Source organism: Salvelinus namaycush, chromosome 25 (assembly GCF_016432855.1).
Source record: "Salvelinus namaycush isolate Seneca chromosome 25, SaNama_1.0, whole genome shotgun sequence".
In the NCBI taxonomy this organism is placed as follows: Eukaryota; Metazoa; Chordata; class Actinopteri; order Salmoniformes; family Salmonidae; genus Salvelinus; species Salvelinus namaycush.
Window position 1 is genome coordinate 1,997,158 of NC_052331.1, and position 144,179 is coordinate 2,141,336.

Consider the following 144,179-nt stretch of genomic DNA (forward strand, 5'->3'; position numbering starts at 1 on the left):
CATGGGGAAAATCCCAAAAACAAAATAGCCAATACCTCAGAAAAAAAATTGTAGACCTCCACAAGTCTGGTTCATCCTTGAGAGCAATTTTCCAAACATCTGAAGCTACCACGTTCATCTGTACAAACAATAGTACGAAAGTATAAACACCATGGGACCACACAGCCGTCATACCGCTCAGGAAGGAGACGCGCTCTGTCTCCTAGAGATGAACATACTTTGGTGCGAAAAGTGCAAATTAATCCCAGAACAACAGCAAAGGACCTTGTGAAGATGCTGGAGGAAACAGGTACAAAAGTATCTATATCCACAGTAAACGAGTCCTATTACGACATAACCTGAAAGGCCCCTCAGCAAGGAAGAAGCCACTGCTCCAAAACCGCCATAAAAAAGCCAGACTACGGCTGGCTATGAGCTGGGTTTCATCGCCAGCGGTGTAGTAGCCGATCATGGGGGCCGGAGGGCGGCAGCCAATTTCCAAAATGCTGCCCCAAATTCTAGCTAACAACTGCTAGATCCAAAATAGGTATTTTGCAAAGATCAAAAATAATTTTAATCTTAGCGACTGTTCAAGCAATACTCAAAACAACATTGTTCGCATATGAGAACCCCAAAACGTTATTTTGAGAAGTAATAAACTAATGTAAATCTGCTGAATAGTCCCAGTCGGTATTAGACAGAACGTCATGGCTGTGGAAAATAAAAACTGGTGGTTACCTAGGTTATCCAATTGGCTCTCAACAAAAAAGTAACTCAATTTTCTAGTTGTCTGATTGGTTTTGGTCAATAATAAAACAACATTTAAGAAAAGTACATGTCTAAAGATAAAATGTCAACATTGCCTGCTCCCAAGTGTTCTCACTACGTCATACCCAAGAAGACTCAAGGCTGTAATGGCTCCCAAAGGTGCTTCAACAAAGTACTGAGTAAAGGGTCTGAATACTTATGTAAATAAGGCATCGTTTTTTTCATTTGCAATACATTTGCAAAAAATTCAAAAAAACTGTTTTCGCTTTGTCATTAGTGTCGATTGCTGAGGAAAACATTTATTTCATAAATGTTATAATAAGGCTGTAACGTAACAAGATGTGGAAAAAGTGAAGGGGTCTGAATACTTTCCGAATGCACTGTACATTAAACAGCAGCAGCTCTTCTGCATTTTTTGTTATTTCTGTATAACCAAAAATGTACTATTTTATATTTGGATTCATTGGGAAAGAATATTTGTTTTCCCCAATTTGGGGGGGGTGGTTGAGGGGAATTCCTTCCTATGACCTGAATATCGACTCAGTATGGTCAGAGATGGCGATGACTTTCTTTCTGGATCCAAAAGTCGTGTGCATCCGTGCGTGATGACAGTGTACTAAAAAGGGGCATATGGATAAAGCAACAGCAGTGTCTTCTAGGGATGAGTTCAACACAGGTTTTTCAGAATCCTGAGTCCATGTCGCTATTTCAGGATGAATCTAGAGCGATATCCTGAATACAGTAATGAATTCTAAGAAAATTGTAAGCTCCTCAGTCCTCTCCCTGCTGTGCAGTGAAATGGGATACAAGAGAGGAAGAGCGTGACTGCCAAAGGAAAAGGATGAGGGACACAGTCTGCGTCCCAAATGGCACCTTATCCCCTATATAGTGCACTACAGACCCCCTATGGGTCCTGGTCAAATATAGTGCACTATATAAGATTGGGTATCATTTAGGACGCAGGAACAGTGGTGGCAAACTGGGTCAGTTTCTCCTCAAATATAGCCGATAAGAGAATTATCCCACTGTTGGGATACACACACAGCTCTCTCACTATGAGTAATTCCACAGTAACGGAATTACGCTAAGACTGATTTTTCACTTTAAATGTATACCAAACAAAAACCATTGATTTCAAAGTTTAACAAACCATACAACGTTATACACAATGACTACCTTGAACAATTGACACAGTTAAAAAAAAAACTGCTCAGGCTTTTCGCGAGAGTTGGACTTGTATGTTGTTGTCAGCCAAACAATCACAAGTCAAAGGCTGCTGTGGGCGCCATGGCAAGCAAGTTAGGAGATCAATGTAAAATGGAATTAAATTGACAAAATTAAAAGGTAAATGAGAAGGATAGGCTACAACAACCAAGCAGTTTTGAATGTTATTCGATTTTCATGATGGTCTTCATACATTACGGTCAGTTACAGGGTTATTCAATCACCGTCACAGCCCGACATGAACAGAATGCATCAGTGATTTCCATTTCCTGGCAGAATGATATCGGGCTGTCCCCGACAAAAACAATATATCTTTCGACCAATCGAAATTTATTGGTCGAAAGATATTGTTTTTGTCGGGGACAGCCCGATATCATCATAATTTTCAACCGTGTATTTTTCCATAAAGACACATTCTTTGTGTTTTAATAAAATCAACTGCATGCACTGAGCTTGTCTGCTGCTTAAAGCGAACTGTTGATGAAATAATTAAGACACGCGAATGACTAGAGGGAGTCCGACCGCAACTGATTTGATTTCGCTAGGCCTGGCTCAGACCTGCCATGCTAAAAAAAAAAAAAAAAAAACAGCGAGTGACTGTGTGACGAGCACCGTTGTCTCTCTCACCTCCCTGCTGCAGTGACCACCACAGAACAATAGTGTGTCACGTGCTATCCATGTTGCTGAAGCTGCCACATAATTATAGCCATTTTGGCTGAATAGTTGTTACTGAAATCCCTAATTTGTTTAGGAAAAACATTCCCTATTTCCTCAACCCTTGCTCTCTTTACATGACACATGTATGCAAAGAGGGTAAGGAGCGAGCGCTGCGTGCATATTATGTGTGCCAAACAGGTGCTGTTAGATCACAATCTAATTCTTCTGACCGTTTGGAACGATGTAAACACTAAATAAATTATAAGCGTACCAGAGAGTGTGTTATAACTTTTTTTTGTAAAGCTTTTATTACAGCAAAGACTCTAAACAGTCGCATTCATTCCTGAATGCAATTTCCCGAAAAGGAACGGTTTAGACCTATTTATTGTTGACGCTAATTATTCAAATGGTCGCTTTGTTATTTTATTTTAAAACGAAAAATGCTTGATTATATTTCTAATCACGAATGACTCTTATGCTGTGTGATTACATTAATATAACCATATACAAGTTCAGTAGCAAATGCCTTAGACTGATGGACAGTGCCATCCCCACGGCCTCCACAATTGATCAGTCCACTCAGACCAGGCACGGATCAGAAAGGTGTCTTGTACATCATGATTGTTATTATAATCGTTTGGCTACTGCTCGACAAAAATAATTTCAGTCAACCAACAGCCTATTGACCAAACAATGGACCAGTCGACTAAATAGAGTCGAGCAGTAGCTTAAAATCATTGTTGTGGATTTAGAACATCCAATGTTTTTTTCTATTTAAAAAAAGTGTGATTTTGAGAGCGAAAACCTGAAAAAACAGAATGCTGTAAAAACTAAAAACAGAGAAAACTGAATTTGGGGAAAAAAACTGAATCTGGCAAAAGATAGGGCTCTAATGGTCCAATATGTTAAAATCATCTCCGCTAATAATTTTCCCAATATATGACCTGGTTCAGGAAACTAGGCATATGTCGCAAGTCACGACTTCACAGGAGAGCTGTTTGAACATAAAACATATTTTTATCAAAATGCGTTTTTTTGGGGGGGCAGAAATGCCTTCACGAACATGTGAACTTTCATGTGCCTTAATATCAAAAACATGTATGCCATCTGTAAATACGAATAAAATGGTTAAATTTACAAGCCTAGTTGCTTTAGCCACAGAAAAAGTGAGCAACCTTCCCGCTAGCCATGATTGGCTGAGATAATGAGTGGGCTGGACACGAGAGATGAGTTTGGATTGGTCTACCATACAGCACGTGTCTGTCTATTGGAGCTGATCAGTATGTCTAGGTAATCGTGTCAAACGCAGCTTTAAAAAAAAAAGTGTCGCATAGTAAAACTGCATAAACCTAATGTCAAGTTAAAGTGTACTGTTAGCTAGCTAACGTTAGCTGGCTGGCTCGCTCGCTAGCTAACGTTATGTGTATACTCTCCACTTTCTGGAGGAGCGAGTTTTGAAGTCAGCGGAATTCGTGTATGATATCTAAGGAGATGGAGAAAACACCAGTCTGGATTACATCGTCAAACTAAGGGCAACCATGCATGGCATCAGACAGGAGACACGTCCAACCATGATGTATACTGGTTAGCTAGCTAGCTACCTTTTCAGATATTACACGTTTCTAATTTTGACAGAAAGTGGTTTAATTTCAAGTGTACTGTTAGCTAGCCAACGTTAGCTGACTGGGTCGCTAGCTAACGTTACACTGGACACATTACATTTTTTACGTTGTGTATGATCTTATGCTTCATATCTCAGACACATTTGCTTGACTAGTTATAGCTATAGAACCTGGTTGGTTAGCAACCTGCAGATTCATGCAGGGTAGTAATGTCATAAGTTGTGATTATGGTCCATTGTTTAGCTAGCTAAAGAATTGACAAAGTATTTTCATTTCAAGTTAGTGCACTGTTAGCTAGCTAGCTAACGTTAAATTGTGCGTTGGGATTCATTGTTTACCTAGCTAGCTATCTAGCTACATTTCTTCAGAAAAGACTTGTCTTAGTGTGCCAGAGCGCAGAATAACTGATACATTTTTTAACGCTCAACAACCGTTGAATATGTCCGGTGTCAGTAAACATTGGCAACAAAGCGTAATTCAATTGTTGCCAGCAGCACTGTTACAGTCACCAAAGCCCTGGATAACATGAAAATAGCCTAACCAGCTCTGCTAGGGGGAGTAAAATGGTCAGAGTGGGGTGCTCTCTCATTATGTGTCTGGAAGTAGCTAGCCAATGTTAGCTTGGTTGCTTGACTGTTGTTGTGAGGTCAGAGCTTTCGGAACAACCCTACTTATTGTCCAGAGCGTCCAGTGTGCGTTCTGAACGTGAAACGCTCTGAATTAACAAACGGACAATCTGACAGCACAGTTGCAGTCACCAACGCTCTGGATAACATAACAGCCCAACCAGCTCTGCTAGCGCGAGTAATGTTCAGTGAGCTGTTCTCTCTCAGATTACTAAAAGTAGCTGGCAAGTTAGTACAGAACGCACAGCTCAACCCTTAAGGAGATGGGTGGGGCTAAGGCTTAAGAGGGTGTGAATGCTGAATGGGTGTAGACAAAGAAGGGCTCTCCAATAGTAGTACCAAGACATTGAAAGACGGTTTTCTCAAAAGTGAGTTTACAAATTGATCAACATTCAAAGCAGAATTACTTGCCCATTGTTTCCTCAAATGCAGTGTATGATATACAATTTTGTAGCCCTGAGTCTCTACTTTTATCCAATGTAAAAAACAGAAATTCAAATGTTGCTACATAAGACCGAATCCAGGTGGTGAGTCACATATGTTATTTGGCTCATTGGTGGAAATTATATTTGAGATTATTTTATTTTAATTAATTTTGGGGTAGAATGTCCTTTTAAAAAGTCACCAGAACTGAGCTTCTCAGTCACCAGAACTAGAGCTGGCCGCCCGGCTAAACTGAGAAATCGGGGAGAAGGGCCTTGGTCACGGAGGTGTGAAAAATGTCAATACTTTCCGAATGCACTGTATATGACTAGAACTAGATGAATAAGGCTTTCGTTTCTCTACACGAAGATTGAATGGTTATGGGTCTGAATAGATAACTGCTATAGCCTACCACCATTGTGCGTTCACTCTTCTTTCAAACTACCAGTGAATTCTATTGGCTGCTGTATTAAACATTCGGCAAACAAGAGCTTGCGTCCCTCTTCAAATGGTCTATTGGTATAAGAAATGCTATAAAAACGTCCACCAGGCTGTTCTAGTCTAGCTTTTCCTGCATGAGACTCCAAGAGCTAAGGAGCATTTTTTAAGTAGAGGCCAGTGGAGCACAGGTGCTTGTGTATTACAGAAGAGATAGAAGCTTACTATGCATAACCCATCATGAATTAGATAAATATAAGGCTAATACTGCATTGGCTTTATTACCTGAAAGAGGTAGGCTAGGACATCTAAATACAAGGCTATATATCAATATAGAACAGGATTATCTATTTTGGATCCAATTTGAATGGAGTTGATGAAGAGAGAAAAATACTGCAAGAGAATGCTTGTGCGTGCACCGATTCAAAGCAACGATACTCGAGTGACAGGCTTTTCTTTTTTTTTTTTACTCTGCAGCTGCAATAAAATAAAATAAAAATCTTTACAATTAAAAAACAAGATGAGCCCCGAAAGACAGATGGAGATGGGTAAATTAGACGTGCATTCGGTCTTTATATTAGTCGATGCTGCAGCAAATGTTGGCCTACTGGTCACAAGAAAAAAAGTTACCATTTTGAGATGATAGATCTACATGTGAACTGCGCTCCATATTGAGATGGGTCTGTCCCCACCCTGAGCGTTGAGAAGCCAGATTTAGACATTGCATATAATTTAACAGTTCCATTTCACACCATGTTATTCATATTAATAATTTATTAATAATTTACCGATTTCTCGCAGTTATTTATCCCGGGAAAAGGGAGTGGCTTTGGGTTGTAAATCCCAGGAAATCTTGGTAACCGGGTTCCACACCTTCAACCCTAATGTGGACCCCAGAAAAAGTAGCCGCTGCTTGTGCAGTAGCTAATGGGGAACCTAATAAACTAAACCCTGTGTAACAAGCCTATCACTAGAAAACATATTGTGCTATAAACTAAGAAGACTTAAAAAGGTAATGATGGCAAAGCTCAGACCAACTACCAGTATACATCCCATTTAGGTCTACTCTATCAATTCCTTCAAAAAATGAATATTGTATTAGGCTACCTAAAAGAACAACAAGAGCTCTACCTCAATACCGCCACACAGGTGGTAAGGGTAGGCAACAACACATCTTCCACGCTGATCTTCAACACTAGGGCCCCTCAGGGGTGGGTGCTTAGTCCCCTCCTGTACTCCCTGTTCACCCACGACTGCATGGGCAAGCACAACTCCGACACCATCAAGTTTGCTGACGTCAGAACAGTGGAAGGCCTGATCACCGGCAACGATGAGACAGCCTATACGGAGGAGGTCAGAGACCTGGCAGTGTGGTGGCCTGTCCGCTCCCTCAATATGAGCAAGACAAAGGAGATGATCGTGGACTACAGGAAAAGGAGGGCCGAACAGGCCCACATTAACATTGACGGTGCTGTAGTGGAGCGTGTCGAGAGTTTCAAGTTCCTTGGTGTCCACATCACCAACAAACTATCATGGTCCAAACACACCAAGACAGTCATGAAGAGGGCACGACAAGACCTTTTCCCCCTCAAGAGACTGGCAAAAATGTTGGCATTGGTCCCCATATCCTCAAATAATTATACAGCTGCATCATCGAGAGCATCTGGACATGTTGCATCACCGCCTGGTATGGCAACTGCTCGGCATCTGACCATAAAGCGCTACAGAGGGTATGGCGTACGGTCCAATACATCACTGGGGCAAAGCTTCCTGCCATCCAGGACCTATATAGTAGGCGGGTTCAGAGGAAGGCCCCAAAAATTGTCAAAGACTGCAGTCATCCAAGTCATAGACGGTTCTCTCTGCTACCGCACGTTAAGTGGTACCGGAGCGCCAAGTTTAGGTCCAAAAGGCTCGTTAACAGCTTCTACCCCGAAGCTATAAGACTGCTGAACAATGAATCAAAAGGCCACCAAGAGTACTTACATTAACCCCCCCCCTTTGTTTTTACACTGCTGCTCCTCGCTGTTCATTATCTATGCATAGTCACTTTACCCCAAACTACATGTACAAACTACCTCAACTAACCTGTACTCCCGCACATCGACTCGGTACCCCCTGAATATATCCTCGTTATTGTTATGTAATTGAATTGTTTTACTTTTCTTTTTTTTTTCTTTTTTACTTTAGTTTATTTAGTCAATATTTTTTTTAACTTTATTTCTTGAATTGCATTGTTGGTTGAGGGCTTGTAAGTAAGCATTTCACGGTAAGGTTTACACCTGTTGTATTCGGTGCATGTGACAAATAAAATGTGATTTGATGAAAGGCAAGAAAACATTTCATACAGTAAGCTTTGCAGAAGTAAAAACCCCATAATGAAAATCACCAGCTTCCATCTAAAACTTTAGAGAAATTAAGATATTTCCATTCTTACCTGCAGGTGCTCAGTAGAGCTGCTCAGCTCGTCTCCAGACTCCGAGTCGTTGCGTCTCTCCGAACCCTCTGAGTCACAGTGCCCCGGGGGCATCTCCACATTCAGGGGCACCCTGCGGAGATCAGGGGAAGTGGCATCGGCATGGGGCAGCGTGTTACATCCTCGTCCAGCAGCATGGTTGTGAGGGTGGGGGTGGGTGTGGTTGTTCTTTATAATGACTGCCAGGGCCCTGTCATGGTTTGTGAGGCTGCCAGGGTCTCTACCAGGATTCTGGTTGGCGTCCCTGTCCCTGTGCTGGCTCGGAGGGGTGAGGGCAGCCCTCGACGACGAGGAGGGGGAGGGTGACGAGGGAGAGGGCCGGCTGAAACTGGTCAAGTTCAGGTTCTCGTTAGAGATGCTTGCCTTGACCAAGACCGAGTTCCCCCCGCTCCCTCCACCGTGATGCGCCAGGTGCAGAGGCTTTGGAGGGGGCATGAGGGCCTTGCGGACCTCTCTGACATACTGCGCTGGTATGTAAAACGCCTTGGTCCCCTCCTCTTTCTTCACTTGCCACCAGTCCTCGTTGGTCTTCTTCACCAGCATGTAGCACTCTCCCTGGCGGATGGAGATCTGGCCCTCCTTGGCCTTGTACTCATAATCATACTCCACCTCAATGTACACCTGGCCTGGGGCAATGGGAAGCTCACACCCACGCCCCTCTCGATCTGACGCCATGACCGTGAAAATGCTGGCTGGAGCTTACCACCGCAGGGACACAGCCTGGCTCTGCATGTCCCACTGTGTAACTGGGTAGGAGGAGGAAACAGGGGAGAGAGATTAGGCCTATGTTATGATAACATTAGTACACATACAGACAAGGGTTGCAAAATGCTGTTAAACCATTCCTGGAATCAGGAGGGAAATCAGCAAGAGATCTGGAATCGTCTAACTCCAAGATTTCTGGTCTTGCATCCTTCGTTTAGACACAGACACACACAATATAGAATGGATGGATGGGATGAGGGAGCATAGACTGAAGACTTTCCCCAAGTCTATGTAAACTCAGTAAGAGTTGTGCTCCTAGCCTAAGACGCTGCCTGAGAGGTAGGTAAGATTACACAAACACACAGTATGAGGGACTGGGAATCATGGTGTTGTACATTAAGAGTTGCGCTGCTCCTAGCCTGAGTGGTAGATAAGATCAGAGCAGTGGTATTCAAAGTCGGGTCAGCAACCCCCCTAGTGGGGTCTACGGGGAACTACAGTGGGGTTGCCAAAAATAAAAATAAATTTGAACAAAAACTTTAGAGTACAGATTATTGTATGGGACAATTATCATAATTTTGTTTTGTTTTATTGAGTAAATGTATTTATTGGTTTCTTTTCATTTTGATAATTGATGAAGATTTTATGAATTGAAGGATATTAATTTGGTCCCCGCTGAAAAAGTTTGAATACCTCTGGATTAGAGGCTGTGAGCAGGGCTCTAAATTGCAACCAAAAAGGTTGCATATGCTCAAATATTTTTCTGTGCAACCTGGAATTCTAATTTTGGGTGCACCAGCGCACCTAGAAAATCACCTAGATAACAATTGTTACTAAGGATTAGGCTGCGCTTTACCGCAGCCTCCGAGTGCAGAGTACTCTCTCTCCCACTCCTGCTTGCATCCAACTGTTCTGCATGCGGCTATGGAACCCTGACCTGTCCCCCGGACGTGCTACCTGTCCCAGACTTGCTGTTTTCAACTCTCTAGAGACAGCAGGAGCGGTAGAGATACTCTTAATGATCGGCTATGAAAAGCCAACTGACATTTACTCCTGAGGTGCTGACTTGCTGCACCCTCGACAACTACTGTGATGATTATTATTTGACCATGCTGGTCATTTATGAACATTTGAACATCTTGGCCATGTTCTGTTATAATCTCCACCCGGCACAGCCAGAAGAGGACTGGCCACCCCTCATAGCCTGGTTCCTCTCTAGGTTTCTTCCTAGGTTTTGGCCTTTCTAGGGAGTTTTTTCTAGCCACCGTACTTCTACACCTGCATTGCTTGCTGTTTGGGGTTTTAGGCTGGGTTTCTGTACAGCACTTTGAGATATCAGCTGATGTAAGAAGGGCAATATGAATAAATTTGATTTTATATAAATACATTTGATTTGATCCAGTTGCCGGGTCACACACACACCAAACCCCGCCCCTGTCACTCAAGCAGCCAGCAGACAGTTCCTCCATTCTCTCAGCATGCTGTCAAATAAATCATTCACAACAGATTCTTCTAAACCAAGAAAGATGCTGCTTTCCACATTGCTTCTAAATATGAATCCAGATGTTTCTATTTCTAGGCTATTATTAGTTTGTGTATCTTGCACTCTGCAAAACACTAAAGGAAGCTGCCATTTGCCTAACAATGCTAATCGCTAACACTAATCACTAACTGATTAGTTGGCTAGCTAAATACCATTTAGCTAAATGCACTAGCTAGTAGTGCTGGGGTGAGGTGGTTGATAGTTCCATATCGCAATATTATTTTGGACTATATTATATCTATACTTAGACTCCAACAATTGATGTGTAAAAATACAAATTATAAAAGTTTGGACCCATTCCAGGGTTTTTCTTTATTTTTACTATGTTCTACATTGTAGGATAATAGTGAAGACATCAAAACTATGAAATAACACCTATGGAATCATGTAGTAACCAAAAAAAAGTGTTAAACAAATCAAAATATATTTTATATTTGACATTCTTCAAATCGCCACCCTTTGCCTTGATGACAGCTTTGTACACTGTTGGCATTCTCTCAACCAGCTTAATGAGGTAGTCACCTGGAATGCATTTCAATTAACAGGTCTGCCTTGTTCAAAGTTAATTTGTGAAATGTCTTTCCTTAATGCGTTTGAGCCAATCAGTTGTGTTGTGACAAAGGAGGAGTGGTATACAGAAGATAGCTCTATTTCGTAAAATACAAAGTCCATATTATGGCAAGAACAGCTCAAATAAGCAAAGATAAATAACAGTCCATCATTACAAGGTCAGTCAATCCGATAATGTCAAGAACTTTGAAAGTTTCTTCATGTGCAGTCGCAAAAACCATCACGCACTATGATGAAACCGCCACAGGGAAGGAATTCCCATTTTCTTCCCAGGTTCTGGCCATTCTAGGGAGTTTTTCCTAGCCACCGTGCTTCTAGACCTGCATTGCTTGCTGTTTGGGGTTTTAGGCTGGGTTTCTGTACAGCACTTTGTGACATCAGCTGATGTAAGAAGGGCTATTATAAATACATTTGATTGATTGACTGGTAGCTCCATTCGAACAACTGACTTGAGAAATAAGCTCAACTGTGTCTGCAGCAGACGTGATACCTTCTGGCATAGCATTGAAACTCCTGCTCAACTGCAGACACATACCGTGGGGTTAAAACTTGCAAAAGTACTCTACAAGAGGCTGTGAACAAGTGATTCAGTGGCATTCTCTCTGAGCCTCTTTACTGTGTCGCCACCATGCTCGATGCTAGGTACAAGGACCGCTACTTCGATGCAGACAAGAAACAGGGTTTACGTAAAATGTTACAGACACAGCTGGACAAGATGGAAACGGACACAGTGACAGTGGGCACCGAGGAAGAGAGGCCACGGACAGACAGAGCTGAAACTTCACTGCTTGACATGTATGATGAAATCCTGGTTGAGACTGAACAAATGAACAACGAAACAGCACAGCAAGTAAGTAAAATAAATAGCTTTTGATTATGTTTTACTGATAAATGGGGACATACGGTCAAAAATGCATCCCTAATCTCAACATCATTCAGAGGAGACCGCATGAATCAGGCCTTCATGGTCGAATTGCTTTAAAAAAAAAAAAACACTACTAAAGTACGCCAATAAGAAGAGACTTGTTTGGGCCAAAAAACATGAGCAATGAACATTAGACTGGTGGAAATCTGTCCTTTGGTCTGATGAGTCTAAATTTGAGATTATTGGTTACATCTGCCGTGCCTTTGTGAGACACAGAGTAGGTGAACCCTGGCCATGGACCCAAAATATCTATGTTTTGTTCCCCGAGCAACTTAGTTATCACTTTTGCCTTATGGCAAGGTGCTCCATCATGCTTTCACCAGGCATCCTCCAAAAGTCTTCGCCTCACTGTGCGTGCAGATGCACTCACACCTGCCTGCTGCCATTCCTGAGCAAGCTCTGTACTGGTGGTGCCCCGATCCCGCAGCTGAATCAACTTTAGGAGACGGTCCTGGCGCTTGCTGGACTTTCTTGGGCGCCCTGAAGCCTTCTTCACAACAATTGAACCGTTCTCCTTGAAGTTCTTGATGATCCGATAAATGGTTGATTTAGGTGCAATCTTACTGGCAGCAATATCCTTGCCTGTGAAGCTCTTTTTGTGCAAAGCAATGATGACGGCACGTGTTTCCATGCAGGCTACCATGGTTGACAGAGGAAGAACAATGATTCCAAGCACCACCCTCCTTTTGAAGCTTCCAGTCTGTTATTCGAACTCAATCAGCATGACAGAGTGATCTCCAGCCTTGTCCTCGTCAACACTCACACCTGTGTTAACGAGAGAATCACTGACATGATGTCAGTTGGTCCTTTTGTGGCAGGGCTGAAATGCAGTGGAAGTTATTTTTTGGGATTCAGTTCATTTGCATGGCAAAGAGGGACTTTGCAATTAATTGCAGTTCATCTGATCACTCTTCATAACATTCTGGAATGTATGCAAATTGCCATCATACAAACTGAGGCAGCAGACTTTGTGAAAATTAATATTTGTGTCATTCTCAAAACTTTTGGCCACGACTGTACACACAATACCCCATAATGTCAAAGTGGTATTTTGTTCGTAGAAAATGTTTGAAAAAAAAAATAAAAAAATCATTAAAAGCTGAAATGTCTTGAGTCAATAAGTATTCAACTCCTTTGTTCCAAGCCTAAATAAGTTCAGGAGTAATAATGTGCTTTAGAGGATTGTACCCTTTCTTTTCCAATTTTCACCTAAAATGTCATACCCTAATTAAACTGCCAGTAGCTCATGACCCGAAGCAAGGAAATGCATATTGTTGATACCCATTTGAAAGGAAACACTTTGAAGTTTGTGGAAATTTTAAATTAATGTAGGAGAATATAACACATTAGATCTAGTAAAAGATAATACAAACAAAAAAACCACGCATTTTTAAATGTATTTTTTGTTTCATCATCTTTGAATTGCAAGAGAAAGGCCATACTTTCAGATAGGAGTCTGGGTGTAATTTAGATTTGTCACCAGATGGCAGCAGTGTGTGGGCAAAGTTTCAGACTGATCCAGTGAAGAATTACATTACTGTAAAATATTTATTATCTGCCAGGAGTTTGCCCAAGTTTGCCCAAGTCTGTCCAAATGTGCCGAATTGGTCAATTGATACATTTTCAAGTACATAACTAAAGAGAACATACAGAAATGCTATGGTAATAAAAAAAATAAGTTTACACACTCCCAGGAATGTCAAACATGATGGATCATTAGCTTATACATTAACTTTCACACATCTAGATGGCCGGGCGGGGTGGGTGTGGAGCCAGAGACAGCAGTGGGGTCAAACTGTAGAACCCAGTTCCTACATTTGAACATAAAAATGTATTTTATCAAACAAAACTATGCTACGTTTTATCTCTGGGACCCTCAGGATGACAAATCAGAGCAAGATTACTGAATGTAAGTACATTATTTACCTTCAGAGGGGAATGTATCAAACCAGTTGCCGTTGATGTTGTGCACTCTTCTCAAACAATTGCATGGTATTGTTTCACTGTAATAGCTGTTAATTGGACACTGCAGTTAAATTCTTGTTAATCTAAACCTTTGGCCCATAGAAGACAGGACTATGTCCCGGAAAGTTGGCTGTTGTACACAACGTCATTCTAGTCACATTATCGCACGTTAGCAACAACAATCCCATAGAGGTTAACAAGTCACATACTGTAATGGACTCATTCTGTGTTCAATAATCGTGGTTAACATGATTTTTTTATGACTACACCATCTCTGTACACCACACATACAGATAATTGTAAAGGTCCCTCAAGCGAGTAGTGAATTTCAAGCAGATTCAACCAAAACGACCAGGGATGTTTTTCAATGTCTCACAAAGAAGGGCACCGATTGGTAGATGTGTATAAATTTAAAAAAGCATACGCTGAATATCCCTTTGAGCATGGTAAAGTTATTAATTAGGCTTTGGATGGTGTATCAATACATCCAGTCACTACAAAGATACAGGTGTCCTTCCTAACTCAGTTGCCGGAGAGGAAGCGAACTGCTCAGGGATTTCCCCATGAGGCCAATGGTGAAGTATTCATTTTATCTTAAAACAGTTACAGAGTTTAATGGTTGTGATATGAGAAAACTGAGAATGGATCAACAACATTGTACTTACTCCACAATACTAACATAACTGACAGAGTGAAAAGAAGGAAGCCTGTACAAAATAAAAATATTCCAAAACATGAATGCTGTTTGCAACAAGGCACTTAGGTAATACTGCAAAAAATTTCCTGAATACAAAGCGTTATGTTTGGGGCAAATCCAACAAAACACATCACTGAGACCCACTCTTCATATTTTCAAGCAGTGTGGTGGCTGCATCATGTTATGGGTATGCTTGTCAACGGCAAGGACTAGGGATTTTCTTAGGATAAAAAGGAACGGAATACAGCTATAAGCACAGGTAAAATCCTAAAGGAAAACCTGGTTCAGTCTGCTTTCCAACAGACATTGGGAGACGAAATCACCTTTCAGCAGGACAATAACCTAAAACACAAGGCCAAATCTTGCTTACCAAGATGACATTGAATCTGCCTGAGTGACCTAGTTACAGTTTTGACTTAAATCAGCTTGACAATCTATGACAAGACTTGAAAATGGCTGTCTAGCAATGATCAACAAACAACTTGACAGACCTTGAATAATTTTTTTATAATAAATGGGGCAAATACTGTACAATCCAATTGTGCAAATCTCAGAGACTTACCCCAAAAAACTCAGTTGTAATCACAGCCAAAGGTGATTCTACAAAGTATTGACTCAAGGGTGTGAATACTTATGAAAATGAGATCTGTATTTCATTTTCAATACATTAGCAAAAATGTCTAAAAACATGTTTTCACTGTGTCATTAAAAAATCTATTTAATCCATTTTAAATTCAGGCTGTAACAACAAAATGTGGACTAAATCAAGGGGTATGAGTACTTTCTGAAGGCACTGTAGCCCAGTAATACCGATTGCCTAATATAAATGGGTCAGGTGAGAATCTCTGGTAATTTTTTTTCAATTTAACGTTTTAAGATCTCTTGTTTTTAAAATCAACTAACAAAACACATTCCACATTCACAGATGTGGCAGACAAAAATAATACTGTCAGCGTTCCTTTTAGCTATTTCCAGCCTTCGCTGAGACGACGAGCAAATAACTCGTCTTTACAGCACCTTACACAATATGTATCTGCTCATTTCCCTAATCACCCCATTCACTCTGTCCAATTGAAAATATAGTTGAGTAGTGGAGACCAGAGTCTATCAAACTTGTGCTGTCTCTTGCAGAGGTCATAAATGAGCTTTTCAAGAGGAAGAAAGTCAACAATCGGGTCAATCCACATTTTAAATGTAGAAGAAATATTAGAAGCCCACAATAGAAGAATACATTCCTTAGCATAAGTATATCATAGTCATGAACACATTTTCTCTGTCAGGATCAAGAACAAAGTCCTGCTGGGCATTAAGATAGCTAGATACACAGGGTCATATCAAACTGTACATCTAGTATTTTCTGTGCAGCAGTATTTATACATTACCAGATTTTGGCAATCTCTCTACAACTCCAAAATACATGCGTATAGGTTCCACTTTCAGAGGTACCTATTTTACAAAATCAGGAGAAATGTCTGTATTCATTCTATGGAGTCTCACTGGGGTGTTACTGGGGTGTTTTTAATTAGATTCTTTAATTTTTACATTAGTAGAGGAGCAGTATACCCTGTCGCAAACATCCGCCCATAACTCATCACTGATAGTCAGACAAAGGTCCTTTTCCCAGATTCTTCTCAAAGAAGTAAAGGAGGAGCCCCCTTTCTCAGAAAAGAGTCTAGATATATGAGATATTGCCTTTGATGGATTGTGCTGTAGCAAGAAGGGTCTCAACTTCATTCAGCTGAGCTCTAAACCTCCCCTTGGAAGTAAATGAGGAAATGACGTGTTTCATTTGAAGATTTTTTTAATTTTTTTAATGGATCGTGGCACATTGAATTCACTGCAGAGCTCTTGAAAGGATTTCAGTGTAGTGGTTTTCTGATGAAACAGGTCTGAAAAGGTCCTGATCCCTAGAGTATGCCAAAGATTAAGTCTGTTTTTACATTTTTTTGTATTTTATTTAACTAGGCAAGTCAGTTAAGAACAAATTCTTGTTTACAATGACGGCCTAGGAACAGTGGGTTAACTTCCTTGTTCAGGTGCAGAACAATGATTTTTACCTTGTCAGCTCAGGGATTCGATCTAGCAACCTTTCGGCTACCGGCCCAACGTTCTAACCACTAGGCTACCTGCCGCTCCGGTTGCATACTACAGGCGAGTGAGAACATATTTGGGAGGAAATGCCAAGGTATTTCTTACAGTCACTCCATGCTAGTAGGGTGCTGTAAATCACAAAGGTTTTGGCTATGTTGCCCAGTTCACTAAAGTTATTAATGAATATAATTGAGCTTAGGGGCAATGAACCACAGGATTGGGCTTCTATCTGAATCCACATTGAGTCTTGTCTGTTTGTGATCCATGTTAGCATGTTGCGGATTTGCGCAGACCAGTAGTACAATTGAAGGGAGGGAAGGGCAAGACCACCCTTAGAATCAGGTTTCGATAGCGTGGAGAACTTGATCCTAGGTTTATTATTGCCCCATATAAATTTGGTGATGCTTGGTTAGTTGTTTTGAAAAAGGAAACTGGGAGATAGCATGGGAGCATCTGAAATAAATAGTTCAATCTAGTGAGGATGTTCATACTATTGGATTCAGGGTAACTTTGAACATTGAGATATTAAAGACATGATAGATCAGACGCATAGCATATAAAGGAGTGAGAAGTTAATGGTTCTCAGTAGTAAGACAACTAAGCTTGGAATGTGCTGAGTGCAGGGAAAACAAATTGCATGTGACGGTACTGATAAGGGGAGAAACCGTTGAAGGCTCATATCACTTAATCTGAATCTGTGAGAGTTCAGTTTTTGAAAAAAATCAGCCAGCATTGGCATGAAAATAGGGCTAAACTGGGGGCAAAAAGCTTTGTAGAACTCTGGGAAATCCGTCTCGGCCTGGGGATTTGTTAGGTGGCATGGAGATAATTGCCTCCAGGATCTCCTCAGGAGTGAAGGGGGAGTTGAGATCTTCTTGGTCGGTCTCTGATAGTTTTGGTAGTGAGAGTCCCTCTAGGAAAGAATGGAGTTCTGCATCCGTATGTTTTCTCTCAGAAGTATATAGTTTGCAGTAAAAATCATAAAGTTACATTTGTCTTATTTGGATTGAGTTTGACCTCGTCATTTGCTGTTCTGATGGCCAGGATTGTACGCTCCGACTGCTCTTTTTTTAAATTGGTAAGCAATCAATCTACTATGTCTATTGGTATACTCATGGTATTTCTGTTTCGTAAAGAAAAAAGTTCTCCTGAGTATAGTCCAAGTTCAGTTTGGCTGCTTTAATTTGACTCCAGGAGGCGCTGGCTGGGGATTGTTTATGAACTTTTTCACAGCGTTCCAGCTCCCTCTCAAGATCTAACCTGTGTGCTTCCATTGCTTTTTTCTTAGAGGGAGCATATGCAATTAGATGACCTTAGTGTGGCTTTGGCAGCGTCCCATATTTTGGCTTTTAACCAGGGCAAGGTGACCGGAAACATGACCGAATACAAACAGTGTAGATATTCCCTCCGCAAGGCAATCAAACAAGCTAAGCGTCAGTATAGAGACAAAGTAGAGTCGCAATTCAACGGCTCAGACACAAGAGGGATGTAGCAGGGTCTACAGTCAATCACGGATTACAAAAAGAAAACCAGCCCCGTCGCGGACCAGGATGTCTTGCTCCCAAGACAGACTAAACAACTTCTTTGCTCGCTTTGAGGACAATACAGTGCCACTGACACGGCCCGCTACCAAAACCTGCGGACTCTCCTTCACTGCAGCCGATGTGAGTAAAACATTTAAAAGTGTTAACCCTCGCAAGGCTGCAGGCCCAGACGGCATCCCCAGCCGCATCCTCAGAGCATGCGCAGACCAGCTGGCTGGTGTGTTTACGGACATATTCAATCAATCCTTATCCCAGTCTGCTGTTCCCACATGCTTCAAGAGAGCCACCATTGTTCCTGTTCCCAAGAAAGCTAAGGTAACTGAGCTAAACGACTACCGCCCGGTAGCACTCACATCCGTCATCATGAAGTGCTTTGAGAGACTAGTCAAGGACCATATCACCTCCAACCTACCTGACACCCTAGACCCACTCCAATTTGCTTAACGCCCCAATAGGTCCACAGACGATGCAATCGCAACCACACTGCCCTAACCCATCTGGACAAGAGGAATACCTATGTGAGAATGCTGTTCATCGACTACAGCTCAGCATTTAACACCATAGTACCCTCCAAACTCATCATCAAGCTCAAGACCCTGGGTCTCGACCCCGCCCTGTGCAACTGGGTACTTGTCTTCCTGAAGGGCCGCTCCCAGGTGGTGAGGGTAGGTAACATCTCCACCCCGCTGATCCTCAACACTGGGCCCCCACAAGGGTGCGTTCTGAGCCCTCTCCTGTACTCCCTGTTCACCCACAACTGCGTGGCCATGCACGCCTCCAACTCAATCATCAAGTTTGCAGACAACACTAGTGGTAGGCTTAATTACCAACAACGACGAGACGGCCTACAGGGAGGAGGTGAGGGCCCTCGAAGTGTGGTGTCAGGAAAAGACCCTCACACTCAACGTCAACAAAACAAAGGAGATGATCGTGGACTTCAGGAAACAGCAGAGGGAGCACCCCCCTATCCACATCGACGGGACAGTAGTGGAGAGGGTAGAACGTTTTAAGTTCCTCGGCGTACACATCACGGACAAACTGAATTGGTCCACCCACACAGACAGCGTGGAGAAAAAGGCGCAGCAGCGCCTCTTCAACCTCAGGAGGCTGAAGAAATTCGGCTTTTCACAAAAAGCACTCAAACTTTTACAGATGCACTATTGAGAGCATCCTATCGGGCTGTATCACCGCCTGGTACGGCAACTGCTCCACCCACAACCGTAAGGCTCTCCAGGGGGTAGTGAAGTCTGCACAACGCATCACTGGGGGCAAACTACCTGCCCTCCAGGACACCTACACCACCCGATGTCACAGGAAGGCCATAAAGATCATCAAGGACAACAACCACCCGAGCCACTGCCTGTTCACCCCGCTATCATCCAGAAGGCGAGGTCAGTACAGGTGCATCAAAGCAGGGACCGAGAGACTGAAAAACAGCTTCTATCTCAAGGCCATTAGACTGTTAAACAGCCACCACTAACATTGAGTGGCTGCTGCCATACATGTAAAAAATGTATCACTAGCCACTTTAAACAATGCCACTTAATATATTGTTTACATACCCTACATTACGCATCTCATATGAATATACTGTACTCGATACCATCTACTGCAGGGGTGTCAAACTCATTCCACGGAGGGCCTAGTGTCTGCAGGTTTTTGGTTTTTCCTTTCAATAAAGCCCTAGACAACCAGGTGTGGGGAGTTCCTAACTAATTAGTGATGTTAATTCATCAATCAAGTACAAGGGAGGAGCGAAAACCCGCAGACACTCGGCCCCCCGTGGAATGAGTTTGACACCTGTGATCTACTGCATCTTGCCATCTTTATGTAGTACATGTATCACTAGCCACTTTAAACAATGCCACTTAATATAATGTTTACATACCCTACATTACTCATCTCATATGTATATACTGTACTCGATACCATCTACTGCATCTTGCCTATGCCATTCTGTACCATCACTCATTCATATATCTTTATGTACATATTCTTCATCCCTTTATACTTGTGTATAAGGTAGCTGTTGTGAAATTGTTAGGTTAGATTACTCGTTGATTATTACTGCATTGTCGGAACTAGAAGCACAAGCATTTCGCTACACTCGCGTTAACATCTGCTAACCATGTGTATGTGACAAATAAATTTGATTTGGCCAGAGAAACAGGAGTCTTTGTTGTCTTGTGTGTAGTTGTTTATCCATGTAGTAACCAATGTATTGCAGAGGTCAAAGCGAAGGTGGACAAAGGCGTGATCTGAAAGTGATATTGGTCTGATTGTACACGTGGCAGAATTTATTAAAATCTTTGCGATAAAAATGTCATCTATACGGGAGTAGGTGTTATGGACATTAGAGTAGTATATATATAGTCCATAGATGAGCTATTAGTCTCTCTCCAGATATCTATCAGTCCCATTTCTTTAGTAAGAGAGTTCAACATCTTTGCAGATCTAGGATTTGTGGAGGGGACTTGAGATGATTTGTCTAGGGTTGGGTTAAGGGCACAATTAAAATCTCCAGCCAGCACTCCAAAGGAAACACAATGCTCATTGAACAGGGTTACCATTTTCGACATGAAAGCAGGAGTATCAGTGTTAGGGGCGTATATGTTTAAGATCGTAACTGGTTGCCCATACAGTCACCCAGTTATCAGAGTAAATCTCCCCTCCGGATCAGATATGTTTTAGTCAATTATGAATGGAACATGCTTATGGATAATTATGGCTGTGCCTCTACTGTTTGATTTGAAAGACGAGAAATACACCTGTCCCCCCCAAGCTCTGCGGAGTTTAGCATGTTCGGCATCACAGAGGTGTGTCTCTTGTAATAGCGCAATGTCTGCTTTTTCTTTTTTAAGAGCACATAGTATCTGTTTCAGTTTGATTGCATGACCTAGACCATGGCAGTTCCATGTCAGTAGATTTAAGGTACTAGTCAACGTCATCGAACAGTAATCGAACTCTAGTGCTAGTCATCTCTGGGTATAGGTGGATAATAGTTACAGCTGCGATCACATAAAACATAAGTAAATGGTGCACATAAAAGAACAATCTCTGAACACCCCAACTGAGTTCCCAAACAACTCGACATATCCCGTTGGATCTATTGACCCACGCTCAGTCTCAATTCTGTGTTCCGAAAAACAGGAACAGTTAGCAACGCACAACGCTATTTGGTTAGGATGGGAAGCTACCATCTAGCTAGCTTCCCTCCACAACTTTCTTAAAGAAATAGGAAGAGTGTGAACTTACGAGAAGGGATTTAAACATTTTTGGGACAAAACAAAAATTTAATTAAAAGTTAAAAGTAATGATTTGCTTATTTTAAAAAGTAACTAAGTAACTGATTACTTAGATTGTGAGAAAAAAAATTTGCTAAGTTATTCGTTACCACAAAAAAGTGAGTACTCTAATGCATTACTTTGTAACGTGTTACCTCCAACACTGATTGCAATACATATAGAATCGTGAGAATCGCAATGCATATCACATCGCACCTAACTCTCGTGATAATTTAGTAACATGAGGCCCCTGGCAATTCCCAGCCCTAATCGAGATACTCATTAGTATCGTGGCAAGGAAACAAAACAAGAAGCGGATTTAAATTCTTTAGGATCTTGGATACAAGCATCATTATGTTGCCATCCAGAGTCAAATTGTATTTATTTTGATGTACACTGAACAAAAATATAAAACACAACATGTAAAGTATTGGTCCCATGTTTCATGAGCTAAAATAAAAGATCCGAGAAATGTTCTATATGCACAAAAAGCTTTTCTCTAAAATGTTATGCACACATTTTTTAAATCCCTGTTAGTCAGCATTTCTCCTTTACCAAGATAATCCATCCACCTGACAGGTGTGGATGAAGCTGATAACAAGAAGCTGATTAAAGAGCATGACCTTCATGGTCGAATTGCTGCAAAGAAACCACTACTAAAGGACACCAATAAGAAGAAGAGACTTGCTTGTGCCAAGAAAAAAGAGCAATGGACATTAGACCGGTGGAAATCTGTTCTTTGGTCTGAAGAGTCCAAATTTGCGATTTTTGGTTCCAACCGCCGTGTCTTTGTGAGACGCAGAGTAGGTGAACGGATGATTTCCGCATGTGTGGTTCCCACCGTGAAACATGGAGGAGATGGTATGATGGTGCTTTGCTGGTGACACTGTCTGTGATTTATTTAGAATTCAAGGCACACTTAACCAGCATGGCTACCACAGCATGCTGCAGCGATACGCCATCCCATCTGGTATGTGCTTAGTGGGACTATCATTTGTTTTTCAACAGGACAATGACCGAAAACACACATACAGCCTGTGTAAAGGCTATTTGACCAATAAGGAGAGTGATGGAGTGCTGCATCAGATGACCTGGCCTCCACAAATCACCTGAACTCAACCAAATAGAGATGGTTTGGGATGAGTTGGACCGCAGTGAAGGAAAAGCAGCCAACGAGTGCTCAGCATATGTGAGAACTCCTTTAAGACTGTTGGAAAAGCTGGTTGAATCCCAAGAGTGTGCAAAGCTGTCATCAAGGCAAAGGGTGGCTACTTTAAAGAATCTAAAATATAATTTTGTAAAAAAAAAAAAAAAATTGGGCTACTACATGATTCCATATGTGTTCATGGTTTTGATGTCTTCACTGTAGAAAATGTAAAAAAATAAAATAAAAAAAAAACCTTGAATGAGTAGGTGTGTCCAATCTTTTCACTGGTACTGTATGTCTACAGAAATAATACAGATCCTGCTTAGGTTGCCTGTTTGAGAGCTTGCTTAATAGCCTACTGATTCCGTGAGCACCAAGCCTCAAGCAACCACTCGTCAGATAAACAATTTGCTATGCTGTAACACTTTTTCCCCCCTCGTTAGACTAGCCTCTCAGGTATTATTTCTAATGTATTTAGTGTGGTTTACACTGGCAGAAATGTTTTATTTATAATAACCCTCGTTTTTCCTTGATCTTCTTCTTCTTGTTATTATTACTGTTATAATTAGGATCGTTATCAATAGTAGGCTTAGTATAGCAACCTTGTATAACCACCATCGAGCTGTAGGCCTAAGAGTGCATCCTGTGTAGTCTTTATACTGTAACTTACATAGGCCTATATTTCAATACTTATATAGGCTACTGTATCAATGTATTTATTCTTTCATGTCATCACACAAGTCATTCATGATTTGAAATGCAAATCAAGCATTTGTTTTAAAATAAAATAAAGTGACCATTGAATAATTAGCGCAAACAATGAACAGGCCTAAGCCGTTCCATTTCGGAAATTGCATTCACGAATGAATGGCCCTGTTTTTAGTCTTTGCAGGAGTGAAGGCTTTACAAAAAAATGTACTTACAACAGACTCGTACGGTTATAATTGATGTAGTGTTGTTTACTTAATTTTTTTTATTATTTATTACAAAAAACACAAGGAAGGGGTAACATTAAAGTATTAGAACATGAAGGACAAACAATACAGCAAAGACACTATCAAACATGTATCAGTCTTTCCGCAACAGAGCCATCCTTATGTGTGAGGGTATGTGTGCATGAGTGATATAAAAGATGTCAGTTTCCTTTTTTATGATCACAATCTTGTGAAACCCGAACCCTCCAAGATCCCCAATAGCTGTCCCTCAACCATTCGAGACCCCTCCCAGTCTGATCAGTAGAAAAAATACAATTAATTCCATTCCCCACCCCCAAGAACCCCCCAATGCACCAACAACCAAGAGAATGAACTAAAAAGAAAACAGGAAAAGACAGAAGAAAACAGCAAACAATAAATAATAAATAATAAATAATAAAATAAACTGAAATCGTAACAGCAACTGTATATGTTTGTGTGCATGTCTGGCACTATTACATGCATGTGTGTGTTCTTGTATGTGTATATTTGAATGAGAGTGTGTGTATATGCATGTGCACAAACACCTGCACGGCATCAGCCTCAGGCAAACAGGCATTAGTTGTAAAAACACTGCCACTTAGTGTCAATCAAATGTACTTTTATTTTCCCTTTATCTTTTGACCATCATTGTCTCTCTCACACAGGAACTCCACTCCCACTTGTCTCCAATTCCACATACCAACCCTCAGCTTCCCTCAGCCCAGCCCATCCATCTCTGCTGGCCGCCCACTTCGTGTTTCTTCGCAGCACATATCTTTCAACTATGCTGTGATGTTTAACGTACAATTTCAATCTATCTAATCGAATAGAATCTACAGATTGCGTGTTGAAGATAAATACTTTTACTAAGAGTATTAGTATATTAGTAATTGAGTGACCCGGTCTCTCCAGATCTCCTAACAGTACTATTTCTAGGGTCAATTTTAGATCAATGCTATGCATTTTCAGCCATTCTTGAACCTGAGACCAGAAACAGGCTACCTGAGGGCAATACCAAAATAGATGGTCTATTGATTCTGTATCCTCACCACAAAATCTGCAGCGCTTCGATGATTTTATGCCCCAAATATTCAACATTTTGTTGGTGGCAAGAATTCTGTATAATAATTTTAGCTGAAAAGCACAAAGCCTTGAATCTTGCGTTGTTTTATATATCAACTCATACACCCTGTATCATAGAAGAATCGGTACATCAAAAATCTCTCCCAACTATTTTGCAATCTGTATGGCACAGTTGTCAACATCCTGGTCCTCAAATTAAAATGGTATACTTTCCAATTTATGCTATTTTTATTCCTCCGCCAGTTTTGATCCTTTATATTGGGCAGACAGACCAGTTCCCTACCTCCTCCCACTGCCACCCGCCTCCATGTTTGGGGCAATGCTGTAATCAATTGGTTGTACTCTTGGATTGAGCAGACGTTCCCGTACAATTCTGCTAACTCCATGAAGGACATAACTCTACCATTACAATATAATTTAAGAACAAAATACCCTTTTCAAACAGGTATTTTATCAACCAGCACATTTGAGTTCAGTCATAATATTTGTTCTATCTTTCAGGGGGATGAAATTGAAATTTTAGCCAGCTCTGCAATGCTTGTTTGAAAAAGACACATACTACAGTTAATCGAAAATGAGACATGGCAATCAGCACAAAGGCAAAAAGGCCATTTTCAAACAATGGATGAGATTTTCTTATTAATCTGCTGGAAACCATTTAGGGTTCAAATAAAACTTTTGAATGAGTGAAGCTTTTAGAGAGAGGTTTAGTGCTCTTATATTTAATAATCTCAACCCACCCAATTCATATTCATTATATAGATAGGTATGCTTTATCTTGTCTGGTTTAGCGTCCCAGATAAAGCAAAATATTTTTTGCTCATATGATTTGAAAAACGAATCATCAGGAGTAGGCAACGTAAACGTAAGTAAACGTTAGTAAACTGAGATATGACTAAGGAGTTAATCAGGGCAATTTTTCCATAAATAGACAGGTATTTACCTCTCCATGGTTGCAGGATCTTGTCTATTTTTACAAGTTTTCTATTGAAATTCATTGTGGAGAGCTTATTTATATCTTTTGTGATATGAATACCGAGTATGTCTACTTCACCATCAGCCCATTTTATAGGTAAGCTGCAAGGTCATGTAAAAGTTGTATTTTTTAAGGATCCAATATGTAATATTGTACATAATTAGGTTTTAGTCCAGAGAGTACAGAAAAGTTATCTAGATCTTTAATGAGACATTGCAGGGATCTAGCTTGCGGACTTAACATAAAATTTGAGTCATCGGCATACATGGACACCTTTGTTTTTAAGCCTTGGATTTCTAATCCTCTAATGTTGTTATTGGAACTGATTTTAATAGCTAGCATTTCGATGGCCATAACGAATAGATATGGTGACAGCGGACACCCTTGTTTAACTCCTCTTGGCAATTCAAAACTCTGAGAAGTAGCCGTTATTTACTATTTTACACCTGGGGTTGCTATAGATTATTTTTTACCCATTTTATAAGAGAATTGACCATAATTAGTGCTTGTAAAGTTACTGCCATCAGAGGTATTATGAAGGTTAAAACTAGAGCTTTCAAATGTCTGATATTTAGAATTCAAGAAATATGTTCTAGCAATATTTTTGTTTATTCCCTTGCCTGTTTCCCTGTGAGCCAATGCCAAAGATGTTAGAAAATTGAGACAAATAATGTATGTAACAAATCTGAGTAGGTTGATGTGTATGATATTGTATATGATATAATGAGAGTGTGTATGATGTCTATAAGAGTAAGACTATAAAGTGTGATGTCCAAATAAATAATAACTCTGCCAATTTGCATGTTTGAGTGTCTATGTGTGTAACATGTAGTGCGTATATCCTTAATATTCATAATTGTAATCCATATCGTATTACCATCATAGTTGCATCATAATTACCTTTAACATAATTGAAAAACACATCCCAGCATTTCCATAGCAATTGAAGTTTCACATGATCATGAACGAAACCTTCCATTACTCTAGAGACGGCTTCACTACAGTACAAATGTATTCCGTACAATATATTATTATTCCCCAATGCCCCTATTTTGATATCTTCCCCTTGCTTGTTGTAAACATACATACACTTGTAGACAAATACATAAAAAAGATAGACAAACAATAAACACATTAAATTATAAAACAATAAACACATTAAATTATAAAACAGTTCTCGACAATAGAGAGAGGGAGAGAAGAGAAGTGAAAAGAGATAGAGAGAGTGAGAGAAGAGAACGAGATCAGGTGTGTGTGTGTGTGTAGGTATGTATGTATGTATAAGTCCGTATGTGTAAGCAAGCATGTAGTTGAGTACGTGTGTGTTCATATCCAATTCATAATTTTCAGATATTTCAAACAGTTCCCATACCTTCTTTTATTCGTAACCTGAAGACCATGTAGAATTTAGTACAGCCACGGTGTTATGGAGCCGTCTCGGAATAGCTGTCCATCTATAAAGACTTTGTCCACAATGATAAAGGCACGCCTACCATCCTTCCTTTGTTGTCTTTGTACCGGATACAGTCTCTTACGACGTTCGTTTATCTCCTTGGAAATTGGTCATTGAGACCGAATTTGGTCCCTTTAAGCTCCCTTCCTCTGCTTTTGACCAGCTCCTTTTGTTGGTAGTGTTCAAATTTTGCGATGATCGGTCAGGGACCCTTGGTCTTGTCGCTCCGAGCTCCAAGTCTGTGTACTCGGGTGGAAAGCCACCTTGTTTACAGTCTCTATAGGAAGTTTCAATGCAGATTTCAGGAATTCTCTGATCGCGCCCTCTGGATTATTGAATGCGTCCTCAGGAACACCAGAAGAAATTTGATTTTCACGCATGCTACGACTTTGTATGTCTAGTAGCATCTCCTTCAGCACCCTGTTCTCCCTGAGTAGACAATCCATGTTGGAATCATGTATTTTAACCTTGGCTGTGAGTGTCTTGTTTTCTCTTTGGAATTTCACTCTGGCTGAACTCCAAACTCCCCCTCAGCCCTGCTACCTCCTCACACAACTTTTCCATTGTTGCATGGATTCCAGCCAGAGCACTAGCCTCTACCTCAATTGTAAGTAAATCATCCGTGTCTTTAGGCTTGCGCCTTAATTTATTTTTCTTAAAACTCCAGTATTTTCCACAAGTAGTCAAATTTATTCCACCCATCTGACTTCCCCTTTACCTCCTGAGAAACCAGTAAACAGTCCCCCGCATCAATTTTCCAGTCACATGTGTTCAGAGTTTGTTATAACCAATTGATTGATGTGATTATGATATACTTTAGGTCAGGCCCTATTGGTCACATGCCACACAGCAGGGAGGTGAGAGACACAACAGATGCTAGTCACACAGTCACTCTGTCTTAACACAGTGCTGCAAGTCTGAACCAGGCCTGGCACAATCAAATCAATTGCGGTCGGACTCCCTCTAGTCATTTGTGTGTCTTAATTATTTCAAACAGTTGAGAGAGAAGCTCAGTGCATATAGTTGATTTGATTAAAACAAGGGCTGTCAAACGATTAAAATAATTGTGATTAATCGCATTCAATTCTGTAGTGGATCTCGATTAATCGCAAAAAAAAATTATTTGCTCAAATTTGGTGTTAAATAAAGATTTTTCCATGACAAAAAGCTGTGTATTGAGTTATAGGCATGTAGGGATTGAAACACAAAATAATGTTTTAACGGCCTATTCACCATAAACAGGTTAAGCAATACAAAAGTCTCATAACTTACTAATGCTCCCAGCAGGCCTACTAATGCGCACTCAAACACACACACACAGCCATCTCAAATGATTGTTCTCCCAATTACTGACTGGAGGGTTGACTATAAGAAAAAAAATTACCGGCTCTATGGATACAAAGAACAAAGAGCATGAACCTGCCCAACAATGTCATCAATTCCACAGAACATAAACCTCTGACCACACACTTCAGTCATCCTCCTATTTCTTTCCACTGAGCCATTTGCAAAAGACAAACAAGCCTGTTGACAGTTTCACATGATAAAGCTGCTCTAGTCTTTTGTACGATACGCCCAGAGAGTGAAAACAACCTCTCACAAGGTGGCAGGCGTTGCCAGGTACCTTTGTACACTACAGGCCAGACTGGTGTGTGCCCAGTCCTCCATGTTGATGCTGGGCTCTGCTTTGCAACCCTCCACACATTTCTCAATGGACTCCTCATCTTCATCAGAATCACACTCAGAATAACTCAAAAAGGGCAGCTTTATTCTTTGGTGGCTCTGACTCTGTTGCTTTATCAGGTTGCTGTGCAGGCCTCTCTTCCTTCAGAAAGTTGCTGACCGGAGCCCACACCTCACCCTTCTCAGGTCTGGGAAGTCACTTCAGGTCCTTAAACCTTGGGTCGGGTGCTATGGCGATCATCAGCCATGTGAGGTTGGTGTTTTCCTTGCATTACTCCAGGCCTGTTGTGAATGTCAGCTTGAATCTTACCACGTAGGCATGGTCATGATCGGAGCTATCTGTCCCCCAAAGGAGATGGCACAAAGCAGGCAACACCACTGAGCAGGAAATGTACTTCTCTCCTCCCAGAAGTTCAGTCAAGTAACCTGCAGTGAAAGATAATTAAAAATAACTTTAGTCAATTTTGAGAGACCTGTTATATGCAGACTCTCTCTCCCACACACAATTATAAACACTAATAGTGAGATAAAGAATATTACCTGCAGGGCTCCAGTATTGCCTCCAGCTTCTGCAGTTTCTCCAGTTCAGCTGTGGTTGGCATGGTGATGTTCGCTTTCTGTTGGGCCAGAGCATCTCTCAGTGGTTGTTGGTTTCCTGTGGACTCACTTTACCATTTCCAGAGTGGAACTCCATCTTGTTGTGACATCTTGTGCAAGTGACTCCTTTAGCCCATTTTGCAACTTGCTGTTGTCCTAGCTCTGCAGCGTTTGATGGGCTGTGCTTGAAACGCACAACCATTTTTCGGCATTTGGCTCGGGCATTGGTGAACTCGCTGTTCTGTAGGGACACTGATGGACCTTTGGAGACTGAGCGCGGTGCAGGGCAGGTGTTCAAAAGGCAGATGTCTCGCAGCTGCAGTCATGTTCCGTGCACTCTGTGCAAACTGTGGTAACTTTGTTTTCAATGTTCCACTGCTTTGCTAGATCCATGAAATGTCCCGGCGCACGTTTCAGCATAGTGCCTCTTTTCTGCCTACAGTACAGCCAGAGCGTGTGAATTCAGCGATGAGGTGCGCAGTAACTCCAAGATAGTTGTGGTTACTGACCGAAGTCCAGTGGTCTCCCGTGAGAGCAACAACTGTTGCATGTTTCAACTCCTCCGCTTTCATTGCCCTGTCGCTTTCATACAGCTAGTGTATTCTTGTAACGACGGTGGCCCTCGAGGGTAACTCCTAAGTGGAGTCGTTCAATGCTATCCGAATGATATGCCTCAAGCCTTCTTCCTCCACAATGTGGACTGGCCTGCAAGCTGTAGCTATCCCCTTGGCTATTGCTTGTGTTAGCTTGCTGCTTGTCGACTTGTCCATAGGCCCCCGGTGCCCACTCTCTTCTAGCTTAGCCGGTCAAAGACGTCCTCCATCGCTGCTAGTAACGTTACTTGTATTGCCGGCGTCAACAGCATGTTTCGCTTGTAAATGATGAAGACTCGATGTACTTCGGTGATAAAGAAATTCAGCCTTGCAGTAGATGCAAATTACTTTGGTTTCATCCAGAGAGCCATCTGGGAGGGATTTGAAATTGAATTGACCATTTAAAAGCCCCCTTACTACTGCAGCATTCTCCATCATTCAGTCATATAAGTAGCTAGCTAGTAAAGTGGTTGTCAAACTAGCGCATTGGCTGCCAGGGCTTGTATTTGAACTATGGATGGTTCAGGGGGTCAAACTACAGTAAGAAAAATGCGTTAATGGTGTCAAAAACTGTATGGCATTTAAAATGTGTTAACTTTGACAGCCCTAATTAAAACACATAGGAAAAATATTTGGTAACATACACGTTTAAAAATGGCCCTAGAGTCAACATGTTTTTTCTACTCACACATCAGTCCCATGGACAGCCACATGATACTTATCTTGATTGGACTAAACTATTTTTGGAATCTTTTAGTTGTCAATGTATTAGACTAAGCATAGGTGATTTCATGATGTTGAAAGGTTGAAATTGAAAATGGTGCTGAAATAGTGGAGGCAGCTCCTGTTTTCATTACGACTTGCAGTAACACTCCGGTGTTCAAAATCAATAGTAAATCAACATTTCGGAAACATTAACTTGATTTACCATGCAGTAGGGTCATGTAACTGTTTATTACATGCAATACTCCATACAAAAAAAAAGTGTCTTATGTAGCAAAATTTGAAATTGTGTTTTTTTTTTACATTGAATAAAAGTAGAGACTTGTATATCATACACTAAAGATGAGGAACAATAGGAAAGTAATTATACTTTGAAAACTAATAAACTTATAACCCCACTTTTGAGAAAATAGGCCCTTGAATGTTTTGGTACACCTACTGGAGAGCTCCTCTGTCTACACCCATTTAGCATTGTTCACACCCTAATAAGCCTTAGCCCCACCAATCTCTTTAAGGATTCACGTGAAACCATGTGGTAAACACACGCTATATCAAATAAAATCAAAGTTTGTCACATGCACAGGATACAGAAGGTGTAAACGGTAAAGTGATAATATTTGCAGACTTGCATAGTAGCAATATCAAAAACCGAAAGTGTCCAGATAAAAGTATTTGATAAATATGTTATCGTTATTTGATGACGCTTACCCGACACACTTGTCTAAATTGATGGGTCATGTGAAGGAAATGCTATAACCACCACTCACCCACATCTAGCTAAGTGGATGAGTCACTATTGTCTAGACATGTACGCGTTCATTAAATACAATCACCCCCAGACACACCTACTAAATTGATGGGTCATTTAATAACCCGGCCGAAGTGGAGTCTTTTGTTTAGACATAGCTAGCTAAACAATGAACCGGGATAACACCAACTCATACTACTACCAATACAAACATTGTCATAGCTGTAGGATGAAGGTAGCTAAAGCTAACAAACTAGGTTTAATGTCAACTAGCTAACATTAGGCTATAACTAGCAATGCAAATGGATTTTTGAATTGAATATTATTACTACACAGATCATACACGTAACATTAGCTAGCGAGCCAGCAAGCTAACGTTTGCTAGCTAACTAACAGTATAACATAACTTGCAATAAAAATGACTTTGACAAAATTAGAAACTTATATCTGGAAAACGTAGCTAGACTCTTACCAGTATATATGGATGAACGCTTCACGGGAGACCGGAACCATTTAACTCAGCTTTGTTTGTAGCTACATCTTGGTTGGCAAGCTTTGTGTCAAGCCACTCCGGTTCACACTGACCGTGACGTGTGCAGAAAGTAGCCCATCACTTTTCCTACCGATCTGTCGATAGCGCCTGCTAAATTCAGGGCATCAATGTTGAGAAAAGAAGCAACTTTTTTGTAGTCCTCGATGGTGTCGTGTCTTTACTGTCATTACATGTGAACACTTATTTTATCAAATCAATTCTCTGTGTAATTATTATTACGTGATTAAACAAATCATGTAAACGTAGTGGACTAGGGAGTCGGGGCACCACGGAAAATGTTGATTTACAGAGCTATAATTTTCCGACTATAACTCTTCAGATATTTCTGTTATGTGTGAAATTTGTTTCTGTATAGTTTAGGTTCAGTTTCAAGGCAATTGTTGGGGTGATTATCAACTGGGCACAGGAGGATTCTTCAACTGTCGGGAGAAGGAGCGGAGCAGGCCCTAGTGTCGGGAGGGGCTATGCTGACGTGTATTTTTCTCTGCTCCTGCAGGAGTAATAGATCACTTCCTGAGTGGCGCAGCAATCTAAGGCACTGCATCTCAGTGCAAGAGACGTCACTATAGAACCTGGTTCGAATCCAGGCTGTATCACATCTGGCCGTGATTGGGAGTCCCATAGGGCAGCGCACAATTGGCCCAGCGTCGTCCGGGTTTGGCCGGAGTAGGCCGTCATTGTCATTAAGAATTTGTTAACTGACTTGCGTAGTTAAATAAAATAAAAAATACAAATACTTCCCATGTCTATGGACTGATGGCCTGCTTCTGATGGTCAGTCTGAGTTGAGGGAGGGAGCAGTGGTGAGGCTGCCTCTAACCCGACACACCGTCCCTCTGCTATCCCTCCCTCTGCAGAGAAAAGGGGACAAGTCTTCCAGCTAAAACTCAAGTCACACTGCATTATTTCTGCTTCGTGCACAAATTCATGTTGTTATTCCTATAACCAGAGAGAGTGAAATATTCCTCGATATTAAAAAAGTCACAAGCCGCTAATAACAACAACACTGCAAGCTCATCGCAACACTTTGCAATGCTCATTCATTGCAGCTGCAGTGCTGGTTGTAGCGTGAGTGGAAGTAAGGAGAATCTTCAACACTTTATGAGTTATAAAATGCCCAAAGCGTTGACAGTGCTGAATAACAACTTAAACATGAACTCACTCATAAAAACAGCAGCTCTTTGCTGTATTCGTTGAGTCTCTCTCGTCATGGTTTTAAAAGTTTGAAAACCTCACAGTATCAACTTTGCTGTGTGTTTGAGGCTTCTTTTTTACAGTCTATGGCTCTAGGGAATTGCAGACACGGTGATCTGAGCTATATGATTGGCCAGGGGTAGGCCTATGAGTGCACTGGATTTGTGGGTCTGAAAATATAAGGGATGTTATTTTTATTTTTATTAATGTGGATACATTTCTAAAAACCTGTTTTAGCTTTGTTATTATGGGATAATGTGTGTAGATTGATAAGGAAATTGTTTTATTTAATACACTGCTCAAAAAAATAAAGGGAACACTAAAATAACACATCCTAGATCTGAATGAATGAAATGTTCTTATTAAATACTTTTTTCTTTACATAGTTGAATGTGCTGACAACAAAATCACACAAAAATTATCAATGGAAATCAAATTTATCAACCCATGGAGGTCTGGATTTGGAGTCACACTCAAAATTAAAGTGGAAAACCACACTACAGGCTGATCCAACTTTGATGTAATGTCCTTAAAACAAGTCCAAATTAGGCTCAGTAGTGTGTGTGGCCTCCACGTGCCTGTATGACCTCCCTACAACGCCTGGGCATGCTCCTGATGAGGTGGCGGATGGTCTCCTGAGGGATCTCCTCCCAGACCTGGACTAAAGCATCCGCCAACTCCTGGACAGTCTGTGGTGCAACGTGGCGTTGGTGGATGGAGCGAGAGATGATGTCCCAGATGTGCTCAATTGGATTCAGGTCTGGGGAACGGGCGGGCCAGTCCATAGCATCAATGCCTTTCTCTTGCAGGAACTGCTGACACACTCCAGCCACATGAGGTCTAGCATTGTCTTGCATTAGGAGGAACCCAGGGCCAACCGCACCAGCATATGGTCTCACAAGGGGTCTGAGAATCTCATCTCGGTACCTAATGGCAGTCAGGCTACCTCTGGCAAGCCCATGGAGGGCTGTGCGGCCCCCCAAAGAAATGCCACCCCACACCATGACTGACCCACCGCCAAACCGGTCATGCTGGAGGATGTTGCAGGCAGCAGAACGTTCTCCACGGCGTCTCCAGACTGTCACGTCTGTCACATGTGCTCAGTGTGAACCTGCTTTCATCTGTGAAGAGCACAGGGCGCCAGTGGCGAATTTGCCAATCTTGGTGTTCTCTGGCAAATGCCAAACGTCCTGCACGGTGTTGGGCTGTAAGCACAACCCCCACCTGTGGACGTCGGGCCCTCATACCACCCTCATGGAGTCTGTTTCTGAACGTTTGAGCAGACACATGCACATTTGTGGCCTGCTGGAGGTAATTTTGCAGGCCTCTGGCAGTGCTCCTCCTTGCACAAAGGCGGAGGTAGCGGTCCTGCTGCTGGGTTGTTGCCCTCCTACGGCCTCCTCCACGTCTCCTGATGTACTGGCCTGTCTCCTGGTAGCGCCTCCATGCTCTGGACACTACGCTGACAGACACAGCAAACCTTCTTGCCACAGCTCGCATTGATGTGCCATCCTGGATGAGCTGCACTACCTGAGCCACTTGTGTGGGTTGTAGACTCCGTCTCATGCTACCACTAGAGTGAGAGCACCGCCAGCATTCAAAAGTGACCAAAACATCAGCCAGGAAGCATAGGAACTGAGAAGTGGTCTGTGGTCACCACCTGCAGAACCACTCCTTTATTGGGGGTGTCTTGCTAATTGCCTATAATTTCCACCTGTTGTCTATTCCATTTGCACAACAGCATGTGAAATTTATTGTCAATCAGTGTTGCTTCCTAAGTGGACAGTTTGATTTCACAGAAGTGTGATTGACTTTGAGTTACATTGTGTTGTTTAAGTGTTCCCTTTATTTTTTTGAGCAGTGTACAATTTAGAATAAGGCTGTAAAGTAACAAAATGTGGGAAAAGTCAATGGGTCTGAATACTTTCAAATGCACTGTATATGGGGCAATTTAGGAATTAGGTTTGTTATCTGTAATGGTTATGATAAATTTGGCATTGGTGCAATCTGTTGGCATATAAATAAATGCGCACATTTTTTTCCCCCCAGGGCTAGCCTGGTGTTCTAAAAAATGATTTAATTAATTAATTCCAGTACTCTATTTTTTTTTTTTTTTATATATGAGTATACTTGAAAAGTCAAAAAATGTAAAATGCCAATCCCTATTGACCACATTGTGTGTGCTTGTTTTGGGATTTATTCTTTAGAGTAGACTTCTACTGAAGCAATTGTTGATCTTGTAAATGATGTGTTCTAAGATTCTCTTGGAAAATATATCCAGAAAGATGAGAAGAGTGTTTTATCAACAATCTGTAAATAGTCCTGGAGTATTTAAAATAAATAAATAAATATATACACACACATTTATGAATGCACCCCAAAATATACTGACTTGATCCAGTGTCGAGAAGTGGATTGGCAGTATAGGCTGTACTGTATATTGCCTCATTTTCATATTTTGTTACAATTTAAAATAAAAGTTTGTTATATTTGTGTCTGCATTCAACTGGTAATGGTTCATTTTGATGCCTGGCCGTGTATACTATTCAGGCTACATGTAGGCCAATTATGCAATCTTTTTTTTTTTTTTTTAAGTACTAGGAAATGCATTCTGCAAACAAAATGTGTTATGATAAGGGTTGGGGAGTAACGGATTACAGTTACATGGCAGCAAAAATATTGCAGATTACAGATACTTCTGAAAACCTAGATGATTAGGCCTACTTCTTGGATGTTCGCGAAAAAGATACATTGACACCTTTGTTTTCTCAATGATATTCAATTCAGCATTGAAAAAAGGGGCACGTTTAAGTTTGTCCCACCTCAGAAAGTCTGACCAAAACTCAGAGACCACTATGATGACACACCAAATGCTAGGGATGTAATGATTCAAATCATCAAGCTATGAGTGCATCGCTCCGCAGGACACCAAAATGATCCAAATGTCACATAGAAATTCGATTCAAACGTTACGAATCACCAGTTTACTAACATAGTTTGCTTAAATTAATTTTTCTACTTTCTGAAAACACTTCCTATTTTCTGACAACTACTTCCTCTCCTTCAGTGTCGAACTAAGCATGTAATTATGTTTAAAGTCATTGATCTACAGTCATTTTGCATGCCGAACAACCCCCGGCAATATCAGTAGCCTAGTCAAACTGTGCGCTGCTTCGCGTGCTGACCAACAAGAGGTAGGCCTATTACTGACCTGTAGAGCTCTATTATAGCTCAGAGACAGGATTGTGTCGAGGCACAGATCTGGGGAAGGGTACCAAAACATTTCATTAAAGGTCCCCATTGCAGCATTGAAGGTCCCCAAGAACACAGTGGACTCCATTATTCTTAAATGGAAGAAGTTTGGAACCACCAAGACTCTTCCTAGAGCTGGCCACCCGGCCAAACTGAACAATCGGGGGAGAAGGGCCTTGGTCAGGGAGGTGACTAAGAACCCGATAGTCACTCTGGCTGAGCTCTAGAGTTTCTCGGTGGATATGGGAGAACCTTCCAGAAGGACAACCATACATGCAGCACTCCACCAATCAGGCCTTTATGGTAGAGTGGCCAAACGGAAGCCACTCCTCAGTAAAAAGGCACATGACAGCCCGCTTGGAGTTTGCCAAAAGGCACCTAAAGTACTCTCATTCCATGAGAAAGAAGATTTCATGGTCTGATTAAATCTAAGATTGAACTCTTTGTCCTGAAAGCCAAGCGTCACGTCTGGAGGAAACCTGGCACCATCCCTACGGTAAAGCATGGTGGTGGCAGCATCATGCTGTGGGGATGTTTTTCAGCAGCAGGGACTGTGAGGATCAAGGAAAAGATGAACGGAGGAGCAAAGTACAGAGAGATTCTTGATGAAAACCTGCTCCAGAGTGCTCAGGACCTCAGACTGGGGCAAAAGTTCACCTTCCAACAGGACAACAACCCTAAGCACAGAGCCAAGACAGAGGAGTGGCTTCGGGACAAGTCTCTGAATCTCCTTGAGTGGCCAGCCAGAGCCCGGACTTTAAGCAGTTACATTTGGAAAAAAAATACAAAAAAACTGTTTTTGCTTTATCATTATGGGGTACTGTGTGTAAATTGATGGGGGGGGGGGGGACGATTTAATCAATTTTAGAATAAGGCTGTAACGTAACAAAATGAGGAAAAAGTCAAGGGATCTGAATACTTTCTGAATGTGCTGTATATGGTCATTTTTAGATATATAGGGTAAAGTTTATAATTTCATAACGAGGACATCAATCACTTTTGCTACCTGCACTGCATGGTCGAAGCGGGAGTAGGCCTATATATGGTCGGCATTCAGGTCCAAAAAGCTTCCAATGTGCCCACAAATGTTATGTTAGCCCCTAATTCTAATCACTATCTAGCTAGCCAGCTCCACTGATAGGGCAAATCTTGCTAGCAAAACTTTGTATCTAATATAGGCCAGTACAAGTGGTGGAGTAGATCAGCATTGTTTGTGCAACAGCTTGTTATTAACACTAGAAACGCTAGAGCAGTCATTTGGACTGCTCATTAATTAATACATGTTATTACTCTGCCACTTTTAAAGTCATGCCTGCTCCGCTCCTTCTCCCGACAGTAGGGCCTGCTCCGCTCCTTCTCCCGACAGTAGGGACTGCTCCGCTCCTTCTCCCGACAGTAGGGACTGCTCCGCTCCTTCTCCCGACAGTAGGGACTGCTCCGCTCCTTCTCCCGACAGTAGGGCCTGCTCCGCTCCTTCTCCCGACTGTAGGGACTGCTCCGCTCCTTCTCCCGACAGTAGGGACTGCTCCGCTCCTTCTCCCGACAGTAGGGACTGCTCCCCTCCTTCTCCCGACAGTAGGGGCTGCTCCGCTCCTTCTCCCGACAGTAGGGGCTGTTCCGCTCCTTCTCCCGACAGTAGGGCCTGCTCCGCTCCTTCTCCCGACAGTAGGGCCTGCTCCGCTCCTTCTCCCGACAGTAGGGACTGCTCCGCTCCTTCTCCCGACAGTAGGGACTGCTCCGCTCCTTCTCCCGACAGTAGGGCCTGCTCCGCTCCTTCTCCCGACAGTAGGGACTGCTCCGCTCCTTCTCCCGACAGTAGGGACTGCTCCGCTCCTTCTCCCGACTGTAGGGACTGCTCCGCTCCTTCTCCCGACTGTAGGGACTGCTCCGCTCCTCCTCCCGACAGTAGGGACTGCTCCGCTCCTCCTCCCGACTGTAGGGACTGCTCCGCTCCTCCTCCCGACAGTAGGGACTGCTCCGCTCCTTCTCCCGACAGTAGGGCCTGCTCCGCTCCTTCTCCCGACAGTAGGGCCTGCTCCGCTCCTTCTCCCGACAGTAGGGCCTGCTCCGCTCCTTCTCCCGACAGTAGGGCCTGCTCCGCTCCTTCTCCCGACAGTAGGGACTGCTCCGCTCCTTCTCCCGACAGTAGGGACTGCTCCGCTCCTTCTCCCGACAGTAGGGACTGCTCCGCTCCTTCTCCCGACAGTAGGGACTGCTCCGCTCCTTCTCCCGACAGTAGGGACTGCTCCGCTCCTTCTCCCGACAGTAGGGACTGCTCCGCTCCTTCTCCCGACATTAGGGACTGCTCCGCTCCTTCTCCCGACAGTTGAAGGCACCACCCGTGCCCAGTTGATAATCACCCCAATAATTGCCTCGAAAATGAACTACACTATACAGAAATGTATTTCACACATGACAGATTAAATAAATAAAGTATGATGGGGGAGAAAAGGGTGAGTCGAATGGATGCAGACGCTGCGTTAGCGTTGCTACAAAACCTGAATGAAAATGACTCCATTGGTGGGGAAGAAATGAATTATGACGACATCGCTGATGATTATTCTTCTGATTCTGAGCCTCAGCCTGAATCTACACCTCCGAGGCGTAAAGCGCAACAAAAAAACAGAACGGTGCACACTGAGCAGGTGACTGCGCCACCACCAAATGAAACGGTAAGACAGGAGAGAGGAAGGGACAGCGCTGTTTAGACTGAACAAGTCGCGACAATGCCGATGGCCGATTTACAGCACAGAATGTCATCCCTGAGAGAGCAGACCCGACGTCTCAAGCAAAAAAACAACATCAGCAACACACTCATCAGAATACGTTGTTTATGTGACATGATCCAACTGATGCCATTGCGCGAAGACGCAGACCACGTAGGCACGAGTTGACAATAATTGACTATTTTTGACAGCTGTCACACACATTCATTATATTACCATTATTGCTCTTGGTGCTTATGATGATGTTAAGGCTACTGATGTTTTCATCATTTGACCGTGCGGCTTGGTGGTTGGGATATTATACATTTTCTGTAGTTATAAAAAATAAGATGTTTCCGCGTTCCAACACATATGTTTTCTGTTTCATAGTTGTAACAAAGGCACTCCACGAATAAAATTGATTGAACGCTTGAATTAATATATATTTTTTAATGGTTTTACATCGCCTACAGTAACAAACTACTGAAAATGCTATTTTGTTATGAAATATATATATTCTAATTTTGCCTAAGACCTTCATAAACTCAAATTGTAATTTTTGCAATAGCATATATGAAATGTAGCCTATTAATTACACTTAAAATGTTGTATTCAGAATGATTGCTCATTAACTTGAAGGGGGGGGGTCCCTCGAGGCCCAGTGGTTACAGTGTTAATCAGAGGTAAAGGCGATCTATTTAAATTGAATTAGGGTCCCATGGGAAACACTGACAAACACTTTGGTTCGAACTCTGTCAAAAATATCTTCCTCTTACTTTTTCCTTCAGTCATGCCAAACAAAATAGCATTCCAAGTGTCCACTGTATTCCAACCGTAAAATGATCATGATCATTCTATGAGTCCAACAATTTACCCAAGTGTTTTGATGCATAAATCGGAAGTAAAAATCTAAAAATCGCAATATTAGGTACAAAAATCACATTTAGATTTTTTTTGCCCATATCGTGCAGTCCTAACAGATAGGCCTATTTAGTTTGGCTAGGCATCTCAGGCTAGACATTCACAGTCAGTCAGCCAAAGTATTGGAGCTTTTCACAAAACCTTTAATACAGTGGTATCCCATATAAGAATTTTTAAACCAATAAGCTAACATTTGACATCCTAGGCTAGACACTCACACAACTGGCCCAGAGAAGTAGACAGTCAGTAAACGTATTGCATTTTCACGACAACCCAACCCCAAAACCCTATGCCACCCTAGTGGCATTGCTTATTTGCTGTGCCTCAGAAAGTGGTTTCACGTAGGCTTAGGCCACAGTACTTGGGATACATTCTACCATCCAACTTTAACCGGGCAATTAGGAATCTTTCGACACAAAAGCATGACAGTCGTCATCTTAAATCAGTCATCGCACAAACACGGTTTCATGGCTCTCACATTTCCAGGCGTGCGCCAAACAATCCTTTTCAAAAACATTGGTTTTGAGTCGCCTAATTACTGGGGTCTTAAGAAAAAGGTCCCCACAGAAGGTCCCCGACCACAGCGAGCCAAACTGCCTCATGTATTTATACCCTGGCTCCACTCAGTGTGCCAACGCCCAGAAAGGGGCCACTGAGAGAGTGGCTTTAAGACTTGTCTAAAAACTGCTCAAAGGGGAACCAATTTAGTGGCCTTGCCCTGGGGGGTGAGAGTGTCTGGCCTGAGATTAGAAGGTTGGGGTTTTGGTCAAGTCATACCAAAGACTTAAAAATGTGACCCGATGCCTCTCTGATTGGGGGCAAGGCCCTACGTCAGATTAGTGTACTGTCCAGGGGGTGACTTGTACATCAAGCTGCCTCATGTAACAGTTTAACTTTAATCCGTCCCCTCGCCCCGACCCGGGCGCGAACCAGGGACCCTCTGCACACATCAACAACAGTCACCCACGAAGCATCGTTACCCATCGCTCCACAAAGGCGGCGGCCCTCGCAGAGCAAGGGGAACCACTACTTCAAGGTCTAAAAGCAAGTGACGTCACCGATTGAAAGGCTATTAGCGCGCACCACCGCTAACTAGCTAGCCATTTCACATCCGTTACACTCACACTACAGAACCAGGAGATAAGATCCTGCCCAACGGGCCGTTCTACCTCGGACGAGCTTACTGAAAAGGGGTCCTAAAGCAGAACTTCCGTAACCAACCTTACCAACACCCGCGGCCTCCTCTCTTCATAGGGCTTAGGCTACTATTACCGTGGCTAACCAAGCCTCGAGGTGTGGCTCAGTCAGTGAAGACAAACTCCTTACCAGATTATCTGTGTGCCTAGCGACAATGCCTAGAGCCTAGGCCTGTAGCTTTACTCACCTATTTTTGGGGGACAGGGCCTGCCCTATCGTGTAGCCAAAAGACGAACGGATCTGCTCTGGAGACCGGATGCGCAACTTTTGCTGCGCATAAGACGCATATAATGTTTTGTATATGAAGCACACCGTTTGGAGACAGAAGGTGTGTTTAACAAACAGCACAGAGTTATCTATTATAGAGTTATCTATTCTCGTCCAACAGCATGAACATTTAACCCCTCATAATTCATTACCCCTGAACACTCAGATGGATCTCAAAACACATCCTAGAGAAGAAGAAAAAAGACAGAGGATCCATATAAAAAGGATAAACAGTGTCCCATGAGCAATTTAAATGAAAACTCAATACGCTAATCCACCGTGGTAAAAATATTGTTTTATGAATCACAATTCACTGCGCCTAGGCAAATATATATATTTTTTGGGCAGATCGAGCGCTATTTTGGTGGCCTCTAGTACATTCTAATGCCTTGATTCCATCTGAAATTCACAGCTAAATGATTGAATACTTTAAAACGACTTTACCTCCCAGATTGGTAAAATGCGTTGTGACAAATTTTAAATGACAATTATTGAAAATGTATGAATTCAGTGTGGTAGTTGTTTTGGATATCGCCTAGGCCTACAGTATATGATGAGGATTATTTTCTAAATCAAATTAAACCCGTCTTCGAGATTAAAGTAATATTTACAGTTTTACTGCAAGATATACACTACCGGTCAAAAGTTAGAACACCTACTCATTCAAGGATTTTTCTTTCTTTTTTTACTGTTCTCTACATCGTAGAATAATAGTGAACATCAAAACTATGAAATAACACATATCGAATCATGTAGTAACCAAAAAAAGTGATCAACAAATCCAAATGTTATATTTGAGATTCTTCAAATAGCCACCCTTTGCCTTGATGACTGCTTTGCATACCAATTAACAGGTGTGCCTTCTTAAAAGTAAATTTGTCATAGAATTGATTTCCTTCTTAATGCGTTTGAGCCAATCAGTTGTGTTGTGACAAGGTGGGGGGGGGACATACAGAAGATAGCCCTATTTGGTAAAAAAAAATCATCAAACGCTATGATGATACTGGCTCTCATGAGGCCCGCCACAGGAAAGGAAGACCCAGAGTTACCTCTGGTGCAGAGGATAAGTTCATTGGAGTTAACTGCACCTCAGATGCAGCCCAAATAAAATGCTTCACAGAGTTCAAGTAACAGACACACCTCAACATCAACTGTTCAGAGGAAACTGTGTGAATCAGGCCTTCATGGTCGAATTGCTGCAAAGAAACCACTACTAAAGGACACCAATAAGAAGAAGAGACTTGCTTGGGCCAAGAAACACGAGCAATGGACATTAGACCGGTGGAAATTTGTCCTTTGGTCTGGAGTCCAAATTGGAGATTTTTGGTTCCTACCACCATGTCTTTGTGAGACGCGGTGTGGGTGAACGAATGATCTCCGCATGTGTATTTCCCACCGTAAAGCATGGAGGTGGTGGTGTTATGGTGTGGGGGTGCTTTGCTGGTGACACTGACTGTGATTTATTTAGAATTCAAGGCACACTTAACCAGCATGGCTACCACAGCATTCTGCAGCGATACGCCATCCCATCTGGTTTGGGCTTAGTGGGACTATCATTCGTTTTTTCAACAGGACAATGACCCAACACACCTCCAGGCTGTGTAAGGGGTATATTACCAAGAAGGAGAGTGATGGAGTGCTGCATCAGATGACCTAGCCTCCACCTCATCCAAAATGAGATGGTTTGGGATGAGTTAGACGGCAGAGTGGAGGAAAAGCAGCCAACAAGTGCTCAGCATATGTGGGAACTCCTTCAAGACTGTTGGAAAAGCATTCCAGGTAAAGCTCGTTGAGATAATGCCAAGTGTGTGCAAAGCTGTCATCAAGGCTATTTGAAGAATCTCAAATGTAAAATATATTTTGATTTGTTTAACACTAACACTTTTTTTAGCTACTAAATGATTCCATATGTGTTATTTCATAGTTTCTACATCTACAAATGTAGAAAAGTATACACTATATATACACAAAATGTATGTGGACACCCCTTCAAATATGTGGATTTGGCTATTTCAGCCACACCTGTTGCTGAAAGGTGTATAAAATCGAGCACACAGCCATGCAATCTCCATAGACAAACACTGGCAGTATAATGGCCTTACTGAAGAGTTGAGTGACTCAACGTGGCACCATCATAGTATGCCACCTTTCCAACAAGTCAGTTCGTCAAACTTCTGCCCTGCTAGAGCTGCCCCGGTCAAATGTTAGTGCTGTTATCATGAAAAGGAAACATAACAACGGCTCAGCCGCGAAGTGGTAGGCCACACAAGCTCACAGAATGGGACCACCGAGTGTTGAAGCACGTAAAAATCATCTGTCCTCGGTTGCAACACTCACTACCGAGTTCCAAACTACCTGTGGAAAGCAACAGCAGCACAAGAACTGTTCGTCGGGAGCTTCACGAAATGGGTTTCCATGGCCGAGCAGCTGCACACAAGCCTAAGATCACCATGCGTAATGTTAAGCGTCGGCTGGAGTGGTGTAAAGATCGCCGCCATCGGACTCTGGAGCAGTCCAAATGCGTTCTTTGGAGTGATGAACCCGCTTCACCATCTGACAATCCGATGGACAAATCTGGGTTTGGTGGATGCCAGGAGAACGCTATTGACCCCAATGCATAGTGCCAACTGTAAAGTTTGGTGGAGGAGGAATAATGGTCAGCAGCTGTTTTTCATGGTTCAGGCTAGGCACCTTAGATCCAGTGAAGGGAAATCTTAACGCAACAGCATACAATGACATTTCTGTGCTTCCAGCTTTGTAGCAATAGTTTGGGGAATGCCCTTTCCTGTTTCAGCATGACAATGCCCCGGTGCACAAAGCGAGGGCCATACAGAAATGGTTTGTTGAGATCTGTGTGGAAGAACATGACTGGCCTGCACAGAGAGGCCTGACCTCAACCCCACCAAACACCTTTGGGATGAATTGGAACGCCGACTGCAAGCCAGGCCTAATCGCCCAACATCAATGCCTGACCTCACTAATGCTTACATTTACATTTTAGTCATTTAGCAGACGCTCTTATCCAGAGCGACTTACAGTAGAGTGCATACATTTTATTACATTTTTTACATACTGAGACAAGGATATCCCTACCGGCCAAACCCTCCCTAACCCGGACGACGCTATGCCAATTGTGCGTCGCCCCACGGACCTCCCGGTTGCGGCCGGCTGCGACAGAGCCTGGGCGCGAACCCAAAGACGCTGGTGGCGCAGCTAGCACTGCGATGCAGTGCCCTAGACCACTGCGCCACCCGGGAGGAATGCTCTTGTAATAGTTGAATGGAAGCAAGTCCCCGCAGCAATGTCCCAACATCTAGTGGAAAGGCTTCCCAGAAGAGTGGAGGCTGTTATAGCAGCAATGGGGGGACAAAGTCCATACTAATGGCTATGATTTTGGAATGAGTTCGACAAGCAAGTGTCCACATACTTTTGGTCATGTAGTGTATGTATTTTATTGGCTCTGTGGCGGTGGACATTAAAAAGGTAAGGAAACCAATGTGGCATTTTGCAATTTGGGTGAACTAGCCTATCCCTTTAACAGTTTGACCTATAAATCAATCACTGTGGGTGGGATTGTCAGGGGAGGGGGCAGGATGTTAGAGAGGCACAGAGTTGGTAGGGTTTCAGACCTGTCAATCAATCACTGTCGGTTGGACTTTGAGGGAAGCCAGTAGATTAGGCCTAGTTAATCTAGTCAGAAAAAACAAGTCCAGTCTACTCTTTCAATTTAGTTTATTGTGGTAAAACCTAAGAAAAAAGGCTGTGTTCTGTCAAGTAAACATGGATTCCCTGTTGAGAAACAATATGCAATTGCAGGAAATTGGTTTTAAAAATGCAGTTGATCAAAACAGTATATCAATATCTTTAATAACACCATATAAATATCATTAGCTTTTATAACCTTCAATATGTTTCATTTTATCATATTTTGGACCAGAATGAGTCTCTCTCTCCACTACCTATTGCTCCTGTAGTGAGGATTAAACATCTGATTTTTCGCAATTATCTGCAAATAATAATGTAGTAGCCTACCAGTACGTACATTCGGGAGCCAAATGAACGGCTCTTTCACCGATGTGATTCAGTTCCCCGACGTTCACATAAAAGATTATTTTAAAAAAGGAGACGTTCTTTTGCGAACAACCCATTTCTAGGCTAAACTGCCAAGTCACTTTAGCAGTCACTTGCAAGTCTCAACATGGGCTTAGAATCCTAGGAAAATACAAGCAAGATCTTCGGTTTACTTTTCCTGATACGATACCATGTACATACACAGAGTATACAAAACACTAAGCACACCTGCTCTTCCATGACAGAGTGACCAGGTGAATCCAGGTGAAAGCTATGATCCCTTATTGATGTCAAATGTTAAATCCACATAAATCAGTGTAGATGAAGGGGAGAAGCCAGGTTAAAGAAGGATTTTTCAGCCTTGAGACAATTTAGACATGGATTGTGTAGGTGTGCCATTCAGAGGTTGAATGGGCAAGACAAAATGTTTAAGTGCCTTTGAAAGGGGTACGGCAGTAGATGTCAGGCACACCGGTTTGTGTCAAGAACAGCAACGCTCCTGGGTATTGCACACAACAGTTTCCCGTGTGTATCAAGAATGGTTCACCACCCAAAGGCCATCCAGCCAACTTTGCAGCCACACTCTTGGCATTCCCTCAACCAGCTTCACCTGGAATGCTTTTCCAACAGTCTTGAAAGAGTTCCCACATATGCTGAACACTTGTTGGCTGCTTTTCCTTCACTCTGCCGTCCGACTCATCCCAAACGGGTTGAGGTCGGGAGATTGTGGAGGCCAGGTCATCTGATGCAGCACTCCATCACTCTCCTTCTTGGTAAAATAACCCTTACACAGCCTGGAGGTGTGTTGGGTCATTGTCCTGTTGAAAAACAAATGATATTCCCACTAAGCCGAAACCAGATGGGTTGGTGTATCGCTGCAGAATGCTGCGGTAGTCATGCTGGTTAAATGTGCCTTGAATTCTAAATAAATCACAGACAGTGTCACCAGCAAAGTGTTCCTTGCCCCAAGCAAGTCTCTTCTTCTTATTGGTGTTCTTTAGTAGTGGTTTCTTTGCAGCAATTCGACCATGAAGGCCTGACTCACACAGTCTCCTCTGAACAGTTGATGTTAAGATGTGTCTGTTACTTGAACTCTGTGAAGCATTTATTTGGGCTGCAATTTCTAAGGCTGGTAACTCTAAAGAACTTATCCTCTGCAGCAGAGGTAACTCTGGGTCTGCCAATCCTGTGGTGGTCCTCATAAGAGCCAGTTTCATCATAGCGCTTGGTTTTTGCGACTGCAATTGAAGAAACTTTCAAAGTTCTTGAAACGTTCCGTATTGATTGACCTTCATGTCTTAAAGTAATGATGGACTGTCGTTTCTCTTTGCATATTTGAGCTGTTCTTGCCATAATGTGGACATGGTCTTTAGCCAAATAGGGCTATCTTCTGTATACCCCGCCTACCTTGTCACAACACAACTGATTGGCTCAAACACAGTAAGAAGGAAAGAAATTCCACAAATGAACTTTTAACAAGGCACACCTGTTAATTGAAATGTATTCCAGGTGACTACCTCATGAAGCTGGTTGGGAGAATGCCACAAGTGTGCAAAGCTGTCATCAAGGCAAAGGGTGGCTATTTGAAAAATCTCAAATATATTTTGATCTGTTTAACACTTTTTTGGTTACTACATGATTCCATGTGTTATTTCATAGTTTTGATGTCTTCACTATTATTCTACAATGTAGAAAAAAATAATAATAATAAAAACCATTGAATGAGTAGGTGTTCTAAAACTTTTGACCGGTAGTGTAAGTGATTTACTTTATTCAACACCTTTTATAAACTAGTCAACAACGCTGTTCGGTCGTCAGACAAAGTACCGTTAAAAGCCTATCTACTTGCTGGCTATATGAAAGTTGAAACACGCGAAAGTAAATAAATGAATGTGCCACAAAACAATTATTAAGAGATTTCAACTCATCTTTACCACTTACATTACATGAGACGTGTAAATTCACTCACGGGATCATGCTCTCCCTCGATGAAAATAAATTAATACTGCAACCGACCACAGCGCACAAAAATAACACAGGTACCGAGAGGCGGGAACAGACAGAAGACTGACAAATGAGCAGTGTTTCCCTGCCATCGCTCGCTTTGTGACTCACAGGTGTCTGTCCTGTCAATAAATCACTAGGAGATGCATATCGTTCATTCTAGAGGGAGAAGGCTATACAGACTTTTCTGACAAGCAAAATTAAAATTAAATGAAAAGATGCCTCAAGTGAAGTTGAATAAGTGAAGTGGAAAACTCTGCTAACTCCAGTGGGATTAACCCTTCCTAATAGGAATACCTCAGCCACAACAGCCATATCACCATCCCTGGATTACTACATTACTGTACATGGGCCATGGCTAATAATCCCACCAATCATCAATGGTTTACAGAATGTTAAATCTGAGCCCATAGGGCTGTTCTCAAGTATTTATTGCACTACATAGGACAGTGTTTCCCAACCCTGGTAATGGAGTACCCCCAACAGTACACATTGTTATTGGAACCCTAGACAAGCACACCTGATTCAACTAGTCAACTAATCATCAAGCCCTCAATGAGTTGAATGAGGTGTGTTTATCCAGGGCAACAACGGAAACGTGTACCGTCAGGGGTCCTCGAGGACCAGGTTTGGGACACACTGACATAGGGAATAGGGTGCCATTTGGGACGGAGCCTGGGTCTGTCTGATTGTCTGGAAGAGATGCAGGCAGACTGTTGATCAGAGGACTCCTAATTCGGGTGGCCAGAATGACGGGGGAGACGCAGAAGCTCCATTTCTAAATAATCCCCATCTAATTCTGAGACGACAATCGAGAGTAGCCAGGACAAGACACCAGTCTCATCCAGCAACCTTGCTTCCCTGAGGCCTTTCAGGTGCCTCTAACAATTTTTTTTTATTTTTTTTAAATTATTATTAAAAAGTGGCAATGCATACTTTTTGGCTATTTTTTCTTATTTTTCATCCTTCTATAGGCTATTACAACAATTAAATATAAACGGTAGGTCCTTGGAAAAAAAGAAATGTAATTGAAAAATTTCTTTGAATTTGATTTGCCAATGTCTGTATGAACCCTCTATAGGCTTTGCAAATGAAAGATAAAAATCACTTGCTATTGAAATTGTTCACGCATCATTCGCTTTCCTGTCCGATCTTGCCTACCTGGCAGAATCATGATTCGGAAACAACACTAGCAAAACACACCTGTCTAGCTGGTGCGCACCTGAATTAAAGGGTTGAAATGTATCCAATTTTTCCCAGACCTCAAAAATGGTCCCCTGATGTGGTTTAAGCATTGTTGTGGAGTTTTGTTGTTTTTGTTGTTTTTCTATTAGGAAAAGTGTCATTCTGACATTTTTTTTTTTTTTTGTGCCTTGGTATCGTTTTGGTAATGGAATTGCAAGACAAAGCAATGTTTCTTTAACTTACAGTAGGCAAATCATTTCTCCAAAACTAAATGTGTTGATATTAGTTGGAAGGGTTCTGATGTATTTCTAAAACCTTAAGACTTTTTCTGGTAGATGTTGTCTAAGACCCTTTTCCCATCTGTTTGACTAGAAATCAAAGCCTTTGCTTATTCCTAATTTTTAGGATTAGAAAAATGTTTCATTTTTTTAAATAAATGCCTTAACTTCTCAAAATATACTCTTAGCTTTCATTTACACCCAATGTGACGTGCTCCTGAGAACTTCACGTTGGTGCTCATGGGTCCTTTTCGATGGAAATGCCCATATAGCATACCTTACAATAAAATATCCTCTAAAACAGTACAGTGCTCTGCAATAACAGTTGGATTTCTAAACCAGATGAGTTCTCAAATAGCAGCTGCCCAATACCACAATGTCGGCCGCGTCGGAATATAAGGTATGGAGAATGATAGAAATAGAAGGTTTGAGTTTCAAATACTAAATGTTCAGTGAATGCGAGTATATTTAGGTAGTTTCAATTATTAACTTTCCTACTAACATTCTAAAAGTTGACAGTGCCAAACAAAATCTTACCAATCCATTCATTGTTCTACCATGACTGAGTGCGATACATGTTTTCCATAATGTACGTTATATGCATAAATACTGAACAAAATATAAAACGCAGCATGTAAAGTGTTGGTCCCATTTTTCATGAACTGAAATAAGAGATTGCAGAAATGTTCCATATGCACAAAATGCTTATTTCTCTCAAATGTTGAGCATAAATTTGTTTACACCCCTGTTAGTGAGCATTTCTACTTTGCCAAGATAATCCATTCACCTGACACATGTGGCTTATCAAAAAGCTGATTAAACAGCATGAGCATTACACAGATGCACCTTGTGCTGGGGACAATAAAAGGCCACTCAAATTTGCAGTTTTGTCATGCAACACAATGCCACAGATGTCTCAAGTTTTGAGGGAGCATGTAATTGGCATGCTGACTGCCGGAATGTCCACCAGCGCTTTTGCCAGAGAATTGAAAGCTGCCTACAAAATTGTTTTAGAGAACAATCACAGACCACGTGTAACCACGCCAGCTCAGGACCTCCACATCTGACATCTTCACCTGCGGGATCATCTGAGACCAGCCAGTTTATGAAACTGAGGAGTATTTATGTCTGTAATAAAGCCCTTTTGTGGGGAAGAACTCATTCTGATAGGCACACCCACTTGGGAGCCAGGCCCAGCCTAAGCCCTCCCAGGCACACCCAAGACTGCACACCCATGGCTGCGCCCCTGCCCAGTCATGTGAAATCCGTAGATTATTTATTTAAATAAATTATTTAACCTTTATTTAACTTGCAAGTTAGTTAAAAGAACAAATTCTTATTTACAATGACGGCCTACTCCAGCCAAACCCGGACGACGCCGAGCCAGATGTGATACAGCCTGGATTCGAACCAGGTACTATAGTGACGGCTCTTGCACAGAGATGCAGTGCCTTAGGGCCTAATGAATTTATTTCAATTGACTGATTTCTTTATATGAACTGTAAAATTGTTTAATGTTGTGTTTATATTTTTGTTCAGTATACATTCAATGCAAAGAACGCCATCACAAACAGTGTTTCACCATTTATTGAGTACGAAGACAAATAGCAAGGATGTCTCAGGCAGTATTAGAAGTATCTAAATATAGTGTAACCTACCACTCAATGTATATCAATCAAGCAGGGCCTGAAACTAACTTTTTGGTCCACCAGCCATTGTGGCAGGTAGTTCCAACAGCCACTCGAGGTTTCACCAGCCCAGGGAACTCAAGCTGCTGGAGTCGTCAGTGACAGTGTTAGCAGTACACAACTTTTTGGAGCCGACGCCGACTCCTGTGGTGGGAGTGGAAGGACTCTTGCTCGACTCCCAAAAAACGCCGAAACGAATGCGCACGCATGTGCACACCACCTCATTATTGCAGAGTCCTACTAGGAATACCAGCATTTGCATTCTAGCGAACTGACATGAGCATGATGCTGCCCATTTGCTCATAAACGTAGCCTATAAAAGGCCTATTTTGTTTGAATATAGAAGGTGATGTGTAGGAACTATAACATTTATGTGATATTTCTGCTGTGCGCAGCCTTGACAGATCTCATGGGATGATGCGGCACACTATGCTGATAAGCCTATTCTTTACCATGTTAAAGACCTATTTCGGATGCCCTACTTTGTTATCTATTGCCTAGGACATCAACAGCCAGCCAGGATTTCATTAAATAAGCTTATATGCTCAATACTTTTGGTGCATTTCACGATGTTCAACTTCAATTCCCTGGCACTATGAAGAATAGCTTAGCCATACTCATTGATAGCCTAATATATACTTGAATGTACTTTTGGTGAATTTACGCAACACGAGAAATTGCGAAATACAGATTACCAAAACATAGAATATAGCCCATGCGCACAATTTCCGATTGTCTGCCCCGATCCGCTCTCCCTCGCTGGCTTGCTTTCTATTTCCCTTGGCTATGTAAAACGCTAGTGTGTTTGGTCTTCAGACTGTTGCGTGTAGAATAGCTCAGCCTATTGATAGCCCCTAATTTAGTGAATTTGTGCGAGACATTGGAAGCCAAGAAATTGCGAGATATCGCCTATGCATCTTTATGATTACCGATGCAAGGTTCTGACTGTGCCTGGTGGCCGACATGCCTAGCTATGCTTCTCCCCTCTCTCGTTAGCTCAATCTTTATTTGCTGTGAAAGATGCAAGAGTTTGTGTTCTTGAAGTAACCCACCGCAACTTGTTTCCTCCGTAGCAAAAACACTGAATTTTAGGAGTCGATTCTTGTAGAGTTGACTCCCCCACCACTAAACAACGAGAGAGAATCGGATTAGTAACCTAGCAGTCGAAGCAAACTCAAACATTGAAAAACAACCTAGCTGGTGAACAAAATGTAAATAGACAAGAAACACAAGAACAAAGTCCCACTAGTAGACTTAAGTAAAATAGACCAACTTTTACGACTGTGCGCAGCGCTTCTAAAAAAGTGTATCTTCAGCATCAGTGCGCACAGCTCCCCAGCCAGACAGTTTCGCGCAAGGTGGGATATATTTGGATTCATAGCGCTGTGTGATTAGCTACCAGCTATGAAACAAAACAGAAACACATTGCTATAGAAAAAAATGTGCTTATACTTGACTTCTAGCTCTGTTTGTATTCACAAATGTGAGTGAAACGCTTGCACTGTGGAGCACAGGAGGATGGTGGCACGTTAATTGGAGAGGACAGGCTCGTGGAAATAACAGGAGTTATTGGAACGCATCAAACACACGGTTTGATGCCATTCCAGACATTACTATGAGCCGTCCTCCTGGCGGGTGTTCATTTTAGGCCTTGATATCAAGTGCCGTGGAGGGCACAATCTTACAATGCTGCAGTCCAGAAATGAGAGCGTTCCAAAAATGCCAAAAGCCTGGGCCTCTGATGGAGACCGAACTGTCAACAGCGCATGCTTCACTATTCCCCCTTCTCCCAAGGAGCATTTGTGTGCCAAGACCCATAGGCTTCTCGAAAGGATCCAACCCTGGTCCCCAACGTATCTGACCGAGAGATCTGTAGAGAGAGACAAGTGCCTTAGCGGAACACAATAGAAAGCGTGGGTGGTCCAGAGACGAGAACTCTCATCTACGTCAAAAGCCCGGGCTCCTGACGGGGGAGAATATACATTTTCACCACTGCATGTTACAGTAAAATAAATTGTGTCACCTGTCAAACTGATTCTACATTGAATTTAGTCTCCGAGATGCTCAAACAAGCACGTGTACCTGTCGTTGGTGGTCTTCAACTCTAAAAAACGCACTAGACTGTGTAAGACAAAACCCACAAAGAAAAGACAACAGGCAAATGCATATGCGTTTCCAATGTCTAAATAGTAACAACAGGACTAGTTGACACTGCAGGTAGGATTGTTCTCCTTACAGGTGAGTGAATCAGCCCATGCTTGCTGAATAGCACTTGGTTGATCTCTGGGAGCAGGACACAGGAGCGCTGAATAGATCATGTGAGACAAAAGTGATAATCAAATGATCACAGCAAAAGAATGTAGTTTGTGAGCTAGAAAATGAACATCCCGACAGTCTGAGGCGGGGTGCTCTGCAATCATCCTACTCCAACTATTAGCAGGGATAATGTGGCATTTCTTATTTGTCAGTATGAATTAAATTAGTGGGTCCTGCCTTGATGACTGTATTACACTACTTATATATTTTTATGGTCTTAAAAGGATCGGACCCTTTTTCTTTTTTAAATGTTCGCCTAAAACGACATACCCAAATCTAACTGCCTATAGCTCAGGACCTGAAGCAAGGATATGCATATTCTTGATACCATTTGAAAGGAAACACTGAAGTTTGTGGAAATGTGAAATGAATGTAGGAGAATATAAACACATTAGAGCTGGTAAAAGATAATACAAAGAAAAAAAACATGATTTTTTTTTGTACCATGATCTTTGAAATACAAGAGAAAGGCCATAATGTATTATTCCAGCCCAGGTGCAATTTAGATTTTGGCCACTAGATGGCAGCAGTGTATGTGCAAAGTTTTAGACTGATCCAATGTACCATTGCATATGTGTTCAAAATGTATCAAGACTGCCCAAATGTGTATAATTGGTTTTTAATACATTTTCAAGTTCATAATTGTGCACTCTCCTCAAACAATGGCATGGTATTATTTAACTGTTAGATTAACAAGAATTTAAGCTTTCTGCCCATATCAGATATATCTATGTCCTGGGAATTTTTCCTACCTCTTGCTAATCACATTAGCCTACGTTAGCTCAACCATCCCGCGGGGGGGGACATCGATCCCGTAGAGGTTGATTTTAAATAAACTGATAGCTTTATCACGAGTTAGTATGCCATTCCGGGACAAATGTATTAGCTATCTGCTTCTGCTAGCGAGTAACAGATCAACTTGTAACTAAATAGCAAGCAAGTTACATTACGAAGGTTGCTGTGTTCTAAGTTGGGAGTCATTTTACAGCTCGCATTGATGGTATCACGTTTCTATAAACGAAAAAGATAACTAGATTACAAATAAATAAGACTACCTGATAGCAGTTGGTCTGACAGATCTCTCTCGAGCCGTCGCCAGCTGTCTACTACCTTGGGTACGGATAACATGATTGCCAGACGTGATCAGCAGAGATAGTACCATGTATGATAGTACACAAGTTGATTGGTTTACAGTTTAGTACTCGACTGCGTTTGCCTGTCCAGTTAGCGAACAAAACAAGTATTATTTCGTTGCAAGTATTGACGTTGCCAACAAACAGAAATATGCTCAGAAGAAATAAATATACACAATGTCAAAACCAGCTCCTCCCTCGTTAGATCATCTCGGCCCAACGCCGCAGGTGTATGTGGCAACGCACTGCCATTTGGCACGCAGCACGTTGGCAGTACTTGCTGGGACTTGTAGTGCAGTGCACAGGCGGTATGAAAGCGGGGCAAAATGAATTGACAACCCAAATCATTGCAAGGGCCGGATAGAGATGTGTTGCGTTTGACACAGTGCCTTCAGGGATAGTGTGACATTTTTGGCAATTAAGCCCTTTTTTCTATTTACCCAATCAGACGAACTCATGGATACCATCTCTGCGTGGAGTTAAGGTAGTTTCTCGAACCATTGCCAACTAGCGTTAGTGCAATGACCGGAAGTCTACAGCAACAGCTAGCATGCTAATTGCCAAAATGTCACATTATCCCTTTACCACGTCTGGTTTTGATCAGTCTGCTCACTACAGAGCGCTAATACCCACCGAGGCACAGAATTGCATTTGAAATGCCACGTCTGTTTTCTGTGATAATGGGATTTACATGAGGCGCTTTAGTACACGCCCTATGTTCCTCCAGGAACAAAGATGATATAAGCACAATGAGGTGTTGGATGGGATAGGATTGGGAGGGGCAGTTTCAATGGCACTGACTGAATACAAAAGTGTCACTAGCTACAGGACAGAAGTCAGGCCAAGTTAGGGATGATGGAACTCCGTGTTTGCATCCCAAATGGCACCCTATTCCCTATATAGTGCACTACTTTTGACGAGGGCCCGGTGTGTTCATCTCATGAGCAATGGGCTACATGGAGAATCTGCCACCGTCAGCAAGCCACTTAGCTACTCTCCCTCCCAGATAATAAGGCATTGACTGAGGAAGTAACATCGACATCAGCAACTTTTACTTAAGGTTATTTCAATTGTCTAGACTTTGGTTTAAGGCAATATTCACTGCCCATAGGCCTACACAATGGCACTGACTGTTGCTGTACTGCTGTTTAAGATGCCTTTATTTTAGAACATTTCAATGGCTGCTGCATTCAGTTATTTACAGAATGGAAAGAGACAGACACCAAGGTAAGGAGATATAAGAGGACTTGGAAACTAACACCGGGCTTATTGAGGAAACTTTCAAGGTTAAGAGAAGACACAGATCCTGGACTAAAATACACAGAGGGCATCGTGATGCTATTGCAATGCTGTAACTAATCTTGTCCCAGGCCAGCCCACTCTCTAGCAATTGAGGCTGGGGATGAGGTTATGCTGTAATCAGGGCAATTCCACAGAAACAGATTGATGCTGAGACTCAGATTTTTCACTTTAAATTGTCAAACAAAAAAACAATGATTGCAAAGTTAAACTTTTTTTTTTTTTTTACAAGGACTACTTCAAATAATTTCCACAGAACATTTTATAAAAACACAATCGCCCTGCAAATGCAAAGTTTGGTAACAGAATGAAGGTCGGTGCCAATGCATAGCTTCCTGGAATATTTCTGCCTCTCCTCTCTCAACCTAGTCTCAGAGCAAAACGTAATATATTTGACTAAATCCATGCCACATCATTTAATATATGTTACTTTACGTTAGCGTTACACTGGGCTACCAATGTAATAGTGGTTGTACAATATAATACACGTTGTATGACATAGTATCCTATGTCTGGATAGCATTTGACCCGTTTAGCATGATATATTATGTTTGCCTGCTTTAGTATGATATAGTACGTTAGAAACTAACCTTAACCCTTTAACCTAACATCCTAAGTTCCTAATTAGCTAAAATGCTAAAGATGTCTGTGATGAGATTCAAACACGTAACCTTTGGTTTGCTAGACCTTTGAGGTATACCCCCAACCAACCACCCTCCTTTCATTTTTGCCTTAAGCAACCTACTGTCCATACCAAACAAACTTATTTGAGTGTTTCACATTTATGTAACGTGTTATTTGAGTGTCTCGGATTTACATTTATGTAACGTGTAGTCAATGTAATGTAACCTGACAAAAGTAACAATGAGGTGACACTGATTTTTGTCAAATATAATAGGTTTTGCTCTGAGACCAGGCTGCCTTTCTCCATAGGTAACTACAGCTAGCTAGGTGGTGTAAGGGGAAACGAGTCTTAACATTCTCATTTTCACATTCCAGGGCACGAAATAAGCAACACTACCTGGTTTGTGTTTGCCTCCTAGGTACATGGTCAATGTTTCCAAGCTCTCACCTAACCAGTCATTTTACTTGTCGACAATCTAACGAACAGTATCTTGTGCCGTGAAACGGCGAGTCTAAACAGGTTGATTCTAATTCCAAAAAATTGGGTAATTTTGTTAGCTGAAAACAAATACATTTGTGGAAAGACGCACTAACGTTAACTATGGTTGCTAAATAAGACGTTATTCAATCTCCTGAGAAAAGATACAATAAATCAGACTTGACATACCTTTTCTTCTGGCGGTGATAATCCTTGTTTTGTAAAACTAAGCACTTGTGATGAGGGTATAACGTTAATTCCATAAACTTTTCGTCTGTGTTTCCCCTTCACTTCCCCGTCAACCCAACACTGAAGTCACACCACTAGTAGGAAGGTAGCAGCACTACACACATTTTCTCCACCTCGTTTCCACTTTTCCCTGACGTTCCCGTTGGTGCTCGCTCCCGCTTTTGCCTGCCTGCAAACTTCGCTACCACTCAACATCCCGCAACCTTTTTTTGAGCGAGAGAGCAGTGATGGGGTACTGCCGTCACCTTGTGGCGGAAGGGAAAACGTCTCCAAACACCTGTGGTCGCAGCCTGGTCTCATAGACTAGACGTAACATAGTAGACCTAACATAGTCAATTTAAATCCGGGACACTCAAATTAGTATATGTTACCTTTGGTATGGTTATGTAAGACAGATGGTTACTTAAGGCAAAAACAAAAGTAAGGTGGCTCGGCGTCTAGCCGAAAGGTTGTGAGTTTGAATCCCATTTTAAATGTTATTGAACCTTTATTTAACTAGGCAAGTCAGTTAAGAACAAATTCTTATTTACAATGATTGCCTACCAAAAGGCCTCCTGCGGGGACAGGGGCCTGGGATTTAAAAAATTATAATAAATGAAATATAAATATAGGACAAAACACATCACAACGAGACAACACAACACTACATAAAGAGACCTAAAACAACATAGCAAGGCAGCAACACATGACAACACAGCATGGTAGCAACACAACATAACAACAACATGGTAGCAGCACAAAACATGGTACAAACATTATTGAGCAGAGTCAACAACACAAATGTCAAAAAGGTAGAGACAACAATACATTACACAAAGCAGCCACAACTGTCAGTAAAAGAGTCCATGATTGAGTCTTTGAATGTAGAGATTGAGATTAAACTGTCCAGTCTGAGTGTTTGTTTGCAGCTCGTTCCAGTCGCTAGCTGCAGCGAACTGAAACGAGGAGCGACCCAGGGATGTGTGTGCTTTGGGGACCTTTAACAGAATGTGACTGGCAGAACGGGTGTTGTATGTGGAGGATGAGGGCTGCAGTAGATATCTCAGAGAGGGGGGAGTGAGGTCTAAGAGGGTTTTTATAAATAAGCATCAACCAGTGGGTCTTGCGACGGGTATACAGAGATGACCAGTTTACAGAGGAGTATAGAGTGCAGTGATATGTCCTATAAGGAGCATTGGTGGCAAATCTGATGGCCGAATGGTAAAGAACTTCTAGCCGCTCGAGAGCACCCTTACCTGCCGATCTATAAATGATGTCTCCGTAATCTAGAATGGGTAGGATGGTCTTCTGAATCAGGGTTAGTTTGGCAGCTGGGGTGAGTGAAAGAGGAGCGAATACGATAGAGGAAACCAAGTCTAGATTTAACTTTAGCCTGCAGCTTTGATATGTGCTGAGAGAAGGACAGTGCACAGTCTAGCCATACTCCCAAGTACTTGTATGAGGTGACTACCTCAAGCTCTAAACCCTCAGAGGTAGTAATAACACCTGTGGGAAAAGGGGCATTCTTCTTACCAAACCACATGACCTTTGTTTTGGAGGTGTTCAGAACAAGGTTAAGGGTAGAGAAAGCTTGTTTGACACTAAGAAAGCTTTGTTGTAGAGCATTTAACACAAAATCCAGGGAGGGGCCGGCTGAGTATAAGACTGTGTCATCTGCATATAAATGGATGAGAGAGCTTCCTACTGCCTGAGCTATGTTGTTGATGTAAATTGAGAAGAGTGTGGGGCCTAGGATCGAGCCTTGGGGTACTCCCTTGGTGACAGGCAGTGGCTGAGACAGCAGATTTTCTGACTTTATACACTGCACTCAGAGAGGTAGTTAGCAAACCAGGCCAAAGACCCCTCAGAGACACCAATACTCCTTGGCCGGCCCACAAGAATGGAATGTTCAACCGTATCAAAAGCTTTGGCCAAGTCAATAAAAATAGCAGCACAATATTGCTTAGAATTAAGGGCAATGGTGACATCAGTGAGGACCTTTAAGGTTGCGGTGACACATTCATAACCTGAGCCGGAAACCAGATTGCATACCCGAGAGAATACTATAGACATCAAGAAAGCCAGCCAGTTGATTATTGACATGTTTTTCCATGACTTTTGATAAATAGGGCAAAATAGAAATAGGCCTATAACAGTTAGGATCAGCTTGATCTCCCCTTTAAATAAAAGGACGAACTGTGGCTGCCTTCCAAGCAATGGGAGCCTCCCCAGAAAGGAGAGACAGGTTAAAAAGGTTGGAGATAGGCTTGGCGATGATAGGGGCAGCAACCTTAAAAGAAGGGTCTAAACCTTCTGACCCAGATGTTTTTCTGTGGTCAAGTTTAAGGAGCTCCTTTAGCACCTTAGACTCAATGACCACCTGCAGGGAGAAACTTTGTAGCGGGACAGGAGAGAAAGAGGGAGGAGCATCGGGGATAGTTGTATTAGAAGGGGTGGGAGATGAGGAAATGTTGGATGGGCAAGGAGGCATGGCTGAGTCAGATAGGAATCCTGACTTCATGAAGTGGTGATTAAAGAGCTCAGCCATGTGCTCCTTGTCAGTAACAACCACATCATCAACATTAAGGGACATGGGCAGCTGTGAGGAGGAGGGTTTATTCTCCAGGTCTTTAACCGTTTTCCAGAACTTCTTGGGGTTAGACCCACAGAGAGAGAAATGCTCCTTAAAGTAACTAACTTTGGCAACAGACAACTTTACAATTTTAGATCATTAGCAACTTTTCAACTACTTACTACGCTTTAGCTACTTAGCATGTTAGCTAACCCTTTCCCTAAACCTTGTAGCTAGCCCTTCCCTAACACTAAACGTAACCCTAACCTCTAGCCTAGCTAACGTTAGCCAGCTAGCTAGAATTCGTAACATATCGTACGTTTTGAACATTCGCAACACATTGTACATTTTGCAAATTCGTAATACATTGTAAGCTTTGCACATTCCTTACATATAATACAAAATGAGTGATGGACATCAACAAATTATGACATACCGTACGAAACATAACATATCATACTAAATGGGTGTACAGAATAATATGAAATGCTCTGAAACCAGGTTGGTGGTCACTGCAGTAATGTCAAGTATGGCTACAGCACTCATAGAGCTACTGTATGCAGTACTGTTCACACAGTATATCAGATCTCAATATTTATTGCCGGATTCTTTTCATTGTCACATGCAATCATGCATTTTGACACTGTATCTATCTATCTATCTATCTATCTATCTATCTATCTATCAAGGTTACACCCCATTACAACTGAAATTCTCAGTGGTATGAACAATATAACAAAGATGGTCTAATGCAAAATTGGCAACGTCAGGTTACTTTTAGCATTTTCAATATCAGACACAATGGAATCTAGATCACCTCCACGGGGTCTCTAGTGGGAGTGCATGGCAGGGCATTTCCCTCCCAAACATTATTGTTGCCAGCCCAAATGATTACGCTCGAGTCATGTCAAACGCTTGAGTCCTATTAGCTCAGATATAGCCAACAAATGTCTGTCTGCCCACCCAGAAATATCATCCTAGAGCTTGCCATGCACTCCATAAGAAAGCTTGAATGTGTCACACCCTGACCATAGTTTACTTTGTATGTTTCCATGTTTTGTTTGGTCAGGGTGTGATGTGAGTGTGCATTCTATGTTGTATGTCTAGTTTGTCTATTTCTATGTGTTTGGCCTGATATGGTTCTCAATCAGAGGCAGGTGTCAGTCGTTGTCTCTGATTGGGAGCCATATTTAGGTAGCCTGTTTTGTCATTGTGGGTGATTGTTCCTGTGTTTGTGTTGTCACCATACGGGACTGTTTCGTCTTCGTTCGGTTGTCGGTTTATTGTTTTTTGTTCTTTGTTTAAGTATTCTTATTAAAATGAATACTTACCACGCTGCATATTGGTCCTCCTCTCTTTCTCCCAACGAAGAACGTTACAGAATGAGACCGAACGAGTCGAGCACTGAATTAGACGGACACCAGGTAGGTTTTTTTCCTCAAAATTATTTAATCACACATACATTTACATCATGCAGTCAATCCCAAATGGTGATATCATTCAACTTTGAACAAACCCTCCACCTCCTCCCCAGGTCTCTATGGATCCGTCCCAAATGGCACCCTATTTCCCCGTGCAGTCAAAAGTAGTGCACCACATAAGGAATAGGGTGCCATTTGGGACGCGCCCTGGGAATGATCCAGTACCTTTTTCCATTGATGGAATCCTTATCTGTCCATTATAAATGTAAGTGACTATTACACAGTAATAAAGTGGCTACGCTTTTCTTTACAATCAATGCAAACAAATGAATTTGGTAAACATCATGGACAAATGGCTGTTCTTTTTCTGTACTTTCCCATTTCATATCCATTCAATTGATGGAGTACAGTGGAACCCTGGCAGGTAAGGATAGGGTACTATGCACTTTGAAGACCATGTTGCAAAGCGTTTACTGTTCTAAAGGTTACAAAGATGAAAACTTGACAGACACGGTCCTGTCAAAGGTATAGGCTACCTACCTCTCCCAAACTAGCCTCTAATAGCAGAAAATGATGGTTTACACCCCCATAAGTTACCATAAGTTGGAGTGTTTTCTAACCCAGTTTAAGTTTTAAACTTTACACTAAGCGCAGGAGTGTCAGCACTTCAGAATTCTTCTTCCCATCTTATGTCAATTTTATGTCAAATCCTTCCAAAACAACAAAAGTTCATAACATAAAACACCAACACCTTGCTGTGGCTGGAGACTATTAAAGACTCAACCCTGGTCACACGTAACAGTATATCATTGATATATACTATTGTACTCACAAGATGTCGGTGTTTTTGTTTCATGCTGGCCTACAATCACAGCAACAGCAAATGTTTCAGAATTGACACAAAATGACATAAAAACAAGGGTTGGAGAGACATTTTACTCTCACATAGGAAAAATAATTGAAGGGGATTCGGAAATAAAACAACTAAACGCAAGAAGACAAGTAGTGTAAAATGTATAAAGTCCTTGGCTCCTGATTACAACTTTAATAATTAATAAACCCCTTTCCAAGATGCACTGCTTTCGGATAGGCTGTGTCTGAAACGGCACTGTATTCCCTATGTCGTTTTGACCAGGGCCCATAGGGCTGTGCCCAGACTAGTTTACCAGCAGACTGAACGGCGACCAATCCCCTTCCTAGCCAAAGGCCCCCTGCTCATCTAACTGGCTGATCAGTGGCAAGAGCGAGCCAATCAAACACTGCCATCCAACATTCCAAACCAATACAGATCAGATATGCTTGTCAAGCTAGAGAACAGTGAGACAGACATACAACTACACCGATCCACAATAAAAGTGCATGTGCACTTGACCTGACTTAATGAAAAGAGGGTGATTTTGGAAAAGTCAGAGCCTGCCTTATATCGATGCCCAATATTAATTTAAACAGAGGCTCCCCTAAATGTATTTACTCCACTCGTCTTGACATTACTAGTGGTGTGGTGGGGGGGGGGGGGGGGGGGGGGGGGGGGCACTGAAAGGAGCCCATTGATAAAAGTGCTAGAAACAGTTCATTCACAAATAAAATGTTAAAACCACCACCAGCCAATGGTTTGTTTAGAGGTCAGGACAACGATGGTGAAGTGGATGAGAGGACCTAGCTCGCTAGGACAAGCGCGTGTGTGTGCCATCTATGTGCTCCAATGGCCAGATAAATAAATAGCATCCAAGCAGTGACACTGCATTTAAAACCGTTGGTAGAAGTAAAAGACATGTGGGACGCAGGCTTGAAAGTTTGCTCCTGGATCAGACTCCTCTTTCCTTCTGACATCTGTTTAATGTCGTCACCGCACCAGTATGTGTCGCTTTATTTTCCTTACGGTAAAAACAATGGTCACCACAGGTACTCTGTCATTAAATAAATCTAAACTGGAATCGCACTTCTTGGCATTTCAAAGCCAAACACCTCTTAAGGAAGCATGCGCGGTGCCATATTACATATGTACAACAGGACAGTAGTGCTCAAAAATGCCATCTATTTCGGTTCAAACCTCTTAAGAAGCTTGTAAAAATCTATTGATAGAAAGAAGTGTGGTACAACCAGGATCAACATTTCTTCTTACTTTGTTTCAGTCGCCTTTTCTTCCCCCCCCCCCCCCCTCGTCTCTTTTGAAATCCCGCTTAGCGTACATTCACATTGGCAAAGTGCAAACTAAACCCTTAAGACATCGAGGATGACAACAAACTGTGCTACAAAAAACAAAGCTACACATTCAAGTCAAATGTAGCTCATTGCACCAAGACTGTACTCTGCAGTTGGTGGGTGTCTTGTTGTGTGAGTTTTGTTTGGTATATTAAATTCATTTCGCTGTTGTTGTTTGTTCCGGAGAGAAGAAACATGAAGGTAGGTGGATCTGTACAGGGCAGGAATATATATATATATTTATATTAAAACTCCTCCCTCTCTCTAATATATAGCCTGCAGGAAGCCAATGGCTGTAATGGAATGACAGGTTGCCAGGGTGATATCCATCTGCATCTTCTGTGGTCATGTCCCCTCCTGTCTTCAAATGCTTCAGATGTGAGAGGAGAGGAAGAGAGAGAGAGAGAGGGGAGGTGGGGAGGAAAGGAATAGAGGGGAGGTGGGGAGGAAAGGAATGGAGGGAAGATGGGGAGGAAAGGAATAGAGGGAAGTTGGGGAGGAAAGGAATAGAGGGAAGTTGGGGAGGAAAGGAATAGAGGGAAGTTGGGGAAGAGAGGAATAGAGGGACGTTGGGGAAGAGAGGAATAGAGGGACGTTGGGGAAGAGAGGAATAGAGGGACGTTGGGGAAGAGAGGAATAGAGGGACGTTGGGGAAGAGAGGAATAGAGGGACGTTGGGGAAGAGAGGAATAGAGGGACGTTGGGGAAGAGAGGAAAAGAGGGAAGTTGGGGAAGAGAGGAAAAGAGGGAAGTTGGGGAAGAGAGGAATAGAGGGACGTTGGGGAAGAGAGGGATAGAGGGAAGTTGGGGAAGAGAGGAATAGAGGGATGTTGGGGAAGAGAGGAAAAGAGGGAAGTTGGGGAAGAGAGGAAAAGAGGGAAGTTGGGGAAGAAAGGAATAGAGGGAAGTTGGGGAAGAGGAATAGAGGGAAGTTGGGGAAGAGAGGAAAAGAGGGAAGTTGGGGAAGAGAGGAAAAGAGGGAAGTTGGGGAAGAAAGGAATATAGGGAAGTTAGGGAAGAGAGGAATATAGGGAAGTTGGGGAAGAGAGGAAAAGAGGGAAGTTGGGAGGAGAGGAAGAGAGGAGGTAGGGAGGAGAGGAAGAGAGGAGGTAGGGAGTAGAGAGAGAGAGGGAAGGTAGGGAGAGGAAGAGAGACATCTATCTGTTAGTCTTACCAGACATGGGTGACATCTACTAACACAAAGTGTTACTGGCATCTCCCAAGAGAGAAATAATCTGGCATGTTAGATGTACATGTGGTAATAAGATTTTAGAAAACATTAGCAGGGGTTAGCAAAAAACAAACATGACTCATATCACAGGATCCATGCTAGCCACCAGAAAAGTCAAGGCCATTCAACCACACAGCAGTTTTCTTCAGAGCTCTACTATTTCGAATCTGTTAACACAGGTCAGCACAATTACAGTAGAAAATTGACCCATTAAAAACTCCCAAACCCTGTGGTGAGCTGCCTCTCAAACAGGCCCATTCATACTAAGCGTGTTATGGGCATCATCCCTGCCTCCTCCAGCCATAGAGGTACATGTCCCTCTCACCTATGTATCAGATCCGGTCTCTAACTCTAGCCATCTGACCTATGTGGTATGGAGGGGGTCATCAGAATTACTACACTGCATTCACTATAATATATACACTCAGTTGCCAGTTTATTAGGTACACTGCATCAACTCTTTTACACTGCATCAATTCTTTTAGATATATGGGAGAAGTCGAAATGATCCCCATGTTGGAAGTTATGGATCCAGGATCAAACTTGTGTTTCTCATCATATTCTACAGTATATTTTTACCATTGAGGCAGTAGAGTAGTCAGTCACTCACTTCTTGTCTGGCTTCACGCCTCCTCCTCCCCTGATGGCCACGGCCTGGCTGTTCTGGTAGAAACCCCCTCCGCCGCGGTTCACGTTGGGGTGGGTGGGGGACGCCACTGGAGGCTGGCCAGGACGAATGGGTTTGGCTGCGGAGGGGGGGCAGAGGAACACCACAGCTTAGGAACGGCATGCATTTATGTACTGAATAACGTTTGTGTTCAAGGATCAAGTTTACTCAGCCATTTGTAGGTGTTGGAATACATATATTGCAATGTGTTTTGTATGAGCTCAAAAACAAGAAAACCATAAGTCATACACAAGGCAGTCAATATAAAAGCAGTACATAAAAATATATGCGAGAGGAACTCGGTTTAGGAATGGCATCCATTAATATACTGGATATCCAACCATACATTAACCACCAGGATTACAGCATGCAGTGTGTGTATCTTCCCTCTCTCCTCACCGATCTGAGCGGAGTGGCCCCTCCTGGCCATGTTCTTAGCCCTGACGGCATCTTTGATGCGGTCCACCTCTTGCTGGTAGCGTTTGCGGTCGCGTGCGGAGTTCTCTTTGGCCTCCTTCAGCGCCGACTCCAAGGCCTTGACCCGCTCAGCCGTAGCACGCAGACGCTTCTCCAGTTTAGGAAGCTCACAGCGCAGGTCTGCATTATCACGTACCAGCTGAGAGAGAGAGGTTCGACAAGTTAGCCATCTCCAAAAGCACTAGAGCTGGTCTGATTTCAGTGCGTTTGGGTCTATTTGTTGGTTTCATAGTTGAGAACAGACCTGTTTGTGAACCTTGGTAAGCTGCTCCAGGTTGTTCTCCAGAAAGGAGATTTTCTGTTTCTGAGCTGCGCTGCCTCCCGTGTCATCCGAGTCCATCTCAGCACTCCTCTTCACTCTGGTAGCCAGGTCCTGGACAAACAGCTTCCTCAGGTTGTGCAGGGTCTGGAGCTCCTTGGCCTGGCGGAGTAGGGGAAGTGTTAGAGAGGTTAAAGGGGAATGCAATTGTTATTCATAGAAAGGCATAAAGATTCATGACAAGAAATAAGTTTAACTATAAAGGTCAATTCAAATGTACCTTTTAACTGCCCTTTAAGGGGAAAGCCCGAAGAGCTATTATCTGTAGTCTACTCACCACGGTCTCCTCCAATCCCTTCAGGTCCTGTCTGGCCTGCTCTCTCCTGTCCTGCATCACCCTGCACAGCACAACAAACGGATGCACGAGCCACAGCTTGACTGCAGTAACACTGAACAAGTGTAGTGCTCATCTAAGCTAACCAGAAGTGATAGCTTCTATAATGAGCATGTCACGTGGGCACTAGTGAACAACATCATTGTGTATATGCCACACGGTAATTAGCGACCTCGTACTCTGAACATGCCCACTGTCAGTACGTGTATGTATCGTACGTTAGCTCGTGAAGTTTGCGGCTCTTCTCCTGGTCGGTAGACTTGAGTTTCTCGTGTTCCACCCTGAGGCGCTCCTGTTCCAGCATGATCTTCTGGTTGAGACTGGAACAAATCAAAATCGGATTTGTCACATGCGCCGAATACAACAGGTGTACAACCTTAATGTGAAATGCTTACTTAGAAACCCTTAACCAACAATGCAGAGTAAGAAAATATTTGGTAAATAAACTCAAGTTAAAAAAGTTACACAATAAAATAAGAATAACGAGCCTATATACAGGGGGTACCGGTACCGAGTCAATGTGCGGGTGTACGGGTTAGTCGAGGTAATTGATGTCATATGTACATGTAGGTAGGGGTAAAGTGACTATACATAGATAATAAACAGTGAGTAGTAGCAGTGTAAAAAGGGGGTCAATACAAATAGTCTGGGTAGCCATTTGATTAACTGTTGAGCAGTCTTATGGCTTGGGGGTAGAAGCTGTTAATTAAGAAGCCTTTTGGAGAGCAGTCTATGATTTGGGTGGCTGGAGTCTTTGACAATGTTTAGGGCCTTCCTCTGACACCGCCTGGTATAGAGGTCCTGAATGGCAGGAAGGTTGGCCCCGGTGTAACACAACAACAGAATAGAACACCCTAACACTGGAGACCGGAGACATTGTAGTTGCCTCCCAAATGGGACATAACCACAGTAAACGGTGGACAATGTGTACACGGGGTTGTGTGTTCAGTCTCTTACTCCTGCAGTTCAGTGATGTGGTGCGCCTTCTTGTCCAGCTCATCTCTGAGGCTGCTGATCTGTTTCTGATGGGCCTCACGGTGACCAGCGATCTGCTTCTCTACAGCCTCCTGGGGATGACACACAGAGGTCAAGGGACACCAATCAACATCCCTAACATATCATCATAGTAGGCAGTCGGACAAGTGGACAAGTCTGGACTCGTCGTACCAAGAGGTCACCAATCAACTGTATCATCTAAAATATATCATGACTTCTGGGCTGCGTCCCAACTAGTACCATATTCCCTATATAGTGCACTACTTTTAACCAGAGCCTGGTCAAAAGTAGCAGACTAAACTCCACTCCCACGGTGAGGGAAGTTTACGATGACTTCCACCAACGGCGTGGAGCCGAGACCAGGTTCTGTGGAATCTACTACTCAATTCGCCGAAGGTCAATATTTTATGAAGCCTGGTCTCGGTCCCACGCCGTTGGTGAAATTCATCAGGAAACTTCCACGGAGTGGAGTTTAGTCCGCTAGGTCAAAAGTCGTGCCCTAATTGGGTCACACCGCTGATCCGAAATGTAAATTGGAGTAGAAGGCAGCCCTAAGGTATGGAGAAGATATCGTACCTTGACTTCATTGGCTGATTGGATCTCGTTCTCCTTCTCCATGGCGGTGACTTTCTCTGCAAAAGGGAAACATTTGTCACTAGGTGGCACTGTAGGCCTTAAATCTGTTTCAGAGATGTTTATATGCAATGTGTTCCATTATGTGTTATCAGTGCATAGAGAGTAGCTGTGCGTGCAATAGCTGTGTGTGTGTGTGTGTGTGCGTGTCGTACCCTGGGCACTGATCTTGACCAGTTCTTCGTTCAGAGAGTCAATGTTCTCCTCCAGCTGTCTCTTCTTCTGCTCCACGTTCTGAAGGTACTCTGTCAGGGACTTGATCTTAGCCTCGTGCTGCATGGGGGGAGGTGGAGAATGTTAAATTACAAAAAACACATGGGGTTTATGTGGATTAAATAGCGAGTGATTCTTTAGCAGGTCTCAGTTTGATTACTGTGTTCATGGGAGGAACAGGAAAGAGTGAGCCTGATCCCAGATCTGTTTGTGCTTTGCCTACTCCACTGTCATTGTCAAGCCAAACACCAGTGGAAGATTAGGTTGGTGAGAGTGATTATGGTATGGTGGCCAGTGTTATGGCCAATCCCATTTAAATTCAGTCAATTCAGGAAGGAAATTGCATTAGAATTGGACTTTGTTTACTTCCTGAATTGACTGAATTTAAATGGAATTGAGCGCAACCCTGATAGTAGCAGATTGAGGCTGTTGTGGAGTGTGTGGGTCTCGAACTATGATGAGAGAAGCGGGCTAATACCCATAGAGATCCTTTAATAATACACTTCCTATATGTAACGATATGGTAATACCTGTTGGATCCTTAGCTGACAGGCAGCCAGCTCCTTGTCGTTCTCGTCCATCTTCTTGTTGCTCTCTGACTGGGTGCTCTCCAGCTGTTTGCTGCGTTTCACCATGGTCTTCACCTCCGACTTCATCTTACTGATGTACAGACGAGCCACTGTAAAGTCCTCATCTATCAGACCACTGCCGTCGTGTTGCTAGGGGTGAGGGAGGTGAGAGAGAGAATGAGAAACAGAGAGAGAGAGAAAGGAGTCAGAGTAGTGTTATCATTTTATTCAGGTTGGCCCTGTCCGGGGGTATCGTTGCACAGTGTCTCAGTGTCTCCCAACCCCTCCTGTCTCAGCCTCCAGTATTTATGTTGCAATAGTTTGTGTCGGGGGGCTAGGGTCAGTGTTATATCTGGAGTATTTCTCCTGTCTTATCTGGTGTCCTGTGTGAATTTAAGTATTCTCCCTCTAATTCTCTATCTCTCCCTCGCCTTCCGGAGGACCTGAGCCCTAGGACCATGCCTCAGGACTACCCAACTGGCCTGATGACTCCTTGCTGTCCCCAGGCCCCCTGGTCGTGCTGCTGCTCCTATTTCAACTGTTCTGCCTGCGGCTATGGAACTCTGACCTGTTCACCAGGCGTGCTACCTAGTCCCGGACCTGCTGTTTTCGACTCTCTCTCTCTACCGCACCTGCTGTCTCTAACTGTGAATGCTCGGCTATGAAAAGCAAACTGACATTTACTCCTGAGGTGCTGACCTGTTGCACCCTCTACAACCACTGTGATTATTATTATCTGATCCTGCTGTTCTGTTATAATCTCCACCCGGCACAGCCAGAAGAGGACTGGCCACTCCTCAGAGCCTGGTTCCTCTCTAGGTTTCTGCTTTTCTAGGGAGTTTTTCCTAGCCACCGTGCTTCTACATCTGCATTGATTGCTGTTTGGGGTTTTAAGCTGGGTTTCTGTATCGCACTTTGTGACATCGGCTGATGTAAAAAGGGCTTTATAAATACATTTGATTGATTGATTGGAGAAAATGACATTAAACATTTCCTTTAGTTGCCTATAAAATAATACCCATCTTATTGAGTGTTATGTGTCATGTGGTGATGTGTCATGTTACCTTGATCTCGGTGCTGCCCACGGCGATGCCAAACTCTGCCAGGTCTTTCAGTAGTGATGACATCATCTCAGAGACCCTCTTCTTCTGGTGGTTGCTCATGTCCTTCAGTTTCTGCAGCTCAGAGTCAATGGACGTCAGGACGCTCTGGAAAGAGAGAGAGAAAAACATTTTAACATGAACATTTACTAAATATTAGGGGCAAAAAAGGGCTATGACTGACATACAGTATCAGTCAAAAGTTTGGACACACCTACTCATTCAAGGGTTTTTCTTTATTTTTACTATTTTCTACATTGCAGAATAATAGTGAAGACATCAAAACTATGAAATAACACATATGGAATCATGTAGTAACCAAAAAAGTATTAAACAAATCCAAATATATTGAAAATATAATATATTATATTGAAAACGGTGGGAACAACACATGCAGAGAGCATCCATTCACCTACTCTGCATCTCACAAAGACACGGCGATTGGAATCAAAAATCTCAAATTCTCATCCGATCAAAGGACAGATTTCCGGTCTAATGTCCATTGCTTGTGTTTCTTGGCCCAAGCAAGTCTCTTCTTATTATTGGTGTTCTTTAGTAGTTGTTTCTTTGCAGCAATTCGACCATGAAGGCCTGATTCACGTAGTCTCCTCTGAACAGTTGATGTTGAGATGTGTCTGTTACTTGAACTTCTGTGAAGCATTTATTTGTGCTGCAATCTGAGGTGCAGTTAACTCTAGTGAACTTATCCTCTGCAGCAGAGGTAACTCTGGGTCTTCCTTTCCTGTGGCGGTCCTCATGAGAGCCAGTTTCATCATAGCGCTTGATGGTTTTTGCGACTGCACTTGAAGAAACGCTCAAAGTTCTTGAAATTTTCCGTAATGACTGACCTTCATGTCGTTAAGTAATGATGGACTGTCGTTTCTCTTTGCTTATTTGAGCTGTTCTTGCCATAATAGGTACATGGCCTTTCACCAAATAGGGCTGTCTTCTGTAATACCACCCCTACCTTGTCATAACACAACTGATTGGCTTAAATGCATTAAGTAAAGAAATCCACGAACTTTTAACAAGGCACACCTATTCATTGAAATGCATTCCAGGTGACTACCTCATGAAACTGGTTGAGAAAATGCCAAGAGTGTGCAAAGCTGTCATCAAGGCAAAGGGTGGCTTCTTTGAAGAATCTAAAATCTAAAATATATTTGGATTTGTCTAACACTTTCTTTGGTTACTACATGATTCCATATGTGTTAGTTCATAGTTTTGATGTCTTCACTATTATTCTACAAATGTAGAAAATAGTAAAAATAAAGAAAAACACTGGAATGAGTAGGTGTGTCCAAACGTTTGACTGGTAATGTATTTAAAATATTATAAGAATATAATGAAGCGACCAGGAAAAAATGACATGCAGGTCCTAGAAAAGCATCACAATGAATATGACACAGACAGCTCTCTTCATGAGCAGGGACAGTGAGGGACATTGTCTCACCGATTTCTGGTTGAGCTCATCGCTGACCATCTCAAACTCCTTGGTCTTGTCCTCGACCTCCTGGCTCTTCTGGTCATAGTTAACAGCCAGCTCCTCCAATGCCTGTAGAACCTCCTTCACCTCATCCTTAGAAGCCTCGTTCTCAGCCTGCAGGCGGTTCAGCTCTGACTGCAGGTTATCGTGGTCGCGCCGAGACGACGCCAGTAGCTACAAATACAAACGTGTTTTGAATCCATTTCATGATTCAACCCATAGGCCTCTGGTTAAAAGTAGTGCACTATATAGGGAAAAGGGTGCCATTTGGGGAACAGACAAACTCACCTCCTCCTGGTCCAACATCTGCTGCTTGAGCTTCTCCGCCAGCTGGCTCTGCTGGTTGATCTCATCATCCTGGACGCACAGAGAGAGGACATGGTTAGCATCGCACTCATTTAAAACAGGGCTCAAACTGTAAGTTGAAACAATCAAGTTCGACTACATTTTGGCCTCAGTTTGAGCATTGTCTACCTTCAAAAGTCCATGGCGGTGTTTCTGAGAAGACTGCTCCACATAACCTCAGAGCCTGCTGTCGCTCAAGCACAGTACCTTCTCTGAATTCAACCATTGACCGTTCCACGCTGTGGCCTCTACGACCACAGTGTGGCTGGCTGTTCTGTTCCTACGGGGCTGGAGGTTCTGTGACCGGTTTCACCCTCGAGTTGGAATGAGGGTGCAAGTGGCCCATAATGGAGATAGCCGTCAATTACCCTGCTCATGCTGTCACAGAAGCGGTCATGTGGCAGGTCTCTCTCACCTTATCATCCAGCTGCTTGTAGAGCTTGACCAGCTCCCCCTCACACGTGTCCTTCTCAGCGTCAGTCAGACGGAGCTGGGGCATGTTGGGGGTGGAGGCAGGCTTGTCGTTGGGCACATTGTCCAGAGCCAGCACCTCAGCTTGGGCCTTCCCCTTGTCAAACTGCTCGTCCACCGGCACACTCTCACCTGCAGGGAGCAGTGTGGTGACACAGAAAGCTCAGACAGAAGTAGGATGAAGTTGCTTCCGGAAGCTGAACTTCAGTCAGTTTAGCATTTTCCTCACTAATGGTTAAGGTTAGAATTGGTGGAGGGAAAGCTGATTCTAGATCTGTACCTAGGGGAGACTTTACCCCAGAGAGGTCAGACAGACACCCTGCAAGGCCTTTACTGTACAGCACAGACCTAGTAGAACAGCAGGTCTTGTTCATTAAGGTAAGGCATAATGTAGCGAGACTGTTCACAACAGAGTGGTTTTCTTCCAGGTTCGCACCCATTAAACACGACCCAGGTTTGCATGGTCAACATGTGTGTGGGTGCGTGCGTACATGTGTACGTTTGGTGTCATGTTCGGGAGGGAGGATTATTTGAATAATCTACGAAGAATACATTTTTTTTGGATGAAGCTCCACTCCGTGCAGATGGTTTCCAGTGAATGATGCAGCCACTCCGCTAAAATGAGACCATTATGTGAAGAGCGGGGCACAAACATCGAGTGCGTCCCAAATGGCGCCCTGTTCACTATATAGTGCACTACTTTTGACCACAAAAGTAGTGCGCTTCATAGGTAATAGGATGCCATATGGGACTCAGGTGAATGTCCTCTCCTCCTCACCGTTCCTCCAGCGGTTGAGCTCATTCTCCAGCCAGGTGATGGTGTTCCTCAAGGCCTTTCCCTTCTCCTTCTCCCTCTCGTACTTCTTCTTCCACTGTTCTGCTGTCAGCTCCACGTTCACACACACTGTGTTCTTAATGGTCTTCGCTCTGGAAACATCGCAAACAGGACCAAGGTATTACACCCCATTCTTATTCAACAGCCCTGAATAGCTCACTAAATAGTGACTGTTGGTAAACTCATTGTCAAATGTTGATGTATTTTTTTCATATGGTGTAAAACTCATCGTCATCACACGTTTTGCTCTATGTTGAAAATGTGGCTGCTGACATGAACACTTTTTGGGGGGATTGTTTCAACAGTGGACTACTGAAAAGATCGTTTTTGAGTGAACTATCCTGTCAAGAGCTAGTGAGTGCGCCCACCTCTGTCCGAACATGAGAGTGGACTTGGTCTCCGACTCGTTGTAGGCGGAGGGGGAGGCGCAGATGACGATGGTGGTCCTACAGTTCCCCCCCAAAGAATCCTGAAGGATTCTGGTCATTTTACTGTCTCTGTATGGGATATAGCCCTGAAACAAAGCAGACCAAACAAACAAAGAAAATTCATTAAGAGAAACAACAGTAGAATTGCCTCCAGGTTGTGAAATTCGGAGCAAAGAAACCATACAAACCAATCTATGATTAAAACAAAAGGTGTAGAATTAGACAAGTGTGAATCAGCTTGAACCAAAACCTTTGCCTTGAGGCACATGTATTTTCATCTCTTAAAGAATTGAGGATACTTTGATGTGAGGTATTGGTCTTTAGTGAGTCTTACGCGTCTTTGCACTGAATGAACACCAAACAAACCGCCAGTCATAATATCCGTCACGGTAGAGAAGTACTCACAGACCCTTCGGCCAGGGCTGAAATGACATTGCCCAGTGATGACAGAGACTTGTTGATGTTCTTGGCCTCATCCAACACGGCGCCCTCTGCTCCCGTCTTGCTGACCTGGGAGGAAAGACAGACAGGGACCGTCTGGTAAGATGGGAGGACTTGAACATTAACACTTTCTTTGCAACAGAGTCCTTAAGAGGTCTTCATAGTATATTATCGTGGGTCAAGCATGTGGTCCGAATGACATTGCCTAACAATGTTAATCAGTTCTGATATCAGTTCTGATAATAACAACATTAGGCAACCGGGAAAAGACAAGATGGGCTATGTGCATTTGCTCAGAGATGGAAATCTTTTTCCATTTCCACCATGTAGCAGAGAGGACTAAGTGGGAGAGAGTGCCGAAGGGAGAGCGAGAGAGACCGCTCTTGCCAGTATACCTTTATTAAGATTACGTAACGGCATCTGCCTCAGCCGTCGTCAGAACCCGAAAGAGCAGTGTTCAGGTTTCTCTTCTCTAACATCATTGTTTACTCCCGCGCCCCTGCAACAAGCTAACTCAGACGTGCGAGGGCTTTTTCCCAACCTTTTCACTTCCAGCCAGGTCGACGAGGTACAGCTTTCCGCTGAGTTTCTGCTCGGTAGCGGTGTTCTCCTGCTTCACGTTGATCTGGAAGATACTGTGACTTCTGGAGCTGTGCTCATTCATATCTACAGCAAGACAACACATCTGGGATCAGAACTGAACAGGCATTTATATGGCACCCCATTCCCTACATAGACCAGAGCCCTCAAAAGTTGTGCACTATAAAGGGAATGAATATACACTACAGACAGAGTGTATAATCATGTAGTATGTGGCACACTGTTTCTTATTGTGTACAGTAGATCAGTTTGATTTTATGGATGCGTCGGTTACGGTAACCAGAGCTCTGACACATGCGTGAGAATAGCCTGGATGATAGATCTGTTTGTGCTCTCTTGCCGACCACTTTATGGAATTGTCATGCCATGTTTGGCGTGGCGATGCGTGACGAGCCGTTAAGAGAGCAGAAACCGATCTGGGAACCAGGGTAGCGTGAGAAACCATTGAGCGCCATTTCTGAAGTGAGAACAAAAAGAAAATCAAACTCAATGACCTATTGAGGCGTATCAAGTAACATTACAGACAGAGGAACCATTTCGGGCAAAGAATATGGGATTGAAATGGACACACAAGATAAGTGAGGCTCAGGGTTGATGCTTTGGGACGCGTCCCATAAGGTAGTCTATTCCCTTTATAGTGCACTGCTTTTGACCAGGGCCCATACCAGAGGCCTGTGGAGATTGATCAAAAGTAGTGCACTATAAAAGGAATAGGGCGCCATTTGGAATGGAGATTTGGTGCGGTCTCTTACTTGTAACTGCTACGTGTCTGTTCGATTTTCCTTCGTCGATGGTGTCCATGACTTCCTCTGGGCTGCAGACAAATCTCTCAGTGCATCCCTGCGGACAAAAAAACAATGACGTGACACTGGGCCATCTTATAAATTCTAAATATAATAACAATAATAAATGCCATTTCAACAAATGCTTTGATTCAGAGCGACTTGCACTAGTGCGTGCATGCATATCTTCAAAGAATGTGTCTTTTCATAGGGAATAGCTACATTAAGGTCAGGCAACACCTTCATGTCTTTTGTTATTAGGTGGCTGCGGTCTAACTCTGACAGTTGAATGGGTGAGGGATAGTTTGTTCATCCCTGGATCGAAGCCTCACCTTGACATAGGGAACTCTATTTTTGTCTTCGTGCACCGACAGGTTCGTCTTTGACACTGGAGAAGAGAGAAGGAAACATACATTTCATTATCCTAGTGGTCTCCAACAGGTCGATCGCCAGCTACCAGTCGCTCGCAGCCCACCTACGAGTAGCTCGCCAAACAATTCTAAATGTATATGCAATATTCACGTCTTCCACCGCCAACTGTCCTAAACAAATCTCACATATTAGCTTAAAAAGCCAAACCTAACACACTATCTGCCAAATAATTTCCAGCCATATTGCCACCGTCTGTCTGGGTGGTACGCCTGTCACTCCGTGTGTAGCCGGTTGATGTGACAGAAATACTGACAGAAATACTTTCCCCAAAACCTTCTCAATGAAATGTTAACTGCAAAGTAGGGTTTACCTGGCAGTAAGTATATCATTTGTATCTGTTATTTGCCAAACGTTGCTATGAAATTAGCAGCAGCATCACTAGACCAGCACATTCGACTGCACATTACGTACACGCTAGATGCGCAATTAAAGGGTCAGATGCGCAATTAAAAGGGGAATTAGGGGAAAATTAATTAAAGGGGAAAATGATCGAAATGTGTTAGTGTTCTTCCAGACCTAAAATAAAATGCTATTCGAATGTGATATAAGCATCGACATGGACTCAGAACATACAATTGCGTTGCTTCTCTATGAACAATTGTACTTTTGAGAGTGAAAAAACAAGAAAAAAAAAACACTGATTTTATAGGGCCCCCCTTAGAGTTGTTTATTAACCATTATTTCACTAGGTATATTGACAGAAAGCATAGTGCACTACTTTCTCGTGTACACTAAGGAACCTGGAAGAGCTGCAGGAGAGAGAAGAGAAGAATGTGCCTATTTGAAAGCATTGATTTTTTTTTTAAAGTAGCTGTCATGCTAGAAAAGGTTGGAGACCCCTGAATTAGCCATTTAAGTATCCTTGACAGCGTTTACACAGGCAGACTAATTCTGACTTGTTTCCACTAATTGATCTTTTGACCAATCAGATCAGCTTTTTTTGCCAATAATTGGGGAAAAGATCAGAGTTGGGCTGCCTGTGTAAATGCAGCCATAGCGTGTGTGAAGAAACCTCACGCTCAAATTGAGTGGGGAGAATTGACGTAATGGCAGATACAGATACAGCATGTTAACGTACCAATATGCAGACATTCTTTCTTTTCAGTCAAAAAATGAACTGAATATTCATTCCAATATCAGTAACATTTCCACCCTTTTCCTCTTTCAACATGCACATTTTCATTCATTAGGTAAGCTCTACATAGCCTTTCAACAGATCGTTGTGTAAACTAGCCAATTATCCACACTACTGTAGCATGGCCACGAGCCAAAAGGAGAGGCACGCTATACATAGTGTGTTCCAAATGGCACCCCATTCCCGACGTAGTACAATACTTTTCACCAGCGAGCCTTGGTCAAAAGTAGGGGAAAGGGTGCCATTGGGACAGTCTGTGTTCACTCTGCCTGGGACATACCATCCAAGAGGTCCCGAATCTTGTCCAAATAAATTTCAAAATAGGAAACCTGGAAGAGAAGAGTCAGCTTATTAGCAGAGATCCCACATAGAGAAATCAATAGGTTTTAAAAACCTGCTTAGTGAAGTGATTCTACGGAGTGTCGTTGAACTAGCTGGGGCCATTCAAGGTTAGCATGCTGCCTATGGAGAGTAGGAAGAGTTGTTCTAATTGGACAGAACAAATCTGCATCCCAAATGGCACCCTATTCCCTACATAACGCACTACTTTTGACCGGAAACTATTCGCCTGACAAAAGTAGTGCACTATCTAGGGGAAAGAGTGCAATTTAGGGGGCAAGCAGGGGGATGTATTTGTAGAGTACTAACCAGTACCTACCTTGATGTGGAACTCCAGGTTCTCGTCCATGGAATAGATGTAGTTAAAGATGTCCTGCACTATCCTGGGGATGATCCCCATTCCATCTGTGTCATGGAGGTTACCCTCCATCGTGTGTGTTTTGCCGGAAGATGTCTGTCCGTACGCAAATATTGTCCCGTTGTAACCCTCCAGAACATCTGAAAGAAGAAGACTTTACTACTTTATTGACTCATACAAGACAGAAATGTGTCTTCTGTACTCAACCCCTCTCACAGAAATACACAAAAAGGAAACCAAATAGACCACCAGAAGGTAGTAGTCACTGCAAAGTTAATCCTCTTTCAAACCGGCTTTCTCCTCAGTTTTGTGCACGGACACAACGAAAACACCTACAGTAGGGAGAGTGTTCATAAACAATGAATGAGGAGAGCTCACCTTTGACGATTTTCTGGGCGCAGGCGTTGTATACTTGCTCCTGTGTCGTACTGGGCTGGAACACTCTGTCAAACTGGAACGGTTTGCTCTGAGAGAGAGAGAGAGCGAGAGAGATTAGAGAATGAATTGAACAACTTCAATTTAAACACAGCTTTAAAATCAAGATGAAGCTAACATAAAGTGTGCCACGGTAAGGGGCTGTACCATCCAAATGAGCTATCAATCTGCTCTCCCATGCACACCCAAGACACACAGCTCTCTTCGACAGAAAAAGCTAATTATAACCACCAACAAATACAACACCCCACCACTCTGTTAAAACAACGCCATGATCAACTTCACACACACACACACACACACAGCCCAATAAACCCCTGGTGAGCCTCCACAGAATGTTAACCCATGCTACGTCCCAAAAGGCAACCTATTACCTAAAGTACCAGTTAAAAAAGTTTGGACACCTAATCATTCCAGGGTTTTTCTTTATTTTGACTATTTTCTACATTGTAGAATAATGTAATGTAATAATAATGTAATAATACTAATGTAATAATCTCTCAACCAGCTTCATGAGGTAGTCACCTGGAATGCATTAAAATTAACAGGTATGCCTTATTAAAACTGAATTTGTGGAATTTCTTTCCATCTTAATGCGTTTGAGACAATCAGTTGTGTTGTGACAGGGTTGCGGTGGTATACAGAAGATAGCCCTATATGGTAAAAGTCCATATTATAGCAAGAACAGCTCAAAAGAGCAAAGAGAAGCGACAGTCTATTACTTTAAGACATGAAGGTCAGGCAATGCGGCAAATTTCAAGAACTTTGAAAGTTTCTTCAAGTGCAGTCACAAAAATCATCAAGCGCTATGATGAAACTGGCTCTTATGAGGACCGCCACAGGAAAGGAAGACCCAGAGTTACCTCTGCTGCAGAGGATAAGTTCATTACAGTTAACTGCACCTCAGATTTCAGCCCAAATAAATGCTTCACAGAGTAACTGACATCTCAACATCAACTGTTCAGAGGAGACTGCGTGAATCAGGCCTTCATGATTGAAATGCTGCAAAGAAACCACTACTAAAGGACACCAATAAGAAGAAGAGACATGCTTGGGCCAAGAAACACGAGCAATGGACATCTGTCCTTTGGTCTGATGAGTCCAAATTTGAGATTTTTGGTTCCAACCGCCATGTCTTTGTGAGACGCAGAGTAGGTGAATGGATAATCTCCGCATGTGTGGTTCCCACTGTGAAGCACGGAGGAGGAGGTGTGATTGTGTGGGGGTGATTTGCTGGTGACAATGTTAGTGATTTATTTGGAATTCAAGGCACACTTAACCAGCATGGCTACCACAGCATTCTGCAGCGATACGCCATCCCATCTGGTTTGCGCTTAGTGGAACTATCATTTGTTTTTCAACAGGACAATGACCCAAAACACACCTCCAGGCTATGTAAGGGCTAATTGACCAAGGAGAGTAATGGAGTGGTGCATCAGATGACCTAGCCTCCACAATCACCCAACCTCAACCAAATTGAAATTGTTTGGGATGAGTTGGACCGCAGAGTGAAGGAAAAGCAGCAAACAAGTGCTCAGCATGTTGGAACTCCTTCAGGACTGTTGGAAAAGCATTCTTCATGAAGGTGGTTGAGAGAATGCCAAGAGTGAGCAAAGCCGTCATCAAGGCAAAGGGTGGCTACTTTGAAGAATCTCAAATATAAAATTAATTTAGATTTTTGTAACACTTTTTTGTTTACTACATGATTCCATGTGTTATTTCATAGTTTTGCTGTCTTCACTATTATTCTACAATGTATAAAATAATACAAATAAAGAAAAACCCTTGAATGAGTAGGTGTGTCCAAACTTTTGACTGCTCCTGTATATACAGTAGTAATCTCGGTTAACCCAGAACTAAAATCTTTGGTAATTTGGTCAGATCATTTATGCTTACGTAGTCTGTCCACAAGAGATAACCAATATAGTGAGCTGGTCAAAGTAGTGTAATATATATGGAATAGGGTGCCATTTGGGATGCAGATTAGTGCTGTGGCTCTCGTCTCCCCACTCCCACAGCTCTGGGCTTCAGCTCTGCAGCTCTGGCCTAATGAGCTAGGTAGCCTACATAAAATATGGCTGTGTCCCAAATTGCACCCTATTCCCTATATAGTGCTCTGGTAAAAAGTAGTGCATTATGTAGGGAATAAGGTGCCAATTCGGAGGAGAGCTGTGCGGAGGGAGAAAACAAAGCACATACCATTCTAATGAGATGGCAATAATGGACAAAAGAATACATTTAAAAAGTCAACCACAGAGGGTATTAAACTGATGTTATAACCTGGGTGGTTCAAGCCCTGAATGCTGATTGGCTGATAGCCGTGATATATCAGACCATATACCATGGGTATGACAAAACCATTTATTTTTACTGCTCTAATTACATTGGTAACCAGTTTATAATAGCAATAATGCACCTCAGGGGTTTGTGGTTTATGGCCAATATACCACGTCTAAGGGCTGTATCCAGGCACTCCACGTTGCGTCGCGCTTAAGAACAGCCCTTAGCCATGGTATATTGGACAAATACCACACCCCCTCGTGCATTTTAGCTTAATTATAGGCACTTTGGCGGTTCAGCTTGAAGAACTGTATAAAGTGACTCAGAGTAGGAGTGCTGATTTAGGATCAGTTTAGCATTTTTCATCATATTAATGAATAAGATTAAATGGACAGGGTGGACCTGATCCTAGATCAGCACTCATACTCTGAAATGCTTGACAGATAAGACCCCAGTTCGGTCTGTGCAAAAACCTTCCTCTCTCCCCCTTCCTATCCACCAGATGGACATGAACCATTCAGACACAACCACGTCGGACTAGACCATTGGCCTAATCTGGGGGCAGACCAGATCGTCTCAGTGCCCTCCCAGCAGTAATTATCAGGATGAATGAAAACGCCTAAATTGGCTACAAAGTGTAAATAGAATAATTTTGGTCATAAAGTCCGTCTCATCCAAAAGTGAGTTTTGTAAGTGAGTTCGTCATGACATACTGGAGGGTTGGTTATGGATTACTTACATGGTCACTTTTTTCAGTGATGGCCAATTGCCCAGCTGCCATGTGGACGTTTGTAGTCACGTCAGTATATGATATGGTCCAACGCATGCACATTTTGCTTGGCTAATAGGAGTGAAAATTGGCTTCCATAAAGTCGGTGCAAAATTCCAACAATATTGCCCGATGGCCAATAATGGATTACATCCGACGCGGTCACTTCTGCTGCCTGTCAACCACTGGTGTTGGTTAGTACGTTAGCTAAGTAGATGGCTGGTACGAGTTTGCTAGTAGCTACTTTTGGTTATACAACATGATTTGATAATGCTAGCGGGCCAGGCTAGTTTATGATACCACAGATGAATGGGGAATGATACTGTCGCTAGTTAAATCTATCAAACTAACGTGTAATGTGATGTAGCATGTCAGAGGAAGATGTGCATAACTCACGTTAGGGCAGGCACTTGAATACTAGCTTGCTAGCTAATAATAGGATGTAGACATCTTTCTTTCAATAATCTTTAAACTCAAATTGGCTAGCTAACATTAGCTAGCAAGTCAACTAATTTCAACTTGGACAAAGATATAACTAACCCGGATTTGCAAGTTAGGTAGTTAGCATTCGGGGGTTTCGTCTGCTAACCCAAAACAACATGCATGTTCTCAAAGTTTAAAGTGTATTCTGTAGGGCAAAAATGAATGGATGGTCAACTACAAATATAGCTCAGGTTGAAAATAACAGCAAGCATTTTGCGCTCCCGAGTGGCGCAGCGGTCTAAGGCACTGCATCTCAGTGCAAGAGGCGTCACCACAGTCCCTGGTTCCATTCCAGGCTGTATCACATCCGGCTGTGATTGGGAGTCCCAAAGTGCAATTGGCCAAGCGTCGTCCAGGTTTGGCCGGGGTAGGCCATCATTGTAAATAAGAATATGTTCTTAATTAACTGACTTGCCTAGTTAAATAAAGGTTAAATAAAAAATAAAACAATTCAACAATGTACACAGCTGGTTGCATAGTGTCAGTGTCACCGGCCTGAGTCTATTCTGTAACTTTACAGTCCCTTTATTAGCATACAAATTACTTCCAAAGTAGTGACAGTTATTTTTCTCGCTATAGGTTTATTGAGTGATGATATTTTACTTAATTCACAGGCTACGTACAAACTTGGTGGATTTGATGTTCAGCAGCATCGTGGGAACCCCTTTACCATATCATGAGCTGTAACAGAAGGCCGAGGCTATGGCCAGACACTAGTCCAGCTTCAGAGTAATGGAGCGCACTTGAATCAGGTTGGTAACATTTAATATGGTCAAAAAGGTCAAAATACTATCTGTCCTGGAATTCACATTACCACCATTGACAATGTAATCAGTGCTGTGTGTATAGAGTGCCTTGGGAAAGTATTCAGACACCTTGATTTTTCCCCACATTTTGTTAGTTTACAGCCTTATTCTAAAATGGATAAAATACAAATCCTCAGCAATCTACACACAATACCCCATAATGACAAAGCGAAAAGAGGTTTTTAGAAATGTTTGCACATTTATTTGACAGTGCACAGTTGACAGTGCATGTCAGAGCAAAAACCTAGCCATGAAGTCGAAGGAATTGTCCGTAGAGCTCCAAGACAGGATCATGTCGAGGCACAGATCTGGGGAAGGGTACCAAAACCTTTCTTCAACATTGAAGGTCCCCAAAAACAGTGGCCTCCATCATTCTTAAATGGAAGAAGTTTGGAATCACCAAAACCCTTCCTAGAGCTGTCCGCCTGGCCAAACTGAGTAATCGGGGGAGAAGGGCCTTGGTCAGGGAGGTGACCAAGACCCTGATGGACACTCTGACAGAGTTCCGCTGTGGAGATGGGAGAACCTTCCAGAAGGACAACCATCTCTGCAGCACTCAACCAATCAGGCCTTTATGGTAGAGTGGCCAGACGGAAACCACTCCTCAGTAAACGGCACATGACAGCCCGCTTGGAGTTTGCCAAAAGGCACCTAAAGACTGTCAGACCATGAGAAAAACAAGATTCTCTGGTCTGATGAAACCAAGATTCAACTCTTTGGCCTGAATGCCAAGCATCACGTCTGGAGGAAACCTGGCACCATCCCTACGGTGAAGCATGGTGGTGGCAGCATCATGCTGTGGGGATGTTTTTCAGCAGCAGGGACTGGGAGACTAGTCAGAATTGAGGGAAAGATGAATGGAGCAAAGCACAGAGATCCTTGATGAAAACCTGCTCCAGAGTGCTCAGGACCTCAGACCGGGGAGAAGGTTCCCCTTCCAACAGGACAACGACCCTAAGCACACAGCCAAGACAATGCAGTAGTGGCTTCGGGACAAGTCTCTGAATGTCCTTGAGTGGCCCAGCCAGAGCCTGGAAAGTTCTAAATTAACAGAGTAAAAACTCACAGACGATTATTAAAGCTCAAACCAAGTTTATTCACCCAATGGGTCAGACAGCTGAACAGACGGACATGTTCCCACCAGCACAAGTATATATACCCCAATTTAGGTGAAGTAGTCTCCTCCTTCCCTCTAAACATTACATCTTTATTGCTAGGCAGGAAGTTAAGTGATGTGGGTAATAAACTGTTCCTTCTCCCTTACTGTGACCTGACCTCGGCCCCCATTCCTCACTAATCCACAGCTCTCCACCCTTATCAACCCTTATCCCGAGTGGCGCAGCGGTTTAAGGCACTGTATCTCAGTGCTAGAGGTGTCACTACAGACCCTAGTTCAAGTCCAACCGGCCATGATTGGGAGTCCAATAAGCGGCGCACAATTGGCCCAGTGTCGTCTGGGTTAGGCTTTGGCTGGGGTAGGCCGTCATTGTAGATAAGAATTTGTTCTTAACTGACTAAATAAAGGTTAAATAAAAAATAAAATGAATTGCCTTTCTTTTCATCAGTACATTCCAAGCCCCTGGCTCATATCCAACCTTAATTGACTACACCATATACATTCCTCCTACAGATAACCATTAACTTCTGGTGTAACAACCAGTGGCCCTTATCCTTTCCATAGAATACCTGATGATTAACAATATTTAAAGTTTAGAAGTCAGAACCCATCCAACCCGATCTAACATCTCTGGAGAGATCTGAGAATAGCTGTGCAGCAACGCTCCCCATCCACACTGACAGAGCTTGAGAGGATCTTCAGAGAAGAATGGTAGAAACGACTCAAATACAGGTGTGCCCAGCTTGCAGTGTCATACCCAAGAAGACTCGAGGCTGTAATCATTGTCAAAGGTGCTTCAATTGAAATGGAATATTTCTGTTTTTATTTTTTTTTATTTTTTTTATAAAAGCCTATTTTTGTTTCGTCATTATGGGGTATTGTGTGTAGACTGATGAGGGGGGAAAACTATTCAATCCATTTTAGAATAAGGCTGTAACATAACAAAATGTGGAAAAAGTAAAGGGGTCTGAATACTTTCCGAAGGCACTGTGTGTCTTGTATGGTGTAAGGAGGTGCCCCCTTCCACTGTGCCAATGGATTACACAGGTGCCCGAGTGAGTAATGCCCACAGAAATAGAATAATTCAATATTAAACTGATTATGGCAGGAAGCCGAGTATGGCATTAGTCATTCTATTTCTATTGTAAAGCCAACCATGCTGTGAATCAGGATCTCTGTGTATTTACTGTTGGCTTCCATGACTGTATGGTGACAGTCCTCTATCTCCCTGCGTGATATAGGAGCTGAAGTTGGGCTCCTTCATGACCAGTATCTGTGACGAGAGGTGCCTGGAGCTGATCTACACTGTCATGCCCATCAGATGTTGGCAAACACCTCAGAAGGGACAAAAGGTGATTACTAATAAAACGGTACATCACAAGTGTTTAGTAATATCACTCTTTCAATACATGTCACTCATCAACTCTTCCTCGTTTTTCTATAGATGGGCAGAAGAGATGCTTTTGAAATGGATTCCTCTGACTGAAAGACAGGTTGATACTGAGACCTTAAACTCAGCATTACAATTCCAAGACATCTGTTACATGTTGTCTTTTGTTAGTATTGAATCGAATGGTACCATCAGTGGGTGGGGCCCCTGTGTGTTCTTCAAACATATCAGGGAACGCCTGTCTTATACAGGACAGGAAGGTATAATATTTGCACATTGCTATATTAGCAGTACAGTTCTACAGTATGATGTGAAGTAGGGTGTATTCAACATGGAACTGTTACACTTGAAAGTTATCAAAACACTTTGTTCAGAATGTCTACATAAGTTCAGCAATTTCCCTCTTCTCGTATTAACTCTGTAGGCTACTGACAAAGCTTCCTCCTTAGATTTGGCCAAATAGAATGCCATTCTAGTTCTGGTTAGACCGCTGAAGTTGTAGTCTATACACAACTTATTTTTATTTGCTCGGTAAGTGTAGACATACTGTCTTTATAAGCTCATCAATATGATATTTACAGCATAGAATGTTTTTTCTTTAACACGAACATAGGTTTTTAGGTGATAAATGCATCTACACTCAAACTGGGCGATGTCTGTGCAATGTCCACACCGTTTGTAGGGATAAAAGTAGTTTGGGGATTTGTCCCTCTGGAAAGATCAAACAACGTACTTAAGGAGAGACGACATGAGACAAATCTAGCCAGTTATAGAATATTTTGTTGTAGGACAGCTGAGCTGACTCAAGACCGGGCATTCAACTCGCAGTTGATACCATTTCCATGGTAACGTGTATTTACATAACGTGACGAAACTAAGTTGCTAGCTACTTTCGTAGCAAGGTGTTGTAGAACAAGTGTCTTACGCATTAAACACCCCGAGAATCTCCCTGCCGATAGGTACTTATCACAGTGGGAGGCCTTTCTTTCTCTTGCTAGAACAAAAGCTGTACCTGCTGCGTGCCTACCCGGAAGCGATGAACCTGCCTTCCCCTTCTCCTTGTAGAAGTGCAATGCTAATCGGTGGCCAACAACTTGACTTTGAGCCAATCAGAGAGCACAAACCCTCACGTGGGGAGCCAACAGGAGTCACACTTTCTTTTAATGTATACATCCACTGTTAAATGTCATGAGCCAGTCACACTTCATAGGAAACCTAGGCTATGGGATTTTTTATTTATTTTTTATTTAACCTTTATTTAACTAGGCAAGTCAGTTAAGAACAAATTCTTATTTAGAATGGCGGCCTACCAAAAGGCCTCCTGCGGGGACGGGGGCATGGGATTAAAAAAATAAATACAATATAAATATAGGACAAAACACACATCACAACAAGAGAGACAGCACAACACTACATAAAGAGATACCTAAGACAACAACATAACAAGGCAGCAAAACATAACAACATGGTAGCAACACAACATGGTACAAACATTATTGGGCAATGGGATGGTAGCTAAATACACAGACACAGTGCACACAGCACTAAATAATTCCTCCAAACTAGCTAACCACCCTAGCTACTATTGACATAATTAAATCCCAATGGATTAGCGTCCTTAGCTAGCTAGCGCTCTAGCTATATTGTGCTAGCTAGCGAATATGATAACGTTAGCTAGCTGGCTAAACATTTGGCTATGGGCTGGCACTGGCAGTATGAGTTTATGGAAAGTGAATAAATCGTTTCTTCGTCATCTTGCTAGGTAGTTATCTAGCTTTAGCCATCTGGCTAGTATCAATAAAGGCTTTCTACAAAATAGCAACATTAGCGCAGCTTGCTAGTTAACATTGTAATCTAGACCATAAACTAAGCAACACCGGCAAAGGCAGCAGCTACTCTTCCTGGAGACCAAACACATTATGGCACATCATACAAAAAACTACAAATAAAAGAGTATAACATTACTATACCACAACAGAAAATGTACAATATCACCATACAACAATACCACAGTGTACATGTGGGAAGAGTGTGTGCCTGTGTGTGTTCCTCACAGTCTGCATTGTTTTATCTGGTTGTTAAATCTGATTCTACTGCTTGCATGAGTTACTTGATTTGGAATAGAGTTCCATGTAGCCATGGCTCTGTGTAGTACTGTGCATTTCCCATATTCTGTTCTGGACTTGGGGGATGTGAAGAGACCCCTGGTGGCATGTTTTGTGGGGTATGCATGGGTGTCTGAGCTGTGTGCTAGTCATTTGAACAGACATCTCGGTGCTTTCAACATGTCAATACCTCTCACAAAGACCCGCAGTGATGTAGTCAATCTCTCTACTTTGAGCCAGGAGAGATTGACATGCATGTCAATGATGTTATCTCTCCATATACAAGGGCCAGACGTGCTGCTCTGTTCTTGGCCAACTGTAATTTGCTTATGCCCCTCTTTGTGGCACTTGAACATATGACTGGGCAGTAGTCCAGGTGTGACAAAACTAGGGCCTGTAGGACTTGTTTTGTTGATAGCAATGTCAAGAAAGTAGAGCAGCGCTTTATTAAGGACAGACCTCTACCCATTTTAGCTACCGTTGCATCAATATCTTTTGACCATGACAGTTTATAATTCATAGTTACACCAAGCAGTTTAGTATCCTCAATTTGCTCAATTTCCACATTATTCATTACAAGATTTAGTTAAGGTTTGGTGAATAGTTTGTCCCAAATGCAATGCTTTTAGTTTGAAATGTTTGGTACTAGCTTACTACTTGCCACCCATTCTAAAACTGACTGCAGCTCTTAAGTGTTGCAGTGATTTTACTTACTGTGGTAGCTGACGTGTATAATGTCAAGTCATCGGCATACATAGACAAACAGGCTTTACTCAGTGCCAGGTCATTAGTAAAGATTGAAAAAAGGGGCCTAGACAACTGCCCTGGGGAATGCCCGACTACCTGGATTATGTAGGAGAGGCTTCCATTAAAGAACACCCTCTGTGTTCTGTAGACAAGTAACTCTCGATACATGATATAGCAGTGATCTAAAGTCATAACACATACGTTTTCACAGCAGCAGATTATGATCGATAATGTCAAAAGCTGCACCGGACTAATAAAACAGCTCCCACAAGCTTCTTATTATCAACTTCTTTCAGCCAATCCTCAGTCATTTGTGTAAGTGCTGTACATGTTGAGTGTACTTCCCTATAAGCATGCAGAAAGTCAGTTATTCATTTGTTTACTGTAACATAGCAATGTATTTGGTCAAACACAATTTTTCCCAAAAGTTTACTTAGGGTTGGTAGCAGGCTGATTGGTCAGCTGTTTGAGCCAGTAAAGGGTGCTGTGCTACTCTTAGGTAGCATAATTACTTTTGCTTCCCTTCCCTTCAACATTACAATGCTTGTCATTCATAATTTGGTCAGTTATGAATGGATGTGTAGGTTCAGAGTTTGTTGTTGGCATGCCAGGCCCAAAATTGCTAATCTTGCCAATGAACAAAAGTATGAAATAGTTGGCAGGAGTGGGTTTTGTGATGAATGAGCCATCTGATCCAATGAAGGATGGAGCAGAGTCCACCTTTTGCTCCAAATCTTTTTACCATCATTCATCTTTGTTTCATAGTAGTTTCTTATTTTTGTTAAGGTTAGTCACATGATTTCTCAATTTACAGTACATTTGATGATCAGCCAGACTTATTTGCCATTCCTTTTGCCTCGTCCCTCTCAACCATACAATTTTTAAATTCCTCATCAAACCACAGGGATTTAACACTTTTTTACAGTCATTTTCTTAATAGCTGAATTCTTATTAGTAACTGGAATAATCCATTTCATAAATGCATCAAGTGCAGTTTCTGCTTAGTCCATATTACACACAACAGACCAGCAAATGTTCTTTACATCTTCAACATAGGAATCACTACAAAACCTCTTGTAAGATCTCTTATACACTATATTAGGCCCAGCCTTTGGAACTTTGGTTTTCCTAGATATGGCTACTATATTATGATCACTACATCCGATGGATGTGGATACTGCTTTAGAGCAGATTTCTGCAGCATTAGTAAAGATGTGATCAATACACATGGATGATTTGATTCCAGTGCTGTTTGCAAATACCCTGGTAGGTTGACTGATAACCTGAACCAGGTTGCAGGCTGGTTACAGTTTGAAGCTTGTGGACAGCTTGATGAAAACCGGTCAATATTTAGGTCACACAGAAAATATACCTCTGTTGTTATCGCATACATTTTCAAGCATTTCACACATATTATCCAGATACTGACTGTTAGCACTCTGTGGTCTATAGCAACTTCCCACAAGAATAGGCTTAAGATGAGGCTGGTGAACCTGTAACCATATTACTTCAACAGCTGTTGACATGAGATCCTCTCTAAGCTTTACAGGAATATGACTCTAAATATAAACAGTTATCTGCCTGGCATCACCTGACCTACTGGTCAGTCACGAGACTTGACACTTAAAGTTCAGCCAGACACAACATAGCCAGACTGAGGTTGCGTCCCAATTGTTACCCTATTGGTTATAGTGCACTGCACCCTATTCCCTATATCGTGCAGAGCCTGGTCAAAAGTATTGCACTATATATGGAAAAGGGTGCCATTTGGACCAAACTCATGACTGCCACTGAAGATGAGTATTGAAGCTGTACCCATAACATCAGGTCAGCCAGGCCCCTTACTAACAGTACAGCCTGAGAACAGCCCCAGCTCAAAGTCCTCGTGAGTCTGGAAGGCAGTGCCCCAGTTACCTCCACTCCACTGCAGCCGGAAACAATGATTACTCAGTGATAATCATGACACAGTGAAACCATTGTTTTAGTATTTAGAAGTGATCTCTTTCACGCATACTACTACTGGCTTCTTGGTATTCCACCCTTTAGGCAAATCTGATGTCTTGAATGTACAAACACTTCTAATCAATAGGCCAGTGATAAATCCAAGATCACTCAGAGAGCAAAATAAATAGCCACAGGGGTAGCTAAGGGGTTGAAGGACAAGTGCTTTAGCAACCCCCCCCCCCCCCCCCCCCCCCCATAGACTATCTGCTAAGCAATAGCATTGGTAATAACTGCCTGAATAGTAGGCTACTCTCAGTTACAATCCTCTTCCCCTTCTCCTCCTGCTGTTAGTTTCCACTGCTAAAGCTAAAAGTAGAACACTCTCATTGTGCTGTGTGTCTGTGTGTGTGTTATGGGGAGTCTGTTGTAAGCACAACAGTAGCATCAGTGGAGGTCATGGTACTAATCAATCAATCAAACGTATTTGATAGTCCTTTTTACACCTCTAGGCCCAGATTGAGATGTGGAGTCTAGTTACACAAACAGATAAGCCTAAACTCAGATCCTACAACTAGCTGATAATACGCTGGGAAAGTGATGTCACAAGTGTCACGACTTCCGCCGAAGTTGGTCCCTCTCCTTGTTCGGGCGGCGTTCGGCAGTCGAAGTTGCCGACCTTCTAGCCATCGCTGATCCTCTTTTCATTTCCCTTTGGTTTTGTATTGTCTTGTATCACACCTGGTTCCAATCCCATTCATTACATGTTGTGTATTTAACCCTCTGTTCCCCTCATTGTCCTTGTTGGTGATGGTTTGTTTGTAAGCATTGTGCAAGATATGTGCTGGTGTGCGACAGGGTTTTGTACCCATTTGTATTATTTTGTATATTTTGGTTTTCTGAGGTTTTTTTAGCACTTATTAAACTGCTCTGTTTTATACCAAGTTCGATCTCTTGTGCCTGACTTCCCTGCCACCAGCACGCACCCTTACAACAAGCCCTGAAAATGTAAACAAAACAAGCACTGGAGACAACCATCACCTTCTAAATCTATTTCTATTTTATATTACGAAACACTATATTATTATCTTCCAACTTGGATGATAGGCAAGCTGGCCTAGTCCCATTTTGACAGATCAGATCCACCCCTGGCCCAAATATATCCCTACTGAGCATCCCTTTCAGTAGCCAACAGCCATGATGACATACAGTAGGCCATAACCGCCAAAGGTCTGTTGATCTTGAGTGTGTTTCCCATGAATTATGTAATTCTTCATTCAGCCTCCAAATCTAGGCCAAGTCCTAGGACTAGGCTATACCAAAGTGTGGTGTTATTATTTATAAACTGGGTGGTTTGAGCCCTGAATGCTGATTGGCTGACAGCCGTGGTATATCAGACCGTATACCACGGGTATGACAAAACCATTTTTGACTGGTCTAATTCTGATGGTAAACAGTTTATAATAGCAATAAGGCACCTTGGGGGTTTGTGATATATGGCCAATATACCACGGCTAAGGGCTGTGTCCAGGCACTCTGCGTTGAGCATAAGAACAGCCCTTAGCCGTGGTATATTGACCATATACCACACCCCCTCGTGCCTTATTGCTTAAATAGTGCACTACCTAAATGAAAACAAGAGACACTGACTGTGTTGAAAGGTAGGTTGACGGTGAAGATTTGTGAGGACACACTCAGTGCAAATAAGTTACTGAACTACAATTTATTTCTGTCAGTAAAAAGCTTTATAGACTTAATGATGTTGGCTTTGGTGAGGCATGTCCAGTGCATCAAAGTCCATGAGAAACAGGAGGATATCTTGTAGTGAAAATATAATATTTAACCATCCTTTTTCATGTCTATTGCTTTACTGTCAATTTGAGGAATAGTCCAGTTATTTCTAACCTGGTTCGTTGGAGTTACTCTATGTTCTTTCATTGTAAAGTTAAAGCTCTGTTTGAACAATGACAAAGGAAGGTTATTCCTCATCGTTCTTATTCTGAGGGCCTGTAGCGCAAATATGGAAATATGGCATTATATGACAAGTACATTGTTTTATCTTTCAAACCCATGTATTTTTCCATTAAATAAGGAATGAAGGCCAGGTCATTTTCTTAATAGCTGAATGCTTATTGGTAACTGGAATAATCAATTTTATAAATGCATCAAGTGCAGTTTCTGCTGTGTCTGTATTACACACAACAGACCAGCAAATATTCTTTACATCTTCAACATAGGAATCACTACAAAACCTCTTGTGAGATCTCTTATACACTATATTAGGCCCAGCCTTTGAAACTTTGGTTTTCCTAGATATGGCTACTATATTATGATCACTACATCTGATGGACATGGATACTGCATTAGAGCAGATTTCTGCAGCATTAGTAAAGATGTGATCAACACATATGGATGATTTAATTTAATGACATGTACATCGTTTTTTCTTTCAAACGGATTTCTCCATTAAATAAGGAATGAAGGCCAGGTCTGCTGTTTGAAAACATTCTAAGCACCACTTTGTGTGGAAGGCACTTCCTTCTTTTGTCATAACAAGTGTGCATCTTGAATGGCACCCTATTCCCTATATACAGTACACCCCATAGGGCTCTGGTCAAAAGTAGTGCACTACACAGGGAGCCATTTGAGACGTGCCCAATGTTTTACATTACAAGATGACTAATTAGGCCAAAGAAAACAAACAAACGTCCATTTCCTGAATCTATGTACTAATGGACCAGTGGTGTAACTGTAACTGTAACCAGATATGTTCAGAGATAACTAATGTAGCCAAGTACAATAACATGATTACGAAATGTATTTGTCTACATCATGTTAGAAACCCATTTTAGGCTACAGACTATGTAATGAATCAATTCTAGCTACAAAACACATGTACTGTGTGTCAGTGGTTATAAATGAACGAATATATATTGCATCTGAATTCTGCTCTTGATTCAGTCACAGTGCTGTATTGTGCTGTGTTCTGTATCCCACAGCAGTCTTTGTTTGACTAAATTAACTAGGGTCAGGGGGCATCATCATCATAGCTGGCTTGTCAGTGATCTTGTTGATGAAATATGTAATACTAGTTAGCTAGTCAAATTCTGAAACATCTTTGCTGCTGGGTGTAGCTAACGTTAGACCAACTAGTTAATTTGCCATTGCCAGTTCTACTGGCCTAACTAGATAGCAATTTCAAGCATTGCTATGATTTGAAAGCTAACGTTAGCTAGTTAGATAAATTAACTCAGTCCCAGCAGATTCTGGGTGTTACCTCAAAAGATGTGCAGTTATTTTGAACGCAACGTGTAGTTAGTTACATGTTAGCAGATTACGTTAGCGCTAGTGTAGTTAGCTGACGTTAGCAAATGCGTTAGCAAGCACTAGGCTGCCATTGTTGTTGTTGAGTGACAGCTGACTGACTAGCTAGCCGATACGGCAAGATGAACTAATCACGTCGACTCCAGTCGACTCGCCAAATCAGCGAAATACAGCTAGCTACTTATACACACTTGACTGGCCACCAATTGTTAGCCAAAAATACTGTCATGTCCTGATCGGCGATGGTGTGGGTAAGCTAGCCTACAACTAACGTTAGTGCAAAACATAGCTGATGTGGGTGGACAGGAATGTTAGCCAGCTAAGCTAACTAGCTACTGTTCTGACACTGGCGGATCACCAATGGCGCAGCGCACTATCGAGGGCACTCGCTTGCAGACAAATAAATAGCTATGGCAACCAACTTACCCCGACGACCACATGGTCTTCCCCTTGAAACTTTGGGATGTATTTGTCCCCTCTGGACACCTCTGAACTATTCAAGGGCCTGAAACGGCACATCACTTTGATGGTGCACTCCGCCGGTACGTCGGCCATCTTCCACGATTTGCGGATGAAAACTCACAATACAACACAGTAGATCCTCGTTCTAGAGCCGGCCGAGCAAGTAAGGGCGGCCCGGCCCCTCCGTCCCAACCTGAGACCAGAATCGGTTCAGATTTTCAACAGTAGTGAATGGCTATTTTCTTCTAGGATTGTGCTAAATCACTTCCTCCAATATTGAAGACATGATCCTAGTGGATCACTGGCTTGCGCACACTCCCCGTCTGTGTGGGACCCATAACAAATTACGTCCCCCTAAATCATATTATTTTCTTGAACATAAGAATACATTCACCAGGAAATGAGGTCAAACTGATTTTTGTTTAGGAAATCTGTTCCCAAGTAATCAAACACATAATTAGAGACATATGTGATCATATCCCAGGAAAGAAATTCTGTTTTCGTCAAATACTGATTGGGATTATTGTGGGCAATTTTCAGTGTACAATTGATTTACAACTACTGTATGTCAGCCCACGGCTGAATGTAATGGGGACCCCTGCCCTAAATCATCAACACTCCCTCTGAAGTACACTATCCTGATTGGCAAATGTATGTTTCTGGAAGTTTTTACCATTGACCTATATAAGTTCATATACTATGGCAATAGTCAATCAATATACTATTTGTTGAGATCAGCTATAACTCTTTCATGAAGCGATAATATGGCATTTTCTTGATGGCAATGCATGGTTATTGATTATTCTATATTCCCTCAGAGGATGAACGATGGTAGTCTATGAGTTTAGTTTTCATTAAAAGCAAGGATATGGGATATAGATACATAACATTATTTTCCACATCTTTCCCTATTGAAAGACCCAATACGTTTTAGCCCTGTGTCCTCGTCATCATCAATATTTCAATCTGACTAAACTAAACTTCATGGTGAAGTAAGTGTCTGATGAACACCACCAACGGAGTTGAACAGAGGCTTTGTGGAATTCAGCTCAGACTACAAGGTCAATCATTTTAAAAATGCTAATTATGAAACGCTTACCTATGTTTGTCCTCTGTAGTTACATGCCTTTCTTTGTTTGCTGAAATTCATATTGCTATTTTGGGACCATTCATTCACCCTGTTACACAGCAGTCACACTTGGGTGTCCCTGCCTATAGGGGGTTTCAAATTTTTCTTGCCCAGGGACCCCCGCCCAGGCAAACCAGCGACCCAGGAACCCCCATCATATGTTAGCACCAACAAAAAAACATATTGTCTTATCAGGTGAATGATAATGGCAAGTAATCAGCATTTTAACATTACTAGATTTGGTAGACAGTTTCATTATTTTGACCTCCCCACATTTCATTGGAGGAGAAAGTGTAAACTCTACCATTTAGCTAGATAGGTACCGTTATCTTGGCAGCATAGAGAAAATTGTGCTGTTGTAAGCAAATTTTCTGCACTTCTACACATTTTCCATTGAGCTGAGAGAAAAAATACACAGTGTTGAAGCTCATTTCTAGCAATTCCACATAGTTTTGAATGGAGCTCAGAGACAATTTTGCAAATTTAAAGCAAATTTCCTGTATTTTGCCATGGCTAATGTTGCTCCCAGTTTTGGGAATTTTCAATTCTCCCTGACTGTTTAGCTTTTATTTGATTGGTAGTTCTCAAAGATGGTATTATTTAAAAAACATATATAGTTCAATATCCTTTCTGCATGCTTTCTATCTGGTTTTGGTACTTTAAGTTGACACAAACCGTTTTACCATCCTGAAAATGACAACTTGGACATCCTGCTTTCAATTAAAATGGTCAAATGAAACCAAAATTGCTTTTTAGCGATAGATTCTTAGCGAAGAGCAATTTCTCAATCAAGAATTTTGCTAGGACTGTCTGGGAGTGATTTGAGTGAGGAAGGGGAAACTGACAATTAGCTGTTATTGGCAGAGAGGCTGGAACTCTTTCTTATTGGTCTATTGACTAATTTACTGCATGGTGATGTCACCAGGGAATGCCAAAACTCACTCCCACCAAAATAGTCTGAATAGTCTTCTCAAACAGCTATTACACATCATTTTCACAGTATTATTCCAGCCTCATAGTGTGGAAATATATTTAAAACTGTTACGAATCCCGCCGAGGATGGTGCCTCTTCCCGTTCGGGCGGCGCTCGGCGGTCGTCGTCTCCGGTCTACTAGCTGCCACCGATCCCCTTTTCTGTTTTCTTTTGAGTTTGTCTAATTTGTATCACCTGTTTTGTGTTTAGGGTAGGGAGTTATTTAAACCCAGTTGGCCCGCCTACTTTTGTGCGGGCTTGTTTTTCTGTTTGTGTTGGTGGTGTTTCTTATAGTGGATTTCAGTCCTACTTTTATTGGACAGTATTTTGACGCGCCCGTTGTTTGTGTGGCGTCGCCGTTTATGTGATTATTTCTGGGAGAAATAAATATCCACTTGATTGAGATTACCCTGCTCTCTGCACCTGACTCTTTCATTCCACCATTGGAACTGTTACAGAAGCCCGCACCAACCATGGAGTCAGCAGAAGCAGCAACCACCCCTCTTCCATCGATGGAGGAGCGTGTCCTTCATCACACCGCCGTTCTCCATCGGATTGGGTCGGCGATGGACATGATGATGGAGAGGATGGAGCGATGGGAGAGGAGTGGTATCCCGACATCTACACCAGCTCCTATACAGACGTCGCAACCTACTCCTTCAACGTCGGCATCTGGTTCAGGCGCATTGCGTCTCGCGCTCCCAAGGGAGTACGACGGAGCGGTGGCTGGGTGCCAGGGGTTTTTGCTCCAGTTGGAGCTCTACTTGGCCACCGTTCATCCGACTCCCTCTGGAGAGGAGAGTGTTAGCCTCCTCATCTCCTGTCTGACGGGTAGAGCCCTGGAATGGGCTAACGCGGTCTGGAACGGCCCAGACTCGGTTCGAGACCACTACCCAGAGTTCACCCGCCGCTTTCGGGCCGTATTTGACCACCCTCAGGAAGGCCGAGCGGTGGGTGAGCGACTGTTCCACCTCAGACAGGAGACGAGGAGTGCGCAAGACTTCGCTTTGGAGTTCCGGACCTTGGCTGCTGGGGCGGGGTGGAATGACAGGGCCCTGATGGACCATTACCGATGTAGCCTTCGGGAGGACGTCCGTCGGGAGCTAGCTTGTCGAGACACTACACTCTCCCTCGATGAGCTCATTGACATGTCTATACGACTGGACAACCTGCTAGCTGCCCGCGGGCGTTCAGAGGGGGTCCTGTCAGTTCCACCTCCCAGCCCTCCCGCTCCAACTCCGATGGAGTTGGGAGGGGCTGCATCTAGGGGGGCCGGAGGAGGTGGCTTCTCTTGCACCTATTGTGGCCGAAGAGGACACACTTCGGACCGGTGCTGGAGGAGCGCCTCTGGGAGTAGAGATGGCAGGCGGAATACTTCTCGGTCACCCCAGGTGAGTAGGCACAAGACTCACCCAGAGCTTCCTGTCGGTCACATGTTTTTGGTTATTTTTTCCCCTGCGTTTTTCCCCTCTCTCCAGCATAAGGCGCTAGTAGACTCAGGCGCAGCTGGGAGTTTTATGGATCGCGGACTCGCCCGTAAGTTGGGTATTCCGTTGGTGCAGATAGACCCACCTTTCCCTGTGCACTCCTTAGATAGCCGACCGTTAGGGTCAGGGCTGATCAGGGAGGCCACGATTCCGCTGGCATGGTAACGCAGGGGGATCATAGGGAGCAGATTAGTTTCTACCTTATTGATTCACCTGGGTTTCCGGTGGTGTTGGGGGTTCCCTGGCTAGCCATTCACAATCCCCTCATTTCCTGGAGACAGGGAGCTCTTCAGGGGTGGTCAGAGGAGTGTTCAGGTAGGTGTGTGGGAGTTTCCATCGGTGCCACATCGGTGGAGAGTCCAGACCAGGTTTCCACTGTGCGCATTCCCCCAGAATATGCCGATTTGGCTATCGCTTTTAGTAAGAAGAAAGCGACCAAATTACCACCTCATCGACGGTGGGATTGCGTGATAAACCTCCAGGAGAACGCTGCACTTCCCAGGAGTCATGTGTACCCATTGTCACAGGAGGAGACGTTGGCTATGGAGACATATGTCACGGAAACTCTGAGACAGGGGTTCATTCGGCCCTCCATGTCACCCGCCTCCTCGAGTTTCTTTTTTGTGAGAAAGAAGGAGGGAGGTCTGCGTCCGTGCATTGATTATCGAGGTCTAAATTCAATCACAGTGGGATTTAGTTATCCGCTACCTCTCATCGCTACGGCGGTGGAATCATTCCACGGAGCACGTTTTTTCACAAAACTGGACCTCAGGAGCGCGTATAATCTGGTGCGTATTCGGGGAGGAGACGAGTGGAAAACAGCGTTAAGTACCCTTTTCTCATCTGGACTGACCACCGCAATCTGGAGTATATCCGAGAGGCGAGGAGACTGAATCCGCGTCAGGCAAGGTGGGCCATGTTCTTTACTCGTTTTAGATTCACGATCTCTTACCGACCAGGTTCCCTCAACACTAAGGCTGACGCGCTGTCTCGTCTCTATGACACGGATGACCGGCCCATCGATCCGACTCCCATCCTTCCCGCCTCTTGTCTGGTGGCCCCGGTGGTATGGGAGGTGGACGCGGACATCGAGCGGGCGTTGAGGGTAGAACCTGTGCCGTCCCAGTGTCCGACTGGCCTTAGGTACGTACCGCTTGGTGTCCGTGATCGATTGATTCGGTGGGCTCACACACTACCTTCTTCGGGTCATCCGGGGATGGAGAGGACAGTGCGTGGTCTTAGAGGGAAATACTGGTGGCCCACCTTGGCTAAGGACGTGAGACTCTATGTCTCCTCCTGCTCGGTATGCGCTCAGAGTAAGGCTCCTAGGCACCTACCGAGAGGGAAGTTACAACCCCTTCCGGTTCCACAACGGCCATGGTCTCATCTCTCGGTAGATTTTTTGACTGATCTTCCTCCATCTCAGGGGAACACTACTATTCTGGTCGTTGTGGATCGGTTCTCTAAGTCCTGTCGTCTCCTCCCATTGCCTGGTCTCCCTACGGCCCTACAGACTGCGGAGGCTCTATTTACCCACGTCTTCCGGCATTACGGGGTGCCGGAGGACATCGTATCTGATCGAGGTCCCCAGTTCACGTCCCGGGTGTGGAGGTCGTTTATGGAGCGTCTGGGGGTCTCGGTCAGCCTCACCTCTGGGTATCACCCCGAAAGTAATGGGCAGGTGGAAAGAGTGAACCAGGAAGTGGGTAGGTTTCTGAGGTCGTATTGCCAGGACCGGCCAGGAGAATGGGCGAGGTACGTCCCGTGGGCGGAGTTGGCCCAGAACTCACTCCGCCACTCATCAACGAACATGTCGCCCTTCGAATGTGTACTGGGGTACCAGCCGGTCCTGGCCCCAGTGGCATCAGAGCCAGACCGACGCTCCTGCGGTGGAGGAGTGGGTACAGCGCTCTAGAGAGACCTGGCGAGCGGTCCAGGACTCTCTCAGGCAGGCCAGTGAACGGCAGAAGAGGAGCGCTGACCGCCACCGCAGTGAGGCCCCTGTGTTCGCACCAGGGGACAGGGTCTGGCTCTCGGCCCGAAACCTGCCCCTCCGCCTGCCCTGCCGGAAGCTGGGGCCGCAGTGTGTGGGGCCATTTAAAGTCCTGAGGAGGATAAACGAGGTGTGTTATAGGTTACAACTTCCCTCTTACTATCGTATTAACCCCTCGTTTCATGTGTCTCTCCTCAGGCCGGTGGTAGCTGGTCCCCTGCAGGAAGGTGAGGTACCGGAGGTCCCTCCTCCCCCTCTCGACATCGAGGGGTCCCCGGCGTATAGGATACGAGCCATTCTGGACTCAAGACGCCGGGTGAGGGGCCTGCAGTACCTCGTGGACTGGGAGGGGTACGGTCCGGAGGAGAGATGCTGGGTACCGGTGGGGGACATTTTGGATCCGTCCCTCTTGAAGGACTTTCACCGCCTCCATCCGGATCGCCCTGCTCCTCGCCCTCCAGGTCGTCCTCGAGGCCGGGGTCGGCGCGCTGCGGGAGCCGCGTGTCGGGAGGGGGGTACTGTTACGAATCCCGCCGAGGATGGTGCCTCTTCCCGTTCGGGCGGCGCTCGGCGGTCGTCGTCTCCGGTCTACTAGCTGCCACCGATCCCCTTTTCTGTTTTCTTTTGAGTTTGTCTAATTTGTATCACCTGTTTTGTGTTTAGGGTAGGGGGTTATTTAAACCCAGTTGGCCCGCCGACTTTTGTGCGGGCTTGTTTTTCTGTTTGTGTTGGTGGTGTTCCTTATAGTGGATTTCAGTCCTACTTTTATTGGACAGTATTTTGACGCGCCCGTTGTTTGTGTGGCGTCGCCGTTTATGTGATTATTTCTGGGAGAAATAAATATCCACTTGATTGAGATTACCCTGCTCTCTGCACCTGACTCTTTCATTCCACCATTGGAACTGTTACAAAAACACAGGAAAGTCACGTTTTTGACTGCACTGGGCCTTTTAAAATAGCCCAACTGGCCACCAAATGGTTATTTTAAACCTCAAAATTCAAGGTTTACATGATTGATGCATCCTTGACTAGGCCAGTGTTTTTTTTAAGGAACTCAGTCCGGCTTTCAACTTACTCTTGAAAGTTGTAATAGTAGAATGCACAAGGTGAAATTTCGAAATTGGGTAGTGCATCATCACTACTCCTCTTGTCATGTCAGTCATTGCATAACTTAAGGAGCGATTTATAACTTGTCAGAAAAGTCCAGATCAACTAGCCCATGTCAGCTAACGTTTTTTAGCTATGTTTTTTAACCCATAGATTTTGCAGTAATGTTCGAGTTACTCAAATATCACATGAATACATATTAGTCATGGCAAAATGTATAGAATTGCAAGAAAATTTGCTTTAAAACTGCTACATTTTCCTTCCCCCCCCTTGCCAAAATGTGTAGAATTACAGGAAATAAACTTTAAACCTGCAACATTTTCTCTCAGCCAACAAGAGGGGTGTGAACAGTTTGTGTATGAATAGTGCTTGTGTCCATAGAAATGGGGGGTGCGAGATGTTCCCTGATGCTGGAAGGGGGACTGAGTGAAAATGTTTGGGAACCCCTGGACTAGGCTACTAGCTACTAGTACCTACGTTAGACAAACTAAAAAGGCATGTTTTAGCATACAGTATATTACGAAATTCCACATTTTTGCTTATCCATTTCACACACTTGCTTTTACGGAAAAAAATAGGAATTGCAACATGTACGTTTAAACATACATCATTAAAAAAAGTAGAAGAGTCTTATGGACTTCTGTTATTACCATCACTGCAGGTGGCACAAATCGCTAAAGCGCTTGACATGAAGTTGGCAGGGTACATACATTATTGGTTCGAGCCCCCCTTGAATCATGCGTTTTTGTTAAGGATAAAACTGTTCACTGCTGGTCCTCGATAGCCTGGGTACCAGTCTGTTTAGCTAACATTCCACTCCTCGTACTCTGTGTCCCAAAGAGACTGGCCTTTCGGGTAATGGCAACATTATGCAGCTGTATTTTGTGCGTGATCACTGATTGGTTGTTGAACATAACATGAATAATTCCATGGCAAAATGTAGAGCTTCAAGCTGTTAGCTAATCAAGTTGAGATATTTTGAGGTTTCAAAGATAAGATGTTCTGGGGTTGGAATTGCAGTATGTATTTAGTTAGAGAATTTAGACATGAGCTAGCAACTTTTGACAGACTGGTATCATTTGGACAAATAAAAAACGGTTGCTTAGCAACCAGACTCAAACTTGATCTGTGGAGAGTTCCAATTAAGGCTGCGTTCATAAATTCACTGGCTATCTACTCCGATTTCAGAGCACTCTCGTCTAACTGTGCCAGAGCGCAGAATAACTGATGAATTTACGAACGATCAATACCCGTTGAATATGGCCAGTGTCAGTAAACTTTGGCATAAAAATGTAATTAAATTGTTGCAAGCAGTACAGTTAGTCACCAACGTTCTGCTAGGATATGAATCCTGAATATGTGGACAACTACAAATACCTAGGTGTCTGGTTAGACTGTAAACTTTCCTTCCAGACTCACATTATGCATCTCCAATTCAAAATTAAATCTAGAATCGGCTTCCTATTTCGCAACAAAGAGAATCCTTCACTCATGCTGCCAAACATACCCTCGTAAAACTAACTATCCTACCGATCCTTGACTTAGGCGATGTCATTTACAAAATAGCCTCCAACACTCTACTCAGCAAATTGGATGTAATCTATCACAATGCCATCAGTTAAAGCCCCAGATACTACCCACCACTGCGACCTGTATGCTCTCGTTGGCTGGCCCTCGCTACATATTTGTCGCCAAACCCACTGGATCCAGGTCATCTATAAGTCTTTGCTAGGTAAAGCCCCACCTTATCTCAGCTCACTGGTCACCATAGCAGCACCCACCCGTAGCACTCGCTCCAGCAGGTATATTTCACTGGTCACTCCCAAAGCCCACTCCTCCTTTGGCCGCCTTTCCTTCCAGTTCTCTGCTGCCAATGACTGGAACGAATTGCAAAAATCACTGAAGCTGGAGACATATATCTCCCTCACTAACTTTAAACATCAGCTGTCAGAGCAGCTTACCGATCATTGCACCTGTACATAGCCCATCTGCAAATAGCCCACCCAACTACCTCATCCCCATATTGCTATGAATTTTTTTGCTCCTTTGCACCCCAGTATCTCTACTTGCACATTCATCTTCTGCACATCTATCACTCCAGTGTTTAATTGCTAAATTGGAATTATTTTGCCACAATGGCCTATTTATTGCTTTACCTCCCTAATCTTAGTACATTTGCACACATTGTATAGACTTTTCTATTGTGTTATTGACTGTACGTTTGTTTATCCCATGTGTAACTCTGTGTTGTTTGTGTCATACTGCTTTGCTCTATCTTGGCCAGGTCGCAGTTGTAAATGAGAACGTGTTCTCAACTGGCCTACCTGGTTAAATAAAGGTGAAATAAAAAAATAGGGCGAGTAAAATGGTCAGTGTGAGGTGTTCTCTCATTTGTGTCTGGAAGTAGCTAGCAAGCTAGCCAACGTTAGCCAGTTAGCTTGGGTGCTTGACTGCCGTTGTGAGGTCAGAACGCTCAGATCAACCCTACTCCTTCAAAATGCTCTGAATTTACGAATGGACAATCTGACAACGCTCTGAATTAACAAACGACCAGAGCGCACTCTGAGCGCACTCTGGCACTCCAGATTGAATTTACGAACAAGCCCTAAGTGATTATGCCAGAGAAGCCAGTGTTTGGAGGATATTGGCACGGGTGTTGTTATTTTCGTCGAGGGCCAGCAAACCGTGCCAATATATCCTCCAAACACCGGCTTCGAGGGCATTATCACTTTTATACAACAGGTAACCAACAAGTTCAAATAATGATTGACATATTTTCATTAAAAAAACGTTATTTTGATGGATTTATGCATACTATTTAATCCTTCCACAAGATATAGTCCCGACACAAATCTAGGGTTGCTACCCAAGCCGGCTGGTCGTTCGTTCTATCCGTTCTGGCCCTGACCTAGTCGTTCAGTCATTTTGTTCTGTATCTATGGATGCGACACAGTCGTTCATTCTAAATGTTCCATTTATCACGTTTCAGGTAAGACCCAAATGGAGACTGTGTCGAAGTAACAATGTTTATTACAGCAACAGTGACAGGCAAACGACAGGTCAAAGCAGGCAGGTGTCGATAATCCAGAGTAGTGGGGGTACAGGACTTCAGGCAGGCTCAGGGTGGGCATAAAAGGTCAAAACCGGGAAACTAGAAAACAGGGACTATAGCAAAGACAGGAGCAAGGGAAAACCGCTGGTAGGTTTGAATGAACAAAACTAAATGACACAGACAGACAGAAAACACAGGTATAAGTACCCAGGGGATAATGTGGAAGATGGGCGACACCTGGATGGGGTGGAGACAAGCCCAAGCCCAAGCACAAGGACAGGTGAAACAGATCAAGGCGTGTCACCATTGCCATACTGGCTGGCAACGTTCTTGTCCCTTGCATGCTAGCTAGCCAACTACAGCTAACTTACAGTCACGTAAAAAAGTGCAGCCAGAATAACAGAAAAGTAGCTGCATTTGCCTTTGTTTAAGCTGTTTTCTAGCTGTTTTCTATCTATTTATTTGGATAATGAAACACGCTTTCGCCTGGCATAGAAAATGTGCTCACTTGTCAGTCCACTGTTCTTCAGAGGTGCAAGCCAACAACACAGCTAACACATTCACTTCAAACTGAAGCTGGAAAGACTGCAAACTAGCTACACTTTGTTTCGTTTGACCTTTTTCCAATTGACATTTCTTTGTATATATCCATAAAAATTATGCAAGCTGATTCATGATTTCGACGGGCTGAGAAACGCTGCCTGCCTGCCCGCCTGTCTCTGTCTCATCCCGACTCCTGACACGTTCATTACTAGGGGACAGCTGTAGATCGAATTTGAATATTGAAGCAATGTTGCACATGTCAGAGAGACAGATGGCAAGGTTTATATAAATCTACACTGTTGAAAACTATATATTAATCTAAACGAAATGTGAGATAATGTCTAGATGCTTTTTATACTGGAGATCAAGTTTATAAATTGCCTGGCTGGGCTGATGAGACAGTGGATTGCGCAGTCAGATGGAACTGATTAAATAGGCATTTTAACGTCATAGATTTAGCTGGTGGTAATTTGTGGAATAGACATTGGCTGGAATGTGGTTTTAATCAATCAGCATTCAGGATTAGACCCACCCGTGGTATAATATTTACATAACCTTTGTAATAGATCCCTTTCCAGTACAAGACACACTGACGTCAGACACAGATGTGAGTGACTCTTTGCTGCAGTAAGAAAGCCATCACCATCTGCGCCCATCCAACATAGCCGAGATGTACGTTGTATTACTTCTAAACAAAATAACTTTTTGGGGGTTCTCATATGCTTACAATGATTTGATTTACTTGAACAGTTAAGATTATATTTGGTCGTGATCTTTGCAAAATAACTATTTTGGATGCAGCAGTTGTTAGCTAGATTGCGAATGCTCATAGGCTGACAGCCATTTTTAATAAGTCGTTTTGAAGTATAATGCAGTTGATTTGCGATGTTGACAAAGACATATTATGCAGGACATTCATACGAGCCATGAAATCCAATCACAATCCAAAAGTAGTGTGAAATGCACTCATAAGCACACATGTAAATAGAGGTGTTTTTTGCTGGCGTTCTGTAAGAACTCCCCCTTGTGCACGCATCACCCTTGTGCAGCCATGCTTGCAAACACAGAAAGGGGTCTCTATTGGAGGATTGATGTGAGGGTTATCAAATCAGGATCAAATCCTATGTTCTCATCGACCTCCTTAATGATAGAAGGTACACTACCGTTCAAAAGTTTGAGTTCACTTAGAAAACACCAGTCTCAATGTCAACAGTGAAGAGGCGACTCCGGGATGCTGGCCTTCTAGGCAGAGTTGCAAAGAAAAAGCCATATCTCAGACTGGCCAATAAAAAGAAAAGATTAAGAAGGGCAAAGAACACAGACACTGGACAGAGGAACTGCCTAGAAGGCCAGCATCCAGGAGTCGCCTCTTCGCTGTTGACGTTGAGACTGGTGTTTTGCGGGTACTATTTAATTAAGCTGCCAGCTGAGGACTTGTGAGGTGTCTGCTTCTCAAACTAGACACTCTAATGTACTTGTTCTCTTGCTCAGTTGTGCACCTCCCACTCCTCTTTCTAGTCTGGTTAGAGCCACTTTGCACTGTTCTGTGAAGGGAGTAGTACACAGCGTTGTACGAGATCTTCATTTTCTTGGCAATTTCTCACATGGAATAGCCTTAATTTCTCAGAACAAGAATAGACTGATGCATTTCAGAAGAAAGTTCTTTGTTTCTGGCTATTTTGAGCCTGTAATCAAACCCACAAATTCTGATGCTCCAGATACTCCACTAATCTTAAGAAGGCCAGTTTTATTGCTTCTTTAATCAGTTTTAGTTGTGCTAACATAATTGCAAAATAGTTTTCTAATGATTGGATAACACAATGTGCCATTGGAACACAGGAGTGATGGTTGTTGACAATGGGCCTCTGTATGCCTATGTAGATATTCCATAAAAAATCTTCTGTTTCCAGCTACAATAGCCATTTAAACATTAACAGTGTATTTCTGATCAATTTGATGTTAATTTAATGGACCTAAAATGAGCTTTTCTTTCAAAAACTAGGACATTTCTAAGTGACCCCAAACTTTTGAATGGTAATGTATATATCTTTTTTGTTTGTTTTTTTGTTTGTTTTGCTAAACAGGTTCTGCCCCACCTGCCCTGAATGATGGGTCGCCGCTGGCCGGGATGTCACATGTCCTACTTATATTAGTAGACTCCTAACAACTTAAGCATTATGAAACTTCTATTTGATCAAATAAACCACACGTAGCAAATAAGCCATACATTTTTTTGTTGACCAAATTCGACACGAATTAACTTCCATACAAAAACTCCTTGCTTGGTGGGTGAAACAACGAAAAAACGTCACCTGCTGGAGGGAGACAGATTTTCCACTGAGTTGGGCCTCTCTTCCTCTTCATCCCTACTGGTACCCAGACTAGGTCCTCGATGTTCGATTCAAATAACGCATTCGTCACAAAGTGGATGACTATAATAATGCACATATAACGTAGCACATGTAAGTCTAGGCCTACACGTCTATGTAAAATACACAGAGTATACCAAACATTAGGAACAACTTCCTAATATTGAGTCGTCGTGGAATGGACTCTACAAGGTGTCGAAAGCGTTCCACAGGGATGCTGGCCCATGTTGACTCCAATGCTTCCCACAGTGGTATCAAGTTGGCTGGATGACCTTTGGGTGGTGGACCATTCTTGATACACACGGGTAACTGTTGAGCGTGAAAAACCCAGCAGCATTGCAGTTCTTGGACCTACTACCATACCTTGTTTAAACGCACTTACGTTTTTTTTGTCTTGCCCATTCACCTTCTGAATGACACATACACAATCCATGTCTCAATTGTCTCAAGGCTTCAAGATCCTTCTTTAACCTGTCTCCTCCCCTTCATCTACACTGATTGAAGTGGATTTAACAAGTGACATCAGTGAGGGATCATAGCTTTCACCTGGATTCACCTGGTCAGTCTATGTCATGGAAAGAGCAGGTGTTCTTAATGTTTTGCATACTCAGTGTAGTATGCCTAATAGAGCCCCACAGTGGAGGTGTCACAATACCCTAGCGGTCAAACAGGGAAATGGTTCCAATTGTTTTTCCACCATTCATTTTTCCCATAGGGGATTTTAGAAACACTTAAAAGAAGGCCTGTTTTTCGTGAAGGCTTACTCTGGCATGACATTTTGATAACCATGTAAATCTTTCACGGACAAGGTTACTTTTTCCCTGTTTGACCGTTAGACTTTATGGGTATTATGACTCGTACTGTGGTACTCTATAAACTTGATTATTAAGCAGTGTAGTTGTCTACAAGGCAGAAGAAAGATGCAGCTCAGTAAATGTAGGCTATTCTTAATCTTCAATGTGTTGGCTGCACTTTCCTTCTCAATACATTACCCACTGGGCAAAACTGGTTGAATCAACGTCGTTTCCACGTCCTTACAACAACAAAAATGCTATTCGATGACGTTGAATCAACATGGAAAACTGATTGGATTTGCAAAAAGTCATCAACGTAAAGGAATTTTGTCTTTTTTTCAACCAACTTTGAACCTAAATCCAATGACATGGTGAAATATTTTGTGGATTTCAAGTTGAATTCACATTAGTTGACAACTCAACCAAATGTTAATCAAAACTAAACATTGAACTGGTGTCTGTGCCCAGTTAGGCGTAGGCCTAACTAGAATAAATGTAATGCTACATTTCAAAGGGAAAACATTGGCCGTGTTTGAGAGGATCAAAACCGCAATGCACCATAGGTACATTTTGACTGACTGACTGATCTAATAAGGAGTCGTTATTTATTATGCAATTAGTAGATAAATCAGTCAGTCGGCAGTCGTTTTGATGCTCTCCAACACGGCCAATATCTCACCTGGAATTCGAACTTTGGCGCAAACGGGAAAATTACTTGGAGTCAGGCTGGCTACACTGTGTGCTATTAGTCACATTTTGTGGGTGTTTTAAGAACTTTTATGGTGCCGTTTGCTTATGTTAAGGACACTCTCATGGAAAGGGTTCCATTAAGTCCAACTACGTCAACATTTGTAATTGGCTGATGCAGAATTTGTTACCGGACATACTCACTGCCACCTGGTCAGGTTAGCATAGGGCTAAATGTGCCCTCTAGGTTATGTTAACAGCTAACATGTAGTGTTTTATCCCTTGTAACCATGTCAACGATTTTAATTGGCTAATGCGCATTTTGAGATCGAAAAAGTTTAAACTTTTTCTAATGTTCTAAGTATGCACCCACGAGTTTGTGCGTGCATGAGTTGGTTTTGGGTTTGCGTGTGACAACAGTGACATCAGGTGGTCAATTTAGCTAATTAAAGGAACGTACTAGAAAATGCTTCATCGTACCAGAGAATACTTCACAATAGAATGTAGTAGTAGGCTTATTTAAAATGTATAAAACAGCCGAGGCAAGTGAATACCAAAGACATTTAAGATAATAGAAAAGTATTACACCATCTATAGAAAAAAAGCTAAAATATATCAGGAGGTCACTCATATGTCAAGAAATCCATACAAAATGGCCACAACCCAAGTAGACTCATTCCCCCAAAATATACACAGTAATGAATTATACATATACTTGCAACTTTTTTATAAAAGCATTTCTGCAGCCTCATCCAAAACCGCCACAAGATGGCAGCCTTACACCTAATTTTAGATTGTGTTCTGAGCAGCTTTTTACATTGAGTCATTAGATGATGGTCCTTTAAATTTCTTTCATTATCTTTTCTCATTGTTAAACTTTTAAACTTGAATTATAAAGTTTTGATTACTTGTCCTCACTTAGACATGTTTGACCTGTCTTTTTCAGTTTTGATCTGATATTGAGTAGCACAGATAAAAGTATGCACATGCATCTCTCTGTATTTAATCACAGATTAACATTTTATTGAGATAAAACTTAAACAGGGTGATTGAGAATATGCTGTAATGTGAGTTTGGTTTGGTGACAGCCAGGAAAACTGTGTTGGAACGATCACAACATACTGCATACCTTTATAATAGTTGTCCAATGGCAAATGAGTATTACAGTATTGCTTTATATGCTGCAATGTACTGCATGGATGTTTCTAAAAGAACCAATGAATTGTAGTCCAGATCTATAATTGGTTGCCTTTTTGATAGCCGTTTGGAAGACTGTGTGTTTGTTTATGTCATACAGTAACCTATTTACTCGGATATCCCTTTTGGTATTACAATAATATGTTTTTGTTATAGCTCTAGTTATGGTTACTATTATTGATGAAATATGAAATACAGATTGAATGTACAAAAATGCCCATATACATTTGTGTGGGTTACTGGCCTTGTGTGGGTTACTAACATCCTGGGCTGTTTGCAAGTGTCACCTTCCTTATAAAAAAACATCTTCACCCAGCACACCCAGAAGAGGACTGGCCACCCCTCATAGCCTGGTTCCTCTCTAGGTTTCTTCCTAGGTTCTGGCCTTTCTAGGGAGTTTTTCCCAGCCACCGTGCTTCTACACCTGCCTTGCTTGCTGTTTGGGGTTTTAGGCTGGGTTTCTGTACAGCACTTTGTGACATCAGCTGATGTAAGAAGGGCTTTATAAATACATTTGATTGATATATTTCTAATTTGACCTTGGAAAATTGTCATGAAATCAAAGTTAGTGATTGGTCCCAAAAAATGGCCATATTTGTATGTGCTTATTCCGTGTCATTCATAGTTGCTGTGAGGATTATTGTGAATCTTGAGAGTGCGGATATGCCTTTTGAATGAGAATGATCTTGTAACCGTGTCTGTGCGTGTACTGTATGTACAGCTGTACATTCCATCACAGACACAGAGTGACTAACACGACGGCTTGATTAGAAACGTGTCTCGAAGTGAATGTTTCTATGGCAATGAAGGCCAGGAGGAAGTGTGTGTGTGTGTGTGCGTGCGTGCGTGCGTGCGTTCGTGCGTGCGTGTGTCAGTTGTGAAGATGACTGTGATGCATGATGAATTGACGTGGCCAGAACAAGCCGTTCCAGGTTTTCTCATTACATATTCCGTCCACTCCGCTACAACCTCATATCACTCATCTCATACAACACTCACAGTCATTCATATCAGCTCGAGTAAACAAAAGCCTTCCATTCTAACGCACAGGAAGTCAATTCCCATGATCCCGGGAGACTAGGATGAAATTACATTGTAATTCCATTCTATCAAGGGCTAAATCTATACCCTTGCTGCATGAATATCAGGATAATTCCAATACATTCATATGCAAACAAAAGTGCGGGACTGTGGTTTGTAATGAAAGGTGGCAGAATACTGTATAGATAGATGCAATACTGTGATGAAATCCTTATCATCACCTATATTTGTTATTGAAGAGCAAGCCGTGACGTGACCCCAAGCTCCGAGGGTGTCTCAGGGGGAGTTAGAATATGCCCCAATATTTGTTACTATAAAGCAGGCCGTGACGTAACCCCACTCTAAAATATGCAAAACACATTTCCAATTCACACATGCGTATTAATACACACTTGTACATGTGTGAAATAGGACAGATATAAGCACCCACCAAATTAATATTATTTCATATTACCATTTCACCCTCCAAAATACACCACTGAGTCACGGACAACCTTAAGATTCCCGCCCTCCCTTAACTCCCTTAACCTCTAAAGCAGGGGTGTCAAAGTCAAATGGACGGAGGGCCAAATAAAAAATTTAGCTACAAGCCGAGGGCCGGACTGTTCGAATGTTCATTGAAAAAATTTTAAATGACGCATATAGTCTAGTGAACCTAATTGAACCTACTGAAAACCTAACAAATATATTCCAATATGATCAGATAAATAAAGCAATATTTTCTTATGGCTCTGTCAGTAATCTTTAATTTTCAACAGACACAAAAGACAAATTTCCTTTATATAAAAATCCCCATAACATGAACATTAAATGAAAGAAACCGGTATTCAAGGCACCATCAGTAGCCTATATTTTCTATTTTAGCAAAAGTGGGCTAAATTTACTTCAAAGAAAAAAACAATAATAGCAATTTTCTATCATCCACTCAACTGAAATATTTTTAAAATATAATTGGATTGAAATACAATAAAATAAAGTGCAAAAATCTAGCCTTTTGTAGCCTTTGTTCCATGTCCATATTCTTGTTTTTGTCCGCGTGTTTCGTTTCATAATGTCGTCTCAGATTATACTCTTTCAGTACCGCCACACTTTCTCCACACAGAAGACACACAGGTTTTCCAGCTACCTCCGTGAACATATACTCCGACTCCCACCTTGTTTGAAACCCCCGGTTCTCAGTGTCCACCTTCCGTTTTGCCATTTTTGATGGGTATCTGAAAGTTAATTTTACTGTGATGCTGACGACTGCTGTGCCAATAAATATTGAAATGAAGCAGCCTACTGCTCGGTGCGTCACCGTTGCATTGTGGGAAATGTAGTATTGGTGCGTGTAAAAGATCTGCGGGCTGCCGGCTTGCTGCGGTCTGCGGGCCGGTTCTAATAATAAATCAAGATCATCCCAGGGGCCGTAAAAAACCTTCTCGCGGGCCGGATGTGGCCCGCGGGCCTTGACTCTGACATATGTGCTCTAAAGGATCGGACCCTTTTCCCCCATTTTTGCCTAAAATTACAAAGACATTGAAAGTTCCTTCATAGAAGCCACTCATTCCTCTATAGGTATAATTCCGTGGGTCTGATTCAAATGATGCATGTCATAACAAGATGTCCAGAGCTTCAAGCCGAGACTTCTCCTCCGACCTCTCTCGGTCTCTTGCCCCCTGCATAATTTCAGTCACAACTCACGCCCCGACACTTGTTTGTCCAATGCATGTAAACAACTATAGCTTGCCCGCTTCCATTGCAAGATGCTCTATCCGCACTGATTGCTGAAGTAATTTCATTTCGAGCTAAATGTAAAAACGTGTGGATTTTCGGGATTTAAAAAGGAACAGAAATTAACGATATGCAGTACCAGTCCAAAGTTTGGACTCACCTAGTCATTCAAGGGTTTTTCGTTATGTTTCCTCCTTTCTACATGGTAGAATAATCGTGAAGACATAAAAACTATGAAATAACACATGGAATCATATCATAACCCAAAAAGTTTTAAACAAATCAAAATAGATTTTAGATTCTTCAAAGTAGCCACCCGTTGCCTTGATGACAGCTTTGCACACTCTTGGCATTCTCTCAACATGCTTCCTGGGGTAATCACCTGGAATGCATTTTATTTAACAGGTGTGCCTTATTAAAAGTTAATTTGTGGAATTTATTTACTTCTTAATGCGTTTGAGCCTTCGGTTGTGTTGTGACATGGTAGGGGTGGTATACAGAAGATAGACATATTTGGTAAAAGACAAGTCCATATAATGGCAAGCACAGCTCAAATAAGCAAAGAGAAATGACAGTCCATCATTACTTTAAGACATGAAGGTCAGTCATTGCAGAACATTTCAAGAACTTTGAAAGTTTCTTCAAGTGCAGTCGCAAAAACCCTCAAGCGCTATGTTGAAACTGGCTCTCATGAGGACCACCACAGAAAAGGAAGACCCAGAGTTACCTCTGCAACAGAGGATAAGTTATTTAGAGTTAACTGCACCTCAGATTGCAGCCCAAATAAATGCTTCACAGAGTTCAAGTAACAGACACATCTGAACATCAACTGTTCAGAGGAGACTGCGTGAATCAGGCCATGGTCGAATTGCTGCAAAGAAACCACTACTAAAGGGACACCAATAAGAAGAAGAGACTAGCTTGGGCCAAGAAAGACGAGCAATGGACATCTGGAGCAACGAACCGCCCTTGCTGTCTCTGCCTGGCCGGTTCCCCTCTCTCCACTGGGATTCTCTGCCTCTAACCCTATTACAGGGGCTGAGTCACTGGCTTACTGGTGCTCTTCCATGCCGTCCCTAGGAGAGGTGCGTCACTTGAGTGGGTTGAGTCGCTGACGTGGTCTTCCTGTCTGGGTTGTCTTCCAGTCTGTTATATCTGGAGTATTTCTCCTGTCTTATCCGGTGTCCTGTGTGAATTTAAGTATGCTCTCTCTAATTCTCTCTTTCTCTCTTTCTTTCTTTCTCTCTCTCGGAGGACCTGAGCCCTAGTACCATGCCTCAGGACTACCTGGCATGATGACTCCTTGCTGTCCCCAGTCCACCTGGCCGTGCTGCTGCTCCAGTTTCAACTGTTCTGCCTGCGGCTATGGAACCCTGACCTGTTCACCGGACGTGCTACCTGTCCCAGACCTGCTGTTTTCAACTCTCTAGAGACAGCAGGAGCGGTAGAGATACTCTCAATGATCGGCTATGAAAAGCCAACTGACATTTACTCCTGAGGTGCTGACTTGTTGCACCCTCGAAAACTACTGTGATTATTATTATTTGACCATGCTGGTCATTTATGAACATTTTAACATCTTGGCCATGTTCTGTTATAATCTCCACCCGGCACAGCCAGAAGAGGACTGGCCACCCCTCATAGCCTGGTTCCTCTCTAGGTTTCTTCCTAGGTTTTGGCCTTTCTAGGGAGTTTTTCCTAGCCACCGTGCTTCTACACCTGCATTGCTTGCTGTTTGGGGTTTTAGGCTGGGTTTCTGTAGAGCACTTTGATATATCAGCTGATGTAAGAAGGGCTATATAAATACATTTGATTTGATTTGATTAGACCGGTGGAAATCTGTTCTTTGGTCTGATGAGTCCAAATTTTGGTTCTAACCGCCGTGTCTTTCTGAGACGCAGAGTAGATAAACGGATGACCGCATGTGTGGTTCCCACCTTGAAGCATGGAGGAGGAGGTGTGATGTGTGGGGGTGATTTGCTGGTGACACTGTCTGTGATTTATTTAGAATTCAAGGCACACTTAACCAGCATGGCTACAACAGCCTTCTGCAGCAATATGCCATCCTATCTGGTTTAAGCTCAGCGGGACTATCATTTGTTTTTCAACAGGACAATGACCCAAAACACACCTCCAGGCTGTGTAAGGGCTATTTCACCAAGAAGGAGAGTGATGGAGTGCTGCATCAGATGACCTGGCCTCCACAATCACACGACCTCAAACTAATTGAGATGGTTTGGGATGAGTTGGACCGCACAGTGAAGGAAACGTAGCCAACAAGTGCTCAGAATATGTGGGAACTCCTTCAAGACTGTTGTAAAAGCATTCCTCATGAAGCTGGTTGAGAGAATGCCAAGAGTGTGCAAAGCTGTCATCAAGGCAAAGGGTGGCTATTTGAAGAATCTCAAATATTAAATATATTTTGATTTCATTAACACTTTTTTGGTTACTATATGATTCCATGTAGAATATAGTAAAAATAAAGATAAACCCTTGAATTAGTAGGTGTGTCAACTCTTGACTGGTAGTGTAATGGAACAAACATTTTTGGGGGCTCTGTTCAGAATGAAATTATTGGAAAATAATTTTTGTTCCAACCCCTGGTCTCGCACCTACTTCTTTCTCTCCTTCTATGCATCCCCCTTTGTCTCCTTCAAGTACAATGTTCAGCCCACACTCTCAGAGTTCAATACCTTTAATTGTTGTTTTGTGTGCATTCTCAGAATCAGAGCTTATAGTCTGATTCTGAGAATGCACACAAATAACACCAAAGTTGTTGAACTCAACTCACCCACAACCTGGCTCTGCACTGTTGCTCACACTGGCAGGTCTGGGCTGGGACTGGGACTGGGGCTGGGACTGGGGCCGGGACTGGGGCCGAGGCTGGGGCTGTGCTGTGTTGAGTTGAGTTGGAATGGACTGTGCTGTACTGTGCTGTGTTGGTGTTTGAGCTCTTTAATGAGGAAGAGACTCAGCAGGCAGAGATGAAAGAGAGAGAGGGATGAGGGAGGGAGAGGGGGATGAGGGAGGGAGCGGGGGGATGAGGGAAGAAGAGCAAGAGGGAGCGACATATGTTTCGCCAATGACTCACCAGTGCTGGGTATTTATAGAATGAGTGTGGGGGGATGTAGAAGGGGAGTCACGGGACACAGAGGGGGGAGTCATTGGGGCAAACGATTTTGGAGACAGCCAGAGGAGTATCATCACACAACCAACACAGAGCGAGAGAGAGATAGAGAGAGAGAGGACAAACGCAGGAATAAAAAGAGAAAAAGAGAAGAGAAAGGAGAGGTATGATGGGTGGAATATGCTGGAGAGAAAGAGAAAGGAAGGAGGAAAAGACATGCAGGGGAGAGAGGGTGATGAGGGAGAAGAAGAAGAGAAGGTAGTGGGAGGTTTGGTTATGAAAATCTCACGATAATAACAAATCCCAAATGTGGATTGGGGTGTGGCTAGTCTTGCGTAGCCATACGTCAAAATCCCGTTGTTGTCACTCCACCTTTGTAGGTCTGGAGAATTTTGTATACGCCGAAACGGCTAGAATGGTCCGCTGTGTTTCAACAGCTACATTTTTATTGGATGTTACATTTCAAGAACCCCCCCCCCCCCCCCCCCCCCCCCCCCACATGCCCGTAGAAAGAGTGCTGTGTGTTATGTTTGTCACGTCACTGTTTTCTGACAGGACAGGACACATTTTGCAGAGAGCTGTTGCGTATGCTAGTTTGCAACATTGCAGAAAATGGAAGAAAAACCTGGAGGAAAAACAGAGTTATTTTTTTGGCCAGAAGTGTGCTCTATATACAAAATAGAGTCGATGAAGTTGATTGGTTTAACGTGATGTGAGGCGTCACTGTTTTAAACTGGGTTTCCACCCCTTTTTAGCTACTTTCTGCCATTAACTTCACCAGGCTTTCCAATTAGGGTTCTCAAGGAGGCTAGGGTTGTCACGTTTCTGACCTTATTTTCTTTATTTTCCTTTGTTTTGTCTTTAGTTAGTATGGTCAGGGCGTGAGTTGGGGTGGGCAGTCTATGTTCTGTGTTTCTATGTTTAGGTTTGTCATTTGGCCTGATATGGTTCTCAATCAGAGGCAGGTGTTTTTCATTGTCTCTGATTGGGAACCATATTTAGGTAGCCTGTTTTCACTGTTGGTTTGTGGGTGTTTGTTTCCTGTGTCAGTGTTTGTGCCACACGGGACTGTTTTCGGTTAGGTTACTTTGTTATTTTGCATTTGTGTCTTGTTCAATTGATTATATTAAAACATGGACACTTACTACGCTGCGTCTTGGTCCGATCCCTGCTACACCTCCTCTTCAGACGAAGAGGAGGAAATCTGTCGTTACAGAAACACCCAACAACCAAGGACCAAGCAGCGTGGTAAAGGACAGCAGCAGCAGCGGCAAAAGACACAGGATTCATGGACTTGGGAGGAGATTCTGGACGGCAAAGGACCCTGGACTCAGCCAGGGGAATATCGCCGTCCCAGGGCAGAGTTGGAGGCAGCGAAGGCAGAGAGGCGCTGGTATGAGGGGGCAGCTCGACGGCGCGGTTGGAAGCCCGAGAGTCAGCCCCAAAAATTTCTTGGGGGGGGCACACGGGGCGTGTGGCTAAGCCAGGTAGGAGACCTGAGCCAACACCCCGTGCTTACCGTGGAGAGAGAGGGCGTCGTACTGGTCAGGCACCGTGTTATGTGGTGGAGCGCACGGTGTCCCCAGTACGCGTGCTTAGCCCGGTGCGGTACATTCCAGCTCCTCGTATCGGCCGGGCTAGAGTGGGCATCGAGCCAGGTGCCATGAAGCCGGCTCAACGCATCTGGTCTCCTGTGCGTCTCCTCGGGCCGGTGTACATGGCACCAGCTCTACGCATGGTGTCCCCGGTTCGCCAGCACAGCCCGGTGCGGGCCATTCCACCTCGCCGCACTGTCCTGGCTACGGGGAGCATTCAGCCAGGTAGGGTTGGGCAGGCTCGGTGCTCAAGAGCTCCAGTACGCCTTCACGGTCCGGTCCATCCAGTACCACCAGTGCCAACACCACGCACCAGGCTTCCTGTGCGTCTCCAGAGTCCAGTACGCCCTGTTCCTGCTCCCCGCACTCGCCCAGTGGTGCGAGTACCCAGTCCGGTACCACCAGTTCCGGCACCACGCACCAAGCCTACTGTGCGTCTCCAGAGCCCTGTACGCCCTGTTCCTGCTCCCCGCACTAGCCTTGAGGTGCATGTTCCCAGCCCGGTACCACCAGTTCCGGCACCACGCACCAGGCCTACAGTGCGCCTCGGCACGCCTGAGCTGCCCGTCTGTCCAGCGCCGCCTGAGCTGCCAGTCTGTCCAGCGCCGCCTGAGCCGCCCGTCTGTCCAGCGCCGCCTGAGCCGCCCGTCTGTCCAGAGCCGCCAGAGCCGCCCGTCTGTCCAGAGCCGCCAGAGCCGCCCGTCTGTCCAGAGCCGCCAGAGCCGCCCGTCTGTCCAGAGCCGCCAGAGTCTCCCGTCTGTCCTGAGCCGCCAGAGTCTCCCGTCTGTCCTGAGCCGCCAGAGTCTCCCGTCTGTCCTGAGCCGCCAGAGTCTCCCGTCTGTCCTGAGCCGCCAGAGTCTCCCGTCTGTCCTGAGCCGCCAGAGTCTCCCGTCTGTCTTGAGCCGCCAGAGTCTCCAGTCTGTCCTGAGCCGCCAGAGTCTCCCGTCTGTCCTGAGCCGCCAGTCTGTCCTGAGCCGCAAGAGCCGCCAGTCTGTCCTGAGCCGCAAGAGCCGCCAGTCTGTCCTGAGCCGCAAGAGCCGCCAGTCTGTCCTGAGCCGCCAGAGCCGCCAGTCTGTCCTGAGCCGCCAGAGCCGCCAGTCTGTCCTGAGCCGCAAGAGCCGCCAGTCTGTCCTGAGCCGCCAGAGCCGCCAGCCAGCCAGGAGCCGCCAGAGCCGCCAGCCAGCCAGGAGCCGCCAGAGCCGCCAGCCAGCCAGGAGCCGCCAGAGCCGCCAGCCAGCCAGGAGCCGCCAGAGCCGCCAGCCAGCCAGGAGCCGCCAGAGCCTCCCGCCAGTCAGGAGCAGCCAGAGCCGCCAGTCAGTCATGAGCTGCCCTTCAGTCCGGAGCTGCCCTTCAGTCCGGAGCTGCCTGTCAGTCCGGAGCTGCCCCTCAGTCCTGAGCTGCCCCTCAGTCCTGAGCTGCCCCTCAGTCCGGAGCTGCCCGTCAGTCCGGAGCTGCCCGTCAGTCCGGAGCTGCTCGTCAGTCCGGAGCTGCCTTTCAGTCCGGAGCTGCCCCTCAGTCCGGAGCTGCCTTTCAGTCCGGAGCTGCCCCTCAGTCCGGAGCTGCCCCTCAGTCCAGAGGCACCCCTCAGTCCAGTGGGGCCATTTAGGAGGGTCGCCGTTCCTAGGAGGCCACGGAAGCGGGTATTGACTATGGTGGAGTGGGGGCCACGTCCAGCGCCAGAGCCGCCACCGCGGACAGATGCCCACCCAGACCCTCCCCTATAGGTTCAGGTTTTGCGGCCGGAGTCCGCACCTTGGTGGGGGGTGGGGGGGGATGGGGTACTGTCACGTCTCTGACCTTATTTCCTTTATTTTCCTTTGTTTTGTCTTTAGTTAGTATGGTCATGGCGTGAGTTGGGGTGGGCAGTCTATGTTCTGTGTTTCTATGTTTAGGTTTGTCATTTGGCCTGATATGGTTCTCAATCAGAGGCAGGTGTTTTTCATTGTCTCTGATTGGGAACCATATTTAGGTAGCCTGTTTTCACTGTTGGTTTGTGGGTGTTTGTTTCCTGTGTCAGTGTTTGTGCCACACGGGACTGTTTTCGGTTAGGTTACTGTGTTATTTTGTATTTGTGTCTTGTTCAGTTGATTATATTAAAACATGGACACTTACTACGCTGCGTCTTGGTCCGATCCCTGCTACACCTCCTCTTCAGACGAAGAGGAGGAAATCTGCCGTTACAAGGGTGTGGCAGACTGCTGCTGGTTTGATGACTCAGAAAGCTGAAGTGAGTGTGCGCAGGTTTGGGCACTTGAGAGCATATTTCTCACTCATATAAGTATAACTGCGTGTGCATGTATCTGTCTTACCATTTCCGTCTGATTTCATGTGGGTACGTTTTTCTCTTTCCCATTGTGTTGTTGTGCTCTGTTTTGTTTGTTTTTTGTTTACGTACACACACACACACACACGCAGGCAGGCAGGCGGCTGTAGTATAATGAGCTTTGTCTCCAGTGTGGTCAAATGCGTTAGCAACACCATCGCATCAATTACCATTGCAGACTCTTCTCCAGAACAACGCCTCCACAACCTCACATTGTCAGGGGATGGAGGGGAGGGATGGAGGAATGGAGAGAGGGAAAGGTGGGGGACTGTAATGAACAAATAACCTCCTACTGTGTGCTGTGAGCTATGCATGCCAAGGCCATTAGTCAAGTAGCAACCAATGAAGGTCATTATAGAAAGAGAATGGTACAATACAACTGAACAGTATGTGTGAATATACACACTTTTGCTCGTTATCCAAATACACTAACACTAAGGTCTTAAAAATATGTCTGCATAGCCTAAGTATGACAGTTCCCGTCAGGTGAGCCAAGTGTACTTGTATGACTAATACGTTAGGAGTCTAAAGGAGTTAATCCATAGAGTGAGACTAAAGAATGCCACTTATAAGATGGTGTAACAATTACCATACATAGGAACATACAGAGTGTACAAAACATTAGGAACACTTTCCTAATATTGAGTTGCACCCCTTTTTGAACTCAGAACAGCCTCAATTTGTCTGGGAATGGACTCTACAAGATGTCAAATGCATTCCACAGAGATGCTGGCCCATGTTGACTCCAGTGCTTCCCAGAGTTGTCAAGTTGGCTAGAGGTCCATTGGTTGATGGACCATTCCTGATACACACAGAAAACTGTTGAGCGTGAAAAACCCAGCAGCGTTACAGTTCTTGACATACTCAAACCGGTGCGCCTGGCACCTACTACCATACCCCGTTCAAAGGCGCTTAAATATTTGGTCTTGCCCATTCACCCTCTGACTGGCACACATGCACAATCCATGTCTCAATTGTCTGAAGGCTTAAAAAATTATAATTTAACCTGTCTCTCATTCATCTATTTAACAGGTGACATCAATAAGGGATCATAGCTTTCATCTGGGTTCACCTGGTCCGTCAATGTCATGGAGAGAGCAGGTGATCCTAATGTATTGCACACTCAGTATGCAATGGACCATATAACTTATAGATGAAGAAGTATGCAAGGAACAAGAAGAGACACAGGTCTTCATTAGTTATGGTGGTGAAACAGTCTTCAAAGCTGGGCTAGTAGGCAAGCCTCCCCTCTCACTGCCCTTACGACAGAGACTGCGTCACACTTGTGTACCTCTCTCATTCAAGTCACCGAATAATTGATTGAAACACACTGTTTTGCAATGAAGGTCTACAGTAGAAATAATCAAGGCGACAGATGTCAGTAGAAATAAAGCCAAGCTCATAAAAAAAATATTGTCCTCCCTCATCGCAAACGTCACCGACCGCCACACACACACACACACACACACACACACACACACACACACACACACTACAGGAGAGAGTGGTAGAGGGCGTACAGGAGATTAGAGAAAGACAGAGAGAGTGGGGGGAGAGAGAGGTGGAGGTCGAGGGGGGGGATATACAGAAAGAGTAGGTGGAGAGGTAGAGACAGGCGAGAAGAGCGGGGAGAGGAAAAGTCTGAAAAACACACAGTAGAACGAGTGAATGTGACAAAGGTAGGCGGAGGAGAGAAAGAGTGTGGAGGAGAGGAGGGGGGATTGGGATGAACAGAGGAGGAGAAGAGAAGAAAGTTAAGAGCACATACTGTATGTTTGAAAACTGAATAGACGAGAGAAGCAGAGAACACAAGAAAGAAAAACAACATATGGACATTGTAAAAAATAGGAAAGTTTTACATTATGATGCTCACTGATTGGAAAGATAAGAGAGATAATATCATTCAAATATCTGTCAAAGGATTTTGCATTTACCCAGGTGTTATGCTTTTTGGTGAAAGGGTAAGTGTGCATAGGTAACGAGATAAATGTCTGTCTGACACTGTGAATAAAATACCAATAGTCTCATGCAGTCTTCTGAGTCACACCTCTAGGCCCTTCTTCTCTCTTCTCTTCCCTAATAAAGAGCACCCCTGCTTCCTCTCATCTTCTTCTCTCTCTCTCATCCTCTCTTCCTTGCCTTCTCTTTTCTTTCATCTCTCCTCTCCTCTATCCTCTGCTCCCTTTCGTATCCTTTCCTCTCCATCTTCCTCTCATCATCTCCTCTTCGAACCTATTCTCATCCCCTCTCCACTCCTCTCATCTCTTATCCTCTCCTCTTCTATCTCTCCCCTCCTCTCTTTCCTCTCCTCTCTTATTTCTCCTCTCCTCGTGGTTAGGAACCCCCTGCGACAGAACGTACTGACAGAATGGACAGGAACACAGGGGCAGGAGAGGGAGGAGGAAGAGAGAGGGAGGAGGAGGAAGATGAGAGTAGATTGGCAGGAGGATATAAAGTCACGTCAAATGATTGGAACCCTTGATAAAGATGAGCAAAGAATACTCAAATAAATCATACAAATACTAAGCTATTTTGTATGCTCCAAAAAATTGAACAATTATATTTACACCCATAACTAGCCCCATAGGGATATCGAATGTCAAACCAAATTGACCATGGGTATTATGACCGGGTCGCTCTGAATGTATGATTACTTGGATGCTGCTAGCTTTGCGCACGTGAGAAGGATTTAAATAAACCTAAACCAAGGAAAACTGTTACAATAGTACTGAGCGATTAACTGAAATGTTGGTTATTTTTCGGTTTTTAAACGACTAATTGACCGAAGTCGGTTCAATTATTTGAATTAAATTTAGTTCGATTTTTTTTCAGTGAGATCAATGGGCAGTTTCTCTAGAGATAAATCAGATCAAGCCTGAACTGTGTGATGTAGTAGGGGTTTGCAGTTCCAACAGACCAACATTCGACATAGCTTAGTGCAGAAAACTTGGCAATTAACTACAATGACCATAATCCATTACGTGTCAGTTTAAACTCGTCCGGTCTGTGCGGAGCAGACATGGAGAAGAGAAGAGAGAACACTTCGCGAGCCTGAAAATACATGATCTATGTGATTGATAGTTGGTATTCAGCAGTCATAAAACTATGCCTTATTTACTTTGAAGAACTACTTACAATAGTGATTTTGTCAGACAGCATAGGCAGCAGCTCTATAGAGATGAGAAGATGACTTGGAATTAAATAAAATCATCACCAAAAAATATTTTATTAAAGTAAAGTAAAGTGAATAAATGATGGTTAATAAGTAATAAGCAGTAATGTATATTCACTACCATCATGGGACTTTTATTAATAGTTTTATTCTGTGTTACAGCATTCAACCCACATAATGCATAACGCATTTAATGTCAACAGAAGAAAACAGAACACCAAATATGAAAACCATGATTTTTAAATATATATATAAAAAAGCACGAATCACTCAGCACTATGTTACAGTAACCTTTATTCTGTGAGATACAATTTTTTCCATTTTGGACAATTGATTTTATGAACAAAATTCTCTAAATCTACAATTATACTTTGGAAGGTTTGCCAGAAAAAAAGCCTTTGAGAGAAACCAACAAAAGTAAACACCTGGAGGCCCTTGGATTTGAACCGGATGCTATGGTCAGATTAAACTAAAATAGAGCTCGTCGGCCACGCAAACCAGCGGTGGGTTTGGCGTCGAAAGAAGGATGCATGGAGAAAATAACCTCACATCTACTGTAAAATACTGTGGTGGATCTTTGATGTTAGGGGGCTGTTATGCTTCCACTTTTCATGGGCCCCTGTTAAGGTCAACGGTATCATAAACGCTACCAAATACCCAACCCAATCAACAAATTAAACACCAACCCGTGGCGTAACTGCAGCTACAGAATTACGCCACGGCTTGACATTTTAATTACGCCATGTGGAGCCATATCTTATCTGTCAGTCAAACAAAAAAGGTATAACTGAAACTTAAGTTTAGGCATGAATTCTATTGGGTAAATTCAAGGTTAAGGTTTCAAAAAGGCTTAAAGCAAAGCTTTGTTTGTTCACATGCTTTTTCAAATCGTGCGTTGCAAAATGCGAGATCCCACTGATTTCGGCGTGGTTCCGGTGCTTCCTTTGATTCCAAGCTGCTTTCAAACACTGACCTCAACTAGACACCATACTTACAAATATAGGATTTTGTACATGTAGTTTTGTCAGACTGGTAGCTTAGCAGGTAGAGTAGAGAACTATGGAACACTCGGTGTTAAGCGGAGTGACACAGGGGAACCCAAGAGCAGACTCAGATGAGGAAACAGGGATGAATGAACCAAAATATTTGTTACACAGAGAGATATGGAGTGCAGATCCGGGGAAGCTTGGATGAGTTGCAGAAAAAACAGAAGTGGAGACTGAGGTTGAAGTTGGCTGAGTAGAACAGGGTTAACAGGACCTGAGGGGAATCCAAGGTAGTGGTGGTGAGTAAAATCCATAGCAAGGTAGTTGGGTGGTGAGATGTGGAACAGGAGACAGGAGCCAGAGCGGTAACTGCAATTAGAGGATAAACGGTGTCAAGCAGGGGAACAGGCACAGCAGAGTAACAGGATCTTGCGTAATCATAAATGGCTAGCATCATGAACTGACTGAGCAGAGATTACGATCTGGCAGAGTAGAAGAAACAGGACTGAGTATTTGTAGAGGTCTTGATTATGGAACGAGTTGCAGCTGGTAGGGATCTGATCTGACTCCAGCACACCTGTCTCAGACCAATACCGACGAGGCTTCTTCTCTAAGCTGAGACCTTGAAACTGAGATATCCCTTTCTCAAAACAAGGTTCTGGGCGTAGTTGGGTCAGGGCGTGAGTTGGGTGGATTGTCGATGTGTGATTTTTATGTTGGGATTTTGTGTGTTCGGCCTGGTATGATTCTCAATCAGAGGCAGCTGTCAATCGTTGTCCCTGATTGAGAATCATACTTAGGCAGCCGGGGTTTCACGTGTGTTTTGTGGGTGTTTGTTTTCCGTGTCAGTGTTTGTACCTCACGGGACTGTCACGGTAGTTATTTTGTTATTTTGTATCGCATATTGTTTTGTTATATATTAAATCACTATAGAAACTAACCACTCTGCGTATTGGTCCGATCCTTCTCGCCTCTCCTCGTCCGAGGAGGAGGAAGAAAATGACTTTCGTTACAACCAGAGGACAATATTCAGAAAGTATTTCAAAACACAAAGTAGGCTATTCTTACTTCTGTAAAAATGCAAACAACTATCCAGAGACTATTTCAAAATGTATTTTAACTCTCTCAATAAGGTTTCATACAGACTAGGCCTGACGCCAAATTTTGAAATAATAGCCTATTTTGATAACAATTCAGGGAACTGGATGTGGTGGCGGACAGGTTGGTGTTAAACAACAGATCTGAAAGAAAACTCAGACTCCTACTACTTTCAAAAACAACTCCAACACCCCTGCCACTTTCACTTTAGGTACTGACTATGTGGTACAAGGGTGAATGGTTTGACATGGGGCAGACACACTCCGTGGAAACGTGGGCTCCCCTATCGGGTGTGCTCACCTTCTTCCTCTCCATCTGCTTCCTCTTCTCCCTCTGCTTCTTCCTCTCCCTCTGCTTCCTCCTCTCCTTGTTCCTCCTCCTCTCCCTCTGCTTCCTCCTCTCCCTGTTCCTCTTCCTCTCCCTCCACTCTTCTCTCCCTCCTCTTCACTCTCCCTCCACTCTCTTCTCCTGCCTTCTCTCTCCACGTCTCGATCCCTCCCATAATTTCTAACTCCTCTTCCTCCCTGCATTCTGCTTCTGAGCCCTGACTCTCCAAATCACTTCCGTTGCTTTCACTGACCTAGAGGAACAGACTAAGGGAGAGAGAGAGAGAGAGAGAGAGAGAGAGAGAGAGAGAGAGAGAGAGAGAGAGAGAGAGAGAGAGAGAGAGAGAGAGAATTCAAAAAACAAATAACATTTTGATAAACTCCCATATCTATTGGGAGAAATACCACAGTGTGCAATCACAGCAGCAAGATGTGTGACCTGTTGCCACAAGAAAGGGGCAACCGGTAAACAACAGACACCATTGTAAATACAACCCATATATGTTTTTTTTATTATCCCTTTTGTACTTTTAACTATTTGCACAGTGTTACCACACTGTATATAGACAGGTCTTTATTCTTTTGGACCTGTTGCCGGTGTGTGTTTCTCAGGTCATGGTGTGCTACACATGTATGTCAGACTGATGGACAGTCGGACAGGATAGAGTACACGAAAGGATGTTCGTGAATATGTTCATCGATGGGTAAGGTCGGAACCCTAAAGGCTATACAGGGTACACACACTTCAATACCCGTGGACGCATAACTTTTCATAGATGGTAGGAAGTCAAAGTAGGTGGCACAATGGTTTACAGATTCAACACATCCTCAACTATTGTTTCTTTTTTTTAGGACGTTGAAAGTAAAAGGTGACGAGGATGACACTGTGCAATTTAGCAGAACAGGCTTAGAATAATTCGTTTATTTTGGTGGGCATAGTTAGCTGGTTGTCTTTGTAGGGAGGGAGTGAGGCGATCGAGTGACAGCTTCGCGAGCGAAGCACAACGTTGCCTCCGACTCTCGTTTGCTTGCCTGACCGACTAACTACCGAGTTAACCTATTTCAGCTGATTAGTTACGAAGCTGGGACAGTTTCCAAATGAATTACAGCGGTAGAAACAGGACAAAACAAGCAACGTGTTAATTGGCTATGTAAACAAATATCAGAAAGAGCTCATCTTTTAAAGGGTAGGAAAATGAGGCAATGTATAGTCTATGAATATCTGTACCTAACAAACATGGAAAACCATAACCTAGACCCAAAAGATAAACAAAAATTACTCGAATCTCCATTTCGGTGGCTAGTTTGCTGGTTGTCTATATGGCTAGCTATTGAAAGTGACATCTGAGGTTGAAGTATTGCAAAGGCAGCCCAAATGTACCGCCACGCACAACTAGCTAGCTAGCTATAGCAGGCAGCTTGGGAGGTTTCCATACATCGGTAAAAACAAGACCAAACAACCAACTAGTTCGAGGACTGTAGACAGCTAAACACTGCAACCGTTTCCATGAAACGGAGAGGAATCATTCAAGTTCCTGCTCCATCGCTGATGTGCTCGGCGGTACCAACCAAGTGATCATGACGGGGTTCGCTAATCTGAGAGCTGTTCCCCAAGTTTCGCAGCATCAAACATCAACAACACCAAAGCATATATCTGCTGTTGACTTGTTTCACTCACCTCGACATCATCACTTTCAGAGTGCAACGACGTGTCCGAATCCATATCACTAACCAACAAAGATACAGCCTCTAGTCAAACGTTTTTTAAGGTCAAATGACAGCATATCCTGTTTCCAGTTTCTGGTTGACGACAACCGCCACACGAATACGACAACAGGTTGTTAGGAAGTTAGTTCAGCAATATTGACAAAGATATTATTGTTAGAAAGACAAGGCTGTTCGCGGACGCTATAGTAATTTTAAGAAAGGCTGTTGACGGCCATTATGGTTTCTAACGGGTTATTCTTTTATTACATTTTTGTACTTTTAAAAAAGTATAAAAATGTACTGCTGCTTGGGCCCATCAAAGGCCTGGGCTAAGGGGCTTCAGCCCCAGTAAGCCCCTGCATTAATCTGACCCTGGGTGGGAGAGAGTCAAGAGAGATGAGTTGTGAGAAGAAGTCACCATGGATACCTTAGTTCAAAGGAAGGTGAACCATGGCAACTGTGTGCCATTCATTCCTCAGCCCTCTCTCTCTCTCTCCCCCTCACTCCTTTTTCTCATCCTCTGGTCTACAGAGACGACGAGAGCCACATTAGTGATCAATTCACCCAATGAAAGACAATGAAAGATGAATGTAATCTCTCTTTCTCTCTCTCTCTCTTTCTGTCAATGTTACGCGCACATTCAATTTGTTACAAATAAAAGCAGAATAACTTAATAGAACATAATGACATCGGTGATGGGAACCGAGGTCATGACCATTCATAAAAATTTTGCTCGACAAAGAGCTTATACTCCTACCTTGGCTCCTAGGCGGAAATATGAATGTCATGAATCCCAAGAGCTGTGACGCACACACACACACACACACATACACAGTGATAGCGGCATAAGAGGCCTTGAGCTGGAGCTTCATTGTCTGCGTGGGTGTGTGCGCGTGTGTTGTGTGTGCAGGAGCTGACTAATACTCTGTAGGCTGTGACTGACATCCCAATAAACACTACTGGTGAACCAGTTCACTGTAGAGACTTTGGAGAGCATGATGAGGAGAGGCAAGTAGATGACAGAGAGAGACGGGGAGAGGGAGAGACAGAGGGAGATAGATGGAGATATGACAGGGAGAGGGAGAGACAGAGGGAGATGGATGGAGATATGACAGGGAGAGGGAGAGGGAGAGGGAGATGGATGGAGATATGACAGGGAGAGAGAGAGACAGAGGGAGATAGATGGAGATATGACAGGGAGAGGGAGAGACAGAGGGAGATAGATGGAGATATGACAGGGAGAGGGAGAGACAGAGGGAGATAGATGGAGAGCTTATAAAGGGATCAGGGAGAAGTAATGAGAGGAGGTGAGCGAGAGAGGTTACACAGTAATAATGAGAGAGAGAGAGGGCCATGAGGATGAGGTAACTCTATGTGCATGACACAATGAGCACTTTTCATAATTACACTAATTTACTGTGACTCTCACTGCCATGTGTGCAGCAGCCTATCCGCCCCCCCCCCCCCCCCCCCCACACACACATGCACACATTTGAAATACTTTTATTTGAATCCACCAATCAAATTTACATTAAAAACACATCTACACACGCAACTGCATAGATTTCAGTTCCAGAAAATGTATAAACATCATTGTGTGTGTGTGCCTTCATGTCATTACTATGTGAGTAAGTATGGAACATTTCACAGCACAGGCCTGGATGACTCTGAAGAGGCACAGGCTCAGTCATCAGTTTGTTATAAAGAGGCTTTAAAGGGAACTGAGATGACAGCTCTATGTCACACTGGGAACACAGCATATCACAAACACGTGAAAGACTCTACCATTTTGTATGTCTTAATAGTTTTGAAAAGCAATTGAGGAATTGATCAAATGTGTAATCTGAAGACAGATATTCTAATGTAAATAATTAAACGCAGATCAATCTAAGAGCTGGCTGATTTGGCTAGAATGGAATAACAACTTTAGATATAATTCAGCTAATTGACTCAAACAAGTTTTACTCACACCCCTTATCACAGTTTTGGGGGTATCCCCTGCGTCGTTGCCTTTGATTCAGTCCATTTCTCTCTTTCGTAAAGGTTTCTGTAACAAGTCATCTTTTATGTGGTGCTGGAGTTGGACGGCCAGGGACTCATTTGTCTGCCTCTTACCATGTCCCTCACACCCAGCTAGGAGTTAAATCAGTATCCAAGCCGAACTCGACACCAGGGTCCCGTTCTCTATCTCCTGTACTAAACTGCTAACCTCCAATCTCTTTGCAACATAACATTCGTACTTCATCCGGCTCAAAGAAAGAGAGTGTTACACAGTGCCACTTTCAACTGCTCTTTAACAAATTCAAATTCTCATCAAGCTCCCCTTTTTCAAGGTTTTACCGCCTTTTTAAAAAAAGACGCAATTAATGTGTCGAGAAAATCCCTAGCAGACTAGTCCCTCCCACACACACACTCAGTCAGACAGCTGCATCTGTTACGCTGTTACACACACACAGACACACACGTACACACACACACACACACCACAGCAACCTCCAGACGGTTAGATTTTTTTGTGGACAGGGTGATAACAAGCTTGCCATGTCAGAGAGAGTCATAGCATCACACTTCTCCATCGGTGTCAGGAAGACGTGCGCGCACACACACACACACACACACACACACACACACACACACACACACACACACACACACACACACACACACACACACACACACACACACACACACACACACACACCATATCGGCAAGGGCAAGCATTTCATAATGCAGAACTCACACAACATAGCATGTACATGAGTAATGCAGAAGATTGGATGATTCCATCACCCCCATATCGCCTAATCTCTGAATCTCTGTCCCACTGGCTAAAAGCTGTATTTTTATGAATGGAGGGAGTGATGATGTCAGAAACATGATGCGGAGGTATTATACAACAGCCTTATCACACACACACACACACACACACACACACACACACACACACACACACACGTATACACACACAAGCACATACTACATGCACGCACACAAACACACACACACACACACACAAATTCTGCTCTCCCTAGCCTAGAGAATAGTCAGCTGTTGGCATGTTAAAGAAAAACACCTCCAATAGCAGTCAAATGAAACGTGTCCTCCATGAAGCACACCCGGGGGGTAAAGAGGGAGGAATTAGTCAGTACTTCAATGGCTACAACCTTGGTGGGAATGCAAAAAGCTCAAGTTGTTGTACATGATGAGAGCAAGTGACGTGTTGGTTATGTGAAGGGCATTGCAAAGGGTGAATTGTAAGAGCACTTATGGGTGAATGCTGGGAGTTTATGGGTCTCTAAGTGAACAGTTTGATGCACTTTGGAAGGTCGAGGGACCCTGAGAAGTGGTTTAGGCGTCAATGGGTGACATTTAAAGGATTCAATTTGCTGGGTTTATGAGGATTCGTAAGGTTGAGTAATACAAGTGTGTGAATACCATTAAATCAAATACATTCCCTCAATATAGAAATTCCCACCAATAAATGTTATTTTTAGTGACTATAACTGGGTAGGTCTTTTGGCATGTTGTTGATACACACAGTTATCATTTTAAGCCTGCCACTCCTTTGCGTTGACCTTGCGCCAGCCTGTGATGGGTTGTGATGGGTGCCCTGATCAATGGCCTGATTTTAGGGGACAGTGGGTAAGTTGAGCCAAGGGTTTCCTTGAGCCAAAGTTTCTAGGAAATCATACACAAAATGAATCATGTGACCAAATATTTAGGAAGAGGTCATCATTTCGTAGAGTCTGTGAAGGAAAAAAACACATGGGAAAAAGTGATAAGGAAGTTAGGTCCAAAAAACGGATTTTCACAAAGTCAAATTAATTTATTGTGTTATAGCAGGTGTCAAACTCAAGGCCCTTGGGCCAAATCCGGCCCTTGACACATTTCAATCTGGCCCTTGCAATGAAATGCACACACACACACACCTCCCAGACATAAACAAGAGCCAGGCTGTATGATATTATCACTAATGCCACATCTTTACCAGACCGAAAGTTTAAGCGTGTTGTAGGATAAATGTCCATGCCAAGTTTCGGTTCTAACTGGTCATTGCTGTAGCTTACAGAAAATGTTCTTGGTTGTCAAAAAGTTAAAGGATAAAGGATTCACTCGCGGATATAAATTACCACTAAAGAACATTAGGACACACAGTGAGTATAAATGAGTCAACAGTTGAGTCATCTCCTTTTGAAATTAGAGGGTGAAGCGCTCGCATCATTACAGCCTGCTGCTGCTTGCATCCGTGAATTCAGCGTCAATTGCGCTGCTTTCGTCAATCGCACTGCTTTCGTGTGTCGCGTTCACAGCGCACAGCGGAGGGAAAGTGTACAGACACATGCCACAGTCATAGCTTGGCTACTAAAATGTTGCAGTCAGACTTCGGTTTTTAAAGCTGGACAATGAATAACCAAAAAATTTAACACCATGCAAATGAGAAACATGTAAGCATATTACAGCTACATTTGAGCAGTAGCCTAAGCTGGCTACTTCAATTTATTGTCAGTGCGCCATAAAGCGATGCTGCGTTCAACCGCACCGGTGATCCATGCAGTGCAAAAGCAAATTAAAACATGTTTTACGTTTAAATGTTACGAACGTAAATGTAATTGTAAAATATACTTAAGTATCAAAGGTTAAAGTATACATAATTTCAAATTCCATTTATTAAGCAAACCAGATGGCACCATTTGTTTTATTTAAGGATAGCCAGGGGCACACTCCAACACTCGGGCATCATTTACAAACTAAGCATGTGTGTATGGTGAGTCCGACAGATCAGAGGAAGTAGGGATGACCAGAGATGTTCTCTTGATAACTGTGTGAATTGGAAAATGTTCCTTTCCTGCTAAACATTCACAATGTAACTAGTAAAAAGTATAATGTAACTAGTGGAAGAGTGGATTCACCATGAAACGGAGAAAAAAATGTAAACGGTTCTGTGCCAACAGTCAATGTAGGCTCCAAGTCCACTGACACCACAGTAGGTATATTTCTGGTATATAATAAAATTAAATAAATCTGACCTCAGTAGATGGAATAATATAATAATAATATTGCTTTAACCGGCAGAATGTATATTATAAAAATGAATATTGCCACTGCAGAATTTCTGAAGTTCAATGCTTCCCATGGCGCCCCCTTCTGGCTATTAGGATCAAATTCATAGTGCGGTTTCAAAATGTATATGTCAAGGTAAACGATCCGGATAAAATGAATACATTTACAAAGAGGGAAAGATCTAATTGACTCTGAGCCACGCTTTAACTGGATCAGAATATGGAAAAATATGACCTTGGCATCTCGTAATCTGAACCATCAATTTATACTTTTTAAGTTTGTTCACAGACTGTATTTAACACCAAGGAAATGTTTTACGATGAAATTGGCCTAAACTCCCAACTGTTCACTGTGTCCCCTAAATCAGGCAGGCACATTCCTTCATATGATGCGGGAGTGCCCTGCAGTGAAATGCAAAGTTACAGTTCATTTCAAAGCTCATTCATTTAAATATTCAATGCTTTCCATCTATAATTTTACATAACGATGATAGCCCCTTGAATCTCCAAATCAATCCGAGAGGATTACTGATGGCAGGCTGTTGCAATAAAAACGTGGGCTCTAAAATGGCAACCACCTCATTCTTTTCCATTTAACCACTGGATACAGTTTATATTAGATACGGAAGCCCAGAGAGGACATTATGTCGAGATCACAACTTATTTATCTCACGATCAAAACATATCAAACGTTTTTTGGTCCGGATCACGAGAATTTTCTCACGATCACGACATAATAAGTTGTTTTGTCCAGATGATGAGATAAACTCTATAAATAGGAGTGGACAGCGACAGTGTGGCTGAGGCGGCAGAGCCCACGGTGGATCAGCGCATATGTTTTTATTGATTGCTAAACTAAGGGATGGCACATTTCATGTTAACATCATGCTTTCATTTGTGTTTGTAGTTCATTATCAGTTTCTAAGTTAGGATTTTAACAAGCTAAATGTCCCTTACCTTGAGCTAAGAGCTCTTGGGGGCATCTAAGCCCTCATGGAGCATTTAAGCCCTGAATGATACCTGACACGCAGCACTGTCTCCCAGGCTGTGTCATCCCCAAGACCACATACAATCGCATGCAAGCCACAACACAGCTAACTTGGCTAGTCTTGTGAGTGAGCAAGCTAGCTAGCTAGTTAGGTAGTCTGGTTAGCAAGCTAGCTAGCTAGCTTGTTATCTCTGATGGCTGTTAGCTTGCATAACTGATATGTGTATAGTTGTACGGGACACTTATTGTTTTATGGATAATATTACAATGCACAGAGTGAGTGAGCTCCAGTCCTTTGTCACCAAAGCCCCATACACTACCCACCACTGCGACCTGTATGCTCTCGTCGGCTGGCCCTCACTACATACTCTTCGAAAACCCCACTGGCTCCAGGTCATCTATAAGTCTTTGCTAGGTAAAGCTCGGCCTTATCTCAGCTCACTGGTCACTATTTCAACACCCATCCATAGCACACGCTCCAGCAGGTATATCTCACTGGTCATCCCCAAAGCCAACACCTACTTTGGCCGCCTTTCCTTCCAGTTCTCTGATGACCAATGACTGGAACAAATTGCAAAAATTGCTGAAGTTGGAGACTTATATTTCCCTCACTAACTTTAAGCATCAGCTATCTGAGCAGCTTACCGATCGCTGCACCTGTACACAGCCCATCTGTAAATAGCCCATCCAACTACCTACCTCATCCCCATATTGTTTTTATTTACTTTTTTTTGCTCTTTTGCACACCAGTATTTCTACTTGCACATCATCATCTGCACATCTATCACTCCAGTGTTAATGTGCTAAATTGTAATTACTTCGCTACTATGGCCTATTTATTGCCTTACCTCCTTACTCCATTTGCACACACTGTATCTAGATTTTTTTATTGTGTTATTGACTGTACTTTTGTTTATCCCACGTATAACTCTGTTTTGTTGTTTTTTGTCGCACTGCTTTGCTTTATCTTGGCCAGGTCGCAGTTGTAAATGAGAACTTGTTCTCAACTGGCCTACCTGGTTAAAGAAAGGTGAAAAAGAAAATCCTGACAGGCTGATCAGATTCAATTTCAGCCTCAGAGCTTGATCAGATTCAATAGCAACCTCAGAGGCCGATAAGTCAGGATTCTGCTCTTGTAGGCTGTTTTAAAGGTAACACGTCTTGCCGTCAGATTAGCAGTCAGTGCATTATGTATATGATCAAGACCAATGGCATGTATTCATGGAAGCCAGGCTTTGCCACATATTTGACCCCAAAAAATAAAAAAGAATTATACAATAATTTCTCTTTTTTATATCTGTTTTCATAATTTTACTTCAATTTGCAAGCTGAATCTCACAGGAGAAATCATCAGAGCGAGGGAAACAGTACCTGTCTGTCTCAGTATGAGTCTGATGCTGTCTAAACCAAAAAAGTATGACATGTTGCCGCCGTAGCTTTTGATTGATTGATGGCGGCAAGCGTTTGGCGTCCCTTGATTAAAAAAATATATGTAAAATAAATAGCCAATCAGTGTTGAGCTGCAGCAAAATGCCCCCCAAGGGAGGCCAGTTTGGATTTGGCTTCACACCAATCAAATCACATCCAAAGCAAAAAGTCATTGTCAGAAAACGTGTCTGTTTCTGGTCTGCTTGTGTTTATGTCCTGCAGCAGCTATCTTGCTAAATTGGCCCTTTCCTAAGCCGTGGATGGAGATGGGAATTTGGAATTGTGTTTTTGAATTAATTATCTGTACATGCCAATGATTATAATGACAATTCGGATCTAACCATAAACAAATATATTGTGCCACTGCCCTGAGACGATTGAAGTTCAATATGTAGCCTAGTAGGCTCACATTAACTAGCAAGCTAACTTAGCTGGTTCATTGTTGCCCAGGTGAGGGAATTAGGCTAGCAAGCATTTTAGCTAGGTAGCCTATGACAACAAAAACTAAAAGCTTACTGTATGACAGAGCCATAGAACGTTTTGCCAACATGAATGAGAGGAGGATGGCATTGGCTTTCAACTAGTCTACAAGTAGGGTGAGTCAACTTATTTGTTTTACTTGTATACGCATGAGAGTGCTCTGAAAATGGAGTAGATAGCCAGAGTGAATTTACGAGCCCTTAGTAAACTGTTGAAAACATTAACTTGCTTGACCATGCTGTAGGTCATGTAGGCCTAACTGCTTGTTACATGCAATATTTGCTTTGTGGAATTGACGGGACAGACGTTGTTGTTACGACTTCCACTGAGGTCGGTCCCTCTCCTTGTTCGGGCGGCATTCGGCGGTCGACGTCACCGGTCTTCTAGCCATCGCCAATCCACCTTTCATTTTCCATTTGTTTTGTCTTGTTTTCCTGTACACCTGGTTTGCATTCCCTCATTACTCGTCTTTCATATAACCCTCTGTTTCCCCCCCTGCCTGTGTGTGGAATTGTTATGTGTAAAGGTACGTGTACTCCAGGCTGGCTTGCGCCGGGTTATATTAACCCATGTGTGTTTAGTTTTCTGAGTGCCGTGTTTTGTTCGCCTCAATAAAGGGCTCCGTTTGCTACCCATTTCTGCTCTCCTGTGCCTGACTTCCCTGCAGCCAGTTACGCACTCCTTTACAGTTGTTCTCCGGTTTTGTGATGAATCAAACATGTGTAGTTTTAATTTATTCCGCCACTGTGTGACTATTGTCTTTTTGTTGTCTCTGCCTTATTGTATATCATGGTGGCATATGAATGAATGGGTTATCGAGAAAACAATGCAATTATCACAACATTGGTTTCAATATGTCTTTTTTACTGGTTTGGTTTCCCCAGTTATTTTACCCACGCACCGCTACTGATCAAGACTGGGTGAGCTCTATTCCTGGCAGGCTGATCAGATTCTATAGCAGCCTCAGAGGCTGCCTTGTAGGCTGTCTGCAACATGTGTCCTTTGTAATTATACACATATCAGTTATGCAAGCTAACAACCAGCATAGATAACAAGCTACAGTATACAGTACCAGTCAATAGTTTGGATACACCTACTCGTTCAAGGGTTTTTCTTTATTTTTACTACTTTCTACATGGTAGAATAATAGTGAAGACATCAAAACTATGAAATAACACATATGGAATCATATCGTAACCAAAAAAGTGTTAAACAAATCAAAATATATTTTAGATTCTTCAAAGTAGCCACCCTTTGCCTTGATGACAGCTTTGCACACTCTTGGCATTCTCTCAACCAGCTTCATAAGGTAATCACCTGGAATGCATTTTATTTAACAGGTGTGCCTTGTTAAAAGTTAATTTGTGGAATTAATTTTCTTCTTAATACATTTGAGCCAATCAGTTGTGTTGTGACAAGGTTGGGATGGTATACAGAAGATAGCCCTATTTGTTAAAAGACCAAGTCCATATTATGGCAAGAACAGCTCAAATAAGCAAAGAGAAATGACAGTCCATCATTACTTTAAGACATGAAGGTCAGTCAATGCGGAAAATTTTGAAAGTGTCTTCACGTGCAGTCGCAAAAACCCTCAAGCGCTATGATGAAACTGGCTCTCATGAGGACCGCCACAGGAAAGGAAGACCCAGAGTTACCTCTGCTGCAGAGGAGAAGTTCATTAGAGTTAACTGCACCTCAGATTGCATCCCAAATAAATGCTTCACAGAGTTCAAGTAACAGACACATCCCAACATCAACTGTTCAGGGGAGACTGCATGAATCCGGCCATGGTCGAATTGCTGCAAAGAAACCACTACTAAAGGACACCAATAAGAAGAAGAGGCTTGCTTGGGCCAAGAAACATGAGCAATGGACATTACACCGGTCTGATGAGTCCAAATTTACGATTTTTGGTTCCAACCGCTGTGTCTTTCTGAGATGCAGAGTAGGTAAACGGATGACCTCCGCATGTGTGGTTCCCACCATGAAGCATGGAGGAGGGGGTGTGATGTGTGGGAGTGATTTGCTGGTGACACTGTCTGTGATTTATTTAGAATTCAAGGCACACAACCATTATGGCTAAATAATAAATATTTAGGCTATGTTGAAGCGTTAGGTTCTAGGTGCGCAAAGAATAGCCGCTCGGATTGGAGCGGACTCAGAGTGCTCATTAAGCTTCCCTGAATAACTGGGGCTGCCGGGAGCATACTCTACGTGGCCACATTATCATAGGAAGACTTGGGAGAATGATCATCTGAAACAGACAGCACATCCAGTATCAGAAGTAAATATACAGCCAGACTGACCTGCTTCTGTGCCTTTCTAGACCTTATAAACCGTCAAGAGTAGACCCCCAACTGATCCAAATAGAATGAAACGTTCAAATCATAGGGCTTTTGCACCGTTATTCAAATGACTTTTCCCCTGCAGCCTAGAGTAGAATTGTGTACTCACTTGAAAACAATAAGGCAATTATTCATTGCATTGTGGCGTTGTAGGCTACTATAGTCTAGGTAGGATCATCGTATTGTCCCTAAACAAGATCAATAGGGGAGCTTTTTGAGCTGTGTGTTTCATGTCTTCAGTTTTTTTCATGCTGAATGATGCACCTGCCTTGTCCACTGCCTGTCAGCTATTCCTATTTGTTCTGGTCTATTCATATAGAAAATGTATGCAGCTTTGAATGTTTTTATGTGTGGTATGATTGCTAGTTAGCCTATTGACAAACGATCCGCCTGCCACTATTGTCACAATAAATGGCGGATAGAGGGCAGGGTAGACAGACAATACTGACCTGTGGTATAGTAACATTTACCAATACGGAAAAGCGTAGTTCATAAGGGAAGTACCAAAACAGCTTGATATAGGGAAGGCGCATGAGGGAAGGCGCATGATGAGGAAATCTGGATAGGATGGATTGAAATTATATAGTAAAACATGCAAAAGTGTGAATGTTAATGAGGGGAAAAAACTCACTGCCCTCCCCTGTGCCCAATAAAAAACTCACTACCCTCCCCAAAGCAAGAAAAATCGTTTGACAACCCTCCCCTATTTTGGACCACCCCTCCCCCGGTAAATTGCGATCTATCCCTTAGGTTTGGTACATTTCCCAGAGAGAAAACATTTTGTTACTTTGTATAATTTCTTTCAAGCATTCAGATGGGAGATGAGTGTTACAAATTGTACAAATCAATGGGTCCTGCTGCACACTGTAGGGCGACCGGGTGCCTATATTAGGCTTATGGCTCTAATATTTTTTGGGGGGGTCAAATTATCAATATTTTGGCTATGCTGGCCTGTTGTAAATGGTCAAATAAATGTCTGATCAATACATACAATTCTGAACATATTGTAATTTCTAATGCTAATGCAGAGGCACCAATAAATTGTCCAGTACACTTATTGTATGCTGTTTTTATGTACATTCCCTTATGTCTAAGCTTCTAAGGTGACTCAGGCTTTACTCATTATTGTGATGAAGTGTAACAGTGAACTTTATTCTGTAATTAGTTACAAAAAAATAGAAATGTAATAGTGTACTGCTATAGTTTATCTGAATATCCAACAGTCCATGATCAGCTCCGTTGACCATGAGAGCATTTTGCAGAGAAAATGGAATGAGGCATACTATTTAGCAGTGGCGTGCCGTGGGCCTGGGGCCTGGGCCTTCAGTGAGGTCCTACACAGTCCCACCTGAATTAATCCACCTCTTATTACCATCATTATGATGCCATGGCTCTAGACACTATACATTTAGACAGAAACGCAGTATAACCAGGCGTTGCGTCACCTTGAAATTGACAAATTGACATTTTTGGGTAAACAGTGTTTACCCAAAAACATGACACAATCAATGAGTCTTTTCAATATTTCCCTTCACCTTTTCATTGTGCAGCTCCGTTGCCCTGCGCGCTTGTTCGTTGAGATGTAGATCCACTCCGGTGTCCCCAAAAGTTTTCAAAAGCACCATTGCTTGTAAGTGCCCAGCTGTACTTTGGTGTCTCGTTGCTGCCTTGGTTAGACAACTCAAGTTTGCAAAGCCAGTGTGGCAACACCAAATCGATCACTTGCAAATAATAGGCATTCCCAGCAGTACAGTTTGCAGTGCTTCTCGGAGCCTGTGAGCCATTGATAGCGCTCGTAGTTGGAACCCCTTTCCCGCCTGTGACAGGCTTTGTAGCGTCGGCGTCGGGCGACCTCTCCTTACAATGTCTAACTTTTCTTGAAAAGTTCGTCTTGAGAATGGCGTTATAATTATATCCTCGACCAAATCGATATCTTCTCCTCCTTCCGCCATTGTGGGTTGAAAAAACAGCTTAGTAGTACGCGAATTAATTTGTTTATCAAATTCAGTTTCCTAGATCTGCATAGACCTGCCCATAGGACCTGCCTCTCAATATTGGTAATCCAATCAAAAGATGTGCACGCACTACACCTGCTAGCTGGCTCCTGTGTAACACTGGAGCCAGCCAGCAGGCGTACAATAGCCAACTCTAAAGCTGATTGGTTGACACTAAATTTTCATTTCCATTCACTATAAGCTACAAGCGCCCGCACTGTTGATTCTGAAGGCCCGAGGGCAGATTTTAGACCCCTGGCAACACATGATGGCTGAATATGATTGGATAAAAGATCTAACATAAAGACCAGCCCTCCAAATCTCAACCTGGGGCTGGAAGCAGTGCAACCAAGAGGAAAGCTATGAAATGAAGAGTATAACTCTTACTCTGGGGAATAATTTAATACATATTTGTGGGAAAATATATTTTAAAAAAAATTATATTCTGATGATGTTTAGGCCAGCAGAGAAGGCCTTGCTGGCCCTGACGGCCCACCACTGCTATTTAGGCTCGGAATGACATGTGGCCCATTGTTTACCCGGTCATCAATGACATGTGGCCCATTGTTTACTTTGTTACATTACATCCTTAGTTTACCTTTCTTTCTGCTGTCAAGTTAGTGTGGATGTTCCTGAGGATCACTAGCAATAGTGGATTAAAGGATCCTACAAGGCTAGCGCATTACAAGTTGTGGTGAGGACAGACGCTGGGAGACGAGAAGCAAGTACAGGGAGTGAACATTTAATAAATAACCGACATACAGCGTCTGGACAGGGGAAACATAACGACAATAACGCAGACACATGGAAGAAACTGAGGAAGTGACAGATATAGGAGAGGTAATCAATAAAGTAATAGAGTCCAGGTGAGTCCCATGAAGCGCTGATGCGCATAACGATGCTGACAGGTGTGCGTAATGATGGGCAGCCTGGCACCCTCGAGAGCCAGAGAGGGGGAGCGAGAGCAGACGTGACAATTGTGCAATCATTTGGGACATGTAGCCTCTTTGAATCATTATGGAATGCAGACCATACATAAAAGTTTAAACCTGGAGCCTGGCGCACAGTTCATGACGACAGGACCGTTGTCATCACAGTACCATGATTAGTGAGGATCATTAAGGTCGATTTATAGACTTCTATAGAGACTATTGTACACTTTTCTCACTGTCCAATATTTCATGGATTGAACAATTGAATATGGCAACTTTTAGGATTCATTTTCTTCATAAAGGCTCTCCAAACCTGTTTTAAAAAATATATATAATTCATAAATATTTTCCTATCCTTAAATATATAATACACAAGATGAGAGTATTTTTGTATCTACCAATTTGTGCTGAAAGGGAGACAAATATGTGTGTATTTACATGGCTTTATTGCATTGATACCTAATTTTCTGAACCCTTTCTCAATATGATCTATTGAAAAAAACGTAATTAAAGGTACCAAATTTAAAGGGATGGCTTTAGATAAATGTACCCAAAACGCTATTGAATGTTAACTCCACGAGAAAATCTGTTGGCCAGCAAGTGGGAGGGTTTGCAACGGTTCAATTACATATATTCAACGCATCCAAGGGAACCACGCATGCAAGTCCATTATGCACCTACTTAAGGTAAGTCTGAATATGGGACGGCAGGTAGCCTAGTGGTTAGAGCGTTGGGCCAGTAACCGAAAGGTTGTCAGATCGAATCCCTGAGCTGACAAGGTAACAATCTGTAGTTCTGCCCCTGAGCAAGGCAGTTAACCCACTGTTCCTAGGCCATCATTGTAAATAAGAATTTGTTCTTAACTGACTTGCCTAGTTAAATAAAGGTTTTAAAAATATATATATCAATTACTGAGAAGTGTGTCGTGATGGTGTACTGTGACAATGGGTGCTGGTAGGTCAACATTTAATTCAGATCTCTCTGTTCAATATCATGTACCCTTCTATTTCTCTGCTACTAAACACTGAGTGTACAGAAAAAGAGGGACACCTTCCGAATATTATGTTGCAAACATCCCCACACCACCCATAATTTGGAAGGTGTTCTTCATGTTTTGTACACTCAGTGTATAGTAGCAGAGAAATGGAAGGGTACATGATATTGAACAATGAGATCTGAATTAAATGTTGACCTACCAGCAGTCACAGTATAGCATCACCCACTTACCCCAAGGCGGTTCAACTTACCCTGTCCCTATGCCCAATTTACCCCATACCCGGGGTAAGTTGTGCCAAGAGACCACTTTTTTTGGACAAGCTATGTTTTCAACACTGTTATGTTTACATGAGTTCTGATTATTTTCAGGGATACACATTCTGAAAAATATGTATACTGAACAAAAATATGGAACATGCAACAATTTCAACGATTTTACTGAGTTCATATAAGGAAATCAGTCAATTTAAATAACGATCCCACAGGTGAAGAAGCCGGATGTGGAGGTCCGGGGCTGGAATGGTTACATGTGCTGCCAAAACTGCACATTTTAGAGTGGCCTTTTATCCCCAGCAGGGGGAGGTTCACCTGTGTAATGATCATGCTGTTTAATCAGCTTCTTGATAAACCACATATGTCAGGTGGATTAATTATTTTGGCAAAGGAAAAATGCACACGAGAAGAAAAAAAAATAGTGTGCACAAAATTTGAGAGAAATAAGCTTTTTTTTGTGTGTTGGACCAACACTTTACATGTTGCGTTTATATTTGACCGGCATCGCTCCTCCGCTGGGGGAGGAGGGAGGGAGAGAGAGAGAGAGTGAGAGTGAACTGCGACAGCGATTTCGGCGTTCCTCGGAGGTGGGTTCAGTGAGTGAGTCATCGCTGGGGATTTAACTCCTTGTCTCCTGAGAGGGACGGATATAATAGGATAGGATACGACAACACCCTGTGACGCCTTGTTGTTCTTGTAATCCCATTAGTGCAAATCATTGCAATGGATGTCAATAAACAAGCTAATTAGTTGCTGAGTAAATGTGTGCCTCATTAGCAAATACAAGAATTGCAATCTGAATAGGGTGGTAAATGAAGCTACACAATTAAATGCTATACGAATTGTTGTCAAATTGCTAGTTATTGGCCTTCACAAAGCTAATTGGTACAAGCATTTCCCCCAAAATAGCCCACCACTTTTTCAATGGGAATTATGAATAGGGTTTAGATAAGAATTGATACAGCTAGAAACAGACAACATCCATATATATTTTTAGCACATTAGCATTCTTAGCATGCCATATCATAAGCCTAAATAATGTATAATTATGGATTTCCAAAGACTGGTTATTGCGTGCGTACTGCTGTGATGACGCGCGAATCAGGTGTTGCTTCATATATTGCTGGGAGCTGTCCTGGTGCTGAAAACAGAACCGCTCGTCCTGAGACTGGGAGGAGATGCTATACACGTTCACCACTCCGGTCTGAGAATCTTGCCAAAGGTAAAAATTCATGCGTATGACTTTTATCATGTCTCAAACAAAGACTAAGATGTTTTGTAGGTTCATGTGTGGGCTTTCTAGCATTCCATGTTTTGATTTTGTCTCTCCTCATCTCTCCTCGCTCAAGTTCCTATCTCTTATCAGATCTCGGCAATCATTTGGAATTTATTTGAATAAGTGATAGCTGTGTGTTGTTGTGATGAATGAGAAATAGTCTATTTATGTATTTTGTCACTGGGCGAAATTGCGATGTGAAGTAATTTTGATTCTATCCCTCGGGAAATTGGTTTAATATGGGTTTTAATAGAGATGAAGGTTTGGAGAAAGGCAGCCACAAGCTAAAGGTTGCCCTGACAACGGCCAGTGACTCATCCTGTGATGTAGGCTATAGTCATTTAAAACAGAATGATTCGTAAATATAGCCCACTTCTCCAACTTTTTATAATTTGTACATTGAATAACCACTTATAGTCTATGGATTATCAATGAACTGACATTGGGGACATTTCATTAAAATAATTATTATTTTTAAAGAGTATTAGTAGATTCTAAGAATTGTAAAGATAACATCTCAGATTTTTTTTTTATTAAAATGTGCAGCCCATAGGTTTTCTTTCAGATGTTGAATTAATTACTAACCTTCATTTTTAAGCCCATGTTTTATCATAATTATTTATAAAAAAGATCTGTCAGTGTATTTTGGTATTTTGCGAGGGGGCACACCCTCCCTATTAAGTTGTTCCTTCCAAGGTGCACCATGGAGCAAAGATATGCTAGACAGGATGCTAGATACTCTAGTGCATACAGACAGTATCATCAGTGGAGGAGCGTTTGATTTGATTTTAGCTGCTGGTGATGGGCAGGACTTGCAGAATGTATGTTTGCAAATTCATTTGATCAAGCTATGCAGTCTATTTATTCCTTATTGATGAATAAATAAAAACAAATGTTTTTTTGTTTCTTTGTAATACCAGCCACCTAGCAATTTTTAAGTTGGCTTTAGCTAGCCAGCTAGATAGGTTCCCAATCTCCCAACCTCATAACTAGCTACCAAGCTATTTCAAACTATCAATCAAGTTAGAATAGCTTGTCTAAGTACAGGTAACTGCCCAAATAAAGGAAACATAAAGTGCCAACAGAACAGCTTCAATGTGCCTTGGCATAGATTCTACAAGTGTCTGGAAATCAATTGGAGGGATGCGACACCATTCTTCCGAGAAATTCCATCATTTGGTGTTCTGTTGATGTGGCAGAAAACGGATATCTGTGTCTTAGCTAGCATGCCTGCTGGCAAGGCTGCTAAACTTAAGAAAATACAAAAAATGCTTTAATTCTTGGGCTGTGATACCATATACAAGTATGGCAGTTGTGCTAAAAGCCTAAAGCATAACAGTTACTTAATTGTACTGCAGTGGGCTAAATCTTAAACAAATCTACTTGAAACAGAAGTATACACCTCACACACATGGTTATGGGCTTAAAAAAAGAAGACACCTATACAATGTCATATATAGGGTTGAAATGTATTCAATTATGAGTTTGCTTCCCAATATTACACTTTATATACATCACAGAAGACTGAAATATAACAACACCGTTTCAAATATAAACACTGGATTTTCGGCGGGTTTTTAATTATGAAATTATTACAAATATGAACAACATTCCACCCATGAGTCCACTAGCTAGGTAATTTGACTGCAGGAAAGGGCTACAGAATCAATGTGCATCATTTATTGAAATGATAATTGAACAGGTAAAGAGGTCTGCTTAGATAACCTATGCAGAAAAAATAATGATTATGGCTCTAGATTGCAGGAAAAACCTGTTTCAGGTGTTTCAAAAATGATAAATTCTCCAACCCCCCCCCTCCCATCTTCAAATACTTTGTGCCCCCTCTAAAATAATGGGTGCCTGACACCCCTGTGTTCAGGCATATCATTGTATTGAACTCATCCCTTTGTCTCTCTCTAGGCTGTAATAAGATGCTGTCACTCTTCAAACTATCCACAGGAAAAGCTGTTGTTCTCGCCTGCCTCCTCCTCCATGCATTCTCTGTGCAGGGCGCGTCCCGCCCTCGCTACCACAGGCTCAGAGGCGGGGAGGCCGAAGAACTGCAACCCGCCGTCTACCCGCCCAGCTCCGACATGATCAAAGCCCTGGAGTACATCGAGAGCCTGAAGCAGCGGACAGACGGTGGTCAAGAGAGAGAGGAGCCAACAAAAGACTATGATGAGGTGGAGAAGTTCCGCGTCCTCCTCCAGCTCGCCTCTCTCCAGGGCGAAGGTGCACCCGAAAGGCAGTCCTCCCCGCTGGCCCAGAGGCAGCAGGACATCCCGGCTGAGCAGTTGGTGAGAGCTTTGCTCAGGACCCTCCAGGAGCAGCCCGCTAGTCCTCCCAGACCCGCGCTTGTGGTGCCGGGGAATGACCGCCGCGTGCACAGGCACCCCTCCGCGAGCACAGGCAGCCCCGTGAACACGCCTGCCTACGGTGGCTTCCCGAGGCCGCACAAGAAGTACCCGCTGATGTTCGAGGACGAGGAAAATAGAGACAACCCCAAGCGCGCCGCAGAGGACCTGAAGGAAAAATACACTCCTCAGAGCCTCACCAACCTGCGATCCATCTTCAAAGAGCTGGGGAAACCATCCACCTCCAACGACCAGAAGCGCCAAATCTTTGACGACGACGACGATTTATTCAGTCCGAGGAACCTGGCCTATGAGGACGTGGCGGGTGGGGAGGAGTGGATTCCTGTAGAGGAGAATGTCGAGACTGAGGAGGTGGTGAACAGGAGCCACGAGGAGTTCGACAGGGCTCTGCAGCAGAACTATGACGAGGAGGAGGAAGAGAAGGGCGACGGAATGCAGATGCAGCGCAGAGCCGGCCAGAATAAAGAGGACCCAGAGGAA

General features: G+C 43.1%; 3 protein-coding genes and 1 long non-coding RNA gene across 4 annotated transcripts in view; 2 read left to right on the plus strand and 2 right to left on the minus strand.

The window, feature by feature from the left end:
- Nucleotides 1-1,518: 1,518 nt before the first annotated feature.
- LOC120020516 (rho GTPase-activating protein 12-like) lies at nt 1,519-56,993 on the minus strand. The gene is made up of 3 exons (XM_038964219.1): nt 56,850-56,993; nt 8,175-8,959; nt 1,519-1,572 (listed from the first exon to the last, which is right to left on the minus strand). Exons 2-3 carry the CDS (start codon nt 8,886-8,888, stop codon nt 1,519-1,521), a joined length of 768 nt encoding a protein of 255 aa, XP_038820147.1. The 5' UTR covers nt 8,889-8,959; nt 56,850-56,993.
- A 3,898-nt stretch (nt 56,994-60,891) lies between these two features.
- LOC120020111 (kinesin-1 heavy chain) lies at nt 60,892-93,471 on the minus strand. The gene is made up of 24 exons (XM_038963560.1): nt 93,097-93,471; nt 77,652-77,739; nt 77,235-77,413; nt 76,857-76,905; nt 75,342-75,397; nt 74,980-75,067; nt 74,169-74,293; nt 73,592-73,696; nt 73,127-73,272; nt 72,702-72,850; nt 71,868-72,055; nt 71,396-71,464; nt 71,075-71,281; nt 69,586-69,729; nt 68,483-68,671; nt 67,895-68,012; nt 67,683-67,738; nt 67,068-67,177; nt 66,329-66,430; nt 66,054-66,114; nt 65,702-65,878; nt 65,380-65,596; nt 64,924-65,059; nt 60,892-63,453 (listed from the first exon to the last, which is right to left on the minus strand). The coding sequence occupies exons 1-24, from the start codon at nt 93,223-93,225 to the stop codon at nt 63,447-63,449; spliced, it is 2,895 nt and encodes a 964-aa protein (XP_038819488.1). The 5' UTR covers nt 93,226-93,471; the 3' UTR covers nt 60,892-63,446.
- LOC120020112 lies at nt 80,588-85,767 on the plus strand. The gene is made up of 4 exons (XR_005472410.1): nt 80,588-80,668; nt 81,855-81,992; nt 84,405-84,515; nt 84,608-85,767. It is a non-coding gene; the product is annotated as an uncharacterized LOC120020112 (long non-coding RNA).
- A 47,743-nt stretch (nt 93,472-141,214) lies between the features above and the next one.
- Nucleotides 141,215-144,179, plus strand: part of scg2b (secretogranin II b) — a 4,261-nt gene continuing 1,296 nt past the window's right edge. Inside the window, exons 1-2 of the mRNA XM_038963226.1 lie at nt 141,215-141,270; nt 143,245-144,179. The exon at nt 143,245-144,179 is cut by the window's right edge and continues 1,296 nt beyond it. Coding sequence (XP_038819154.1) covers nt 143,256-144,179 — 924 coding nt within the window. The 5' untranslated portion in view covers nt 141,215-141,270; nt 143,245-143,255. The remainder of the gene's footprint in view (nt 141,271-143,244) is intronic.

Coding starts and splice junctions, on each gene's coding strand:
- LOC120020111 (XM_038963560.1), bottom strand. CDS start 93,225: ATGGCCGACGTACCGGCGGAGTGCACCATCAAAGTGATGTGCCGTTTC. Junction 72,056..72,701: donor GCTCAACCGCTGGAGGAACG/GTGAGGAGGAGA, acceptor TGCTCCCTGCAG/GTGAGAGTGTGCCGGTGGAC. Junction 69,730..71,074: donor ATGAGCTCAACCAGAAATCG/GTGAGACAATGT, acceptor CTCTCTTTCCAG/AGCGTCCTGACGTCCATTGA.
- LOC120020516 (XM_038964219.1), bottom strand. CDS start 8,888: ATGGCGTCAGATCGAGAGGGGCGTGGGTGTGAGCTTCCCATTGCCCCA. Junction 1,573..8,174: donor GCTCTACTGAGCACCTGCAG/GTAAGAATGGAA, acceptor TTCCTTTGGCAG/TCACGCTCTTCCTCTCTTGT.